Source organism: Daphnia pulicaria, chromosome 8, assembly GCF_021234035.1.
Source record: "Daphnia pulicaria isolate SC F1-1A chromosome 8, SC_F0-13Bv2, whole genome shotgun sequence".
NCBI lineage: Eukaryota > Metazoa > Arthropoda > Branchiopoda > Diplostraca > Daphniidae > Daphnia > Daphnia pulicaria.
Genome location: NC_060920.1, coordinates 5519370 through 5662655, shown reverse-complemented (window position 1 = coordinate 5662655; position 143286 = coordinate 5519370). Strand labels below are relative to the sequence as shown.

The 143286-nt window shown below is 41.9% G+C and overlaps 10 protein-coding genes and 2 long non-coding RNA genes across 18 annotated transcripts; 5 read left to right on the top strand and 7 right to left on the bottom strand.

The window, feature by feature from the left end:
• Positions 1–49239: 49239 nt before the first annotated feature.
• On the bottom strand, positions 49240–51069 carry LOC124312010 (epidermal retinol dehydrogenase 2-like). The gene is made up of 7 exons (XM_046776397.1): positions 50804–51069; positions 50581–50723; positions 50189–50518; positions 49837–50053; positions 49725–49755; positions 49534–49659; positions 49240–49464 (listed from the first exon to the last, which is right to left on the bottom strand). Coding segments are annotated over exons 1-7 (921 nt in total). The 5' UTR covers positions 50805–51069; the 3' UTR covers positions 49240–49391.
• A 650-nt stretch (positions 51070–51719) lies between these two features.
• Positions 51720–54574, top strand: LOC124312006 (clavesin-2-like). Its single transcript, XM_046776392.1, has 9 exons — positions 51720–52169; positions 52459–52610; positions 53090–53187; positions 53253–53283; positions 53347–53445; positions 53521–53576; positions 53644–53686; positions 54002–54064; positions 54339–54574. Exons 1-9 carry the CDS (start codon positions 52025–52027, stop codon positions 54504–54506), a joined length of 855 nt encoding a protein of 284 aa, XP_046632348.1. The 5' UTR covers positions 51720–52024; the 3' UTR covers positions 54507–54574.
• A 98-nt stretch (positions 54575–54672) lies between these two features.
• On the bottom strand, positions 54673–58553 carry LOC124312003 (gamma-tubulin complex component 5-like). 2 transcript variants are annotated; one of them, XM_046776389.1, is made up of 6 exons: positions 56415–58553; positions 56060–56351; positions 55693–55994; positions 55462–55612; positions 54877–55382; positions 54673–54779 (listed from the first exon to the last, which is right to left on the bottom strand). In XM_046776389.1, exons 1-5 carry the CDS (start codon positions 58338–58340, stop codon positions 55327–55329), a joined length of 2727 nt encoding a protein of 908 aa, XP_046632345.1. In that variant the 5' UTR covers positions 58341–58553; the 3' UTR covers positions 54673–54779; positions 54877–55326. The 2 variants fall into 2 exon arrangements, with proteins under 2 accessions (XP_046632345.1, XP_046632344.1); XM_046776388.1 differs by having other exon boundaries at positions 54674–54779; positions 54850–55382.
• A 1130-nt stretch (positions 58554–59683) lies between these two features.
• LOC124312005 (zinc finger protein 2-like) lies at positions 59684–63683 on the top strand. Its single transcript, XM_046776391.1, has 13 exons — positions 59684–60079; positions 60172–60258; positions 60345–60762; positions 60825–61166; positions 61254–61306; positions 61375–61540; positions 61611–61729; positions 61869–61971; positions 62042–62204; positions 62274–62364; positions 62543–62738; positions 62836–63105; positions 63198–63683. The coding sequence occupies exons 1-13, from the start codon at positions 60009–60011 to the stop codon at positions 63372–63374; spliced, it is 2256 nt and encodes a 751-aa protein (XP_046632347.1). The 5' UTR covers positions 59684–60008; the 3' UTR covers positions 63375–63683.
• Positions 63684–67195: 3512 nt separating this feature from the next.
• LOC124311799 lies at positions 67196–68025 on the top strand. The gene is made up of 3 exons (XR_006910237.1): positions 67196–67307; positions 67373–67814; positions 67934–68025. It is a non-coding gene; the product is annotated as an uncharacterized LOC124311799 (long non-coding RNA).
• A 4857-nt stretch (positions 68026–72882) lies between these two features.
• On the top strand, positions 72883–82991 carry LOC124311798 (protein quaking-B-like). Of its 6 annotated transcripts, none has more exons than XR_006910235.1 (11): positions 72884–73731; positions 75398–75531; positions 75624–75740; positions 76086–76229; positions 77185–77359; positions 77693–77758; positions 78232–78315; positions 78402–78431; positions 78495–78788; positions 79806–79982; positions 81736–82991. XR_006910235.1 is itself a non-coding variant. In XM_046776148.1 (10 exons), exons 1-10 carry the CDS (start codon positions 73320–73322, stop codon positions 81741–81743), a joined length of 1464 nt encoding a protein of 487 aa, XP_046632104.1. In that variant the 5' UTR covers positions 72883–73319; the 3' UTR covers positions 81744–82991. The 6 variants fall into 6 exon arrangements, 4 of the variants coding, with proteins under 4 accessions (XP_046632104.1, XP_046632101.1, XP_046632103.1 ...); XR_006910236.1 differs by lacking the exon at positions 81736–82991 and adding an exon at positions 80046–81162; XM_046776148.1 differs by lacking the exon at positions 79806–79982 and having other exon boundaries at positions 72883–73731.
• A 1760-nt stretch (positions 82992–84751) lies between these two features.
• On the top strand, positions 84752–86270 carry LOC124312615 (lys-63-specific deubiquitinase BRCC36-like). The gene is made up of 8 exons (XM_046777093.1): positions 84752–84958; positions 85019–85115; positions 85180–85328; positions 85390–85421; positions 85506–85562; positions 85657–85779; positions 85880–85979; positions 86043–86270. The coding sequence occupies exons 1-8, from the start codon at positions 84859–84861 to the stop codon at positions 86177–86179; spliced, it is 795 nt and encodes a 264-aa protein (XP_046633049.1). The 5' UTR covers positions 84752–84858; the 3' UTR covers positions 86180–86270.
• Positions 86271–90798: 4528 nt separating this feature from the next.
• Positions 90799–92610, bottom strand: LOC124311891. Its single transcript, XM_046776260.1, has one exon. It carries the CDS (start codon positions 92608–92610, stop codon positions 90799–90801), a length of 1812 nt encoding a protein of 603 aa, XP_046632216.1.
• Positions 92611–92944: 334 nt separating this feature from the next.
• LOC124311890 lies at positions 92945–94657 on the bottom strand. Its single transcript, XM_046776259.1, has one exon. The coding sequence runs from the start codon at positions 94655–94657 to the stop codon at positions 92945–92947; it is 1713 nt and encodes a 570-aa protein (XP_046632215.1).
• Positions 94658–94666: 9 nt separating this feature from the next.
• Positions 94667–99071, bottom strand: LOC124311889. Its single transcript, XM_046776258.1, has 2 exons — positions 96270–99071; positions 94667–96217 (listed from the first exon to the last, which is right to left on the bottom strand). The coding sequence occupies exons 1-2, from the start codon at positions 99069–99071 to the stop codon at positions 94667–94669; spliced, it is 4353 nt and encodes a 1450-aa protein (XP_046632214.1).
• A 13632-nt stretch (positions 99072–112703) lies between these two features.
• Positions 112704–113579, bottom strand: LOC124311888. The gene has a single exon (XM_046776257.1). The coding sequence runs from the start codon at positions 113577–113579 to the stop codon at positions 112704–112706; it is 876 nt and encodes a 291-aa protein (XP_046632213.1).
• Positions 113580–116933: 3354 nt separating this feature from the next.
• On the bottom strand, positions 116934–117242 carry LOC124352580. The gene is made up of 3 exons (XR_006921503.1): positions 117192–117242; positions 117054–117120; positions 116934–116990 (listed from the first exon to the last, which is right to left on the bottom strand). It is a non-coding gene; the product is annotated as an uncharacterized LOC124352580 (long non-coding RNA).
• Between the last annotated feature and the right edge of the window lie 26044 nt (positions 117243–143286).

The following is a 143286-nucleotide window of genomic DNA, read 5'->3' as shown; positions in this document are numbered from 1 at the left end:
CTGATACCGTTTTTAATTCTTTTAACCTTCGCGTCGTTTTTAAAGAATCATTTTCTAATTTCTTTTGAACTTTATCCCTTATCGATGCCGCTTTCTCTTTCTCGTATTTAGGTATACACTCACTATTTCTTTCACTTTTCAATTTCTCTTAATCCTCGGTTAACTTTAATCCCAAAGTTCCGCAATAATTCTCTCTTTCGTTACGTAGAAATTATACTCGTCCCAACTAATGTCCTTATCATTTGACTACTCTTATGCTTACTTGCATCCTCTTTTCCCATGTCCTACTTACTCTATGCTTATTCCGTCGTTTTTTTCTTACTACGTATTTCCTTCCTCGAGGGAGGACATGAAACCGTGCCAATTTGATCTACTCGTAAACTTATTCACTTTCAGTTTTAATCTTCTGTAGTCCATTTTTAAATCAGATTCTCGTAACCCTATTATGTGTCGGTTGTTCATCGAATCCTTTCTTATTTCACATTAGTTTTTTTTTCAACTCCAATTTCATCTTTTAGCCTATATAAGTGCCTCTATATAATATAAGTGTCTTACTTTTCTCTTTCTCCCATTCCTGTCTTCCACCACAGTTCCCCCCCCCGCCATTTGTTTTGCCTCCTGTTGATCTTCTTTGATTCCCCCATAGATTATAGACACTAAATTACAATTGTAAAATTCATCAATTTTCCAAATACCCATACCTTTACCACGTTTCTTCTTCGCCCTTTTACATGCCTAGTTACACATGAATCCCATTACGTTTTTTTCTCACTCTTATTCCTTTCTTCCATATCCGCCTTTCGCCCCAGTTTCCCATTATGTTGTATACTGCATTAAATTGTATCAAATGTCGACTCCGAGAGTCGTCTCTAAAGGAGACGGCTCTGTAATGCCCAGGCGGTAGACCCGCCTACTTCATGATGGCCGCCGCAACCGACGTCACGCCCTGACGTCACGACCCGACGTCACGACCGGCAACACTGACGTCACCCCCACAGCGTCACCCCCGACGTCACGCGGGAGAAGCACCCGGTCAGCACTTGCCAACTGGGAACAACTTGCCACGCCAACCGGGAACGACTTGCCAATCAACGTGGCAAGCCTGATTCCGATTTAAAACGATGGAAAAGAAAACTCTCCGATTCAGACAAATTCAGCCCTTCGGAAAAGAAAATTAAAGTCCCGCCGGAGTGCAAAGATGATCCTAAGCTGAATGTCCCTTGCCGTGTCGCCCTCCCTCTCATGGCTAAAATGGATCGAAACAAAACGTTCATTCTAGGTTGTATTTCAAATTCCGATTTAGATATTTTCTCGAGATTTTCATCAACTATTCGACATTGCCCACATCCATCAGAAGAAGAGTATGAGCATAACAGCTCATCAAATGAAGCTGAAGCCACCTACTTACAACCCAACGAAGCTGAGAAGAATGAATTATCAACAATAATAGAAGTTTCTCGCGAAGACGCTCTTCAAGAAGGGCAAGCTAGAGCTAGTTTAGTTGAAGGTGATGAGCTGTCTCCGAACCATTCACCCGATAATTTGACTTACAGTTACACCAAAACTGACAATGATTCCGAAAGCTCAGTTAAACTCGATCATAATTTGGCAGAAGGTGAGATCAGTAATGTTACTACACCATCCCCCACTGCCGGCTCAGCATTGAAAACCTCAACCCCAGACACAAGTCTGAGCTCGAAATATCAAAAATTGCAAGCATCATCCTCGACTTGCCACATCAACCCGGTCCGACTCGCCGCGCCAACCTGTCCTGACTGTCCGCGCCATCCCGAGATGACTCGGAAAGATGAGCTGCTCTGCAGCCAGCGTGCTGAGTCCCTCCCCAATATATAAACCGCATGTATCCATGTACCTCTCTCTCTTTTACGCCATTGCTCCCCTTGTCAACACTTGTACTTCCGTGCCAAGTCTAATACAATTAGTCTGTATAATTCAAGTTGTATTCTCTTCCCCCTTTCCCTTGTAATCGTACATTACATACCATAAGAAATATTCAAAATAAACTCGCCTACGCAAATGCAACTGCCTGGCGATTCATCGGCATGAAATGAAAACAAACCCCACCAGCCCACCTCAATCGATGAGAGAATTCCACAAAAGGTCATACGCTCAAGCCACCAGAGGCCCGCCCATCGCAGTCCTGGCTACCAATTTCAACGTTGGATTGGCACCTTTAAAATAATTTCTCCCTTACAAAAGTTGAGTAATTACTACTAGATTCAGCAACTGGAGGACCTGTCCCATCGTAAGTCCATCAAAAGAATGACACAGTTTTCGTTAGACTACCCAACGACGCTGAATACGACCGATCAAAGTCAATATTAAAGTCGCAACTAAGTTCAGACAACACGAACATCTTCTCTTTCATCACCCCTTCATCCAGACTATACCCAGCAGTCACTCTGTCAGCGTCCTAAATCAGCAAACGAGCATGAAGAATGAAATAATGCTTTAGAAACGTGGCTCTAAGTTTAAAAGTGGACTTCGTCAACCCAATTTTTGCTTAAGAAGTTATAACAAGAGTTCATGTCAAAATCTTTTTCACTTTTTGCCAGTCTAGGAATCACGTGATGTGCAATAAAGGGAATGATCTTTATAATACTACAGCCCGGGTAGTCAAGGTTCTGATTGACAGAGAAGTGCGGGAATGTTACAACTTCTAGGACTACAGTAACGCCCAGACTTTCTGAAATTTTTCCACTTCAAAATAAGAGAAGTTCGCACCGGGCACCGGACACGCAGAGTGCAACAGTCCTGACCTGAAGTACACAAAAACCACGGAGGAAGAGATGAAGGAGGAACATAAACTAGTTACAAAAGTGACTACCCCAGTGTCCCTTTCTAAAAAGTTGCTAGATTTCGGGAACTGGACCTGAGACCCCACGTTGCCAGAAAAAACAGCAGAAAATTGTGTTGTTTTGATTTGGGTCCCTGGTGGTCAAAGTAGGAATCAAGGGCTGGGTATAGCTCTCTCTGACGACTATCATCATGGAAACATAAATTTACGGGACTTTCACCAAAACGTCGTTATCTAGAACTGGCAATGTGGGGTCTCAGGTCCAGTTCCCGAAAACTGGCAACTTTTCAGAAAGAGACACTGGGGTAGTCACTTTTTCCTGTAGAGGCTTATGGAGTGATGTTCCTCCTTATTCTCATCCTCCGTGACAAAAACTGTACCGGGGAGCACCAAGCAGGAGATTCTGTACAATTCAAATGAAATCAGTCCAACGATATTAACTCAGTTTGGATCGAGACTAAAAAACACAACCTACCTTTTGCCCCTCATCAGAGACGAAGTCAGAGCGAACTTCCCACATCAAAAAATCTCAGGTGCCTACAAAAAAATTAAGATATTCGAATGTGGCCGCACCCTCTCTATCTCTCTCGGAAATGGAGCCATAGTATTTTGATTACGAGGACGGGGAGGATTCGGTTGAAGAAACAACAGAAGAGGAGAGCGACGTCGTGGTCATATCTTAAAATATATCTTTGATTGCCCTCATCGTCATCTTCTTCCATCTCCTCACCGTCATTATTATTTATATCATCTCCATCATCGTCATCTTCTTCCATCTGGTCACCATCATTATCCTTTAGATCTTCTTCATCATCATCAATCTTTTCATCATCACTTTCGACTTGGGGGGCGACGATGTTGACTTGCCTCTTACGATAGTTAGTGTGACGGACCATGCGTGATGTCGCCTATAGTGGTAAATTTGAATTATGTCATGTTTTTTTTTTAAATGTGACATAACTTACCGTCACACATGCCGTAGACGTATCCGTTAACGTTTGGTTCGGTAGAATTTGGAAATGGTGGGGAATTCTTCGATCCATACAGTTTCCCTATTTCCATCAATTCTTCACCAGAACACAAAGTGAAATTTTTTGAGACTCCTGTTCCAACTTTGGTGTTTTAAACAATTTCGACACTAGATGCCATGTAAATAACACGGCTCGGTTCGATTCCGCCTTCGCGTAGTTGATTCAAATTGTGAATCTAAATTTAGAAAAGTGACATATAACTCAGACATATAACAGGAGATTTGAATGGCAAAATTTCGAATGAATCGAATCGTAAGTTATCATCAAGCTAGTTTATTTTAAGAAAAATAATGGTTGATATTGTCTTGAAAATGTTAAATTATCAAGATTCAACCACCTGCAGCAGTAAGCAACCAGATTAGGACCATTTTTTAGAACTTCACGGAAACTTCAAGGCAATCAACCTCCTCTGTTATGGTACAAGTAACGTAATTATAAAAATTAAGTTGTTGTTTTTGGTGCCGTAACGCACAAAATTGGCACCAAAAAGTGCGAAGTTTGTGCCGAAACGGTTAAATTTGGTGCCGAAACGAACCATTTTTTAAACAATATTGACAAAAACACCCGAAATGCGATTTTTTTAAAACCCACATTGCGGTTTACTATGTTAGACATGGCCAATGGCTAAATTTTTCTGGTAAAATTTAATATTTCAAATTATATAAATTAATACTCTTTCTTGAACTTAAGTTTTTTTATGAACGTCAGTGGAAATGATGTCAACTGTCTTTGATTTGTGTATCTCTGATATAATAATTGCTCGTGATGAGTGAAGTGGCGGATTTACCTTGTTTATTACTTTTACCAAAGAACAGCAAGGAAGGCCCCAGAAGAATCATAATCATCAATCACAGGAAAGAGATGTCGGCCAGAAAGTGGAATTGCTAGTTGCTGAACAAAACATACACTGAGATGAAGGATTTGTAGAGAGTAACTAGGCCGAAGCAACTAAACCAACACCTGGCATTCTTATCCCAAATTAAAAAATGAAAAGCTTACGGAGTCTTTTTTATTATTTTTGTTTTCAACATGAGAGAGGACAATACCAAATTGCTATACTGCCAAAGCAAGCTTCTCTTATGATCGTTCTTTTCTCTATGTAAACGAGCATTCCCCAAATTTGATACGCATTGTACAAGCATTTATACATTGATGTGAAGTGGAAGAAATTAAGCAATCATTAGGAGACGACGATTTTGGGTTATCCAAGCATCTACGAGCACACTGCGTGGAGCATTTATTACAACTTGTCATCAAGAACAGTCCAAGCGTGATTTGTGTAAGGTTTTGTAATTTCATTCATAATTGCATTCTAATCAACTATTGATTCTTTAGAACGCATGCCGTTGACACCATGGATAAAGCATTTAGCATTATCGCTTCGGTTCGAAGAAGTCAATGATACCGAAATATTTAGCAAGGAAATTGAATAGCTTAAAATGCTACACAAGGTTCTCAGCATTAATAAAAACAATGGTCTCCTAATAATTATACACATTAAAGAATGAATTATTATTTCACTCCCATTTTAGATCCTTTTCAAGAAGCAACAGATAAGTTACAGGCCCTTTACGAGACACTATGCAACGTAATTCCATCCTACTTTGACCTACTCAATAAAAGAAGCTTGACAAGCGAAGAAGAAGACAAAACAGTAATCAACAATACTAAATACTCTTTGGATGGCAAACATTTTTGCTGTGAAGATTTTGCGGGGGCCTTCAAATTATCTCATAATCTCATAATCTTGTAACTCAAATGTCAGTGTTTTCCTATTACTTTGTGTTAGGTAACAAAAATAAATATTTCTCTTAACTCCAATCCTTTTTTAAAAAAACTTCTTGCAAGGGTTGTTCAAAATTCAGTAATAAAAATTAATTTCACAGCAAATTCACTAATGATGAACAGAAACTATTAATCAAGAGAGTGACCAAACTCCCAGCAGGAAGAAACGCAACTTCTACAGGATACTCACCAATACTCCCGAAAGGCCTCCCTCAGCTGTGAGTGCCAAAATTATTTCCTAAAATTGACGAATTTGAAGTATACTTAAGTTATCCGAACATCTCTATGGAAGAAGTAGATGATTCTGGTGTCTTGAAATCAACGCAATCTCCTAAATATTGAAGTCTTCCATTTCTCTTACTTCTTTCTCGTATCTTTTTCAAGACATTTATGGTTGCCCTGCCTTATTAACTAGCATTTAAGGGCGTTTAGTACTACCAGTAATGGGAGGAACGATGGGAGACCCAAAATCTTAATCATTGCATGAGGAATAAATCTGGAAATATTGTAAATTAAGAGTCGACCCGTTTTGTAATTATAAGGCTCGAATTTTCGTTAATTTCGAGAATTTTTGAAATTTTTGATTGACAATTTTACAGCTGAACAAAAAAAACAACAAAGTAGAAGCAGACAAATTTTTACTTCTTGTTGGGAAATTATTTCTTTAAAAAAAAAATTACAATTGAAAAGTAACATTTCTTCAAAGAAAATTCACAAAAAAGGCAGTGATGTCATCCTGTACAGTTTTCAGGCTAGTTAATAAGTAAGTAAGTATAAAAATAAAGTGCGACTTGGGGTGGTGGGAAGAAGCCTCCGTTACCCCAAATTCGCATCAGTTTATCTTTAATATTCGTGATTTTGTATGAGATATGTTTGGTGTTACAACAATTACATATTATAAAACATTTTATATTTCCTACGTGAACCTTGCAACCCAAGCAATTCCAGCAAAAGAAATGCTAGCATACGACAAAGGGAGTTTCTTTAAGTTTATTGGCTAAAAATTTGAAGAAAAAAAGGAAAAAAATATGACACGAAGGTTAGTTAATGAAGGAATCCTGTTTGTAATTTATTTTTCAACCTTTTAAAATGATAAAAATCTGAACTTACTTCCACTTGCTGGTATAATAAGTAAACAAAACATGATCGATCCTGTTATTCTAATGTCCAAATACCAAAAACGAGTTTCCGTAAGACGTCACAGTGGAGTTCCGTTCGCAGCTTACCAGGAGGTGCCAGTGTGGCGGCAGGTCCTTCTTGGTGTTTGTCTTTTTTGTGAGTGTGTGTCGTCGTCTGCTTGAAGATTTAAACAAAACAAAATGAAACGCAGAAGACACTTTACCTATAGGTGGAGGAGCCCCCCCCCCCCCCCCGGTATACAAATTGACTCCTCTCCGCCTATTCCCCTCCAAAAATCAACCCCTTACCTCCCCCTTACCCCTTACTCCCAACAAAAGAAACGACCCTCTATTCCCACCCACCCCCCGAAAAAAATCGACCCCTTCCCTCAATCCAAACCGATAAAACGATAAAAGCGGTTCGATCGGCTAGGCCCACGATCTGCTGAACGGATCGGGATATTTGTGTGTAATAATATGTACGTCTCAACACGTTTAATCACACCCACTCACCACGGACAGGATCCAAGGGACAAAATGTATGAAACCCGCAATTTTTCTATAAAACATACGAAAAACCAGCCCTTATAACACCCCCCCCCCCCAAACCCTCTTGGAAGCCAAGAGGGAATAAATGTCCATGTCCATTTAATATTTTAGGTGATGCGCTTTGAAAATCTTAAAACTCATTTATATTTAACTGGTCCATACAAAGGCTGTCCCTTCTCCACCAAGTTGATAAATGGCTTAGTAATAATAGCAAATTCTTTAATAAATCGATGATAGTGTGAGTATGACCAATATAACTCAGAATAACTTTTAATGGCATTGATACCGGAAAACGGCAAGCTGCATCAATTTCAGATTGTTCTGGAAAGAGTCTCTTTCCACTTATCACTTAGCCTAGTATTTTTTTACTTGTTGCTGCAAAAACAAATTTAGATGATTTGAATTTTAAGGTTAGATTTTAACAATCGTTTCAAAGAGCCACCAAGTCGTGCAAAATGCTCTAGAATATAATCTAAGAAAACAACGATGTCATCCAGACATAAAATGAAAGAAATTCATTTCAATTCAGCTAGTAAATGTTTGTCATCCTTCGGAAGATGCTGACAGCGTTTGTCAGTCCGAAAGGCACAACTTTGATTTAGTACAGAACTCCTTTTCATGATATTTCAGTTTCATTTGAACCTGTAAATAATCCTGCTCAGTAATTCTCTTTTCATGCGTTTTTATGTAGACCTGGAAACAGGTTGATTATATATGAAGTTCACTCAGCATGCAACGCTGTTGATACCATTACTTCGTTTTATCCTTGTTTCCTGTGTATCAATTGTTTGTGTATTGTTACAGAAGTGACTTGATACATACAAAACAGGAAAAAAGTAAAGCTGCAAGAAAAAAAGGATCTTATTTTCTGTATACACCTTCATGCGGGAAATTTTTATTTTCTTGTGGTGTTTCAGTTATATTTTTTTCAATAGCCGAGGTTAATACCATGAAGAAAGTTAGCATAAGTAAATTCCATTTGATAGAGTTTTTCACGCTGATTTCAGCGGTTAGCATTTATTGTTAGAAAAGGTATTTAATTATTACATTGATAATCCCTGCTCATTCCGAAAAGCCCATTCCGATCATTAAGAGAGGAACATTGTTTTATCCTCGACAGGCTGTGAGCCATATTTTGAACTTGCTTAACTCATGAAATAGCTAACTTAACTTCAAGGAAGTCAGCCATATACCTCAGATTCTGGGGATCCAACTTACATACTAGAGGTTTCGCCTGGAACACAATTTGATTAGGTCAAAACATAAGGAATCGTTTTATGAAGCGTCAGAGTTAATACACAATAACTAAATAATAATATCGGCTGGGCGGTTTCGTTTAAATGTTTCTTGTGCATGCACTGGATCGTGTTAATAAATGAAATCAGTCGAAAGTTAACTATTCTACTGATTTCTAGATTATAGCCGATTTTACAAAAAAAAACGTAATCGCTGATGAAATAATTTGCATAAGATATACGAGTATCACGATAAAACTGCACAACGAAACCTTGGTAGTGGTTAGCGGTTATATATTATAGTGCAATATTATATTATAGGGTTTATGGCACCTAGTGTTGATACGAAAGGTCCCGGGTTACAATTACTGCTGCCTCCTTTCAAATCCCTCCACAAGTTCGTTGATCGACATATCTCTCAATACTGTTTCTCATCTCTGTCTCGTTAAAAAACTTAAGTTCTTTCCTTCTCGATCCCCCTTTCCCCTTTGTCCTTCCCCCTCCTTTTTTCAGTAATATATTATATTAATATATTATTTTCTAGCCTAATAATACTTATATTAGTAAAAAACAGTTAAACTATAGAAAAAACAAGCAGTCTTACCTTTCCTAGTTCTTGGCAATTAGTTTAACACAGTCGGTGTTGGAGTAATGCTCCCACGTATTCTGGTTTGTACATCCCATCTTCTCTTTCTCTGTTCCATACAAAATTGGAAAATATTAAGAACATTTTATCCCTAAACTTATAGCATGCATGTATATATTTTTGTTTTATAGCATATCATTGTTATTATTAATAATAATAAACTTTGGACCATCATCTTTACACAATCTCATAAATTCAATTCTAGATTTTAGTCTAAGATGTAAAATCTAAGAAAAAAACCCAATGTTAAAATTCTAAGAAAATTTGGACGAATTTTCCCTACCCTAAAACAACCATTTTCACAAAGAAGGAAAACAAATGCAATCAGATTCTTATTTTTTTCTGATGCAAAATCTTTAGCTACGAAATCGTTTGAATTAAGTCAAGTGTGTTGTAATTAGTGTCAAATACAACCTTCCAGACTAGCATATAATATGTAAGAAATGTGTTAGCAAGGAGAACACAGCTTCCTGATAGAGCCCTTTCACTTCCTGTTACTTCGGTTCTAGCCAAAATATAGCATAGAAAAACAAAAGGGTGACGTCTATTTTATTCTTGTACAATTCCTTTACAGAGCCAAGGATTTTTTGGGTGTTTTTTCTTTCGTATCCTATATACAGCCCCATTTCCTGTTCAACAATTGACTGAAGTTGACTAGCTTATTGTTCCATACAGACCATCATGCATGATTCTTTTAATATACTGGTAAAAACAAAGTATGCTAAAAAGTCATATGCTAAAATGGGATCGGATTTGTTCGCTCATTTCTCGTAAACTATAATCATAATTGAATCATTAGTATCATTACATACTCAGAGCGTTGGTGTTTGTGACCCAATCATTCCACTATTCCGAAGACTTCCCGGCTTAGGTGGGAGTCAATCACCACGGCGAAATAATTAACGTCAACGGACATCTCATCGGCGTTTCTCGTCAAGTTCACGAGTACGACGACATCTCAAGTGATACTTTTCGGCCGCCCTACACTGAATTCCGGCAACGGCCAGAATGTTCAAAGTAGGATACCAACGACACCCAATACCCAGCAATAATATATTTACATAAATTTACATCTAGCTCGAGCAAACAGTAATAGAATACCTAATTATATGGATAAAATTCACTTACTCGAGATCAACAACACGTTCAGCTTCGAATTCATCCCCAGGAAATTCAATATCACTATTTGGTGAAGTATCCATATCGTTAATAGTAGAAAAATTCACGGGTGTAAGTGTAACACAATGCGAAACAACGAGAACAACAACACAAACAATAGCAACAACGTGATTGAATTTTAATTCTATTTTTTATTAACATGTAGTGCCCCCTGATGGAAAGAAAACTTCTCTAGTCAATTAGTTTTAATTATCTAATTTTATATTGTTAATTTATAATGGATCCCAATAACAAGAAATCTAAAATTTTGTTCCATAAAATTTTCCTTGTAATAATAATTTATTTTCAAAAATTAAATTGACTGCAACACTCGATGGCTTAAAAATCCATTAAACGCATGCTCATCCATCGGCGTCTCCTCATCGTGGTGTAGCCATTTTTTCTTGTTTGGTATGTGTGTGATGTTTTCCATGTGATTTGTGATTGCTTATTAATTCATTCAGGCAAGAAGAAAGAAGTCGTTTCCATCTTTACATCACTGCAAAAGTCTTTCTACACTACAAAGAATTTTTGGGGTTAAATATACTTTACCCAAAATTGCTCGTAGCAGTAGCCGATTCCACTGCTGGTAATTCGATGCATTCATCGAACATTGTTTCGTTCTTTAGCGAATTTTTTCTATATTTTAATTAGGCTCCATGGAGAATATAAGATATTGTAACACAAGGGAGCGGTCATAATCCTCATGTTGCACAACTACATTGGAGATGACGTGAGAAGCTTATTATCGTCTTTGTAACCAGTGTGATCGATAATTAAATTAAGATTGACATTCATTTGTGCAGGATATCCAGCGGGTATCTGATCCGTCATATGTACGGCAACACGCGACACTTTCATCGAGGATCTGTGCGATGTATTGAGCGAGGTCAACACAATGCCTATGGGGACCATGTCTGGCTGGACGAAGCAAATGAGCTTCACAATGATTCGACTATCAGCCCGTCAGATTAAAGATAAACGAATCTTGCAGTTTGAGTCAGTTGAGTCAATTATCCCTTGTCTTAAATTACCAGATTTATCCTACCATGAAATACTTATCGTTGGCTTTCACCGCAAGAAAATAGATTTCAGATAAATTCCCGTAACAAAAGTTTGATAAAGTATTAATTAGACATGTTAAGTTTATTTATGATAAAATGTAACCGTGCATGTACTAACATAACCTACTCAAAAACTCATCTGATCCTGATACTAATGCTAATAGCAACTCTAGCTCTCATATATTAACACTAATGTATAATGACTAATAATAGCGCTGTAGCTTTTTTTAAAATAAATTTAGATAAACAATTCAGGACAATCCAGACTGATTACCTATCTTAAAACTACGTTCAGAACAGGCATTAACGCTTTTAACTAGTCATGCCGAACTAAATCCGGCTGTCGTGATGCAAAGCCTCTGGGCGTGGGAACAAGGCTGGTTATAAAGAGGTTGCGTGTAAATTAAAGCAATAGAAACTAAATAATACAGGTAAAATTAAAGGATTTTTGACTTGGATTTTTATAATTGAAAACAGTTTAACTTGAGCACTTGATACTACTCCTCTTCATTGAAGTCTGAAAGGCAGCAGTTGCCAAGTTTACCAATGAACGTAGCAAGCAGGTAGCAAGAGATTTGATTTTTTAAAGAAGAGATAGATTGTAAAATAAAGCGAGAAATCTGATACAACTTTTCGCAGCTACAGCCAAAGAAATGACTAACTACAGAAGAACAGAAGAAAAATGAAAACGATTTAATTTTCTGTCGATTCAAGCGAAACAGCCACTCACGACTAATTTGAATACCGCCACCCGCTTGTGAGCTACGCGTCGTGACACGTAGTCGAAATAGGTCAAAATGTTTACAATTTGCTACAGTGTCCAACTGTGTAGTTTGTATCTAAATCGTTCACAATATTTTTCACCGATTTAGTTTTGTGAGTTATGTTTCCAATTATACATTGGCAAACAAAAGTCTTTCTTGAGAGTTGAGAGCTGCCAACAATAAATTCGCTGTTGAAACCGTGGACGGAAAGGAGGCAGTAGGAAGCAGGGTTTCCATTTTTTTTCTCATGGGCATCACCAAATCGGTCACCAGATTTCTTTAAAAATAACACTAAAAAATAAAAATAAAACACCAAAAAATCGTAAATGAAAAAAGCTGAAATTAACCAAAAAAACAACATGTTTCTTTGGAAAGTATAGCAAATAAAAAATTCTGTTATTTTCCATCAAGGTATCTTGATTATTTAGATATTACACGTATTTATATATTACAAGTCGTTACAAGTTTTCAAAATTGGTTGTTGATGTTCGATTTTTTTGTATACTGGCAAAATTAAGAAATCATCTACTCAATCTATCAGTTGAATGCGTCGGCGTACAGGTGACTTTATCTCATTTCATGTGCACCAGAAAAATACTAGTGTATAGCTGTTGTTTTCTTATTATTTAGTATTGAATTAATATATAAATCACCCAGAAGACTTGCGAGCTGTGCATTCAGTTTTCACGTCTATGTAGATCATAAAACGCTATGTGAGTTTTTGTCGGATCAATTTGAGCCCTGTTTACACCATCATTTTCTGGCACCTGTTCAGGGTTGCCTGATGTTAATAAGCAAATATAATACAACATACCTCGTCGAAGTTCCAATTTTTCTTGTTTCTCCCACCTTGAATTCGCCCAGCGATTCGATTGAACCAGCTAGTTTTTCCCAAACGTTACTCAGTTTAAGTCGATCAACGCCCATCTCGTGTGTTTGGTGACTAAAAATATTTTTTATTTTGAATTTTTTTTACTCTGGTGAATCAGTTTGGAAACGAAACTGTGAAACTTGTGCTGGTATTTTAAAGCGATCGGTGTATTACAGAGAATTTAAGGTAAATTATCGACTCTTATTGCATATTTATTTGTTTAACCTGATTAATGACTGAACTAGTCCATTAAATGTCCATTCATGCAGAATAAAGCTCTGAAAGCCAAATGAGATGTATTAATTATTATGCTAAGTTATGATTGTGTCACTAATTAGGGTGTTGAAACCAGGGAATATTGTTCCAGTTCAGTCTTATATCATTACACGTTATATCATAAGTTGTGATATCAGATACACCTCGGTGGCCAGATCAAGTTCTGAGATTCTCAAGAAACACAGTTTAGTTTCAATACTCCTGAGATATTATGTGCAGCGTTTGATTCTCCTCCCAGGCTGTAAACAGTGCGACCACGTTGCTTTGCATAAATATTCACCGGAGCTCCACGAAACTGTAGCCACCGTACAAAAACTAGGCCAAAGCCGATAAGGTGAGCTATGAAACCACCTTCGAACCAGTGTCATGCAAATTACCTCCTGACGTAAGAAGCAATTGGGCGAGGAATACGTTCTAGTTGAGACCAAAATATGCTTATCTTTATGATTGAGACCAATGGTTAATTACGTACATCACCGCCGAAGAAGAGAGTCAAAGCTGCTACTGTTGTTGCCGACCCAAACTGCAGCGACGACAACGACTAGACAAGGGGGCAAGGCTGAAGTTAGAGTCAAGGCCACTCGGACCTGCCCATCGGATCTCTACTTTAACATCTCACGAATCACATCGACCATGTAGACTAAGCCAGGTTCATATTCCATGGATTTGCTAATAACATGAAATCATTCATCAGTTTTGTTATAAATTATTTTTTTTTTTGCTCCGGGCAAAAATGAAATAATTTGAGTTTTCTCACCGAATAAATTGTCAACGATATCCCACTAGTTTTCTTGTCAAGTTAAAAATAATCAACCGAACGGAAATCTTACAATTGGAGGGTCAAGCAACTAGACAAAATACGTTTGTATTTTATTCTTGTAAAAGCGGAGGAATAGACCGGAATGTTTAAAGATGTCGATGACTAACCCGAGGTGAACTTTTTCTTGCAGCAATCCGCTTCTGTTTACCGTACGTATGTGTTATAATAACCGCAACAACAGGGTTTTTTTCAAAGTTACACGTTTCCTGGCCATTTATTCTTATTACTTCGCCCGTTGTCAAAAGAAGTGCAAGGTAATATAATGCGCATGCGAATGGCGGAGTATAACAACATTGCAGTTATTGACACCGAACGTCAGTCATCATTGCATCGCAAATAGCGAAAATTTTCGTCCAACCATTTTGCTTGCGGTCTTCGTTGTTTTGTTTTACCTATTTTCGTGTTCAACAAAACGTGGGTAAAAACGTACTCTCTACTGGAGAGCGCACGTACTCTAAAGGGCAGCGCAAGTAAGTCATCATGAATTAGACAGAGATGGCAAGAAAATTGGGATTCAAGGAAAACCACGCAAGTCAATCCAAAGAACCGAATCGGACATCCCGACTACTTCCAGCCTACTACCAAAGTTCTTCGCTCTGGAAAGGAGTTTTCTGCAGCAGTTGAAGTTTTCGAGACGTTATTCAAAGGTAATTTGAGAATACTTTGAATTAGGATATGTTAGACAAGTGTCAGCGGAAGAAATAAAAGAGTAAGGCGCCATCATACATCATAATACGTTCGACATCATGCTGTATGCACTCATCCTCATATACCAAATAAATTGGGAGTGGAATGCAATGTATTTACAAAATGTCAGGAAGTCTCACTGAACGGAGTGCTGCTGATGGTGCCGGACTTTTATCCCAACCTAATAGGAGGGTTGTTACATTTTAGAAGAAGTAATTTAGAGTTCCGTTTCTTTCTTCCAAAGGAAAGAAGATCGGCCATATCTTAAATACTGGTGGAGGCCACCGCAAACCTTTCAAATAATGCTTCAAAGATTTATCAATCTTCAAACATTTGGTTGCTCACCAAGTTCTGCCTTTACGCTGTACAAAAGACGTTAGATGCCAATCCGGAATTTGATGATCTCCGTTGCAAGATACTGCGCAACATGTCGTTGACAACTATCTTAATTCTTTTGACTCTGAAGACACAAAAATTCAAGATCTAGTTTGAACCAGTGGACTTTAACCACCATCCCATCCACAAAAAAAGATAAAAGCCGGAATTGGATCTAAATTTGGATTAGTTTTTCCGTGGAGAGGATGTTGAATATTTGATAAGACAATCAAACAGTCACTTTAAACTTCAAGTTTAATTCGCAACCACAGGTACATTCCAAGCGCCAGTTATTGGCGGCCGTCGCCAGTGTATTGACCCTATAGTTTATATGACCCGGTGGTGTTAGATGGTAAACTTTTGTTCCAGCGAGGCTGGAGAAGTAAGAGAAGTTTAGTACAGAATATTGCCGAACGACATCTTGGAATATTGGAATCGTTGGAGCAGTTCTATTGTACACCTAAATCAGCTGGCCGTCCCGTGACTCGTAGGTAAGAAAGGCGGAGGAGTAAGGAGACAAGTGCACATCTTCTGCGATGTGAGAAGTGGCTTTTGGAGCAGTAGCTTACCTACGCGTTGAGCACCAGAGTACAGACAAAGTACAGAATAGCATCGTGTTATTAAAAGCAAGAGATGATGCCCCCATCAAACCTTTGACGATACCAAAACTCGAGTTACAAGCAACAGTGGTTTCAGTTAGCCAGAAACATACTGGAAGAAGAAGAGATGACGTCAATCTCAACAATATTTTTAAGCAGCTCATAAACTGTTTTACAGTACAGAACTATAAATCTCGATGACTTCAAACGCTAATCAATGTAATAGTCATAATCCAGGCTCAATTAACCCATCATACGAAGTGAGTTGTGGATAATAAATGGAGATGAGCTTAGGAACAACCATCGGTTTTTTTAGGATCCTGCATTTTTAAAAGAAAACCCAGAACCATGGCCAAGCACATCAGAGATTATGACCCTAGATGTATCTGCATTGACCAAAGTGGAAAAAGAAAGACAAAATCACGCCCTGGCTAGTCTGGTGAAAATCATCATCAAGAGGAATTTTCTCTTCCAAATCAAATCAGAACAATTATAGCTACTTTAGCGCAGTTCTAGTGATTCTGGGGAGCAAAAGGTCTCACAAACCAATTCCGCTACTTTGGCTATGGGAGGGGTTACTTGCAGAAATACTTGAGCGCATAAAAACAGTCCAAAAAGAGAAATTTAAAGAAGACATGCAAAGGCTCATTGTTGGCAGGCATATGCGTCCATCTTCGTGCCTGAAGAATTTAACGCCGTTTGTAGACAAGAGCGGAGTCGTCCGAGTGGGAGGTAGACTGGAGCACGCCTTACTGCTATACGAAGCCAACGTTCGGCTATACTTCCGTTGGATCAACACCAGAGGACAGATTTAGGACCTATACATGTGAAATTTAATGCTAAGATAGAAAAACTGTGCTACGAGATACGAACGAGTTATTTGATTTACAGGGTAGAAGCGCAGCCAGGTGAACGGTGAGGAACTGCATGCTATGTGAGGCAATCCAGGAACCCCATCACTCCTATCATGTGTCAAATACCAAGAAAGGTTGGACACTCGTCAGCACCCTTTTTCTAACGTTGGTATTGACTTTGTTGGGTCATATCTTGTGACTATTGGAACGAGTACTGAGAAAATATACGGCTGCTTTTTCACTTGTTTTTGGTGACGCGAGTGGTTCATTTGTAATAAAAAGAGAAAATGGATACATGCTCTTTTTGGCATGGTGTTTCATCAGCCGGAGAGGAACACCGAACGCCGTGTTCGGTGACAATGGGACAAACCTGAATTATCTCATAGAGAAATTAAAGAAGCAATGAAACGGAAGAGACATCTGCTGTAAAAAAGTCTGATGAAAAAAAACGCTGAAGCCATAAATGCAAATTTTTTTAAGAACGCTGCAGTAGTCGACACACTGGGTATTTTCTTGTGTGAGGATCTCGTGGAGAACACTGCAACGGGAATTGTATCATCACAGGAACATAGAATTTATTGTCTTTTGGTGGTAGAAACACGATTGCGATTACCATAACAGCCTAGCAAGCCGCCATTAACTAAGTTTTTGTCAGAAATTATGTACTGGGTCTCGTTTCAAGTGATCCTCTCATCTTCGTCAGGTGATTAAAGGTTTTAAAAAGATTTGAATTTAAGAAATAATAAATTTTTTTCATTTTTTTATAGCCATTTCAAAACTTTAACTCTATAGAGCGGCAGTCATAGAGATCAAAAGCTCTTTTGAGATCATATCTTTTCGTTAACATTCAATTTTTCAGTTTTTATTGCCTTTTTCAATCAATTCTGAGCTAACAATATAACCTGTTAGATTTCAAGTTCATATATCTAAAAGTGCATGTCCCAAAAGAGCTTTTTGTCGAAGCGTTTTCAAAATCTAACGCTGGATGGCTAGGAGGATGAAGCCAAAACACAACAAAATATGGGCGATTTTTATTTTCACATATCGACGGTTAATATTTCAGAAAATAAACCACTGATTATAAAACAGTTTTAGAAAACTGTAAAACGTAACTAGATCTACATTTTTAGTAAATTAGATTCTTTTTAGAGGGTCCTGTTTGGCAAAAAACTGCTGTAAAAAACCCGAAAAATTACACGATTTTCGGCTCCCCCTGCTAGTCTTTTTTTTTAACCTTAAAAACTATAACAGCAGCGAATTCGCCGATTGCACCATTCGATTTTCCACTAAATTTCGCTTCGAATGGTCTACATCGCGACTGGCTCAGTTTCCCAGTCAGAAAGAATCAAAATTTCCCAAAGGTGGCCTGATTTAACCTGGTTGATTCGTGGACTAGTTGTTAAAGCGCATTTATCATTGAAATTTTCAGGGGAAAACGATATGCACTTTTCGCACGGACATTCCGATAGAGAATTGTAGCACATTTCTGCGTAAAACACAAAAGAATTCCCGTTTAATCCGCACCAATAAATATTTCCTCAACTTTACTCTTACTTAACTCTAAACATCTTTCACAATGCAAAAGCATGGAATTTTTCAATTTGGCAACTCTGATGTGTGTTTAGATTGTTTGCGTATAGTGATGCGTAGAAATTTGTGGTAGAGGATCACCGAAGCTGAAGGAAGGAGGTCTCATTACGGCTCGCATTGGCATCTAGAGATGTTCTCCTTCATATCCATACATGTGTTAGTTCCGACGTATTTAACCAGATTTCATACTGGATTTTAAGTCATCAGTTTTTCTGAATCCAATTCCAGCGATGAAGTATTTTTCTTAGCCTTTTCTTCTTCACGAAGACTTTTCAATCTAGTAGTTTGAAATATAAAATTGGGGCTAGTGGCTATGGGCTAGCGGCTACAGAGGGGGGGGGGGGCTACTAGGAGCTACCCGTGCCTCTTTTCTCTACAGGGTCCTAATTTCTACCTTTTTAAAATTACCGTGTCCGAAGTATCTGCTATTCCGAAAAAAATTTACATTTATAAATCATACTTACCAAAACGTTTTCGTACTAAAATCATACATACCAGTCATTTTTGCATTATTTTCTTAATCTTGCTTGATTTTTTAAGGATGTTTCTGTTATAATAATGTTTCAGATATAAATTTTGTTTTATTTTACTATGACAGAATAATATTCAATATGTTTTCTTACAAACAAAATCGATTTCAAAATTTCTTTTTCTCTATGTTTAGAAATAGTTACTTTTGCACAATTTTTTGGTTTTCTTATTTTACCTTTAATTTTATTAGAATATAACCTTTGTTGAATGAGTGTTTAAGCTTTCTGAGTAATGAGTAGTCAGAGTGTCCATTGAAGTTTCAGTGCACCTATAAGAAAAAACTACTCTTAGATCAATTTTAAAGTTTGTGATTTTCTTTCTCCTTATTTGTTGCTTCTTTAGTTATTTTTTTTTCCTGCAACTGGCACGTCGCTTTCTTTGGGTAATTCCATGGCGTTTCTGTTTACTGTTTTTCCAAATCAGGAACCCTTTTTCTTGATTTATATTTATTGTATCTTCAAAATTGATTACGGAAACAACCTTCATCAGTTGGCGTATCTTTGTATTCCGCTCTCCAGGTCGTGGATTATGAAATAATCGCAAACAAAGGGGGGTACGCGTCAGACACTTGTTTGTAAAATATCGTGCATTAAATAAATGAAATACTTTACTGATAAATTATATAAAATATTAAATTATAAAATTTCTTTCTTTGATTATTTTTAAAGTATTAGTAAAAAATCTAGATAGTATTCGGCTTCTTACAACATTGCTTCCCGTTCCTTCCCGCCAAATTTCAAAGTACATTAGAATAAAAAAATTGAAGAATTAACAGAGACTAAACTTAAACAACTTACTATAAAGCTCAGTTAGTAAAAGGTTTTTTAACAATTTTAACCAGTTTATACAAACTAAACAAGGAGAATAATGTAATGTGTTAACTATGTTTGTGCCATTTCCATACATAGTATTTACAACATTTTGTTCGCTTTCAGGATTTGAAAGCGGGGGTTGCAAACCAAGTTACTGGAATAGGAAAAACCATTATCGTTTAAACGGATTTACAAGATTCAACTATACAAAATCTAACCTCTAAGAAGATTCCTGTGGAACATAATCTGAAGTATCGACACCAGAATATAATTTTCCAGCATACTTCATAAACAGCTTAAATCCATCCAATTTCTTCCATTTACTATGCAGCATGAATTTGGCAAAATAACCAGCAAACATTTTCTTATTTCTGTTTGTAGCAATGAGGCTTTTTTTGGCTAAATTCCGCAACTCTGGAATTTAAAAATATAAAGTAAAGTAACATTAAATATATCAAGAATTGTAATTATTACCTTCAATTTGGTTATCATGGGTTTCTGTTTCAGGATCTTTAAAATTAAGACTGTGGTTGACTTTGGGATGCTTAAAATCATTATGCTCCCTAATTTTAAATTAAAATATTCATGTTTACTTGAAAAAATGTATGAAAAACAAAAACTAGCACAATCTTGTCATATGCTTTCCAGCAATCTGATATGATGGTAGTTCCGGGTAATATCCATTCTTTAATTACTTCTAACAGAGTGGTTGCGACTTGTGATCCAATTTTGTACAACTACTAAAAAACATCTGCCAGTACCTTGTTCTTCAGCAATTTTCATTCTCTTGAATTTTCTTTGGACGTCAGTACCACTAATACCACAATCACTTTCTACAACATCTTCAACAGTTTTGGGATATGAATTATTGCTTTCTGTACTATACTTTAACTCTTCATAGTGAGCTTGTAACATTCATACTATTTTACAAGGTTCAGCAATTTGTCTTCATCATCAGTATAATAAAGTAATAATTTACATTACAATAAGAACATATTTGATAGTTATGATTTGTTATACCCACTGGACATCAACAGAAATTTGCAAGTATCATGCTTTATTCCTTTTGGAAGTTTTATTAGGAAATTGCACTCGTAGCGCCGCTACCCCATTTTTTCCTTTGAATATTGTTAAGCGAAACAACACATAGATCCATATTTTCAACTGAAATATTCCATACTTAACTTTTATGTTAGACATAGCGATTCCTTTTCCTACCGTCAACTGCTGGATGTTCAGTTAAATACAGTGTATTGTATTCTATCATCCATTTTGATAAAGATTTTGAAGGAGAATATTATCAGCAAATTATAATTGAATATTAAGCAGTCTTTTTTTGTGAATATTAAAGTAACAGCGACAATACATTCTTTGGTTTTAAAATTGCTTTGCCTTTTTTAGCTATATTAAAGTACATTTGTACTTTAATTATTACTTGTTTTTTCCTTTTAATTAAGAAGTTTCGTGGCTCTTCGAGTCTGTGAGACCTAATGCAATTAAATGCACATAATTTTTTTATAGTATACGTCGCTGTAAGATGTCAAGCAGAAATTTAGGTTATAAAATTTTTAACAAGTACATTGCTACTTAGAGGCGAGCAGTACTACTAGATTACGGATTAAGAAAGAAATTGTAGGGAGGATTAACAGAACGAATTTGAATAGTGCTGCCATATTTGGTAAGAAATAACTTATTGATTACTGTTTCTAGCTGATTACTGCTGTTTCTAAAGTTTGAAATTATCATGAAGGAAATCACTTTAGGCTTGTTTTTATTTGAGCTCATCTTTGTTATGTGTCCATAGTAGCTTTCGTCTGCTAGTCGCGCCGTGAGAAAGGCTGCACCAACCAGCAGCTTCCTGTTTTCTGTGATTTTCAGCATTTTAAAGTCGCTTCAACCTGAATACTTTCCCAGTTTCTTGCTCAACTTTCCCTCGTAATAATAATAATGTACTAAACTTCTATAACGCCTTTCCCATAAACATGTTCAAAGGCGCTTTTCCCGGCGAGCACGGTTATCAATTTCATCTTTAAACGCCACGGTAATCAAATGTGTTTTAAGTCGTGAACAAAACGGGGCAAGAGAAGTTGCATTACGGACAGTCGATAGAAGGGAATTCCAAAGCTTAGGGGCATAAACTGTAAAGGATCGAGAACCATATGTCTTTGTGTGGGGTTTAGCAGTTATAAGTCTATCACACGCCAGACGAGAAGAGACAGGTAACTGAATAACTTTCTCTCGTGCACATGCTGGTGCAATTCAATCCCATTTCTGTGTTTTCATTCATTGATGTCGATCGTTTTCTTTTTCGACCCATATACTACTGTCAGCTGTAATCCATGGTCAATTTTTCACCGCTTGGTGAGGCCACTTGAACACATTGTTTACTCGGACCCACTGATGCAGATCCAATCATCAGCAGCAACTATATTGGAGACACAGATTCACGGCACCTGCCGCGACTGTTCGCGTCACTCAAAATTTTTGAACAAAAGGCCCTTAACAGCTTCTGGTGGTGCGGGCCTGCCACCAAGCCTTTTCATCTGGGTAATGTTTCCTTGGAATAAGGTTTTTGAGACTCTTCACTGTCGCTTCCTCTGCTCTTTTTCAGCGACCTCCATTCACAGCTCTCACCTACTACACAAATTCTACTAACAACCCGGCCACGATTGGACCCGCCTCACCTGGTACTAATCATGTGCTCTCCGACCAAATTAGAGCCGTCGTCTTCGGGTATCGACTGTGATTTCCTACTATCACTCAGATCTGCGAGCGAGAAACAAGAACTCCAGAGTTGGGCTTCTCGCAAACATCTGTACTCCGCATGGTCACACAATCTTCTCAGCTCTTCTCGAGGACCTACTAGTCGGAGTTTTCGAGGTGGAGGAATTTCTGGCATCAGGTTCGAGATGAGGATGGCTTCCTTTTCTGCGAACCCGCGTGACTCTACTCGCCCCCATAGGCCTACTTCTAAAGAGAAGAGGATTTCTACCCCTGAGCTGCCTAACGCCTCCATCCTAAGCTCGGTTTACTGAATGCCCGATCTGTCTGCAAGAGAAAACACAACATCACTGATGTCATTGCCTCCTATGGGCTCGATTTTCTGGCATTAACGGAGACTTGGCTCAATGTCACCCACGGTGACCACATCCTAAGGTCAGCATGCCCTCCTGGCTTCACATCTCTGCATGTTCCTCGTCCTGTTTCCACTAAAAAAAGGGGGATGGTGGCGTCAGGTTACCATTCAAAGAGGCCTTCGCTGTCAGAGCAGTCAAATTTGACAATATCCCTACCAGTTTCGAACTTCTTTGCGCCTAGATTCGTTAATCCACTAAAGCCCTTTGTCTCTTCGTCATCTACCGTCCACCCGAACGCCCCGACTATCCACCGTTTTCCATTTTTTTTCCGATTTTCGCACTCTTCTTGAGTCAGCAGTGAACCTTAACGAGGAGCCGGTGATTGTCGGCGATTTTAACATCCACGTTGATGACGAGAAGTGCAGCAAAGCTCGCCCATTCGTCCAGCTAATAGAAGAGATGGGCTGGGATAAACTTGTCCTCGGTCGCACTCATAGTGCTGCCCATACACTTGATCTTATTCTCACTCGCAGTGGAAGCATATTTGTCTCAGACTTCCACGTCTCCGGTCTAGTTAGTGACCATCACCTTGTGACCTGCTCCGTTGGACTTTGCCGTCCAGTGAAAGAAAAGAAGACATTTTCGTAATTACGACGCAATTGATTTGGATTCTCTTCAAGAAGATTTGTCTTCTCTTTTTTAATGATCTCTAGTCCAGTGTGGGCAAACGGTGACCATGTGGAGACGCTCGACGATCTCGTCGACCAATTCATGGAGGTCCGGGGAGTCGTCGAGTCGCACGCCTTACTGAAGACCAAGGTCGTCGTGCTTCGCGATCCCGCACCATGGATAAACGTTAATATCATCGACGGTCGCCATAAACTTCGGAAGGCAGAGAGAATCTGGTGCCGTTGTGGCTACCTTCAAGGCCACCACGAATTGTACAAGCTGCTTGTTACCCAGTATGAAAAACTTCTATACCGGGTGAAGGCTGACTACTTTTGCTCCATTATCGCTGACTGCGCTGGAGATCAGAAGAAGCAATACAATATCGTTAACTCGTGGCTTGGTCGCTCTAGGGAGAGGTCACTCCCCACTCATCAGTTTCCTACTGATTTAGCTAACACTTGCTATTAAGTATGAGCTCATTCGCTCGAGGGCCGATATCGATCCAACCAGTGTTATAGGCTCAATTTCTTTTTTGGACACACGAACCGATGCTGATCTGCTCACTGAGTTCTCCATCGTCAGCACGGAGGAAGTTAGTCGGGCAATCACCGCCTCCCCCACCAAGTCATGTAGTTTGGATCCGATCCCAACTCGCATTCTCAAGATGGTTTCACTTCTCCTTGTTCCATCCATCACATCCATCGTTAACCTTTCTCTCCAGACCGGTGTATTTCCTCATGTTTTTAAGCATGGCCTGATCACACCCTTTCTAAAGAAGCCAACACTAGACAAAGAAGTCCTCACCAAATTTCGACCCGTCACAAACCTCCTCTTCGTTTCTAAAGTCCTGGAGCAAGTTGTCTCAAAACAGCTTGACATTCATTTGTCCACCCACGACATTCTCTAACCTGCTCAATCTGCGTAACGTCCACATAACTCAACTGAGACTGCACTTCTGGCGCTTCAAAACGATTTGCTTCAAGCCGTGAGCCATGGACATCGCTGAGTGGTTCTCCTCATTGATCTGAGCGCAGCATTCGACACGATCGATCACTAAATTCTTCTTGACCGACTCTCCGCTCATTGTGGCATTCGAGGAAAGCCCCTGGCGTGGATTGCTTCCTATTTGACGAGCAGAATTCAGTCGGTCGTCATCGACGGCGTCGCATCTGAACCGGTCGAAGTAAAATATGGTGTTCCCCAGGGTTTCGTACTGGGGCCAAAACTATACTTCATTTACGCCAACTGCCTGCGCCTTGTGGCGGAAGAGTATGGCGCCAGCATCAAGCAGTACTCGGACGACACTGCTATTTACCTCGAATTTGCTCGCGGGACTGTCTCGACCATTTTGACGCACTTACGATCTTGTCAATGTGCGCTGGCGACTGAATCGACTAGTTTTCAAACAACTGGGTCAAATTAAACCCACAAAAGAGCGAAGTCCTCTACTTTGCCCCCTCTGAACTCACCAACAGGCTAATCTCGCTTCCACTACGTTTCGGTGTTAACCTCCTCGAACCTTTAACACCAGCCAGAGTCCTAGGCGTTCAGCTTAGCTCTGCCCTCACAATGGATCGACAGATTTCCGCCATCGTGAGGGCCGCCAACTTCAATCTCTATCAGTTGGGCAAGGTAAGGGGTCACCTGACAACCGAAGCCACCAAGATTCTCGTTCACTCCCTTGTCATCACACACCTGGACTATGCCAACTCCTTAATGGCCGGCCTTTTACAGAAGAAACTAAGACCACTTCAATCAGTACAGGACTCTGCTGCCCATCTTATCTACCGTGGCGCAATATCCACAGAGGTATCAAGATTCCTCCTTCATTGGCTCCCCATTAAATTCAGGGTCCTCTTCAAGATCCTACTCCTCGTCTTCGACTGCCAGCAAGGAGCAGCACCAGGTTACCTACGGAAGTGCATTCAACTCCACGTCCCTGGTCATTCTAGCATTCGCACCGGGGCCAGAAGCCTTGGCGTTATGCCTTCAACCACGAGAAGAAGGAAGAAGAAGAGCACCACACCAAAGCCGGCCTACCATAAGAGGTCTTTCACAACTTACGCCCCGCACCACTGGAACAAACTGCCACCGGCCATTCGCTCCACAAACATCAGACTATATTTCAAGAAACTCCTCAAGACACACCTTTTTACTTTGTCATATCCTGCTTTAACTGCACGTCACTGAGTCATAGCTCCCCTTGTTTAACCGTCATTTGAACGTATTTTAGTAAATTAGAAAATGCGGTATAGAAATTTTAATATACATACATAATATACATAGTGGTGTGCGCTAGTTACATGGCGCTCTCGCAGGCTTGCGCATCCGTAAATTTAATGACTCCCAATTAAATAACACATTTACTATTTTGTGATCAGAAATTTTTATTTTTATATAGAGGAAAGACAAAAAATTGACTCTGGCGAGTGGGCTGATCTTGAAAATTCACACGAAAATTTCGATGGACAAATAAATAATTTTGAAAGTTCAAACGACTGCGAAAACGCTACGGTACTCGATGGAACCACGGAAACTGTACTTCATGCAGGGACAAATAATTGTGGTACGCTAAATTTCTTCTCCCTTGTATTCCATTGAAATATTTACACTATTACTGATTATTTTTGCGTTGTGTGCACAAATCGTTACTTTTTATTTGCAATGATATTCTTAGGCAAAGATGACGACGAAAATACAGAACATTCTGATCAGCAGCAGAATCATTTTTGTGAGGAAGGAAATGCTAACGTTCACCCAAATTTAGCATGCACTGAAGGTCAGCTATTTTCTCTCGTCATTGTGTTCTTCCTTTTCCATAATTTAATAGAAGCTGCTCTTCAGAACTTGCGTTCCGTGTTAAACATACTTACATACATACTACGTTCCAAACTTTATTTCTCGGACAAAATACTTCATAGAACGTTACTTTTTTTAATGAGAATTTGAATTGCGATGCTCATTTCTACTGTCCAGAATGTGAAAATTATTAAGGAGTCAAATCAAAAGAAACAACTAGTTATCTCTGCTCAATCTGTAGCAAGGAAGTTACAGTCGAAACTTGCTTTGCAACCGCGAAATTCTTTCTTTCTATTAAGATAAAAGTCCAACTCGTCAACTTTTTATAAAATGTGAATTTATTTGATCGCATTTAGGCAAACAAATCGAAACCAGCGAATAGAAATGTAAAAGGAGAATTTTTCTCTGGTGATTCCTATTTCAAGGAAAAAGTTCGTTCATTTTTAATCCAAAGTGAAAATAATTTTACAATGGGATATGTACGGATGGCATAAATGTATATGAATCTTCCCCTTTTTCTATTTGGCCAATTTTTTGTTCTATAAATGAACTTGATTTCTATGAAAAATGTTATTTTTTTAGCTGAAGTAGCTTGTGGCATGGTTGCACAAAGCCTAAACCGGAAACATTTTTTAAACTTTTTGTGGAAGAGACGATTGAACTATTTATAAATGGATTTGCCTAGAAGTATTCTAAGGAAGCGGTGAAAACATCTTGTGTTATGTTTACCATATGCACAGTCGATTCACCAGCGCAAGCCATGTTAACGAAAATGACTCAATTTAATGGATAAAATGGGTGCGAAAATGCCTTAATCCTAGTTTTCGGGTAAGTAAGGGAAAAGGAACGGTACACGTATACGATATAAACAGGTATCCGGTTAGAAAACATCAAACTTTGCGTTGCTTGGAAAACGCAATTCTTTTGGTTGAAAGTTGTAGTCCTGTATATTGAATAAAGGGGCCCGGCATACTAAATCTTATTCCACTCTGGGATAGCATAACGGGAATGGTACCATATTATATGCGATGTGTATTACTGGGTGTTGTAAAACAATTTTTAAAAATTTGGTCTTCTGACGTTTACTCTGCTTATTTTATTCAAAACCTTGATGCCCAACTAGATGTTATACTGTTACGTGTATGTCTTCCAGATGAAATTCTCAGAGTTTATAGATCAATGGTAAAACGTTTCACTGATTGGAAAGCTAGTGAGTTGCGCAGCTTCCTTCTTTTCTATTCACCCATTGCTTTATCTCATCTTCTTTCTGAAGGAGTATTATAAACATTGAATGCTGTTAGTGAAATCTTTTTGGTTATTATTACAAAAAAAAACATTTCTAATGAAAACATAGATAAAGCCGAACAACTGCTTCTACACGTGATTCAAAATCGTTATACGAAGTAAAAACATGTCATATAATTTACAAGTGCTAACTCATATTCCTTCTTTTGTACGCTCTCGGGGATGTCCATGGTCATATTCATTCTTCCTATTTGAAAGTGCTGCTGGGGTGTTAAAACCAAAATTCCATGGTTCAAAACAAATATCATTGCAAATGTTTACCCATTTTATAGCAAGTGGTAAACTACGCGTCTTTGCGAGACATTATATCCCAGATTCTATTTGTGCAATCAAGGAATTGTATAATAGTTTAGATAGATAAATACCTTGTTATGCTAATAAGCTTAAAACTATCAATCTTTTTTTTTGGGGGGGGGAGTCAACTAATTTGTCAAATCGTCTTTTCCTAGCAATTGAATTGCATGTAAATAATGAACTAGAAAGGGTTGTTACAACTTCACATCTCACGAAAGATTTAAACTAAATAGTAGATTGTATTGTACTGTAAAATATTGCGATTTCTTGAAAAGAAACAATTCCATTGTGCAACTTGAATCTGGGGAGCTTTTCTACATAATCAAGATCATTAAAATGACTAGAGCATTCAAATGAAATGCAACTTTGTTGAATGATACCTGTTCTCTTACTGCTGGTCAATTGTTCCCAAATGGAGATGTTTTCATGATTGGGGTAAAAATAATTAGTTTCTCACCATGTTCTTCATCATCGGTCGTGAAGGAAACGTTAATTAAAGGGACCGATGAAATAGGTTTCATCAAACAAATTAATAAGCACTCGAGAAATGTAGTCACTAGGGCATTCGTTCCGGGGGATATAAAATACAAAGCTCTTATTATTGATAATCAGTTCACCAAAGGATTTCTGTATCATCAAGAAAGTTAGATTTGAAATGGATTGAAGGTTATATATGTTATGATTTCATGCATCCCTCTTCATATTTTATTTTGGTGTATTTCTTGTAAGATTATGAAGTGTAATATTTTGGCGATTTTTTGCTTCTGGATTATGAGCAATGGCTGTACCAGCGACTGTCGCATTAGCAGTCTGGAAGGTTTAACCAAGCTTATTATACATTCAACTTTAAAGCAAATATACCAGTGTGTGAATGAAAGTCAACACAACCCAGATAGCACACTGCAGTCCCATAGACGCCCAAAACACGTCACTTTGAGACGTCTGGGATGTACTTGGCACATAGCAGATTCCCAAGTTTACATTCCTAGGACGTCTTTTACGTATGGCCAATGTCCGCTTCGCCGAGATCTCATAGCGGTCCTTATCCCGTCCCATTGGATGGACTTTAGACGTACTTGGGACGGAAAAAGGACCTCAAGAAGTCATTAATAATAAATCTTTTTCTGGACTCTGAATTTCGTTCCTTTTTTCTTTACACTTCTTTTTCTTATGAGTGTTTGCTGTGCCGACATTTTTTCACGAACGGTGATCCGGATATCCGGACAAAGTTTATTTGTCAGAGTATGCAAAGAGTTACCAGGCACACATCATAATTCGACTGCATATAACCATCATAGTTGAAGAAATATGGAACCTGACCCGGGGATCGAACCCGGATCGTCGTGGTGAGAGGCCAGTACTATACAGATGGGCCACGAAATCATATCTGAGGTTAGAAGATAAAGCTAATAATGGAATTTTAGAATCAAACTTTGCCGCGAAAAGACAAAGACAGTTTCTCCGAAATTTTCTAAGTGTCGAGAAGGAGCCAAAAAATAAAAACGGGACGCATCAGAGACTTCTACGAGAGGGAGTAAAAAATGACGTATCCGACAAGATTAAAATGAGTAACGTGTTCAAATAAGGGCTCGCAATGGGACATCTTAGAGATTCCCCTGTGCCCCCCGCACCATCCGCACGGCTTTGGTCCCGCCTTGGGACAAGAATTCCTATCTGGGAATTGCATTATCATCAAATTTGTTGTCATTTATAAGAAATAAAATTATTATTTTCCATACACCCTTATATTCAACTATATATATCTATACAGAGATATTATACATAGAAATTTATCAAAATAAATTTATTTCTAGATGTAATTACATACAGGACTACATAGCATTATATATAATTACATATAGCACTCCATTAGAGATTTTTACCTGGGACTTTTCAACAATTTCAGTGAGTTTAAACTACAGCTTGACAATATTGTTCCCGCTCGCTCAGCTTGACAGAAATTTAGATGTGGAGCTTTGACCCCCATTTCATAGGTATCGTACTGATAAGAGTAACTTTCCCTTACCCACCCTCCCTCTCGCTACGACAAGTAGCTTTAGGCCTAATAATGGCGCCTTCGAGGGTGTGTGTGAGCTGCTTCGCCAAAATGCTTAGGACTCCCGTTAGTGGACGATGATTTGAGCTACTCTCCCCGATTTTTTCTCGTGTTTAAGTGTTTATTGTCCCTAAACTTGCATGTCAATCAAATTGTTTTGAGTGAAATAAAATAGTTAAACCTGAAAGAAAGTGATGTCATATTCATGCTCGCGAGAATGAACAAATATATACACGATATTTACATATAATACAGATCAGTAAAGGGAACTTGGGCATATCAGACGATTAATTTAGCGTCAGTACAGACAAGCCTCGTGGTTGCCTATACAATACTTGTTTGCCTGCCAAAATTGGTTGCACCTTCGAGCCTTCGCTTAGACCTTCAGATGAGGGACTTAGGTATAGCCACAAATCAGCCTTCAGAAAAGTCAGTAGGTGAAATGTAAGAGTATAACAGAAAACTTAAGTCAAGAAAGCAGCATCACATACCGTCACATCGCCTAATCTTTATGAAACACATCATTTTTCCCCATATAGATCCCCATATAGATTCAAAATATGGCCATCGCGATGGGTTGGTTCGTTCTACTGAAGCAAGTCAAATGACTACGTAAGGAAAAATTCTGCCAGATGTGATCCTATTTCTCATCAAAATGAAGTCCAAAACAATCATCGATCGCGATTTGGCCGAAAGTAAAATTTAAAGACAGTTTGCGACTGAATACCTTAACTGAACGGAAGCATTCTGGGGGGTTTCCATGAAACACTGGAGAGCTTCAAATGCGGCTAAAAGCTCAAGGAACTTTTAATGTTCTGATCCGGAATCTTTCACGTATTTTGATCAAAGTTTGCCTGTCTGGCTAAGGTGATCTAACCTTAGGTCCTGGCAAACTGCGTTTATTGTATGCATAATGAAAATTAAGCCAAACGTCCTTTCTAGAAATCATTCAATTGACATTGGGCCCGAATAAATCTCGGTGTGAATAATCTTGAACTCGCATGGTTGCGTGTGTGTGTGGTGTCGGGAGGAGGGGTGCAAAGTGCCTTGCAGTGGTTGATAAATAACAATGGATCGCTTCCGGCCACTGAATTTTAAGCGTACAAGTGGAATAAAATAGAAATGTGAGTTTTTCCCCCTAACGGATTAGGAATCTCATGGAGATGAGCCCAATGAATTCATGAAAGCTTATGTGAATCTTGTTTGTATTTTTTAAATTCTAGCTTTCATACTGAAATTTTATTCTAAATGGCTAAACTAGCAGTTCTTGGGCAACAATTAAACAATCGTTTTATGTTGCATTACAAGGAAAAGTAATAATTAAAAATACGTAACTTTACGATCTAAAATTAGAAGCATTTCGATTATTCATTTTTTATTTTTATTTTAGTAACATTTTAAAGACAAAAATCTACTTGAATACAAATGGGTTTCTTCTAGTGTTGGCCGGAAGAAATAACAAGGGCGTTTCATTCGTTTCTTTCTTTATTTAAACTAGCCATCACAAACAGTATGTGGGCTTCTCTCTGCCTTCAACAGTAGGGCTTTTCTCAATTACACGATACACATAGCCATCAACAGTAGGGCTTTTCTCAACTACACGTAATTTGATGAGCTACACAAATATGCGTTGCACGTATATGAAATCAGACACTTGATTCGTACCATTAGTATTACACGTAAAGACAGCAGTAATAAAGTTCACTTTATTAACAGAGTTAATCTCTGAGAGACTATTTTTCGGCTCCTTTACTTCTACAGTTCTACGACTAACGACGTTAAGACGTTACTATAGAGACGCGCACAGACGTCGCACACAGAGAGGTGCGTAGATGTACGAAGGCCACCTAGTGGTGTGTGTTTGAATTATCATAACCAACATCTAGATATAAAGCTTGAAGGCTTTTTAAATGCAAAAAAACCTGGGTCAAGTCCAAAGTAGAAAAGAAGATAGGTTGGTTAGCTTAGATTTTCCTTTAGACAGCGAGTTACCATGAATTCCTGCAATTTTATTGGTCAATCGATTCTTCACAGGGTTTTCTTATTTTACGCAACAAAATTAATAGACGTTGCCAAACTGACAAATTAATTAATACTTTTTCCCAATTCTACTCGTCATCAGTGAAACATTCTCAAAGATCATGGATCACCTCTTCAACTTTCTCATATTTGATGACTACGACGCAAATATACCTTCATAGTCATTTTAATTTCGCTGAATCAAACATTGACGTTTGGTTTCGAACAGAAGGGCGGGAAGTGGGCGTGTGGTGCGGTTGTAATGGAGGGTACGAAGCTCTCTGGCACGGAGTGCGCGTTTTTCGAGAATTCCGGCAGCCTTCTGCCACTCAGGCGCAAACGAACGACGATGAGCAGGGATGAGGTCACGAGAGGGCCGGTTAAAGACCACCTGAGAAGGGGATGCGCCTCCGGCAATGGGAGCATTACGGAAGAGGAGGAGGCCTTTCCCAAACTTGTCCAGGTCAAAGGAACCTGAGGTCCAGGATCCTGCAATGAGCTTTTTCATTGATTTCACGGCAGCTTCCCCATAACCGTTAGACTTGGGATGATGAGGAGAAGATCGGCCGTGAGAGATGTCCCATTCTCGCAGGAAAGTTAGGTACTCATCCGACTTGAACTGCGGGCCACCGTCGGACCAAAGCTTGACGGGAGCGCCTGCTCCGCAAGTGAAGAAGGAGCGGAGGGCGTCGATGATTCGGCGTGTAGATGTGTTGGTGTCTGGAAAGGGGTACACCTGGGGCCAACCACTGAATTGGTCGGCAACAATAAAAAAATCGCGACCGCGAAAAGTGCCAAGGTCGGCAAAGATAAATTCGAACGGACCGGCTTGTGTGGAAGAAGGGGCTCCGACGGGTTGGAAGGGAGACGCTCGGAGCAAGACGGACGGGATTTGACGGCCATGACAATATCATTGTCAATTGAAGGCCAATACACAGACTGGCGTGCGCGTTGGCGAATTTTTGTTGCGCCCTGGTGCATCAGGAGGAGCCGACGTAGAATTTCCGGGCGTAAAGACGCCGGAATGACGACACGAGGACCGACGAGGATGATGTCATTGTCGACGGAAAGTTGGCTGCGGACCTGCCAAAATGGGCGTAGCTCCAGGGGAAGGTTGCATTTATCATTTGGGAAGCCCTGGAGAATGGTGCGACGGAGAGAAATCATTACAGGATCGACGGCAGACGCTGCAGACACCGATGACAATAAAATATCCGGATTGGCGGAGCTGGATCCTTCCATAACGTCCATCAGATGAACGCGCTCGGAAGCTGAACGGGGGCCTTCCGCGATCTCGTCCGTTGGAGAAGGTTGATCAACGGGGGAGCGGGATAATGCGTCGGCCATGACATTTTGTTTTCCCGGGACCCACGACGCGGTGAACGAATAACGCTGCATTGAAAGGCGGAGTCGCAGAATCCGGGGGTTTTCCAGTTTATCTAGAAAATAGTCGTTTAGAATGGGAATGAGGGTTCGGTGGTCCGTAAGGAGGTGAAACGACGGTAGGCCCTCAAGAAATTGCCGGCATTTTCGCATAGCCCATGCTGCAGCCAAACACTCCAGCTCTATCATGGCGTAGCGGGATTCGGCGTCGGACAGGAACCGGGATCCAGCTTGAACGACAATCCAACTGCCATCAGTCTGCTGCTGACGGAGGATGAACCCTAATCCACGGAGCCGAGACGCATCAACATGAAGGGACGTCGGTCGAGTGGGGTTGTAAAATGCCAACTTGGATATGGAGGTAGAGGACAAGGCAGCTCTAGTAGCTTGAAAATCCGTGTCGTGCTGCGGAGTCCATTCCCAAACGAATTCTTTGCGTAATAGGGGAGACAACGGACTGAGCAGGGATGCCAGGTCGTCCGAAAAGTTCCCGACCTGTTGACAGAGGCCGTGGAAGGCCCGCATTTCGGACACGCAAGTTGGCTTTGGGAACTCACGAATGGCCTTGAGCAGATCAGGGTTGGGTTGAAATCCACTTTCACCGACGACGTAGCCGCCGAACAATACGGACGGTTGAGCAAACACAATTTTCTTGACGTTGATAGCAATTTGATAATCCACTGCGAGATGAAATAGACGCCTCACCAAGCTGACATGCTCGGTCCAAGTGGCGTAAAAAAACCAGGACGTCTTCGACTACGCGCCGGCAGTTCGGGAAATCATCAAAAACATCAGCTAGACGCCGACCGTAGTCGTCACCAGCGAGAGAAACACCAAAAGGGAGGCGGAGATATTTGTAGCGGCCAAATGGAGTGGAAATGGTCGTCATGAGGCTGCATTCGTCGTCAAGTTCCACTTGGTGGTATCCTTTAAGAGCGTCAATTACCGTGAAAAATTGCATCCCTGGGGGAATTGTGCGGACCGCTTGAAAAGGAGTCGGTGCCTCGAAAATTGGTCGAATGATGCACCGGTTGAGAGACGTGAAATCGCCGCAAATCCTTATTTCGTCGTCCGCCTTTGGCACGATCACTATGGGTGGACCCACGCAGTCGGTTCTGTCACTTTGGCGATGACATTTTGCTTCTCCAATGAATCTAATTCACGTTTAACCTTCGGCATTAAAGGGACCGAAATGGGGCGTGAACCACGGATTGACGAAGGAACTGCATCATCCTTGAGCTGGAAATGGCATGGAGCGCCGCGCATCGGCCGGCAGACACCATCGAAGATGGAAGGTACTTCCGACATCAATCCAATCAGTGTTGATTGGATGACTGGTGACTCTGGATAGTCTGGAGCACTCGATTCGGAAGAGGGAATGGATGCCAACACGCAGGTGTGGGGGTATTGGGCAGGAAGCATTCCGAGTTTCTTTTGTGTTTCCTTTGAAACCACCGGCTGCTGAAGATCTTGAAGGACATGGATCGATGTGGCGACCGGACCACTTGAACTGCTGGCCCAAACCAACGATGCGTGAAACTGGCCCAGTGATATTATAGAAGAACCTGTGGCAGTCACGGCTTTGGGGCCGTGAGAAGACAATGGAATGTCCTTGAAGTGACGATGATATAAGCCAACCGGGATGGCGTCGATGGATGCTCCGGAATCTGGAAGCATTTGAATGAAATATTCCGCGGTGCTGCAGGTAGGAGTGATACCAAGCCGGACCATGTCGTCTTGAAGGATGGACTGAATGGTGATGCTACCGGAGATTTCAGTTTTAGGTGATGAACTACCTTGGGAGCACACTGACTGAAAATGGCCCGACTTGTGGCACGTATGACACTCTTTCCCGAACGCAGGGCATTCCTCCTTTGCTTGGCGGGATGCAGCTCCACAGCTCCAGCAACCATACGGTTGACAACCGGGAGGGTGCCATCGGACAGATGGTTTACCGCGGGGCTGACTCCTCTGTGAACCTGCTTGCCGGTCGTTGGGCCGCTTCCCTGTCGCTGATTTAATTTGATGGATGGGTGCCGCGTTACCTTGCTTCATGTTGGACGACTGCAGACGCGTGGCCTCTGCCGTGCGAATAATGGTGATAGCTTTTTCCAGTGTCAACTTAGCGCCGAGCTCCAATAACTTGCGACGCACATCGTCGTCCAGAACACCGAAGACAATTTGCCCCAACAGACGCGTGTTCTGGCAGGCAGCGCAGCAATCCTTTTCAAACTCGCACTTGCGGGATAAATCTCGAAGGTCGCTGAGCCAACTGTCGATGGACTCGGCATCACGTTGAACACGAGAGGCAAACTGCTGGCGCCAGACATGACAGTTGCGGCCAGCGTTGCACCGCTCCTGCAGTTTCTTGATGATGACATCAGCATCTTCCAGGTCAGTCGCGGATAAACCCATCGTTAACACCGCCTTCAGTGTGGAATTGGAAAGACAGGACAGCAGAATATTGGCAATATACTGTGGGCGCTCAGTCTGGGGCAGCGCCGTGTTGATAGTGGAAAGGGAGAGAAAAATCTTCCACTGTTGATGCAATATCTCGAAGGAATCCTTGAATTCTTCCACGTCGAGAGGAGGTGGCGTGCCATAAGGCTTGAACGGTTTGGGAGGCATCACGACACGACGCGAAATGGATCACTGATCAGAATAGGGATGAACAATAATAAGTGAAAAGGGACGGAACGAGAATGAATTGAATTTGAACGGAGTTGAATGAAATATTTGAATGAAAGTGAGTGGTCAGTACGGAGATGAGAACAAATGAGAAGGGGACGATGGGTGGAACGAGAATGCGGGACGCAAGTGAACAGGGGGGGGAGAGAAAATCAAAATGGCGGCTCGCAAAAAAAAACGGGAGAGAGGGAATCAAAACAAAAAATTAAATGTACTGAAGAAATTAGCGTGATACGGGAGGAAATACTCAAAAGTAATGAACGGGAGACGAGTGGGGCACACCAGAATGACGTTGAAGGAAAAAAAAATGCCGGGCGCGCAACATGTGGGCCCTCTTCAAGAATGAAACAGAAAACGGACACGAACGCACAAGAGATACGGGGGATATAAGAATAATAATACCGATGAACTGAAATAGGGGTGAGAATGGGGCAATGGACTCAAATGATGAAAATTGAACGGAAACGGGCCGGCGTCATGAGGAAACTCACACAAAGCAAAAGGGCGGCCTCCACAAAACCACGCTGGGATGATGAGCACCGAAAGGGAATGGACGATCGTAAGGGAAAAACGCACCAAATCCAAAATGGCGGCCTCCACCAAAACCACGCTGTGAAACGGCCGGGGGGAAATCACAAGAATACTGGACACAAGTTGAAAATTGCCTCTTCACATTCACCCACACTACAAAAAAACAAAATCGAAGTTGTGATCGGGAATAAGTTCGAGAATTCACGAAGAATAAATCAACTGCGCCATGGAATGAAGTGAAATAAATGGGATGAGAGTAACAGATGTATTCTCGTCTGTGTACCAAGACCAACTGCCGTCTCTAAGCTGCAAGGGGAGGGGAGCGACATTGCCAAGTCATTCCAGAAACTGTGGAGTCTTACCAAGTAAATAAGAATTGTGCATTGTATATATTCGATTTGTTTAAAAATGAGATGAAAATCTAAATATTTAATTCAGGTTGAGCCAAGGGCTAAGCGGTCGAACTTTACGGAAAATACCGTTTCTAACTTGTTCGGTCTTCATTAATAGTATCGATACTCCAAATAATACATTGTCATTATTTCTGAACGTCATGGAGCGAACAATTCAGAAGTAGTTCGACGATCGAAGTGTTTTGCCCCAACAAGGATTTTGTCAATAAAAGTTTGTTTTGGGATGAATTCTATGGTTAATTCCTGGCGTCCTCACAATGTTACTTCATTCAATTCCTACACACTTTTAGAGTTGAGTTATAAATGGAAAGTAATTTTCTTAATTGATTAGATTAGCTGCATTTAAAAAAAAGGAGTTTTTCTTTTTTATTTGAAAATAGTATTTTCTGTTATTGGCCACGCAACTTACGTCGACAGGTTCCCTTCGGGCTTCTGGAAGGAGAGCCAGAGTCCAGAGGGAGGCTTACAACGACTCCTGGAGTTAATTGGCGACATCACCAAGGTTTCACGTTCCATTAATTTAAATAGTAGTTGCTTGATTGGTAAGTTTAAATTAAATTAATTACATGGCATGTCGAATGTCGATACCGAAAGATCGAAGTAATTTTTCACCAGCCTGGTCGAATTTGAGCTTCGTGACGAATGACGATCAAGAAAGTCTAAATCCCAAACAACATATCGTTTATGTTGTCTCTTGGTTTGTACGTCTTTTTTCTGCACACAAATTAAAAAACTAAATAAAAAGACAGTGTACCGGATCCGGAGGATCAATAATAAAGGTAAAAGATGTGCTGAAACTTGGCGTGATTTTTTTATTTGTTAATCATAGGCATTCTAATATTCTATAGACTTGTCAGTTCGATCTCGGATCTGATACGGCATTTTCTTTATTCAAGATTCTGCACACAATTTTGTTTTAATCACTTAAAATTTTTTTCGTTCAGCTGAACATTTTGCATTCATAATTTCACAGATCACAGTTCAGTTTACACTTTACAGCCAGACTTTTCATTTGGCTGATGAGCTCTTTGCAAATTGTAGAGATGCCAGATGCGGACGTTTTTAATTGCAAAACTGAAATACATAATCTGGGCTCCCTTCTTCAGTGGCCCCGTTTCCCTAAATAACCACTAACCAACGCCCGCCGGTGGTCACTCACTCACTGCGACAACCAGAATAATAGCCCTAACCCCTAAACCCAATAACCCCTAACAGCTGCCAAGTTTTCTTAATTATGTGGCTCAAAAATTTTAAAGTCGGCTAATGACACATGCTGAAATCGTCACGTGACGAACTGGGAGCTAGCTGTCTAAACGTACACAAAAGCTTACCACCCTAACTATTTTCTTCTTTAGACGCGACACTGCTTACGTTAAAGGGAATGCAAAACGGAAATCCACCAATGCCATATGCTTCTTCGTTGCTCCAAATAATGAGGTCATTTGAAGAAGATAACACAATTTTTTTATGTTTTTTTTTTACAATGAGGATAAACTGCCCTAAAAACCCGTTGATTTGGTATTACACTTTTTCTATTAGAAATAAAGCGTTAAATTAATTTTTTTAAACAGGAATTATCGGGTAGGTGTAAGAAATGTTGTCTTCTTTTGCTTTGGATTGGTTGATAAACAAATCAGCTACTACTTTACTGTGGAACAGCTGAAGAGAGCCATTGTCAGAAAAATAAATCTTTGTGACGGGAAACAGTTATTCGCATATTCATAGTTGTGATATAAAAGTATGTTTAATTTATAGTAACTTTCAGAAAATCTTTATCAAACTAATTATTTTAAAATTATACAACTATGTTAGAGAATAAACAGCGACAGTAGAACCTGATGGAAGAAACTGAGTGGTTCTACCTAAATCTGTCTCTTTACTACCTCCAATTTCAAGGGGTATCAACTTGTTATGTCAACAGAATTTGAACGTCCATTCTGTATCGAGGTAGTTGGTACCCCTGTTGATGGAGCGGAACTAAATTAATTACCACATTAATAACTTTTGTATATATTCGTATAAAATTCCTATAAAAATCGATTGTCTGGCTAAATTACAAACACATAAAATAAATATGTTGTGTGTATTTTGTGTGTTTTTTAGAAATGGATATCTAATTGAAATAATCATATAAAATTGACATGCAAATGATATGCCTTCGCTAACGGGGGCCGTTGGCACAAAAACTTTTTTCTGATTTTCAAATTTCAGAAAAATATGGTTTAACTACTTCTCAAAAGAAAAGTGGTGGAGGCGAAGGGATTGCTCTAGTTTATTGTAACTCAATCTAACCTACCACGCTTCATGCTCATCTCACTTATTATCCGTCGAACATATCTCAACGACTCCCGTTGTCAACATGTTGCCTTAAAATTCGTAGCTATTGTATCGGACCGATTAAATTCCTGTGCCAGTGATATCCTGTCTTGCTGACTGCTTGCTGCTTGGAAACAATAAGAATTTACCTGAATTTTTTTAACTGCCTTCTTGGCTCTGCTGCAAATTTGTTCACATTAAAATTCAAATTATCTTTATTGTTGATAATTAAAGTTACCTTCTTTTGTTGTATGATATCTTTTTGTATGTAAATTTATACATTTATTTGAAAATTTAAAGTTAATCAAAAGTTTTGTTTTCTATAAAGTACCCAAGATTCTGGGTATGAGTGTATTTCGAGTACGTTGACGGTAAATCGTTGACCGGTGTTTTGTATGCTCCATGGAAAGCCTAGCTCCGCCCCTTAAAGGAAGGAGCCAACTCTCGTGGAAATTTCGTGTGTTATTTCATGAGAATTTATATCACGGAATTTAATTTTTCTTTTCTTTTTAAATACTACCTAAAGCAATGCAAGTGCACGATACATCGTGGAATGTAATATCGAGGAATTGTTCATCTAACCCTAGTGTTTTAAAACCGCCGCGATGCACGTAAACGAAATACCGGGGCACTGAGAGCACGGTAGCATTATATCTATATTTTAAAATGATTATCAACACGCCCTTGCGTGACAGTAGCTACCAATTTAATATTTTTTTAAATAATTACGTAATGTTTACCAAAGTGTAAACAAGTATGAAGATGGGAAATATTTCATATTTTCTGATGAAGTTTGTATCGATCCCCATTTCGTAGACATTATACTGATCATCGTGACCTTCTAATGTTGTTGCAAGTGCAATTTTTTGCAATTTCTAACTTGTTCTATGTTCTGAGATACTTCAAAAACTTTAATTTTCATTACTACGTGTGCAGCATCCATAATATACCCGTGAATCTTGAAAACGGACTTGTTTGACCTCGTTTTTGAAGTCTTTAACACAGATGGTGCCGACCGAAAATACGGTTTGTAATTTTTTTATGGGTTGAATTTCAGTGAGGATAGCTTTTACTCGCCATCTTTTCATCGCAAAACAAGCACGAGCAACATAAATTGCAAAGAATAGTCTATGGGACTAACACAAAAGCTCCAGCTGAGCTAAAACTATTCAGAATTATCAATTAGAATTTTGGAATGAACAAAATACACAACAACACTCACACTTATAATAACTTTTGGGAATAATAAAAAACAAAAAAAGTATTTTGATTTTATGTCAGCCTTATCAATAAACATAGGAACCGCTCTAGACGTAAGTAAGTCTTCCACCGCTTCACAAAAGTCCCACTCTGCTCTCAAAAATTATTGGAATTTTCGGAATGAATCATCGCCCTTTTCCTTTTGAAAGAAATACATATTCGGAGTTCGAGGAGAAAGTCCAAGGAGAAAGTAAAGGACACTAGATCGAAGAATTCCGCCTATTTAACTTTGAAGCTAAAGAGAACGCCATCGCTTGGCTGATCAGTTTTTATATAATTGAACCTCCATCGGGATGAAAATATCTACCATGGTTCAAGCGAAGGAGAGAAATATTAATTAGCAATCTCGTCAATTCAAAATGCACAACATTTTACATGACACGATATTTTTACACCAAATAAATTTAGAATATAAAAGATGTCTCCCAACAACGCAGATACGTTTTTCGTTTAAAGTAATTTGTCATCAAGTTTAACGCATCTTTCTCGTGGTGTCGCTTGTAAAGAAATTACCATCCTTTTGATTAATAAACTCATGAGTATGTTATGTTTAAGTTACGATCTCAACTGCGCATTGAACCCCTTGGGAATCAAATGAGTGGCGGTCCAAAGAAGGTTTAAGACAGGTGCTTCAATGTATCAACTGCGTGCGTTCCATCCGGTAAAGTGTTTAATATCTCGCACGAAATGTCTCGATAGAAACCTAACTATATTGCAAAACTAAGCCTTTTAGAAAACACACAAAAATTATCAACACAATTAAGGAAACAAATATTCTAGAATGCAAAAGTATTGGAGTGTATTGAAATAAAATTCATAAGCTTTTCAGTCCGATAAGCTATCTCAAGGGGAAGAAGTTAAGGTTATTTTATTGGGAGGTCAAATTTTCTTAATTCGAAAATCAAAAAATGTCTTTTTTTAAGGTATCACGATGTAAGAAGGTTTAATTTTTTAAGTCCATACAAGAAAGAAAAAAAAATAAGGAAATAATTTATTGATACCGTGGCATAAGAAATTCGTTATAGTGCTCCCAATGTTGGCATGAACTACAACGGACAGAGGATTCGATGTTGGAAAAGTTGGAAATGTCATAAATTTTATTTTTACATTTTTGTAATAAACCAGTTGGTTTCAAAGAAGCAGTTTATCATAACTTTTACTGTATGCACAATTATTGAGTATTGTCGAGTTTCATTATTTATCACCGGTTTCATTACTTTATGATGTAGCGTCTCCATTTGTAGTTCGGTCGAAACATCCGGTTATAAAATGGCAGGGTTCACATGGACAGGGATTGTTCTTATCAGTTATTCCTTGGCTGAAATTGATAAATCAGAATTTGCAAATCTGCATGGTAACGTAAGAACCACTGTTGATTAGAAATAATAGAAGGTTAAGTTAAGATTTCCTTTTAGACTGATATTTCATATAACACTCATCCATTTCTTCTCTCGTTTTCCCAGAAAAGTTTTTTTTACATTCACTAAAAAATTTATTAATTTTTAAATCAATTTTAATGTTAAGGAAATCAATAAATCATGGCGTTCATACCTGATTCAGACACTGAATTTATAGTAGCCTACACGTTATCGTTACAGAAAATAGATCCTAACTTGTGAACATTCCAAAAACCGATAAAAAAAAATTTTAAGTTATTCACGTTTACATTTTAAATAAATGCCTTGTTTCAGGAGTTGAAGAATCAGGAAACACCTCCGATGCATGATTGAGTAAAGAAAATTGAAATTTTTTTATTCGGTAATAGGCTCGTTGGTCTTCCACCCGTTATGTAGAGTGCTTAACAAATGATTACGCACTTGCTAAGAGCAGAAAGCATTGAACTGTAGTTATAATTATGCAGGAAGAAGGTTCATTTACAGACTCAGAAATTTGGGTTGCATTGGGTAATAATGCAACAGTAGCGTCACAGTAGACTGCCCATCTAGAATAGGTAGGCAGCTTTCCTTCTACTTTATCCGCCCCAAAGAGCATATGTAAATAAGGAATTTGTCAGGATGAAGAAAACCAGAAAGAACAAAGGTGTAGGTTTCTCCAATTTCGTTTGGTTCAGGTTCCATCCATGGGTTAGGTAATTACGCAATGATGCCAATCTCAGTGGGAAAATTGATGTCAAAACGTCCAGCTTCTTCTTACTTGATGAGGTTATATCTGGAGAATGTAACCATTAAGCAATTTTGGTTTGAAACTCTAATGCCTGTAGTTGAGGAGTCATGGCCAATGGTCTAATGGCCAATTTTTAATTAATTTTATAAAAAAGGACCCATTTTTTGGAACGGCCATAAGATTCAATGGCTAACTCCCTCTTTATTCATTCGACGAAGCGGTTACGCATGGCGCCATTAATACCGGCTAGGGAAATTAACAAAAATTTAAACAAAAAATATTGGGGCATTACCAATTATGTATTGAGTAACAACTCAAAAGATGAAAAAGAAATGATAAAAAAATAAATAGTTATCGTTAAAAAACTAAAGGGTCGTAGCGCCATAAGACGCCGTGTTAAAACCGGCGAAGTTGGTATGCAGTACCAACTTCGCCGGTAGGTACTGTACATTTTCAAATATAAAGAAATATATTCAACAATAGAAATATACTCCGCAACAGAAAACATCTACGAACTAACGATTAAAATTAGTTTCAAGTCTGAAATTCTTCTTATATTCTTCTTCTCTTCCTCTTCCCCTCCCATTCAAGTATCCGGTTGAATCCACTCGTCGACTGAAAAGCTTACAACAGAACGAAAATACACCCTTCGAAAATCACAAGCTTTTGGAACGAACACGAAGCCCGGTACCTCATCCTATAAAGCCGCATTCGTTGGTCATGGGATGAGCAGCCATGGAAGCTCACTACCGGATCACAACAGCGGAAGAGAAGGACGTAGTTTACGAGGAGGTCAACTCCAATTTAAAAAAAATGGGAGATCAAAGGATCAAAGGTCTAGAGATAATGCATCCTGCTCATACTGCAAGAAAAACAGAAATTACGTATTCGAAAGTTGAAAACGAATTTCCGACGAAGGGGAAAACCAAGGAAAAACCAAAAGAGCCAACCTGACAGATTCGAGTGGTGGAAGAGAAAACGACCGAGATTTTTTCTTCGTGTCGACGGAATGCCTTCGAGCTTCAGAGCCTGACACTTTCTATCTAGATTCCGGCTGCACCCAGCACATGTCCGATCAGAGATCATTCTTCACCAACTTTCGACCGATTGGGGAATATTAGCGAACAATCGATGGAATCGGGGGTACAAAACTTTACGCATATGGTATCGGCGACATTGTAGTAAGCCGTTGGACAAATAGAATTAAGACAGACGGGTGGCTCAAAGATGTGCTATGCGTCCCTCAACTGACAGTGAACCTGGTGTCAATCGGTTGCATCACGGAAGGTGGATATATAGTCGTTATCTCCAAGGATTAAGCCAAGATCATGCAAAAGATGACACCGTGATGGAAGGATCGCGAATGGGGAAAACTCTGTATAGACTTGACATCTCGGCCAAAAAGAACCCGTCACAAGTCCAGTGACTAGTACAATCTCTGCAACACTTAACGTGTGGCACGAACGTCTCGCCCATGTCAACCATGATATTGTAAAGAAAATGGCGACCGGTAATCACATCATCGGAATGGATATTGAGCCCGCGAAGGAAGAACGTGGTAGTATCAGTACTGTATTTGTTGTATTTTGGGGGAAATGCACAAACTGCCCTCCTCTGCAAGCGAGCACGTCACTGCCCGAGTTGGAGAACTTATTAATACGGATTTGGTGGCCGATTAAACCGATGCACATCTCATCACCGAACGGAGCCAAATACTACGTAGTTTTTAAAGACGACTATACAGTCGTTACAAAGCAGTATATTTCCTTAATTTTCAAATCTGAATGGGCTGACTAATTCAAATTATTTTCTAAAAAGATTCTTTGTGAAACCGGAAAGCGGATTACTACACTACGCTCAATGGCGGTGAATTCACCAGTAATGACTTCCAGAAATGGCTCACAGAAGAGAGAGTCCAACAAGAAATGAGCGCACCATACACCCCGAGTAAAACGGGAAGGCGGTGTAAGAATTCACGCTTCACTTAATTAAATCTAGGCCCTACGTTGTGTGATTTTAAATTAACTAGACGCAGAATATAAGCAAAGAGAGAGAATCTGTATTGGGAACTGGGGAAACAAATTGAGCCAACTAACTGAGAGAGAAAGGGGGAGAGAGAGACGAGAACAGTGCGTCGTCTCTCGAATCAGAACTTGAACTGCCTCAACTTTAAAGATGGGGTTGAGACAAAGAAAATATGAGAGGAAGGTTAAGCAAAAAGAGAAGAGTCATCGAGATGATGAAATGTAGAGGGGAAGGGGTGAGACAGGAAATGAAGATGTAAAGAATGGTTCGAGAAGTTGCAAAAGAGAGGTGGGGAATACGGCGTGGGAAAACAAGATTGAAAGAAATGTAACATAAATTTCGACAGGCGGAACGAGATCACCGAACCACTGTCAAGGCTGCACGAAGCCAAATCCACGAGAAAAGTTTACCGATTGAGATGTGGCACTGAACAAAATCGGATATATCCCACCTAATGATCTTTGGGTCCGTCTTGTACGCCCTAATACCGGATTTGGGCAGACGGAAACGGGAACTGAAAGCCATCAAAGGGCTCTACGTCGGCGAATGCGAACAGCAAAAGGCATATTCATTACAGAGACGGGAAAAACATCTTATATTGCCACGTCAAGATATACGAAATCAATCAAAACGTGGAAGCAACCACCTCCAAAAGAATGCACGATCAACCCGATGCCGCTCGAACCAAAAGGGGAAGTAAGAGCTTCAGCACTTCACGCCACGACAATGTCACCCATGGATCGTCCAACAATTACCATCCATCAATCCATCCGGAAATCAGCACAACATACTCCAAAGAAACGAAACGGCAACGGCCCATGGATTCGTACGTAGCACTACTGTCGCCTCATAAAAACACGACAAAGAATACGGTTTTCATTTATAATGAACCAAAATCATTCAAAGAAGCCATGGCATCGTCGGTACGCGATCTGTAGATGGATGCGGACGAATAAATAAATCCGATCTCATCAAAAGAATAACATTTGGACTGTAATGCCTCCTCTGCCCGACAGATTGTCAATTCCTAGTGGGTAGAATTTAAAAAAAAAATAAAAACTGACAAGGACGGCCACCCAAGCGGAGGAAAGCCAAAAACTTCGCAAACGGATATCGCCAGATAAAGGGCATTGATTTACAAGAATCATTTTCCCCAGTCGCTATGATTCACTTAGAGTATTGATGGTCATCGCCGTCCTATATTAGCACTCGTTCAACTCGATGTCACCACCACGTTTTAAAATGGCGAAATCAAAGAAGAGATATACATGACGCAACCAGAAGGTTATGTGATCCCCGGACGTGAAACAGAGGTGTGCAAGCTCAACAAATCCCTATACAGAATTCGGCAAGCGTCAAGGATTTGGAATGTAAAACTGAATTCGGTGCTCATCGCAGCTGGCATCCGACAAAGTAACGCCGATCTACGTGCATATTTTTGAATCGACAAAGAAGAAACCGTAATTTTTGCGGTATGGGTGGACTGGCTAGCAGCACCTCAACTTAAACTGCGTGCCAAATTGAACGCGTTTGGGAAAACCGCCGTGATGATTACCTACACAAGTCAGAACAAGATATTCGATATTGAAATGTCTTCGCGTGGTTCTCTGCCAAGATATAAAAAATTTACCATCAACTTAGACGGTTGAGAACTCGTTCCATTACCGCCATGTAATTGGACAAAAGAGTTCGTGATTTTTTTTCAACAAACCGTTCGGATATCATAGAAATACATGGGAATTAACGAAACAATGATACCACTACAAATCCTAGCACATTCTTTCCGATACAACGAAGTGAAATACTTCGATTATGCACACCAGAGTGACCCATGTACAGTGATATCATAATGGACCACATGATTATCATGACCAACATTGCAGCCGCCATGAACGAACATTTGGCCGGGAATTATTCACCTGCCCACATTTCAATTACCTCAACAGTGCTAGGAGCAGTGGCCGTCGCCACCAAAACATCGTGGTTGAGTCAACTGATGCAATAATAACAGTAACCGTCGTCGTTATTCGAGTCTGCAACGCTTGTGGATATGGTAGCTTCGTTTGGGAGTTTGGTAGTCTCCTGTGGATCCCGACGACAACCACCGACAACCGTGTAGTATACATCGAACGTGGGATTACGTCCGTAATCCCAACGGCCCTGGAGACGATGTGATTAATCGTCCCTCCGCTCAGTTGATGATGCAGCAACTTAACGTCGAAGGTCATCCAAAAACCATACATGCTCTACGGATCAGTGCCCCATGTCTTCGCTCTACGTTCTATGGGTCACGTCACTATCCTATTTCCAGCTTGTGAGAGTGTCCAGCATGTCACTGTCTCAGTATCTCATGTCTGTAGGCCTATGACTTTTTTAATGTAGGGGGGAGGGGGGGCGGGGTTATGTTGGATGCGTCCAGCATTGGACAAATGATTCTTTGACTAAACTATTTATAAAAAAAATAAAAAATAATTATTTTAATGTGAAGAATGTTATTCCTTATCCGAGAATGTAATTTGATGTTTCCATCTATTTCATTTCTCAAGATATGAATAAAAGTAAGAAAACCGCTATATTTTATTCTTTTTTTCTACAGTTATTTTTGTGTTACGACCAACTAATAGCTCAAAAATTAAATATTTAACATTATAAAATAATAGCCTGCCCATCCCTTTATAAGTTGCGATCATTTCAAATTATAAATGTACATAATTAAAACATTATGGCAACTTTCCTAGAGGGCCATTGCTGGGGGTTTGTTTGGACAGACGCTCGGGGGCGAAATTGGACGGCAGGGATTTTTCTGAAAACGCCCCCTTTTTCAATGACGTCACCCCGAATCATCCCGGTTTGTCCGGTTTTTACCCCCTCTAGGTTTAATTTATGAAATTCTGTTTTTTTAAATAACCTGAATTCAACATGTTTTTTCACAAAATAAGAGAACAGACATTTCTCTACTCTAATACATTTAAAAAAACAAACAATACAACTGAAGGATAATATTTGTTTTTTGTTTGTCTAATTAATCACCCAAACCGTCCTGTTTTAGTTTTACCCCCCGTTTTTTTTATTCATCGTAACTTTTTACGATTTTTCTAAACTCTATAACTCGAAGACTTCTCAACAGAGAACTTTGAGAAAAACAGGGAATATGAGGGTAACTATAAACTATACTTTCATAATTTTTTTTTTGTCAAATAGTAATAAATTTCGTATTAATCAATGAAATACGAAATTTGTCCAGAATAACACCGCCCTCCCCTGTGGCCATTTATATGGCCCTACGATAGATGGCAGAAAAAACTGACCAAAAGGACTGTATAAAAAAGGCTGAATGGAGAGTGGAGAGTGATAGCGGGAGGAGCGGGGGACTGATAGCATAGCTAGGTTACAAGGTTGGGTGATGCTTAATAGCTGGGTGGGGGGACGAATAATGGCACTAAGTACTTGCCATATGGCACGTTTTAGTGCCATAAGTAGCACCTCAACCCAGCAGCTCAACCCAGCACCTATTTTCTGGCGCTGTTTTTTCAAGCTCTTTTTTCAAGCTATGCTGACATCTATCGCAGGGTTAATTAAGCGACCCCATCGAATGTATAGACCGGCGTTTCTCACTCTCTCAAAGGAGCCAGCGCCAACGGATAATCACGCCAATGTATCTTTTATTTAGGGTGTTTAAGCAAACATTGCCTGACGTAAGCGTAAATTGAAAGTTAAATTAAAAATTCAACAAATTAAATTGTCAGCGGAATTATAATTAAGGCAATTATAAACAAGGCCTCTCATGAGGGCGCAAGACGATGTATATAATGCATAACCAATTAATTACAAATAGAGAGGGAAACAAAAACTTATAATAACCCATCGAATCTAAAAATGTTATTGAATTAATTCAAAGGTCGCCATCAATTCAATTTTTGGCCAACGACATTTATTTAGGTTCTTAATCAGAAGTGATACAATTAAGGGTCTGGGACTCTGGGGTGTGCACCTAAGCCGCCCTAGTTTTCAGACAGCACCATGACCATGTATATGGCGTAAATCTTGATTAATCTTTAATAAAATTTATTTTTATTCGTAAAGTCTGGTATGATCTGTGTAAACTCTGAAAACTTTAACTTAGGATGTCACATTAAAATGGAAGGTTATTTGTTTAAGGGAAGGTGTAAAAAAGACTGAAATTGCTTGGGCGCGTAGTGTAGCGAGGGTCCAGCCCGCTGCACCTAAGTCGCCCTTGCTACTGACATAACTAATCAGATAAAAACAAAAAGGGAAAAAAATGTAACTATAATAACCAATGAGAATCCAGATTTGTTTGTTAAATAATTTAAAATATAATAAAAAAATATGTTGAAAAAAGGGGGGGACCTAGAGGGAAACTCGCGAGCGAAGCGAAGGGTCGGAAAAAATTATTCAATTGTAACGTCGGGTTAGCGCTCTTAAAAACAACACGGTGAGACCAATCTAATCAAGCACAAATCGCTTGAATTTTTTATTATTATTATTTAGGCAGATTCGGACACCGGTGCTTGTTTGAAATTAAATAATCTGAAGTTTTTTTCATTTGTATATTATAAACATATTCAAAAAAATTGCCTCGTCATACACGCCAAAGAATCATATCAATTTGTTTTTCATGAAATTGGTTTCTCATCTAATCCGCATACAGACCAGACTGTCGAAATGACCAATCAATAGCCGTGTCCAATTTTGTAATTAGCTCCATAGCGCATTAATTGAATTACCCACAATACACACACAATTAAAATTACAGTGAGCGACCAGCAGCACCGCTAGTTCTAACTAGCGTATGATAAATCAAAAATCTGATTTTAGAGATTCGGCTATTTCATTCGTCATGTGGTTCCAATCCAGTATCAAAAAAATCTACCACGTAATCGTAGACCCGGGACGGTAATATCCTAAATAAAACGCCATGCAAAATAAAATGTAGTAAAAATTACGGGAAAGAAACTGGTTGGACTTATTACTTGATGAGAAGCCAGAAGTAATAGACATATTCAGGCATGAATACCAGTGTATCTCCACGTCTCACAGCTCGAACAATGATACTAGCCGCGTCTTTCACATTTGTAACACGCAAGAAACTTGGAAATCTATGTAAAATAATCAAAAAATTTAGGAATAATGTAACGAAAATATGTAATTGTTATTATTTTACTTCACGCGCGGTCTTTGGCAAAGTCCCGTGTCTGCAAACAACACAGGATTAAGATGGAATAAGTAAATAATATTGACAGGTACACGTTATTTGTTGCTTGATTGTCACTTACCTACGACAAAAGGGCATATGGTCGTGCATTTTATATCTAAATTGCGGCTGTCACGTCGCATTTCTTCTGTCAATGCTTCCATCATTCCTCGTACGGCAAATTTGGATGCACTATATGGAACAACGTTCTCACACCCCATTGCACCAGCAATGGAGGACATAGAAACCAGGTGACCTTGCTTACGCTCTATCATACCTGGAAGAAACTCGCGGACAACCTGCCAATAGAGTATCACATATAAATCATTTGATGAAATACCATCAACATAGAGAACCAGAAATAAAATATGTTTTAAATCATTCTAGCATTAAAATAAAAGGAAAAGGGAAGAACAAGCAAAATATTTTTTTACCCAGATGCAACCTTTCACATTGATGTCAATACATCTATCAATCTCTTGAATGCTGTGGCTGAGGAAGGGATGGCAAGGCATAATGCCAGCATTGTTGATAATAATGTCTATATGTGGAACAACATTCTTCACTAGTTTAGCTTTTAATTCTACATCTTTTTGTTGTGAAACATCACAATGAAAAGCACTTGCTTTCCCCCCTATAGCTTCAACTTCTGTGGCAGTTTCTTGAGCAGCCTCTAGATTAATATCCCAGCAAACAATTGTGCATCCAAGCTGTGCAAACTGTAATGCAACTTCTCTTCCAATGCCCCGTCCTGCACCTGTTATCTAAATAAAAGTATTCGTGTATAACTCATTTTCACAATAATAAACTTAAATCTCAAAGTTACCAGGACAATTTTTCCACTGATGGATTTCAGTTCAGCTGGAAAAAGAGTGCGATAGAAGATACAAGCCCACATCACAAATGCTTTACAAACCATGTAGCAGAAATCAAGGCTCATTATAATCAGAGAATAAAGCTGCAAAATCACTAAAAAAGAAAGGCATAAATTAATTATTGATATTAAGAATTTCAAAATCAAACATTTTTAATATTGTGTTGTCACTTACTTTTGTCTACTTCTGTTCGTATCGAACTCCTTCTTAAGACAAAACTGACGCTATTCAAGAAAACTACGTACAAGGAATGGAAATTTTGAACAACACTATAACTGAGGATATACTAAATTCTACTACTTTCTTATATTTTCCCTAGAACTGATGAACACACCTGTTGATCCTATCTACACCACTCAAAACAGCCTACAACACCCAAGGCCAACAATCGTTTCTGAAGTGTCTGCCCTTCCGGCTTACACAGCCAATCAGCAATGAGCCAGCGACTGTACGGCCTGAATAGTGAATACAGCATAATTGAAATATAGCAAATGTTTTATTTGTTTCTAAAACTATGGCAATCTGTCTGAATCCATAAGAAAACGCTGTGGAAACCTGCGTGTTTCCGCCATAAAAAAAAGAAAGCAAAACCCTCGTGGAAAAAAAAAGAATCGTAAAAATCTATAACACTGCAATAACATTTTGAAATCCTCGAAGCAATTTAATCTTTTTAAATAAAAAAAAATTGTCTTTAAACAATTTTGAAAATTTCACTAAGATTTACTCGAGGTTTTTTTAAATAACTGTGATTTATTTTTCCTTCTTACATTTTCAAATTGCAAATAATTTTCTTTGAGAAGAATTTTCGCATGGCGTGATATATGCATGTATGCATCTCATGCATTTTAAAATATCATGGGCTGTTCTGAGGCGATATTATTATAATAAGAGTCCACTAATTCTAATTTTCCATTCGGATGCATTCGATTCGATCTTCGTATTATAACACGTAGTTCCCGCGATTTTAATTGTGGAATATAAGGTCGTTTGTGGTATGACATCGAGTTGCTTATCCATAGATGGCCGTTGGGTTTTCTAATGGGAAAAAGAAAAGTAGCACAGCTGCTGGTCACCTTGGAAAATACCTGAGCCGTTCTTTTGGTCGTTCTTCCGTAGTCTCACTCTTAAGCTCTGTGGTTGTGAGTCGAAGGTAGAGGATGGAAATAAGCCTGTGAGGTGTTTTACTTTTTGGAAGCATTTGCATTTCCCAAAGAGAATCGTGTCCTGTTGATTTCTTTTCCTACGTCCATTTCTGTCATATTTTATATGAATATGCGAGAAAATTTTGGACGGTGCAATTCGAATTTATTGATGTCGTATACGTTTAAGAGCTTTATATAATACAACGCCCATGTTATTCGAAAATCAAAAGGGAATAACCTACTTCAACGCGACATGTCCGAGTTTTCTGAATTTGCCTGGGGAACGGCTGAAGTTAAAAGAGATCTAGACATTTCACTTCAAACAGCCAACTCATCACTCTCACCGGATGTCGCTTTAGCAGCTCTCAGAGCCTTAGTACTTGCTCGCCCCGATGCCGGTAAGAGAAAGTTGGTAGACTAAATACATTATACAAAAAATATTTATCGTTTCACTTAAATTCCTTGCACATGAGACATGTCTTAATTTACATGTAATTAATTAGATAGCCAAGGTCAATTGTAAAATGTACCCCGCCACACACAAGTTGCACAAATATGTCGAAACACAAAAAAAATGTCGCCACAAAACGGTTTTAGAAATAATTAACAGAGAAAAAGAAAAATCTGTATAGGCTAGCAAAAAATAAACATGTTCTTAACAGTGGGCTACAATGCATATATTCGTAGGAACTCTTCAAACTGACGATGAATTCCTGATGCGATTTTTGAGAGCGAGGAAATTATGTGTCAAAGACGCGCTCGAAGTGTACGAGAATTATTTTCGTTTCCTGCATCGAAACCGCGAACTTTGTTTTGGCCTAAAGATCGAGGATGCTGAGGTAAGGATTATTCTTAAACTTCGTCTATTAAGAAGCTTTAATCTCGTAAATCATTGTCAAATATCGATATCTTTCATCTTAAGCCAATAAAATCCCTTCATTCAAAATTTACCTTTTTTTGTACACCTTAGTAAGTTTACTGATTTTTTTTGAAGTTTTCTGAAGTTTACTTCTTGGTATCATCATGTAATACTGTACCCAAGCGCAGAAACAAAAATGTCCATACAGTATATATATGCAATCAAGCCATAAGTAAGCTTTAAAAAATCTTAGCACTTGGTAAAAATACAGAAATAGTGCAAATCTGTTTCGTCATTTTAATCGGGGGTTATTGAATGTAAATTTTATTAGATTTTGCAACACATACACATGTAGATCTTTATTTTAGTTTCTTTTTTTTTTTTCTTTTTTTTTGTCCTTAATTAGTTAACTTTGTTTGATTTTTGGTTTTATTATTGCATTACATAAATATACCATAGATAAAGCAGGCACTAGAAGACGGTCTACCTGGTGTGTTACAGCGGCGAGACAGTCGGGGACGACGTATCATGGTTTTGTTCGCTGCTCAGTGGGATCCGTAATATTGTTCAAATTGCTTAATTAATAACTACATGAACTTACTTTATTTATTTATTTAAACAGAAGTCGTTACTCAATATCCGCTATCCACAAGGTTCGCAACATGCGATTTTGGTGTTAATACTACGTATATTTAATATTCATTTTACAATCACAGGCATTGTATTTATCTCTCGATCTGCTTCTTCAAGACTGTGTGGTTAGAGAGAGAGGCTTAATTCTCGTGATAGACTGGAGTCAATTTTCCTTTCAACAGGTTGGTGATGAAAAAAGTGAAAAAATAAAATTTTGAAAATTGTTATCAAAGTAATTTCCATTTCATTAAAAAAAGTGTAGCAAACTTCAACCCGCTGCATTACGTGAGATTGCCGAAGGATTAGAATATTGGTACTGTACAATATTCAAATAATTTTTTTTTTTTTGTTTAATTACGTTCTTCTTTATAAATGTGTAGTTATCCCGTCCGTTTCAAGTCTATTCACTGCGTCGCACAACCTGTAAGTAGACTTGATTGAAATTATTTTACGAAGAGTTCACTACTTACTGAGTTTGAATAAATTTTTTTTTCTTACTAAAACTATTAAGTAATACATTTATATTTCTTTTTTTGTGTGTGTTCGGGAATTTTCGGTACTCTTGTTCAGTGTATTTCATTTATACCACACATTAAGAGCTAGAACCTAAAAGAAGAAAATTTGCGCAAATCGAGCGCAAAATTTTCCGTCATGGAGGTGTGTTAAGTGGTGAACTCCTTGTTAAATCGTATTGCAGAAATTTTATACAGTATCTCAAATATTTATGTTTATTTTTAGTGGTACATTGAAGCTGCTGTATCGCTTCTTAAACCCTTCCTACGTGGAACGTCAAGAGGAAAGGTACACCGTGTACTTTTAAAAAAATGAAATGTTTTATCCAAAAAATTAGACAAAGATAAGATAGTGCTATTCTATTAAAAGTCTAAAGATTAAAAACTTTTATTATCGTAAGCGTATTCCTTGAAGGACGGGACACAATATGAGTTGTCTAAAATTTTAAGATTTGCTTTGTAAATTTCTGACTCAAAATGAAAAAAAAACTAATTGGACAAACCTGTTTATTTTATTTATAAATGAAAGAAATCCATATTGATGTTATTGTTCTTTAAATTAGATTTTCAGTCATGGCAATAACCTGTCCAGCTTGCATCAAATACTTTCACGAGAAATCTTACCTGCGGAACTAGGAGGAGAACAAGGACCATATCAGTCTTCCCTTTGGATCGATAACTTGATAAGAGCGAGCCATGACACACCGGATCGAAATCAGAGTATTGATTGACTATTTTAAATGTCTCCTCGTAATAACGGATTTTTATTTAATAAACGAGAAAAAAATTTGTGCTTAAAATGATTTTGTTATTATTATTATTTTTTTCCATTATTATTATTTGGAAATGAGATTGCCGTAAACTCTTATCAAGTAGGCTACGGACAATACGATGAAAAATGTCTGGATGGAGATGAGCCTTATCGAGACTTCTAACGTTTTTTTCCGGTTTATGAAATGGTTTTTACATGGGAAAACCAGTTTTGCCCCTTCACAATACAGTTGCTGGAAATGAAATACATTATACGTTACATTAAAAAAAGGTTTCGATCTGAACAACGTAAGTTTTGAATACCATTAGGATTAGGTAGAGGTACCATACCAGGTTAGAATGGGTAGCCAAAATAAAGCCGAAAATGGAAGAATATTTTCTTGCATTTTGAACCTTTAAGATCTCGGCGAAAAAGCCTCGGATAATAAAACGACTGAACAAGTCTGTTGAAGGAGAACTGATCTATCATGTTTCCGGAAAAACTAGTTTTTTTTTCTAGATTAACTGAAAGCTAGTGTCGAAAAATCAATTTTTCGTCAAAAAGTTGCACGGACTCGTTCTTTTAAAGGGACAAACGTTTGACTCAGATCACTAGCATACTGGTTCTTACAAATATCATTAGTTTTAATCAATTAATTAACATTTAGTAAAAGATGCAGAAGTTTTTCTTGCATAGTTTGTTATTTAATGTTGCATCATTTTTACTTCTCAATACTTTTAGCTCACAAACGTTGGTTTACAAAATTGAAGCAGGAAAACCAATCAGAATTATCAATACGGTTAATTTCGTCGAGTCGCTGGGCAGCTATGGATCAAGGCAGCAGCAAGCGTTTCGACTGCAAAGTAGAAAAAAAGAAAACACAATGTAAACAAAATGGAGGTATTGCGCTTGATAACTGGAATCAGGATAATTACCCAGAGGAAGCATGGAATGTGCGCTATCTGTTTCAAGGACGGCTGCTACAAATTGGTGATGCTTTACGTAATTTTCCTCTAGATTAGTCAGCTTCTCCGACTCTATTCCATCCTTCCAAGCATTCGCTACTTCCATTGAAATCGAGAGAACCTATCATACAGACAACATTGCATTAAAATGGTAAATGTTTCACAATTCACAAATGTCCAGAGCTTTTTTAAAAAAAAAACCTCGTTTATAGCATCGCGCAAGAATGCACCCGAAGGCTGCTGAAGACACTGTTTGTGAATAGAGCAAACGTAATCGTGGTGGCTGTCAATAATTTGGCCAAGATGGACCGCACTCTCCAGTTGCATGTCCAAGCGAATGTGTGACGACTCCAAAACGCATTCCATTATGTAATTATCTACACTGGAAACAAAATAAAGTAGCCACGCCCGCAATAGTTGTAATCGGTGACGAAGAGCAGCAGATGGCAGCATTTCTTTCTGTCTTGGGCGGCCGCTTTTTTCAATGTCCATACTATTGAGCGCTGGATAAAAAGAACTGAAACTAATATAAACGTTAAACGGAAAGCGTTTCTGAAATTTTGTTTACCTTTGAATGACAAGCGTTGAAGTGAAAACATTGCCTGTTTAATTTTCATCAGGAAACTGAGCACGCTATTGTAGAGAACCATCGATTCTTCGGTAACAACCAAATTGACGGGCCATGGCACTTTGTAATTGATTTGTAGATCCGATAGATTTACGACAGACATTTGTTGGTTGTTGCCTTTTCTTATGTTTACAAAAAGGTACGGAGCAGATTGACTCATCCTAGGAGATATACAGTTGAGAAGGGATAAAGTAAGGCTAGATTCGTTGTCCCACTTGTCACCGATTTTGAACTAAAATAAAAAAAGTAATAATGATAATCTCTCTAAATTCTAACATTTTAAAATTTTAAATACTTTTTGGAAAAGCTGTAGACAAAAGCGACCCATTAGGTCTCCAGCCTGCATGAAGTGAATTTGGCGAAGGGTCCGGATATGCTGTCCAAGGGCACAATTCTCAAACAAGGTATCGAGAAGAGCCTTACAAACCAGGCGCTGGCGACTTCGCATGGGTTCCAACAGGCTTTTCTCCAGTAAAGGTAAAAGCGGATAGAATTCCGGTGGCGTACTTAATGTTTCCAATCGAGTCTCTTGACCTTCAGAATATTTGTTTCGGCAGAAATCGTTACGAAGACATTTAAAGGCCTTGCTCAGCAAGGGGTTCTTGGAATTAATTTGTTTTGGATTAGCAGTGGCCGGCGCAGAAAGAGTAAATGATTGAGAAACGGCGCACTGGAAGGGGTCTGATGAAGCAAGTCTATTAAAGCGTTCTCGAAAAATTTCCGCCAAGGTTTTTGAGCGGCAGGTGGATGCTGTCACACAGTTCATATCAATAAACTCTCTTTTTAATTTGGTAAGGAGTTCCACCGAACGACCCCCTAGTAAGATATCGTCCATCAATGGTTTAAGAAAGTTTATGGAAGGGATGCTTGGACGTGACAAGAGAGATTCAAACCAGAACCGCTCATCTTGAGGTGAAATGGCTTCGTTTCGAATAATGCCGAACTCCTGAAAAGGATCCACAATTTGTCCTTGGCTAAGCCATAGATCAACCATATTCAAGAAAGGCTCCAATGACGAACACAGAATTTTCAGCAAAACCGGATAAAGTGTGGAGTAGTTAGCGACTTGTGCTTTTTGAGTTGAATCGAACAGAACTGACAACAGATGGGTGACGCGCGTATTGTTATCGGTTGGAGCAGAAGACGTTTGCATGATTGATTTGTGCATTGCAGAAATACTGGAAATAGTTGAGGCCCATGGTTTCAGAAATAGCAAAAGATGACTTAAGGTAAGTGTGGTCTTTTGTTCGGCAACGCGCTTTTCGAAGTCGGAAACTGATTGTTTAAAATCAGCGACAATACTGGCGAGTGCAGCTGCGTACGCTTGATGTGTCAACGTGTAAGTTTCTTGTGAGGATGTCTTGTTGGAAAACAAGTTAATTTCTCGTATCGCTTGAAGAAGTTGTCGGAAAAAATGCAAACTAAGATGTGGAAGGCCAACCAATCTAATGGCTTTAGTTTGAACACTAGAATTTGTAGTTTCGGCGGACACGAAGAATGAATTACTATCACAGGATTGTTGAAGAGCCCATAAAACTTCATGCAATAGCTGGAAGTCAGTCCAAGTTCTTGATGTGGAATCACTACTATATCTTGTCTGAATTAAGTCATTTAAGGAAGAATTTCGAATGACAGGTTTTTTGAAGAAGCAAAACAGTGGAATATTCGGATTAACTACACATGATGTTGTCCAGTTTACATCTTTATTGTCTGTTACTTCAATGTCATCATCCTCACTATCTGTCCATGTACTTAATATAGTGTCAGACATTGAATGTATCACTTCTTTATCAAATTTCATAAGGTTTCCAGTATCTTCAATGCTTTTGTAGTCACTTTTCTCGTTTTCAATATTCAAGTTTTTCAGAATAAATCCGTCTCTTGCTATCCCCATTCTTTCAGTAGGTCTATACGCTAGCCTGATGAGCAAGTGAAGAATGGACCATGTTGGGTGTGTAAGTCCTGTGGGTGCAGTGAGTTGGATGTAATCAGCAACAAGCTTTTGGAAATGTCGACTTTTCTCATGTTCTGCATGAATGTCAAACTTATGTTGAAGTCCTTCAATGGACTTTTTAACTTCTTGCTCAGTAATATAGTCATAATCTTGCTTTAGCTGACGGATGACTCCATTAATAGACGAACATTCTTCACTGATTTTCTTGTGTGTTAATGACTCCAACAATGCTCTACAAGCATTTCGAATTTCAGGGTTTAATTCCATCTCAATTAAGGGTAATAACTTATGCTCACTGTTGTTGCCTGGTGTTCATCGTTTGCTTTTCTGTTCGATTTTGTTCAAAATAACTTGTCATGCTGCACAGCTGCAGTTCGATCGGTTGAAAGTTATTGAAACTGTCGCAAACTTTTTGAATTGTTGTTCATGTAAGCATTCAATTTTTCTTCTGCTAGTTTCTTCTAAAGAGGCCGCTAGATAGCGTTGGTTTATGAAAACATGGGACATTTTAAAATTTAAGCCATTTCCCGTAATTTCCTTAATAAGGCTTTATGTAATTATAACTATCCTAAAACCCTCCGTAGAGTATTTGAGTTTAGAGCCATTAGTTTATTTTACAAAAATTCGCTTTTCCCCCTAAAAATGAAAGTTTTTTAAACCACATCTAGTCCCATCCCAATCCGCATCGAGCGACGTGGCGTTTCCTTTGAAAATGCCGAAAATGTGAACGCCGCGTCGCTCGATGCGGGTGTGGTGTCTTGCTAAACATAGTAGGTAATGAAATTGAACAAAAAAGGGGATTTTCTTGATTAAGTATAATGTTGAATCCCCTCCTGATAACCATCAATAGGGTTTAAAGAAAAAAGCGAGACTTCCGGGAAAGGAGGAGATTTCAGTTTATTCATAGCAACGTTCTACATAGTACATTCAAGTTGTTTTCAAGCGCCATACAAAAGGCGGACGTAAAATTTAGGTTTTACATACATGGCTGGTAATACGACATGATTGTGTACAGAGAAATAAAACTCGCCGCGCTAATAGCAATAGGAAAACGAATAATCTAAAGAGCTCGTTCATTACAATTTGGGTTTTCGTAGATAACTATTAATTATTAAAAGATATTAATCCATTTGATTTTCTATTAATATTTCTCTTGAAGCAATTGTTTTGACATGTGATTAATGACACTAAATTGTTTTCGGGGGCAGTTGGAATTATTATGTAGTCTATTGGCAAAGCTGACGAAGAAAAATATTTGCAGAATATTTGTTGCAATTCTTCGGTAACCTCCCTGTTTTTGCTTGCACAACCGGATTGGACCCCGGATTGTATTGTTTTTTAAATAATCCCGTGAGCAAGTGTGCTATCAGAAAAGGAATTGCGGATATTTAACACTGCATCGGCCGCAGGGAAAGCACGTCACGATTCACGAAGGCTTCGAAATTTTATTTTTCAAAAATAACGTTTAGTTTAAATAAATAAAAATTTGCAGGAAATTTATTGAGCGAATAAGTCTCATTAAGCAATTATTACCACCCGAATAACGATTGAAAACAAGCATAAGTAAAACTTTTTTCTTTTTTATACTATCGATGTGTCTTACATCGGTGCGAGACGATATATACTAACTTTTTCCTGCTAAACAAGTTAGTTTGTTTTATTTTATTAATTACTCTCGATTTCACGAATATTTAAGATCTTATGTGACGTATGTAATGACGAACATCATACGGTTACAACACGTCTGTGATTTATTCCACGGGATTTTGTCAGCGTAGTTGTAGTTGCACCTTCATCAAGCAAGAGTGAAGCATTCAGTCATCAATGCTAAGTCCGCCATTTTGTGACGCGCTTGACGCATGGTGTAGACCAAGATCACTTTTCGAACAGGAATACTTGCGGTGTATTTTACAAACCCCTTAAAGTATTCGGAAAATGTATGTGTTATTGGTGAATCAAGGTGATGGAATCAATCCAGCTGATCCATCATCTATTTGGACCTGCAGGTAATTACTTTTTTATCATCTATTGCTTGATAATGAAATAGTTCATTATCCTAACTTGAAAATGAATCATTGTTTTGCATTTTTCTTTTCAGGCTATGTGGAATTCAGATGTACAATCCTGTGTATTTAAATCTTTTTTCTGAAAATGGTGAAAATCCTTTGGTCTCTACGATTAAAAGGTATAATGATAATTGGATTTTCACTGCTTGGTCTGTGGTTTATTAACTTACTCTTGGGTTGCTTAATAACGTTTTCTTATTGGCAGATTCCTTGATATTAAGATTGAAGAATGTGACAAATTACCAACAACTCTTTGCCAACCGTGTACCAGTAAAATTGAAGAGCTACAATGCTTTTACCATCATTGTCAAGATGCTCAAAAGATATTGGCAGTCCAGCATGGTGTTCAACTTCATGATGAAGCAGTTATAGAAGATCAAGCCATAATTGTTGCTCCGAATCAAAACAACATAACAAACAATGTAGTGAAGGAAGATACATCTGAAGCCATCCCTATTACTACCACAACAACAACAACTCTCAGTGCTGATAAATTACTGGAGACAGCTATTAAAGATACCTGCATTTTGTCAGGAGAAGATTCGGAAGAATCAGATTCATCTGATTGTCTTTCAGATGACGATGAAAATCAAACTGATGACCAGTCAGCTACAGAGGACAAAGTTTGTGTTTGATATAAAATTTCATTTTGTTCCAGACTGGTTAATCTTGTAGTTATTATCAGGAGGAGTACTCCATTGGTAAAAGAACTCGGTCTGCAATGTTTGCAAGAAAATCTGATCCACCTGTACCAAGGAAAAGAAAGAAACTGGTTTTCACCATTGAATATCTTGAATCCAAGCTGAATCGCAAACTTGATGACGAGGAAGCAGGAAGACTGAAAGAATATATACAAAAGGGCCAGAATACCAAGATTTTTGAAATGCTGGTGGGTGGTGGCAAAGATCAGGTGTGGAAGTGCCAATATTGCACTGAAGAGATAAGAGGTAGCCCTAAGGATGTGAAGGAACATTATGCCACTCTTCATGATGCAGTTCCCATTTTCCCATGTCAGCTTTGTGATAAAGTATTGATTATTAATTTCTTACGATTTCATACATTTTTTTTTTTTTTTTTTTAAGTAAAACTGCTAAAAAAAATTTATTTTACCCAGGTTTGCCGATCAGTAAACTACTATCGAATCCATAGACTCTCACACCTGGCTGAGTATTAAATAATAAGTTTGAAGTATACTTACACATTATAATGAATTTTGATTTCTTTATTTTTCACAGATATCCATGCGAAACTTGTGGAAAAATCTTCAAAGATAACTCGAAGCTTGTGCTTCATCGCCAAGTTCATTCAAACAAACGTCCGCATGAATGCGATGTATGTGGGAAGACATTTAAACGAGCCACTACGGTTCGTGTCCATAAAAGAACTGTTCATGGTTCGAAGGTATATAAAAAGAATGACCAGTCAATCCTAGATGTATGGTATACATGCATTTTTTGTGTGGGTGATACAGGATGAGCAATTTCTGTTTACGTGTGAACTTTGTGGCAAAAGATTCAAAACTAATTTTGAATTGAAGAAGCACTTGGATAAGCATCCATCGGAGGATAACCCTCTACCTTACCAGTGCAAGTAAGCTTTTTTCAAATCATTGTTATTCAAAACTTCATTGCCTTACCTGTTTGGTCCTTAACTCATCAGAAAATTCGACCAGAATTTTAAATTTTAAGATTTTTCGTCAACTAATGCGAATCCTTATTTTTCCTTCCAGGTATTGCGATTCACGTTTCCCTGATAAAGCTCAACAGATCACACATAGCAACACACTACATGCTAATGAGGGTGAATACGTGTGCCATATTTGCGGGAAAAAGGTAAACTGTTAAGTTTTATACTCTCATTGAACATAAGTTTATTTATGTTTCTTATGTGTAAATTCTTAAGGTCAAGACAGAAACTGCCTTAGAAAACCATGTCAAGTCCCATTCTGGGATTCGTGACCTTAAGTGTCACATTTGTGATGCAGCATTTGCTAGTCGTTATACATTGAATGCACACGTTAAAAGACATGCCATCACCGAGCCCCTCTTCTCCTGCCCCTACTGTGGTAATAACATTTAAAAGCATCGTCACAAAGCTTTGTTATGCACTGAGAATAACTTTATTGAAACTTTAGGCAAAGGTTCTAAAAGCAAAGCAAATTTAGAACAGCACATTCGAATTCATACGGGTGTCCGCCCATATTCATGCACCGTCTGTAATGCCGCGTAAGCTTTATTTTCAATTTTATATTAATTGTTTACATCCTTATTTTGTCCTGGCAAACCAAGTTTTTTTCAAAATCTTGGGTTATCCTATTTCGTCGTTTAAATTAAGCTTATTTGCGCCATTTAAATTATGCATTCCTGAAGATCATTTAAAATGACTAGTTTATTTCCCTTTTAGGTTCAAACATCGATCCCACTTGAAAGTACACATGACGATACACACCGGCGAGCATCCATTTGCTTGCCATGAATGCAATAAAACCTTCCGAACCAATAAACAACGAACAAGTCATATGAGTTACGTACATAATACAGTGCGAAATTTTGCTTGTGAAATTTGCGGCAAAGCCTTCAAAACGTTGAAAGATTTGAAGGTATTTTCATTAATATTAATGTTGAATCTTTATACGAATTTATATATTTTTCCTTTCTAATTTCAAAAAAAAAATAAATAAATAAATACAATTTAAGATTCACAGTACTCTTCATACTGGAGAAAAGAATCACGTTTGTCCCACGTGCGGCAAGGCTTTCCGGGTCCGTGCCAACTACTATAAGCATAGAAAAATTCATGAGAGAACATCAATCGAACAGCATCAGCAGGAGCAACAAGAACCCGGTGAACCAGTTCAAGACCAAGAAGAAGATCCACAAACCGAGATCCAACCTGTCAGTAACGAAGTTTCAAACGTTTCCGTCACGTTGCCGAGTTCATCGGCTGGGTTACTCGAAACCTTTAATGTAAGCCATTTTCAAAAATCGTTAAAAAATTATTCATCATTTCAGTTCGGTTGTTTTGAAGACAAAAGTATATTTTGTAATTATTTTTATAGCTCGAAACTACTCCTGTACTGCAAGTTCCTGCAACAACCATGAGTACGGCGTCAACTGACCATGAGCACATAAGTGTTCATGGAACCAGTACTATATCGGACGAAGGAGTGCTTCTTTTCCGTTCTGCTCTTCCTCCTTTAACAAATGCCAAGGAATTCTCAGGAATGTCGAGTTGAGGAATCAACACAGAATATTGAATGACATAACATCACATCTATTGTGCTTTCATTTTGGCATGTGATTCTTTGGAAATGAACATCAAATCCGCAGTTTCCGAATCTACCAAGTTAACCGATGTGAAACAGGAAAGCCAAGAGAGAAAAGATGATATCGGGAAGTTATGATGAACCTAGATTATTTAGAATTAACTAGCAATTTAAGGAGACCTTTCAACAATATGTTTTAACAATGAGATGTAACCATGCCTTACCGAAGCTTTAACTCATTTTGGTTTGATCTAATAAAAAGTGAGTTGTTTTCCTGTACATTTCGTTGTGCTTCATTTGCAGGTTCGTTCATTTTTGTTTGCGCATTTTACGGAAAAGATGGGAAAGCAGAATTTGAGAAAAATTTCGTATTATGGTCCAATTGCCCAACTGTTCATGGGTGCCTATTTAATTGCATATTTAAATAATTTGAAAAACAGCACAAATTTTCAATCTCACTGCGCTATATAGAATCTCTAGCTGACCGATAAAGGAAATAGACGATATGTATACGTACATGTGTAATAGGACACCAGGTTACGTCCGGTGTAACTTGAGCTCCATGATCATTCATCTTAACATCATGAAGGAATTTTATTTAATCTTGTCTGAAACTGAAAGAAAGATCTAATATAATAATATTGTCAAAGTATCTGTGGAAAATAGGATTTTTTTTTTGCGTATTTCAAAAGCATCACGACTAAATAATATAAAATGGTAAAAGGACGTAAATTAGTATGTAGCCTACAGATTCTGATTTCTTAGCTTACAAAAGGGGAAAAAATAGTCCATGGCGATATTGTAATCGGTTTGACGAGGAAAGCAATAAGACGACTAGGATTCAGGCGGATTTTTCAATAATTTTTAACAAGTCAATAACTTGGTTCGTTTACAGCTTTAACGTTTTTTAACGAAAACAATATATTTGGTGATGAATTAGTCTGTAAACTAACCGCACTGCAACGTCATTTCCGAATCTAGTCAGGATATCTCAATGCTTTTTTGCCATGGAATTCATGCGAAATGAGACGAGTTAACCACAATGTCCACACTCCACAGACCTAGTTAACGGTTTTCGATTGAGAAACTAGGTGGACCAAGAATGTTTAAAAGATGTGTGGGCACCTTTTAACTTCTAGCGGCACCTTTTAACCAGAAGGTAATTTGTATTCATGATGAATTTAAATTATTAATTTCTTATATCATAGATGAGATTAGAGATTAGATTACTCGATAAAATAATTTATCGACATCATTTATCAATTTTACAATTTAGAAATTTATTTAAACTATTGTTCACAAAAAGTTACTAATGTTATATGAATACAGTTAGGTTTCGGCAATGTTTATTCTTTATTTATTATTTACTCTGCAGTTAGCACATTGATTTAACAGTGTGAAAGTAGCGTACCTATTTACCTAACAAAGAAACAAGATATAAAGACTCAATTCCCAATTTCCCATGGATTTTTTTCAGACGAGAATTTTTCATGTTTATTTACTGTGGTTAAATTTCCAGCAATGTGAAACCTTAAAAAAAAAGATGCTATGAAAAAGTAGCCTACATTGAAATCAACGCGGATTAGTCTAGGACGAAAATTATGGTTCTGAGATCTTCGTTAAAGAAATACACTGTGAAATTAAAATTTTTTATTGTAATTTTTTTTTTTAATTAATCATATTTGAAACGGCGATGCGAATATTTGCAGCAGTTTGGAAAGTCGTGTCTGTTTGAATTTCTCATATTATTTGATTGTTATCATTAGAAATAAATGTGCAAATACAGTTTCCAAACTATCGGCGGTTATTACGCAATGCTTGGAACAGCAGGCGATGAAAACACGAATTGTAACGAAAAAAGCTGTGGATAGACGCAGCAGCCGAGATATAAGGTAAGAAACGTATATACACAGTTCTTTTTTTCTTTCTTTTTAACTTGAATTTTCTTTATTTTCCTTCTTAGATGTCTAGAGCACTATAAATAGAATTCTAAACGTAAAGGATCCTGTCTGCGTGAGGCCCCGGAGGAAGGAACGACCGCCCATAATAACATCCGGAATCACCAACTACGTTGGATTTTTTTTTAAACATCCTAAGAAATTATTATTCCAAATCTCTGTCTTTCGAGATCGGAAAAACAAATAAGTACGGCCAAGGATACAGTTGTATTTGTTTCGAATCAGACGTACATGCTTTGCTAGTTACTACATAAAAGTAATCCACTAATTTTCAATAAACGAAAAAAATAGTTTACGAAACTGATGAACAAGAAATTTGGTAGATACAAAGAACATGTCGTGTGATGTGTTGACCTGATGACGAAAATTGGGGTAGTCAAGCAAAATCCGGCAAAATCCTTGATTGAAGGGCAACGAAATTGGGTAATACGGGTAATAGTTGTTTCCGAGGTTGCACACCGCAAGGCTTTTTTAGATACAACATCAGAGTGGGAAAACGCTTCGTTTAAATATAGATGCTCCTGAGTAGCTGGCTGGCCGTTTCAATGAGTCGCTGCAGCTCCACTTTATTCTCTGTTACAGCCACCACGAAGACTTTTGTGAATATTTCATGGAAAATACAGTTCAGATATCGTTATTTAAAACACAGGAAATTATATTTTACAACAGAATTAAATGACAAAATGAAACGTACATACATCCTGGGGCTACATATATAATAACACAATAATATTTATAAGTGGGAAGTTGAAATAAAATTACTGTTAACTCAAATGTGATATCATCACTGCTGGTCATTAAAAAAATTGACTACAATTATTGTTTGAATGCATGTAACACTTCTTTGTTCAAGAAACCCGTTTTAATGAACATCGCGTGACTTAATTAAACCAAATTTGGTTATAGTCGCCATTCGTTCTACGAGATTTGAATGTCTAGGTTAAACTAGCAGTTAAATGAAGTGTTAAGTGTGTAAGTTTAATAATTTACATATTAGATTTCGTCCTTTCAGTTAAAAATCTACTATCCAAGGGGAAAATTTTGCTATTGAATATATTCCTTGGTTAACTTTTTGTGTAAAAATTTAGAACTTGTATTTTTGTATACACATAATATAATAAAAACACACGCATATTTAATAAATATAGATTATGTTATGTTAAATGAAGACTACATTTTAGCAACGGATGTAATGATTCTAGTTCAGCTTCGTCTCGTGTCGCGTTATTTAGGCATAAACTGCCTTTTACATTCGAATGGTTTTTCGCTGTTTATCGTGGACATTTTTTGTGCGAAAGGAAGGACTCGACATTCTATTTCCATCCTGCGCGAATCTGTTTTGTTTTTCTTTCTTCTTTTTTTCGAAAAGCTGGCGCTATTCGTTACACATCGCTACGTCGTTAGCCAATAAAAAAAAAACAAAAAACGTCCGCACATCGCCTCAGTGATTTACGAAAATAGTTGCTCGTTAATAATTTATCATTATTAATTACCAGTTGATCCAGTTGGAAGCTCAGCGTTCAAAAGAAGCTTCCACATCTTGTAAATAATAATAGAGAAAAACAACATGACTTCAATCCCCTCGCATTTCGGTGAGTTTCTATGAACGTCACTACCGTTAGTGAATTCCCAATTTTTCCACAGGCATCTTTTTAAAATATAACGAGGTATACACGCAAAGATAACTCGTTAAAAGTGGAATAAACCAATTTGGAGCACGTGAAACAATTACTACCGTATCCACTTCAATATCTTACGAAAGAATTGAAATTCTGTCGGTGAACACCTTGGGATCTTGGACATGGGCATCATTCCTTAGGACAGTTGATAGGGAGAGGCGTTCGCACAAAGAACTCAAATCTTTATTCTCTGTGAGTCTAACTCTGCGCCATGATGGAAGCATGTGATGTTTTTCCCCCCCACTTTTGCTCCGGCAGCTGTTAAGGTGATGCCTAACTTTTAGTGAGACCACAATTCTGAATTTTTGTTTTTCCCCTATCGTCTATATAGCTTGCTTATACTACCTTGGACTACTCCATCTGTCTGACGTTGACGGACACTTTGACTTTTTTTTTCTTCTTTCTTTTGAAATATTTAAATATAAAACAAATCTCTAGGTCGTAATGATGGTTGACTGGATGCTGGATTAATCACACATGTTGCGGTGAAGAATTTCAATTATTTTCGCCCATTGCCTGATTAAATACGTTGTTGATACTGTAAAGTCTTTTGTCCAATATATCAGGGAAGACGCTTTTAGCCGATGACTGAGAACAGGCCATAAATCCATCGGCGATGTGGGATGGCAAGTTAATTATATATGTACTTTTAGAAGAGCGAAGGAGGAGCTATTTCGGTGTGGGGACTTCCTCTGTGAGGGATGAGAGAGAGTGAGAGAGAGAGAGAGAGAGAGAGAAGACGCGGGGCTTTCTGCGACTCCGCAACCGGAAAGGTACAAAACTCCTTCCATTTCTTTTTTCCTCTCCCGGTGACGTCATCCAACAGCTGCGCCCCATTCATTTTCGCTTTTATCGACTTGAAATCCCTTCTTTCGTTATCTTAATTCTCTAGGTTTTAAACATCTCGGAAAATGGCATGGAACATTTCATTTCCTCGAGCGTCTTTTCCAGTCTTTTCTTTGTTTTGGAGTTGCTGGTATTTTTATTTCACTTCTCTGACTGTTGCATCTTATTCAGTACATTGACATGGGTGGACTTGAGTCAGATTTTCACTTTCGCCAAGCAAGAATGACGCATACTGCCAAGAGTCAACTAGAAACCGCTTTGAACAACTGTCATGTATTTTAATGATTAGAAAGTGTGCACTAATTTATTCGTTATAGTTTCCAATGACGTGTTGCATGTTTTTATGAATTTCGTATCAATAGTCCATCAGAGTAGAGATGTTGGGCTTGATTATTATCAATACCAACTTAAACGTTCCAATAAATTCGTTTTTTCTTGGTGGGTGCGGACAAAAATGGATTTGTTTACATCCTCCCAAATCAACCGAAAAAGAAGAGCACATTTAAGGGAATCTCGAGCGAAAAAAAAGAAGAAAAAAAAAATTTAAAAATAAAAAAAAAAAGAATAAGTTTCGGCAGGGCGGCGACAAGGGATGATAGAGTTTAAAGCGTACAGGGGAGCCGTAGCAACGAGGGCGTGTTGTTCAAAACATGTCAGCGGCGTGCAGCAGCTGCGGAAGAACCTCCCTGAACATGACGCGTTTCAACTGCTACCGACCGACCGACCGACCGACCGCCAAAATAAAATATCAAACACTGAGAAGAAAAAAACCAAAAAATAAGAAAAAACTCGGAGACGCGAGTAGTAGTTTAAATATAGTTAGAAGACCGACGTGTTGTAGCCGTCGTCGTAATCCGTCTCGCAATCGCTATCCGCGTGCGTTGAAACACTTTTTGGCGTCCAGGGTTCGTCGTCGTTCTTCGATTCAACCACTAGGCGGGAGGAGATGTTTCTGGAACGAGCGCCATCTTGTTCTCTCTGCATTCTGTTAGCCGAGTCTTGCGTTCAAAATGTCCGCCCTGTTTGCCAGGGTGTGTCCCTCATCACTTCATCTGTCCGTACCTAGAGCCAAACCTATACGACGACCAACTCTCGGCACGTCTTGGGCTTTTTCAAAGCCTTCAATAGGGTGGAGAACTTTATAACTCGAAATGTTTTTTTACTTTAATATCGCTCTTTTTGGGCTTTTTCAGCTATACCTTGACCAATCAAAGATCATTTGACTATATACGACTTGTTTGTTCTAGCGCAAATATTTTGTTTTTGTTCAGCTGTTCTTTCGCTCATCATTAAAAAAATTCCGTTCGAATTCATTCAGAAATTATTTCCAACATAAAAGTAGCTACAACGCGCATGGAATTCATATATTCAATCGTTTTGATTCTTTTCCCTATTTATTCTTCGCGTCGCTATTCAATGCCCGTAATTAATCTTTTATTTTTCTGCTATAACATCACGTATATCTTATAAGCCAAGCTCACTTCTATGGAGCGAGAATCTATTTCTGTTTGCATTCAGCGACTGCATTGATGCCCCTTATTTCTATGCCCAAGGGTCGATGCGTTTAAAAAATTCTGTTCAATTCCCACTTGTTGTTTATTGTTGAGGAATTTAACATATACTCCGCTGCCGTTTAAATTCTCCTGATGGTCAGCTGACAATGTCGAATGGATTGTTAAGTCCAACTGCTGGCTATTCGGCGTTCTTCTACCTGGGCGCAATGGTCAAAGTTTAACGACGGGTGCCATCGGGGAAAATTGAGATTAGGGTGGGAGTATAAAAGTAGCCTAAAAAGAAAAAAGGGCCTTTTAATATTTTCTCGTTTTAACTTGTAAAACCCACCTAGAGAAATGATAGGAGCTCCACCTTTGGAATGAGACCCTGCCCAATTGACTGAAAAAAAAGCCGTTCTCCTTATTATTATTATTATTTGTTTTAGTTTCTATTTTGCATGCCATCTAAGAGAGGGTGGAGCTGCAGTTGAGTGCACAGCTATTGGACAACTCTTTCTCCGTCACTCCGTCTCTCCCTGGTCTCTCCCTGGTCTCTGCCGTGTGTAAATGTTAAATGACGGGGTAATCTCATGCTGCCTACTCCTCCCTATTGTGTCAGATGAGACTTGCCATCCATCCGAGTGGCGAGAGAATAAGAAAAGAAGTTTGCGTCGTAATAAAGGCGACACCCTTTTCTTTTTCATTCTTTGCTCGTGCTAGATTAGTGGAACCGTGTCTTTTCTCGGTGATGTCACACTGCTGATCTTTTTTTCCAAGTTTTTTTCTCCCTCTTTTTCTTCAAAAAGAAATAGTTCTACGTGGCATTTGCAGAAACCCCAAGGAAAAACCATGGTCCTCGTACGTTCTCCTTTTTGCTTTTTCTTTAGGATGAAAGAAGAAACGCGAAATGTTTGTGATACAGTGAGTTGTGTGTGCTCATCTGTTGATAAATGAAATCGCCTCAATCAAAAGATTGCCGCCAAACTCTTTTACAAGTCTAATAATACATAAGCCATGACGAAAGAAAAGGAAAAACTAACAAGAAAAAAAAAAAAAAGACGTAGCTATATAGTGGGAGAGCATTTCGTCTTATACCTGGCCTTATATAGGCAGGAACTGGGCAGCAATGGTGACTTTGGCTCTTAGCTGGGCTACGTCATTAAATAAAAATAATATTGCGTGCGGCTCTCCGGCGACCCGAGAAATCTAATCCCAAACATGTTGTCTTTTCATCTTTTTAACCGTCGCTAAAATTACAAAACGGCCAGAGCTTAGAGCGAGAGCCGACCATTCGAGTTTCGCCCGGCGTTCGTTATTACGTCGAGACTCTAGACGACCACAAGAGACAATATGACTATATGAGTAATGAGTGGCGATAGGTAATATTTTCCAAACGTTGGAGGTTTTAATTTCTTTTTTTCAAGTTTCTTTTGCCCCCAAATGAGATTTTCTAACTCCTTCCACCCACCCACACCTGTACACAGAAATACACCACGCCAGATGATGATCATTTATACACGGTTTTTGACACTGAGAAAGTTGCCGTATACTCATTCCATCTATCCGTATAAATTCGTCATTTATAACTTTTTTCCTTTTTTTAATCTTTTCGTTAGACATTGGATGACTTCACCGACAACGCCTACCACAAGGCCAGCAGCAGACTCCTGCCGGGCCGAAAGATTTGCTGGCCGCCGCCGCCGCCGCAGCACAGTTCAATATAATGTCAGCTGGGAGTTTGATTGAAGAAAGAAAAGAAGCTGTTGGACGCAGGTGAAAATCCTTGGCGGGATTGCGAGGGTAAAGAAAGAAATGATCTGTAAACGCAGACAAATTATATTGAATTCAACGAGAAAATCATTTGGTTGGGGTGTGGGGTGTGGGGGGGGGGGGAGTTGGACTTTTCAGGTTTAGATTCATTCCCGTGTGTGTGTTGCGTGTGTGTTGCATAGTCGAGAAAAATAAAAAATAAAAACAGGTCAGGTCATGTGGTGGGCTGCCTGCGCCACTAGTCGGCGCATATAAGACACACACACACATGCAAGGCGGTACCAGCTGACACTTTGCGAGGCCTTCCACCCTACAATTGAGCGAATTAAAGGCTCGGAACTAGTGTCATCTCGGCATTTGCATTGGAAAATAACGATTGGTGTCATTGCCGACGAAATTCGGCCATTATTTCGTCGACATATAGTCGATTTTCTCCAAAGGTGGCGAGCCCGACGCATTCCTTTACCTTCCCACTCTTTTTTTTATTTTTATTATATTTTTATTTTATTTTTTCGAGATTTTCTCTTCTCCTTTTCTTTCTTTCTCTCTCTCCCACTTTGTAACCATTCCTCCTTCTCCTTCCGCCTTCCACCTCATTTTGCAGGTGAATTAGCTGTTGGGCATTTCCATTCCTCCCCCCTTCTCAGCGTGACCTTTCTCCCATACCCCTCCTAGCCTCCTATACCTTCCACATGTGTGTGTGTGTGTGTGTACTGTGTACGGCATTTTTTCCTTTTTCAACCATATAACACAAACACGACTGTTTTTTTTTCTTCTCCTTCTTCTCTTGATACAACATTGGAATAAATCTCTTGATTTTATTTTGATTGACTGAAAGAAAATATTTTGTTTGGGAAAAAATGTGGTGGAGAGATCATGTTTGCTTGGCCGGTAATTTGATAGCATTACTGACGAGCCAACGTCGAAATTGTGTGTGACCATTTTTCAATCAATTGGCGATTAAAACGAGCCAAGAAAATTTATTTACAACTCGGAAAAGAGAGAAAAAAAGGTGCTGTGTTGTGTGTGTGTTTTTGGGATTTCTCGCTTGGTTGATTCGACTGTGCTGACGAGTTGAGCCAAAAGTCTGTTGAGACGGAATCAATGCCGACTACCAGGGAAGAATAAATGACGGTAAACCTGGAAGAAGAAGAATAATAATGTGAAAAAAGAAGAAGAAAACAACAAGAAAAAAAAAAAAAGGATAGAGGCTAGGAGGGCTTGACTTTCGTGCTCGGGAATGCACCGACAACCGGAATGGGAAAGGGCACACAGGCGCAACAAGTACACCCCTCCCATCGGTGGATAGCCGAGCAAGCAGCACTTGTCTCGCACTTTTTTCACGACTTTTCGCCCAAAATTCAACACATTTCGCAATATCATTAAACGACGCTCTCATTGACCAATTCAATAATGGTTTAAAACGAATGCATTGCCAATAAAAACGCCAATATCGGCGCATAAGTTGGGTCGAATTTCAATCGAACGTGGATTGGGTTTGGCGCGGAGTGTAGAGTGGGTGGAAGAGGCGGTAGAATAACGGCCCACCCCTTTTCTTTCCCCTTCTCGATTCTCACTTCAGGGCCAAGGATGTTGTCCGACATTCTCCTTCTTCTCCATTTTCTTCCAAGTTTTTCTCTCCCCCCCTCCGTCTCAAGTTTTTTCTCTTCTTCTTCTTCTTCTTCCATTCGAAAAGATTTTCTTTCTCTCTCTTCTCCTTCACACACACACACACACACACACACACACCAGTTCACTCGAGTCTCCAGGTCTGGCACTTGGGTTGTTGGCTGGTTTGACGGACCAGTTGAGTCTGAGCAGTCGACGCGGTTGGTACGTGAAATTCGGCCTTCATCCACGTGTGTACTGCGACTATAAGCTTTTATATTCGCTTTGGCAGACGGAAACTGCGTTCATCTTCTCTCTCACGAATCGACCAACAGATTCTTGCGTCAACATTTCTTTCCTTTATTTTGGGGGTTTCTTTTCTTACAGTTGGTGCTAGAGTTTGATGGGTTCGACTCCGACGAGTTGATGAGTGTGACATTTGAGTTCAATTCTTTGTTGGTTTTGTATTAACGTGGGAACTTGAGATAGAATCGCTAGTGTGGCTAGTGAGTTGGGTTCATTTCTGGTCCTGCCGACGTTTCGTTGGTTTTCGCAACAGCCATGACTGACGTCATCATGGTGGATGGCAGCGTCGGAGCTTCCAATAATACCAACAACAATTTACCTCTCAACATGAACAACAGTGTCATCAGCGTGACTATGGCGGCAGCGGCAGCGGCGGCGGCAGCAGCTGCTGCTGGCGGCACAACTTCGCCAACGTTGGGAGGCACGTCGCCCGTCTCTGCCGCGGCCGCGGCCGCCGCGATGATGATGATGCAACCGCCAGCCTCTTGTTCCTCGTCGTCTTCGTCTTCGTCGTCGACGTCGGCCTCGGCGGCCGCCGCTGCCGCCGCCGCTGCAGCGGCCAACACGCAAAGTGTCGCCGATTATTTGGCGCAGCTTCTCAAAGACAAGAAACAATTGGCTGCCCTGCCCAACGTATTTCATCATGTCGAACGACTGCTCGACGAAGGTAAAAAATCAAAATCTGACTCATTATTTTCTTGTCTATCCCTCGTTTGATTTATGCTCGACAGCGTCTCGGACGCAGCTGTGTGGCGTGATCGATTAGCCATCTTGAGAGATGTTAGACTTAATTTCAGGGTGGGTTTTTCTTTCCCAAACTCTCGTGTGGAGTAGGTCTCTCTCGCGTGTTGAGACGGGCGCCATTTTATTTTATTTTTAGCCCCTGACCTCCCTTATTTTCTTTTCTCTCTCTCTCTCTCTCCCTTTTCCTTTTGGCTCTGGCCGTACCCCCTTGTCTTTCCTTTCGTCTCTTTTTTTTTATTTTTTTGTGTCTTGTGTCGGATTTCCCCCGACAGCGTCGACGACCGACTTTAGTATTCTCCGCTCGCTGTGCTGTCTTAACTTTGTATTCTTGTGCGCATACCAACTTCATACCAGGCTGCAAAGAAAAAGAAAAAAACGAGAATCTCAATTTGCCTGTGACTCTGGTTTCTTTTTCCTGTTTCCATCCCTGCTTTTCTTTCAAGTTTCGTCGTGTTAAGTTTGCTACACCTAGACACACCCTTCCTTTGTCCAGTTTAAAATAAAAGAGCGCTTAAACATTCAGCCATTTCTTGTCATTCACATCAAGTGCAAATATAATTGGGGCTTATCGAATGGCTTGGGATGCGTCATTATTATCTCGAGGCGTTTTTTTGTGCTCACGATTCCCACCTTATTTGGTAATAGGACCAATAGATTGAGAACGTGCAATTCATTCATACCGTGTGTGGGAGATTCTTATTCATTAGCGACGATTTTTTGGGTTTTTTATTCGTTTTTTTCTTTGTTATCTTGTTTCACAAATGCGTGTTTGTGCTAGGTCTATTTGGGATTGGGTTCTATTCATATGGAAACTCGTAACTAAACCAACGGTTTAAAAGGTACGCGTGCTGCAACATTTTGGGGTTCCACGAGACCGGACAAACATTTTCTCTTCTTGGACATACTGACCTGATTTTTTCTCTTTTGTGCCCGTAGTTTTTCCACTACTGGCAAGTTTAGCCGGCTTTCTTTTTTTCTTCTTCTTCTTCTTCTTGTTGAATCCTACAGTTGGGAAAATAGGGAACGCGGAACCATAACAGTTTGTGATAGTTTCAGAAGCTATGCGTATGTCTGCATTCTTTCAGAGCGAAAAGATTTCAACGCGCTAGTAGACGAAGATTCCCGTTACTTTGTTCTAAATAGACCCATAAAAGGACATTTTTGTTTTGTTTTTTAAAACTCGTTTCAATCGACCTTTAGAGTTGAACATATTCTTACATTGGATCCCCCAACGCACTGGTTAATCTATCAATGGAATTGAGTCTATTCCGCCAGCACGTTAATTATGAGCCAACAACACACTGTATCCGGACGAGGAGAATTGAGTTGCTACCCGCGATTTAATTTTGTTCTCGTTCCCACATGAAGCAGCTACGCGACGCTTTTAGATTCACGTTTTCCCCCAAAGTCTCCAAAAACACTTGGGCTTGTTTAATTTTGTCTCAGTTATTGTGCGTCCTTTTTTTTAAGTATCTACCAACCGTTTTCTTTTATAAAGATCTAGAAATAGTCTTAGCACAGCGACAGCTTTTTTTAGGTCACCGTGATTTATTTTTATTCATTTTTCATGAATTGTTTTGATTTATTAGAAATTGGAAAGGTGCGCGGCAATCTGTTTCAAATCAATGGGACTGAGAAAAAACCCATGGTGCTTCCGGATGCTGTTGGTGCCGCTGTGAATCTCTCAGAAAAAGTCTACGTTCCTGTCAAAGAGTTTCCCGACGTAAGACAATCTTGCCACTCAACATTTATCAGTCGACTCTTTTAATTGATTTGTTTTTTTTTTTCTTTCTAATGGATTTCTCCCCCTTGCAGTTTAATTTCGTCGGTCGCATTTTGGGACCACGTGGCATGACAGCTAAACAACTTGAACAAGAAACGGGTTGCAAGATTATGGTGAGGGGGCGTGGATCTATGCGCGACAAGAAAAAGGTACAATGCCCGTTTCTAGTCTTCTACAAAAAGTAAATCCGTAATTGTGATAGTGTGCTTAAACATGACTCGGTGGTATTGTCACAATTTTAATCAGCTTGTTGTCTCACGATTTAACTGCAATTATGCTGGTTATACTGGAGGCCGGTAACAATGTTGGATTGCAATTCTCTGCACTCAGGAAGTCGATGGCACGATAACTTTGTTGTGTACTGTTGTTCTCGTTCACATTTCCTCACGGGTTGAGGAAATGACCAACCTTTTCACATATTGAAGAGTCAATTTTGAGTTAACCACAGACGAGATTGGTTTGTCCTAATATTTCTTTATATATTAATCCAACAGGAGGAACAAAATCGGGGCAAGCCAAATTGGGAACACTTGAACGACGAACTTCACGTTCTCATCACAGTTGAAGACACAGAAAACCGTGCGAAAGTTAAGCTGCAGCGCGCCGTGGATGAAATAAGAAAGCTTCTTGTTCCAGCCGTAAGTCAAACACTATTTCATTTATCGATCCTCCCATTTTCAATTTTTCAATGTCCGGTAGCTGCACTGTTTTGACAGCTTGTGTGAGCTCTTCTTTCGATAAAAGACAAGTTAGCTTGCCACAAAATTGCCTTTTGCCATCGTATTATCCAAACAAAAGTGCCGTAAATTTGTGCGGCAGTCGATCCCGAACCACAAATGAAGTATTTGTTGCTCTATTTTTTTTTAAATTCTCGATTGGTTGACTGATTTCGCTGTTGTATTTCATTATTTTAAAATTTCAGTCTCCATTGTTGATTGTTATCTACTAGTAAAAACTTACGTACATTCAGGAATTACGTAAGAACAGACAGTAAAAAAATATATAGGTGGTAGGTAAAACGGGAAAAAAAGTTCTTGTGCTGTAGGATACGGAGCACACTTGATGCTTTAGCTATATCAGAAATAATAATCTGAAAAAAAAATTTTAAATATTACACCAACCTGGTAAAAATAGATTCAGCCCAAGCTCGCAACCGCCATCTGCCATTTAAAATGTGTACCAATTTGAAATGCAACGAATCTCCCGAGTAGACCACAAAAAGAAATGTTTTTTTCTCAATTTTGTGTTTCTATTTTCATTCAGTGTTAAGACGTAGTATATCTTTTTTTGTTTTAAAAATTGGCAATTATAAATTGATAATGGTTAATGTGTAATTCAGCTAGAAAGAAGCGGATCAAAACGTTGAAAAGAACTCATTTTGCGGTTATTTTCGCTAGCAAACTCGAAATGTTTTATTTTATTTATTATTAATGGTAAAATAAAAAGTTTATTTTTCGGGTATTGTTTACAAATGTAAAGTCATTGTGATATTTCATTGAATTCTATGATATAACTGTTCTGTCGGTAAAAGACGCGGCATTTGAATTTCATTCTACGTTAATACTGACGCTTGAGTCTTATTGGTTTAATGAGCAGGCGGACGGAGAAGACGAACTAAAAAAACGACAGCTGATGGAATTGGCGATCATAAATGGAACTTACCGAGATCCATCAGCCAAACTTGGTCAACCTGGAAGTGGTGTTGGAGGAGGTGTCGTTAGTGGAGTTGGCGTGGGAGGTGGCAAAGGGGCTGATCTGCTCAGCATATGTAAGTCTCAACTACTTTTGACTACAACTCATTTTTACTCGTTTGCGTAATTTAATGTAAAAATTCAATTTAACCGTATAATATGCGCTTCAACCATTTCTGAACAACAACAACAAAAAACTAAGCTTACCACATTACCATACTCGTCGATTATTTCAAAATACCCGGTGATTGATTCTAATTCCACGGCTATGTATCACTAATTTGCCCAAAATCAATCTAACCATTAAAACTAAACTGTTGATGATCGTTTAAGTATCTATGAGAGATCCTAGGTTACCTTTTCTCGAAGAATTTTTCTAAAATACCATTTACTCCATTGACGAGTGGTAGGGTTCTATGAGACACAGATGCTTCAGCAGTTCGCGAGCCGTCCTCCTTCTCCCGCCATCAATTCGTGTACGATTTTCTTGCATTTGAGAATTCAATAACCCCTAACTTGAACATTTTTGAACCATAATCATCTGTGTATCTTTAATTAGAAAATTAGCTGTTCAGACCAGTTCAAAATCGATAAACTTTGACCACCGAAACTAAGAGTCTGATGTTAATGTTGTATTTAAAATAATCTTTTCATTGTATCAACCCCTCGGCAGAAACTGTAAAAAAAAATATATATATATATATAGATAGTGTCCTACAGGGATGAAAATAATCGGAGGATTTTTCTGTCGTCGAATCAGTTAACTCTACTTCAAGAATTTGATTTAGTTTTTAGGAAATAATTGATTTTTTCGTGATAGTGTATTACGTGGAATAGGATTCATAACTTTAAATTTGTTCACAATTTCTAGCTCATTCGTTTTTCCTTATTGACTGTAACTTTATTTTATTTATTTGTGTTCTAAAAGTTCCCGCTTCGTGTTTTTCAGATGCCCCTCGTTTGTTGCAGCCAGGAGTTGGGCTAGGCTCACCAGGTGGACTACGAAATCCTTCAGCGGGTGCCTCACAGCTTGGTAATTCTTTCGTCAATGCTTTTCTCATGTTCTTCATGGTTGCAACATACTAACGCAGCTTTCTGTTTGTTCTCTTCGTATTACAGAGTACTATTTCAACCAAGCGTCATCGAAAGGTACCGTTTAATGATTGATTTTGTATTAATTTTTTAATCCCACATTTATTATGTTGAACACAGATTCGTGGAACGGTATAGCTGGAGCTCCTCTCATTCTCTCGCCACGAGGGATGCAACATTCTTCAGCCGCTTCATCCATGGCAGCTCTTCTCAATTCAGCTGCATCGGGAGGACCACCTCCACTTATCAGTGCTGCAGACGCCGCTGCTGGATTGCTCTATTCACCTTATGCTGCCGCTGCTGCCGCTGAATATTCCAACTACGCAGCTGCGGCCGCCGCCGCCGCTGGCCTGTCATCTCAACTGTTGGCAGAATACCAGACGGGCGTGCCGTCATCCAACGACGGCACCGCTGGTGGGTTGTTTGCCCGATAGCTTCTTTCACTTTCCCTAAATTTTATAAGCATTATTGATTTCGAAAACTGTTAGATTATTATTTCCATGTATGCTATTTGATTTGTTCAGAGCTATTTTTTAGTCTTTAGATTATGACTTGATTTTTTAAGCTTAGGGACTTGATTACGTTTTAGTTATAGTTGAACTTTGGCATATTTCGTGCCTTGTGCTTTAATGCAAGCAGTACGATTTATTTTATTCTATTTTATATAGATATATATATATATATATATTTTTTTTTTTTGGGGGGGGGGGGGGGGGGGCAAAACCACGTCAAATCATAGTGGCACATAAAAAAAATAATTTTCTGGTTTCTTTAGCTGCGTTATTAAAGTGTAAGTTCGTACTTTGCTTTCTCTTGCTGCGTGGATATCTAAATAGTCGTAAGAACAAATTTTCATCAAGTTCAATTTGTAGTAATGGACTTGCAAAAGAACATTCCCATCCATTACTGCGATTTTTTTTTAAGGGAATCGCAAAAGGATGTACGCCTAGCAATTTTCTTAAAAGTCCTCGCTTTTCTTCAGTGAGCGTTTTATACAATTGAAGTTGGATACGTTTCAGGAGTAAAGTGTTAATTGAAAACAATCGCCCACACTAATCTGGTCTTGAGATGCCATCAAGGTGTCGTGCCTGCTGGTTGATTAAGTGCAACAATTTTTTTGCAGTTGATTGAAATCTCGTGTTTTTAAATCAACTGAGAAAAAAATTGGTCAGTTTGGTTCAAACACCTTTCTCGGTCAATTGTTTTAGCAATTGACTGATGGTCCGGTACTCAATCCTCGCAGGCACGACTCTTTAAATCAGCTTACTTAACATAATAGGATAAATGACGAATTGAATGTTTTAAGAACCAAATGTTTTGTCTTTTGTTTTTATGAATCACATTATCTGTCTTTACTTCTTCAGTGTATTTAAACATAAACATACTAATGAAACACCGGCCGCTCCGCTCCCTCTGTCTGGCTGATTGTAGGAGGCGCTAGTGGGAAGCTGAGACGCCATCTGGGCTCGCAAGGGCGAGAGCATCCTTACCAAAGGAACGACCTCAACTAACAAGCCAACCAACAACTACCACCCAAAAACAAACCAATCAAAAACAAACAAAAATCCAACCCAACCATCCAGCAGTTGTCCCAGATATTCAGGCCAGGTGCGTTGCCTCTTCCAACCAAACCTTAACTTACTAATACTAACATCTTATATATATATATAGACATTTACGCACAAAACCAATTGTGTTGTGTTTTAAACGTGAGAGTTCGTGTAAGCCAAGCGTCGGAGCTAGGTGCGAATTACTGTTGAAATGTCGCTTTGATCAATTTGTCGGTAAATTTGCCTTAATTTTAAAGCTATCAATGCTGTTTCGTGCATTCAAGGCGAACGTTCTGTGTAAAAATGATTTGGCTCGTCTCTGTGAAGTTAGGTTGCGCGTTTCGTTACTTCAAATGTTTTATTGCTGTTTGCAATATAACGATGATGACAGATGCAGTTTATCCCGTTATTAAGAACTTCACACACACACACCAAATCCGGTGCCCTACACGTTCATTCGCTCGTGGCCATTTTCTCATTTCACTACCGCCCGTAAACAAATCCATCTTCAATCTTGCAAGTTGTTAGGGCGAGAGTGCAATCATTGAACAAAGTTCGTGCTTTTTCCTCAATGTGTTAAAGGCTCGCTAAAGGGCGAATTACAAAAAGGACAGTGGAAATCTGCTTCATAAAAATGTGCAACATGGCATATGTTAAATTCAGGCCGGCAAGCTCGCTTTCTCGTTAAACGAATCAATTATTTTTGGATTTTTTAAAATTATAGTATCACTGATATCTTACTACCGAACTGAATGAAACAACATACAAATGGTCTGAACTTTGAATGTACTTGTCAACCTTGTAATTTTCCTCGAAAACTAATTCATTAACCGGCGTTAATTGAACGTTTATTAGCTGAAGATTGAAGCAGGTGGCAACCAAGAATCAAATAATTTCGACAGCTAAAATTTAAGATCTGTTTGTTATCCGAGTGTCGTGTTATGTTTCTCGTGTTTCATGTACAGTTTCAAATTGCATTTAAGTCATTCTATTTTCTTTAAAACGTTTTTACTACTTTCAGTTTAGCTGTATCGCATTCGAACTCTTGTTGGACCGTTTCGAGTGTTTTTGTTTTTCTTTTTTTTTTATGGCGAAGACCATTGTTTGTCTTTCGTGTCATTTGATTTGCAGAGAAAACATCCGAAGTACTTAGTGCCAATATTTACTATTATATATATAATGAATATATATATATAATTGTTTCAGCCAAATACAGTGGTATGCCTTTCTAAAAATCATTTGCGTGACTTTTACTTAGTTTATTACGGTTTCCTATGCGATGTAGTCGCATCCCTTCTACCATTGCTTCCTTTGGTTTTGTATGTGAAATGACGTATTTGGTGTTATTTCGATTACTGCGTTTGCGTTTTAACTTAGAAGCGGAAACCTTAACTAGCGACTCGCCTTTTCAGTGGTAGTGTTCCATCAATTGGGACTTGTTGGTCTTAGGGCAGGGCTTCAATTTCTTGGCTGTGCAAACTTAAATTAGTCTACTTTATCCTGAGGCCAAAAGAAGCGGTTGACGAAGATTTTTACGTATTGCATAAGGATTTCATATTACTAACTCTTCTTGATCTAATCCATGCCACTTAATCAATATCGATGGGACCATTTGATACTAACGATTTTTTTTTCTTTTTCTATTCGTTCTTTCAATATCCCTTACCTGAAACTCCCTTACCTTTTCGTGACTTTCTTGCACCTGGTAACACCAATAAAAATTGCCACCCAATTATTACCTTCTATCTCTTAAACACCCATGTAATTCCCCACCTTTGGCTCATCGTTCCCCATATCCTATCTACCTGTAGGTGCTTAACGGTGTGTAGTGCTCTACTTACGAAATCCCGCGGCCAATGGCCTGCGAAGAACATTGGCTATTGATCTGGAGACCCTGTCCTGCATCAGCAAGTCGCTCTTACAACCGCCGCTGCAAACCGCGTAATACTTTGAACAAGGTCTACTTCTGCTAGCAAGGAATAGTAATTTAATTTTATCTGCTTCTAATCCGAACGTCTTTTCTTTATAAAGTTATCGTGAGATTTCGTGAACTTGATCGTACCCCAAATGTGTGTTTTTTCCCATTTATCATGTAAATATTTCAAACGTTGCCTTGACCAGCTACACCTTATTTGATTCTTCCTACCTCAGTATCTTAAAAAAAAAACAAAAAAACTAGTTGGATCTAATTTATATCCAGATGTACTGCATTACTCTTTAGTTGAACGATCAAGTTTACTCGATCCTTACGATTCAGTGTTTTTGAACCTGTCGAATTGTCAGCTCCTGAGTTGTGAAATCGACAATCTAGTTTTCCGGAAGGCTTCGATTAATTACTAAAAATGCGGGAGCAAACCAAAAAACAATAGCCGTTTATCAACTTGGGCAATTTGTTTTTGACCAATGACCAGTTCATCACTGAGTCTGTGGACTAATATGACAATAATTTCAAAAGGAGATAAATTAAATTTCTCATCAATCCGTTCTACATAAAATTATACGTTATTTACATCTTCGACTGTTCTTCACTTGTAGTAATTGCAAGTCAGCAAAAGTAACTTTTTGAAATCTCCTCTGCACACTGTTAGCTGTAGTATGAACCCGTATTTCTTATATGGACGGTGTTTTTTTGTTGTTCTATTTACCGTCTTTGCAACTGAAATCAATTAAGCGACCTTCCCAAACTATGGTTGAAATACAACCAGCAAATATTTCCCATCAAGATTTATCTGTATCTTCGCCGACTCCTTACCTACATACAAATTATTATTTATAACACCCAATAATAATTTTGCAAAAAATGTGCCTTGTTTGTTAGATCGGTTTGATTTATCTGCAAAGTGAAACGTGTAGCTATTTTTCTACGTTGGTGCTCGTAATAATGCTGATTGCAAACGCGTGCCTTTACATACACTATGTGCCCATAAGATTGCTTACACCTTAAACTAGGCCTGCAGTACTTACCACAACGACTTTGTGCCATAAACTTGAGCCATTTACCCTTTGTATGAATTTATCTACTGTATTTGTTACATTTCATATAAATAAACTTTTCCTTTTCCATGTACTATGCATTTTTATTCGTTCTCAGATAGATTAGTCAGAGTGATAGAGAGAGAGTATGGTGAAGCGACGCTGTAGGAATTCTCCATGAAGCCTTATGGAGAATTCCTACAGCGTCGCTTCACCATACTCTCTATCACTCTGGATTAGTTATAAGAACATGATAATGTTTTAGTTGGAATGAATCAACTATTTTCTATTTATTTTGTATGGTCCTGTCCATCTTTAATAAAAAATGTCGGCGTTAAGTGGGATTTTAGAAGTACTTGTAGTATCAATATTATACGAAATCAAAAGCGCAACTGATGTGAATAACGCTTCCTACAAAGGAATCTTCGCAACTACACATCAGCCATAGCGAAGCTGACTTTAAAATTTTAATCAAATTTTTTTTAGCGTACTCATTTTAAAATTTTTTCTCAATATTGAAAAAAGTGACTGGGATAGAACCTTAACGTTCGAGAACCACCCATCATCATTTTGAAAACTATGGCATCAAGGCATGAATACCATAGCCTACTATAATTACGGCCAGACATCTGGCTATCTCGCCGTTACCGAGAAGCTCCGCCTACTCCAGATCACGTGCTTGTCTGTGATTGGCTGTACCCCAAAATCGTTTCCATTTTCCACGTCTTCTTTCCAAACCTTTAAGTTCCTTGACGTCGTCTTGCATCCTGGTATGGTCAGAGTCAATCTGATATTAGCGATTGGTAGTCTAGTGGGTATAGCGGTGGATTTCCATTAGAGTAATACTAGGTTCAAATCTACTTAAGTCATAATCAATTTTTCATAATTTTTTCTTGTTTTTTCTAGATTTGTAAAGCGAATTAGATGGAATGCCTAGATTCTATAAAAAATGCGATTTTTTTCACATTTTTTTAAAACAAAATCTGAATTTGTTCGCTTTGGCAAGGACTTAGAAAAAAAACAAATTCAGATTTTAGATTTTGTTTAGAAAAATGTGAAAAAACTCGTATTTTTTATAGAATCTAGGCATTCCATCTAATTCGCTTTACAAATCTAGAAAAAAACAAGAAAAAGGGGTACAGCCAATCACAGACAAGCACGTGATCCGGAGTAGGCGGAGCTTCTCGGTAACGGCGAGATAGCCAGATGTCTGGCCGTAATTATAGTAGGCTATGATGAATACAGACCGTACTTCATGAATCATGACTATGTCTGTAGGCCTACTTCATGACATGACTATGGCCAAATCCAGCGCTATAACCCACGCAAGTCTAGTGGTCAGATTTTGAACTGCATATAAATATTTCCCTAAACGAAGAAATTTCCAGCTTATTTTTTGGTACGTGACTTAGAGTTTAGACTTAAAAATCGCTTGTACACTTGAAATTGAATCTCAACATTGTCGTATTTTGTAGTAAGAATATGGAACTTTTAGCATACAGTTCAAAATCTGACCGCTAGGGGTTTTCGATTGTCGGCGTAACCCATAATCAAACGGATGCAAGTCGACACCACTACACATTACATTAGGACGGATTAGGACGACCAGAGCTATAGACTCCTGGTCGCTTCACGGCTGTGTTGGCTTCCCTATCCCGGTTTTAGGGTAACAGTAAGCCGATTTTCAGAGATTTTAGGGTGGGGCCTGTCAGAATTTGTGGAGTGGAAACGTTAAAAAGAGCCATCTAGGCTCTCTAAAGTAGCTGAGCGTAGCAGCTGACACACTCACTAGAGGCGCTTTTTAAAGTTTCCAAATCGGCTTACTTTTACCCTGAAACCGGGATAGAGAAGCCAACACAGCCGTGAACTCGTGAAGCGACCAGGAGTCTATAGCTCTGCTTATACTAGGACACAGCAAGCAGACAATATTATTTCGTGCCCCGACCATACAAAAATTCTAAATGGCAATTCAGAAAGTTTTTATTAAATCGAGTGCATACCTTACGTGCCTAAGTCATGCGTTATCGACTGAAACAGAAGAAATTATGGGATTATTATTGGGTTGGTTGTGAGCATTCATATTGTATGAAGAACTTCTATAACATGAGTCTTTTTTTTCAGGTTATGTGGAACCTAATTTAAATTTTTCAAGTTCAATGGAAGATGTGGTTGGGCTATCATTTATTGAAAGTGTCGTCATCCTCCAAAGAAGTGTCCGGTAAAGATCTCAATTATTGTGGCAACACTAACTTATTGCATAAATTTGTATCCTGCTCATATAGTCAGGCTGATCGAGTGGAAATATCACCTTTACAATTATCTGCAGCTACCCTGAAAGCAGAAAAACTATCAGTTCAAGTGAGTAAACCAATAAGAGTACTAGGATGGTATCATTCACATCCCCATATTACAGTTCAGCCATCACATGTTGGTAAAATATAAATTACACATTTGTTATTTGCTTTCATATTATAAACTGTTATTTTGTCTAGACATACATACACAAGCCAACTACCAAGCTATGGTAAAGATTTATTACCCCTCTAATATGCAAGGAATATCAGGCATACCATATTTTAAATTTTGAATAACTTTTTGTTATGTGCAGGATCCAGATTTCATTGGGTTGATTTTTTCAGTTTTCCAACAAGAGGCTAATGAAAAGGTTAGTTGGTTTCTTGTATCTTCTTCGTCAAAAGTTCTTAAGTATTGGATTTTATATTAATTATAAATTCTTCTCTATTCACTATGTCCCTTAGTTTGCTAATTCTTCAATGATCTGTTTCCAAGCTGTAGATGTTGATGGTATATTGAGCAGCAGAGAGATTGCAGTTAACATTGTTCCACAAAATGTTCCTGTGATTATTGGACATTGCCTCAAAGTAAAAAAAATTACAAAAATAGAATAAAAATGAAAGATAACTGAAAGAATAATTCCTAAAAGATTACCTATGTTAATAATGTGTACATTGTTTGTTTCAGGCATTAACTAAAATACCACTAACCTTATTCAATGAGGAGAAAGAGCTTAAAGAAAAATGCTATAGTGGTGACTCAATTTCTAAAATACACAATACATCAGGTATAAATAAAACACAAACTTATGTATTTTGTATTTAATGTATAACTTTTTAATTCAATATAGTTTTCACACGAGCCATGTGCCAGCTTATTGAGTGTTGTGAAATGCCTTGCATCAGCGCCGTTACTGCCTATGAGAAATCTTTATTAAATCAATTGCATTGTTTACAATTAGCAAAGGAAATTCTTGAAACGCAATAATAATCATGTGTAAGGAATGTGAAAGTGAAACTCACATGATATGGTTTACTCAATAAAATAAATGAAAGAAATACATTTGTGTGTGTGTGTGTATGATGTGTATGGGTGTTTCTGTATTTCAACTTAATCTCGGTCGTCGGGGCGAACCCTACCCATGGACTACTTAAAGCTGGGTCTACACCAGCACTTTTTACAGACAAGTTACGGTCATAGGGTGTATCTAAAATGCGCGTGCGCGCCTGCGCGTTGCGCGGCTACTAATATGCGCGGAATTTTTCTTGCGCGTAAAAAACTAAAATGCGCGTCAAAATTTTCGTCAAAATTTTGCGCGCGACCACACTAAAATGCGCGCAGGACGAAGGGAAAATGCGCGTAAATAACCTAACCTAACCTAACCTAACCTAACCGTCGTGGTCGCGCGCAAAATTCCGGAAAAATTTGACGCGCATTTTAGTTTTTTACGCGCAAGAAAAATTCCGTGCATATTAGTAGCCGCGCAAAGCGCAGGCGCGCACGCGCATTTTAGTAACACCCACGGTCATACAGTTATACAGACATACATACTTACAAACGTACAGACACGCCTTTTCAGTTGATGATGATCGATATTTGTTTTAACGGTGCCACCGAGGGGGGCTGCTAAAGCGCAGCCCACGTGGCCACGTCTTCGGTGTTGAGTGTAAAATAAACAAACTGGACAGTGCGGCAACGCAGCATAGCCAGTAAAGAAGGGAGGAGGAGAAGGACCTCCCAGAGACAAAGGAATCAGAGAGGGAGACTCGGTCCTGTTGAGGATTGTGGCTAGGCTGGCAGCGGTAAAGGGTGTTCTGTTCGGCAGGCAGGTTCAGGTGCAAATTTCTATTCCAACAGGTTATGGGCCCAGCTGTACGCACAGCTAACAGCTACTCTGTTTGATCAATTTATTTCCTGTTTTGTGTGTCACCTCGGCTAACTGTTCACAAGAATTTAGAATTTTGGTTCGGAGTGATGGAGAAAGATGGCCACCGCCACGCTGTATGGTGTCTGGATGGGAAAAACTACGCGTCTTGGAAATTCGGAATGAAGTTGGCGTTATAATCTGTTTGATCAATTTATTTCCTGTTTTGTGTGTCCTCGGCTAACTGTTATCAAGAATTTAGAATTTTGGTTTGGAGTGATGGAGAAAGATGGCCGCCGCCACGCTGTGTGGTGTCTGGATGGGAAAAACTACGCGTCTTGAAAATTCGGAATGAAGCTGGCGTTACAAAGTGATGAGCTTTCACCTACAAGAAAGCTGGTGCTTTTCCACATCGTGATGATGTGAGAGGGATTCCGCATTGAGATAATGTGAAGAATCTACAAGAAAGCTGGTGCTTTTCCACATCGTGATGTGAGAGGGATTCCGCATTGAGATAATGTGAAGAATCTACAAGAAAGCTGGTGCTTTTCCACATCGTGATGATGTGAGAGGGATTCCGCATTGAGATAATGTGAAGAATCTACAAGAAAGCTGGTGCTTTTCCACATCGTGATGATGTGAGAGGGATCCCACATTATGATAATGTGAGAGGGATTCCGCCTCGGATTCCGCATTGAGATAATGTGAAGAATCTACAAGAAAGCTGGTGCTTTTCCACATCGTGAGAGGGATTCCACATTATGATAATGTGAGAGGGATTCCGCATTGAGATAATGTGAAGAATCTAGTTGAAAGCTGGTGTTTTTCCACATCGTGAGAGGGATTCCGCATTATGACAATGTGAGGCCAAGCCTGGACATAAGTCACTGCTGGAGGACATTGGGCAAGGGATGGCTGGCCATTATATTGCGACAATTAAGGTGCAATTAAAGTGGCCTACAACCAGGAGATGCACAGGAAGATGAAACACAACATGTGTATTTTTGGGGGTCTAGTTTGAGGGGAGGTGTTGAGTGTAAAATAAACAAACTGGACAGTGCGGCAACGCAGCATAGCCAGTAAAGAAGGGAGGAGGAGAAGGACCTCCCAGAGACAAATGAATCAGAGAGGGAGACTCAGTGCTGTTGAGGATTGTGGCTAGGCTGGCAGCGGTAAAGGGTGTTCTGTTCGGCAGGCAGGTTCAGGTGCAAATTTCTATTCCAACATTCGGATTAAGGTACGTTCACACTACAGCCCTTTTCTGCGTATTGCGTATTACGTATTACGTTTTTCGTTTACGTTTTATCTACGTAATTTTCACTTCGTTTCTGCCCAGATAGCACACTGCAGTCCCATAGACGCACAAAACACGTCACTTTGAGACGTCTGAGATGTACTTGGCACATAGCAGATTCCCAAGTTTACATTCCTAGGACGTCTTTTACGTATGGCCAATGTCCGCTTCGCCGAGATCTCATAGCGGTCCTTATCCCGTCCCATTGGATGGACATTAGACGTACTTGGGACGGAAAAAGGATCTCAAGAAGTCATTAATAATAAATCTTTTTCTGGACTCTGAATTTCGTTCCTTTTTCTTTACTCTTCTTTTTCTTATGAGTGTTTGCTGTGCCGACATTTCTTCACGAACGCTGATCCGGATATCCGGACGACAAGTTTATTTGTCAAAGTATGCAAAGGGTTACCGGACACACTACATGAATCGACTGCATACTAACAGCGCTGTTGAAGAAATATGGAACCTGAACCGGGGGCCGAACCCGGATCGTCGTGGTGAGAAGCCAGTACTAAACAGATGGGCCACGAATTCATGTTTTCAGTTTTGAAGATAAAGGTTATAATAAGATTTTGGAATCAAACTTTGCCGCGAAAACACAAAGACAGTTTCTCCGAAATTTTCTAAGTGTCAAGAAGGAGCCAAAAAATAAAAACGGGACGCATCAGAGACTTGTACGAGAGGGAGTAAAAAATGACGTATCCGACAAGATGAAAAATGAGTAACGCATTCAAATAAGGGCTCGCAATGGGACATCTTAGAGATTCCCCTGTGCCCACCGCACCAGCCGCACGGCTTTGGTCCCGCCTTTGGACGAAAATTCCTATCTGGGTGACTTACGTTAAAAACTTCGTAGTCTGTTCACACTACACTTACGTATAAAGTTTGTTTTTAACGTAAATTCAAACTTTCACTTTCTACTCATAGATGTCGTGTTTGTCAATTTGTGTACATTTCATGTTCGTGTACAAGTTCAGAGCTCAGAGTAGTTTGTAAAAATATTAATGTCAACTTCAACAGTTATTACCAGAACTATTGAAGTTGTACACGAACATGAAATGTACACAAATTGACAAATAATGATGAACAACTTAAATAATGATGAACAACTCTGTAAGTAATGATGAACAACTTTCCAGAATAGGATTATTACCAGAATTTAAAAATGGAGATAGCAGACATCAACAGTGTCGAAATTTCAGGTATGAGAACAGACTTAACAGCTGAAATCAAACAAAAAACAAAAGAACGAAGACAAGCGAACTAGATTTTGTCTACGTAGTGCGTAGAACGTTAAAAAATCTTCTGTAAAAATGAGAGCCATCTTATTTTTACATATACCCAGATAGGAATTCTTGTCCCAAGGCGGGACCAAAGCCGTGCGGATGGTGCGGTGGGCACAGGGGAATCTCTAAGATGTCCCATTGCGAGCTCTTATTTGAACACGTTACTCATTTTCATCTTGTCGGATACGTGAGTTTTTACTCCCTCTCGTAGAAGTCTCTGATGCGTCCCGTTTTTATTTTTTGGCTCCTTCTCCTCACTTAGAAAATTTCGGAGAAACTGTCTTTGTTTTTTCGCGGCAAAGTTTGATTCTAAAATCTTATTATTACCTTTATCTTAAAATATGTACATATTTATTCGTGGCTCATCTGTATAGTATTGGCTTCCCACCACGACGATCCGGGTTCGATCCCTGGTTCAGGTTCCTTATTTCATCAACTATGCTGTTAGTATGCAGTCGATTTATGTTGTATGTTCCGGTAACCCTTTACATACTCTGACAAATAAACTTAATGTCCGGATATCCGGATCAGCGTTCGTGAAAAAATGTCGTCACAGCAAACACTCATAAGGAAAAGAAGAGTAAATAAAAAAGAAACGAAATACAGAGTCCAGAAAAATATTTATTATTAATAACTTCTTAAGATCCTTTTTCCGTCCCAAGTACGTCTAAAGTCCATCCAATGGGACGGGATAAGGACCGATATGAGATCTCGGCGAAGCGGACATTGGTCATACGTAAAAGACGTCCTAGGAATGTAAACTTGGGAATCTGCTATGTGCCAAGTACATCTCAGACGTCTCAAAGTGACGTGTTTGGGATGTATATGGGACTGCACTGTGCTATCTGGGTAGTTACGTTTTGACTTCGTTTTCACTCCGTTTTGAGTTTACGAATTACGTACTACGTAGAGCGTTGTGTGTGAACAGCTTGACGTTTCGACAAACGCAATTCGTAAGGCGAAAACGCCATACGTAGTACGTAAGATTGTACGTAAGACTGTAGTGTGAACGATACTTTACGGGCAAGTAAGAACGAGCCCTTTGCGCACCGACCGATTGACTGAGATCTTCTTGTAGAATCACATGTCATAGTCAAAAGACTATGAAAGAGAGTAAACACATAGATAGTTTGGGGGGGAGGGAGAAAGGGTGGATTGGAATTTAAATTCGACTAATTAGGCCAGACTGAGTTAGAAATTTTACTACGCCGTCTCTGATTTTAAATTGACTATTACAAGGAATGTTTTCACAAATGCCAATAAGGACTGGGAGGACAAAATCAAGTTTGAGACCGGATACGAGAGATCTTATGGGCTCCCGAGAGATTTCATAAGTTGGACATACGGTAAGAACGTGATTAGAGTCTTCTAAATTGGGGCAACCATTGGGGTAAAAACCATCATTGTCCGCGTCAAAATGTCTCAACGTTTTATTTAGGCGATTTCGACCGCTCCTGAGCCTGTGAAGGATTCTCGAAATAACTGTCGACTTGTGGACCTGCCACGGTCTAAGACCCATACGACACCTCGATGAGGGAAGGAGAGTAGGACAGGCCAATCTAAGGGAACGGCTGAGGTTAGAAATTCTAGCAGAGTGGATAACGTTCAAAAATTCTGATGTTGAAGGCGTGATTGATAAAACCGGGCTAGCGGGATCAGACAAGCATTGAGTAGCGAGCTCATCGGCGCGTTCATTACCAGGGATGGTTACGTGGCTCGGTATCCAAATAAAGTTAGTACGGGTGCCTGAACTCAAAAGGTTAGATACAATCTGACGGATATCTTTAATTAGGTGATGGGAATCGACACGCTGACTATGGATAGCCATAACACTTGCAAGGGAGTCGCTGAAAATATTAACCACTGCAATTTCAAAGTTATAGATATAGTCTAATGCTTGTCTAATCGCCGCGAGCTCGGCCGAAAAAATGCTCCTGTTATCGGGAAGTTTCCAAGCTTTATTTACATCACGGGAAGGGATGGTAAACACACAAGCAGCACGGTTGTCTCTCAAGGCTCCATCCGTGAACACATTTATGGTATTCGCTGGTTGGGACTCGTAAAGTTCCAAGAAAGTGGCCCGGGCCAGGCCCGGATTCTGTAAGGACATCTTTTTCGTGATGGGAAATTTAGAAAACTCGGAGTGGGGTGATTGCCACGGCGGGGGTGGGAGAGGCCTAACAGTTGACGCGCTATTATTGAAGATGTTGAGATTGTCGATTAAGTTAAGATTTTTACAGAGGGGGACGATAGCCGGGGTACTACGAGGTTTCCATTTAATATTCCCGTAAACAATAGAGCTGGCCGTGTGGTAGGTCATTTTAAACGGTTTGGCGTTAAGGTTCAGCAAGTAATTGATCGCCAGCGATTTCCACCGGAAATCGATAGGTTCAATGTTAAGTTCCCAATTCAAAAGAGCGACTGCAGTGGATTTAAAGGCACCGATGATAGATCTCATTGCAGAATTCTGGAGCACTTCAAATGAGTAAGTCTGGGATTTAGAGAGAGACGATAAGACTACAGCGCCATATTCAAGTCTACTTCGAATAAGAGATTTATAAAGGCGGACTAGAGACCTGAAATTAAGGCCGATCTTACCTCTCGCAAGAATTTTAATGGCATTCAGATTACGAGACGCCTTGGCGAGCGTAATGCTGACATGCGCGTTCCAGCTAAGTTTTTTATCAAAATGGACTCCAAGAAATTTAAAAGTGGTTTCAATGGGAATAGACAGATTGTTTAGGGTTAAGGTTAGATCCTGATTCATAGAGCGTCTTCTCGAGAAAATGAGAAGGACACATTTGTCAATTGAAAAGACTAGGCACCAATCTGTGGCCCAGAGGCCAATATGATTAAGATACCGTTGCAACACCTCGGCCGCCCGCACGTTAGAGTTTGACGACGTATGAAGCTCAATATTGTCTGCAAAGAGCGCTGTGTGGCACAGAGGAGCTGGAATCGGGAAATCGTACATGTAGGCTAGCCAAAGTGTGGGACTGAGAACTCCACCTTGGGGGACACCACGCTTGAGGGCTGCCGGTGAAGATAGCTTGTTTGTGCGGCGGCACTAAATGCGCGTCGCTAGAGTTTTAGATTTTAAATGAAAATATAAATTCGCCACTAAATCGCTTCAAGAGTTTTTTATTGTCGACAAGACAGAGAGTGACTTTCGCCAAGTTGCCAGCAAGGCGAGATACAATTAACTGTGTCGCGAGAAAACAAATGATGAAACAAGAAAAGGATTGTGGAATACGGGCCTCAGGTATAAGGGAGGTATTAGGGGGCAAGATAAGGGACGATGGCGGGGATCATTTTGCGGAAGCCCCATCTGACCCGGCGGGGAGAATCGGGCTGTCCGTCACATTGCCGGCCCTGTTTTCAGTGGTGAAAACATCTTCTGGATCATCCGCCTCGAGTAAACAAAGTTTGTGTGCTGAACGGATGTAGCGGGTCGTTTTCGACTTGATGTCGGAAAGAGTTTTTCGGCCCTTTTTGCCAGGTACAGCGCGAGTGACTTCTACTTCGGCGGACCGGACAGCTCCATCGGCACCAGCTTCTACACGAACAATTCGGCCGATTGGCCAAGTGCTTCTCTTCGGGTTGGGCATTTCCATGAGGACGACATCTCCGAAAGCTAGGTTTCGCCGTGGGCGGAGCCATTTTGTCCGTTCAATTAGAGACGGGAGATACTCGCGCATCCAGCGATTCCAAACGTGGTTGACGATCTCCTGCGCGTCCATCCACCGCCGCTTGCTGAGCAACTGCGGTTGAGCGTCGAAGTCGGAGTGCAGTTGAATGTTTGGCCGTCCATGGAGAAAATGATTAGGGGTAAGAGCATCGACTTCGGTTGGATCGCTGCTCACCGGGGTTAATGGACGGGCGTTCAGCAAAGCTTCGACACCGGTCATGACGGTAGACAGCACCTCTTGAGTGACGACTCGCTCCTTTAAAACAATTCGCATGGCGAGCTTGGCGGACTTGATCATCCGTTCCCATGATCCGCCGAAATGAGGCGAAGCGGGAGGGCTAAATCGCCATTCGATGTTTCGATCAGCCATATTTTTGGCCAACGCTTCCGGATTCCATTGAGCGATCGCATCCCGGATCTCTTGTTCGCCAGCCACTAGATTGGTTCCGTTATCGCTGTAACAGACAAGAGGAACTCCACGGCGGTCTGTAAAACGGGAAAACGCCATCATGAACGAATTGAGGTCCATGGAATCAGCCAGTTCAAGGTGGACGGCTCGACAATCCAGGCAAGTAAACATGACTCCGTACCGCTTCAGAGTCCGTCGGAGCATGGAGACGTACAACGGACCGAAGTAGTCGATTCCGACGTGAGAAAACGGCCACTGGTGTGTTTTAATTCTGCTGGCCGGCAAGGGACCCATGAGTGGACACACCGGCTGGCTGTCGCGTCGCTTGCATTCGAAACAGGGACGAATCACTCTTTTTATGGTGGCCCGCGGCTGCAACACATGATACGTCGCCCGGAGGTTATGTAACAAACGCTCCGTTTTTGCGTGAGTCAGTCGATGGTGGAGGTCGAGAATAATCATCGTCGCCAGCTGGCTGTCGGAAGACAAGACGATGGGATGTTTTGTGTCTTCAGGGAGAGAAGCATGTTGAATCCGGCCACCTACCCGGATAATTCCGGACGCATCTATAAAGGGGGTCAACGTGGCCAGCTTGGATGTGACTGGCACGGGTTTTCCTTTGCGTAAAAAACGAATCTCTACGGCAAAATGATGTTCCTGATCGACCCGAATCAATAATGTTTGGGCATCACGCAATTCCGGAGCTGTGAGCCATCGAGATAACGGGATGACACACTTTTTCAGTGAAAGAGAATGATTCCGAAGGAAGCGCAGCTGCCAGGCGACGATCCTTTTGATTTTGATGAAGTCGGAAGAACGTTGAATCAACTCGAAAATGGGATGAGGCGTCGGAACTCGAATAGAACCAATCCATTTGGCGGGTGAGACTTCCGGGTCGTCATTTGCCGGCTCGGCAATGTTCATCGGTGGCGGCTAGGCCATTTCAGGCATCAATAAAAAATCAGGGCCGCGAAACCAGCGATGTTGGGTGGTGAAGAAGGCAGCGGACACACCTCGGGATCCGTCGTCGGCGGGATTATGCTCACCGGGGATGTGACGCCATTGAGTCGCTTCACTTTTATCCAGAATGTCTGTCACTCGATGGGCGACAAAGGCGTGGTATTTACACGTTTTCGAGTGTATCCATTGTAGCACTGTCTGTGAATCGCACCAATAATAAACGGCGGATGCGATCGGGCCAAGATCCTTGATAACGGTGGCACATAATTGGGCGCCGAGAACTGCGCCTTGAAGTTCCAGCCGCGGAATTGACAGTTGGCGGAGAGGAGCGACTCTTGATTTTGCCATAATCAGAGTGAGGCCAACATGGGATTCGCTGTACGAAGCGCGAAGAAATACGCAAGCGGCAAATCCTAATTCTGAGGCATCCGTGAAGACGTGCAGTTGATATTCCGACGGCAGGGTCGATCGACGAAAGCATCGGGGAATCTTCAGGGTTGAGATGGCGGGAAGGTCAGCGACCCACCGCTTCCAAACATCGAGAAGGGCCTGTGGGAGCTGATCGTCCCATTCGACTCCGGATCGCCAGATATCTTGCATCAAGATTTTTGCCACCATCACGATTGGAACAAGAAATCCTAATGGATCGAAGATCGAGGCAATCTCTTGCAGGACTTGCCTCTTCGTTTTGACATCGAGTCGGGTGTTGGAGTTAAACATAAAGGCGTCGTGCTGGCAATCCCAAAGAATTCCGAGAGTGCGCTCGACGGGCAAAGGATCGGTGGTGATATCCAGCGCTCTTGCTCGATCAGCCTGATTGACAGAGGTCAACACGGGACGGGACGATGACATCCATTGCACCATATTGAATCCTCCGTGCTTGAGAAGATCGGTTACTTCCTGGCGCTGGGCGATGGCTTCGGCTTCAGTATTGGCTGAATCTAGATAATTATCTACGTATATGTTCTTCAATACTTTCTCAGCGGCTCCTGGGTATTGGGGTCCAAAATCTTCGGCGGTCCGTCGCAGAGCATAAATGCAGCTTGTCGGTGAGGAGACAGCTCCGAAGACGTGAACGGTCATCTGAAATGTTTGTGGGTCTTCCGTGCTGCCTGGTTCTCTCCAGATAAATCGCAATAATGACTGTTGATGTTCTGGCACTTGTACCTGATGGTACATTTTCTGAATGTCGCCAGAAATTGCACATGGGTGCAACCGAAAGCGCAATAATACTCCGATGAGGGAAGTAAGTAAATCCGGACCCTTGTACAACTCTTCATTTAGTGATGTGCCGCGGAAGCGAGCAGACGGATTGAAAACTACTCGAACTTTTCCGGGCTTGCTTGCCGCTGTGACTCCATGGTGCGGCAGATACCATACATGGCCGCGAGTGAAAGGAGAGTTGGGGTCGACTAATTTTGCATGGCCGGCCGCGATGTACTCGTTGACGACGGCCGCATAACCTAGCAAACGCCGGATCCTTTTTAAAGCGGCGCTCCAATGACGCGAAATGACGGAAGGCGACTTCAGCGTTGTTCGGAAGATTTAATTCCGGATTCTTTACCATCAATCCGACTTCGTAGCGCTCGCCAGTGTGCCGGATGGTATCTTGGAGAATGCGAAGCGCTTTTTGATCATCGGGTGGTAGGTTTTGATGAGAAGAAAGTCCGACACCGTACGATTCCGTTCTCCAGAACCGCTGGACAGCTTCATTTAAGAACTCGTCGGATTGTTGACGTGAAATGTGCATAACTGAAATGGGCCGATAAGTTTGTCGCTTCAGCAGTGACTCTGGAACGGGACCTGCGATGCTCCATCCAAAATGAGTTAAAATTCCGTCAGGCGCTTCGGTTCCGTCGGGTGGACTGCGATGCTCCAGTACATCATGGACGCGCATAACGTCTCTGCCTATGAGGATGGTGACGTTGTTGGTGTCGATATGCGGCAGGTCCACGTCTTGAAGATAGCCCCATTCACGCTTTGTGACTGGCCATTCAATCTGCTGGGCGTTGATGTTAAGCTTGGGAACAGAAAACGCCTTTTTTACAGGAAACGATCGGCTTCCGTCTCTTGGTTGGATGTTGAACTTAACTTTCTTCATTTTGATGATCGGGTCGTCTCCATGGAACGTTCCTAGCTTTGTCATTTCTTCATCGCCGTCGAGGTCGAGCTGTTCTGAAGCGCGATCTAAAATCAAAGTCGTTTGGCTTCCTGGATCGAGGAATCCAAACGTTTCCAATGTTTTTCCGTCCGCTTCGAGGGTGACAGGTACTATTTGCATCACCGTGCATGATTCGTCGTCGTCGACGGAGACTGTCGCCACATTCAAGGGTAGCGTGACTGTCTTCTCTGGTTTTAGGATTGATTTTGGTTCGGTTGGGGCCAAGCGCGGAGCGTCGTGTAACAATGAGTGATGCGGTTGACCGCAATTGTTGATGATGCATTTCTTCCGGCTTGTGCAGTCCTTGCTCATGTGTCCTTTGCTTAAGCATCGGAGACAGCATCCATTTTCTTTGATGATTTTTATTCTTTCTTCGAGCGACATTTCAACGAAAGTCTTGCACTGTCCCAGGCGGTGATCGCCTTTGCATAGGAGGCAAATAAGCTTCTTTGGAGGCGCCTCCGCTTGCTGCGCCGTCTTCGATTTTGACGATGATGATCCGCCGGAGGTCGCTGGATGTGTGACTGCGTTTATAGTCGGTGAAAAACCGGATTTGTTGTCGGGCTGCCGGCCCGGTTTTGATCCGCTTTTCGGTTTTGCTGGCGTGATTGGTGTCAGAGAAATCTGACTGTGCTTTGCCATCATTTCGCCTTTGACGAACTTGCTGAACCAGGTAGCAAAGTCTTGGAGTGTTTGACTGACAGGGTGATTCTTCACGATTTGTCTCCCCCACCTGCTTTGTACCTCGGAAGGGAGCTTGGTTACTATGATGTCCAAAAGGCCGGATGATTTTAATTCGTGTTGGTAGCCGCCGCTTCTCAGCGAGGCTACTACCCCATTTACAGCTTGCGAAAATTTCAATAACGCCTTGTAATCATTCGCGCTTACTCGCTGGAGCTGAATGAGGGACTGAATATAAGTCCTCGACACGATCTGGGGATGTCCGTATGTTGATTCCAGCTCTTGTAATGCCTCTTGGTACAAAGCCGGACTGCTCAATGAATCACCAAGTCCGTCGCGTATTTCGCTGGTCAGACAGCGCTTGAGAATGGCCATTTTTTGAGTCGTTGTCAGACTGGAATTATTGTGAACCAAATCACGAAAAATTGCGATAAAGTCTTGCCAATTCTTCGGATCGCCGTCAAACGGCTTGAGGTCCATCTTCGGAAGACGAAAGACGGAATGCGCCGATCCATGAATTCCTGGCGGTTGTCGATCCTCTTTGCCATTCAGATTGAACGACCAATTGTTTGCATCCATATCTTTGTCTTGATGAGGCGCCTGATACGACTGTACTGATTCCGCGCCGATTGAAGCGTCATCTTCCGTGTAAGGTGGCGGACCGGAACCTCGGTTGCCCGCGGAGGCTGGTGGTTTCTTGGGTCTTGCTCCTTGGTGCTGTCTATGTGATTCCGTGTTGTGCGCTGCTTTGTTGGTGGATGTCGCCTCATTATGTTGCGCAAAACGCTCGTCGACGGCGGACCTAAATTTGTCCCAGTCGCTTTCTTTTTCCCGTTCGTACCGATACTTTTCAGTCTGACGGGCGAGTTTTTCTTCTTCCAATTCTCTTTTTTGTTTTTCGATGTCGCCCCGTAAGGACTTTTCCAGCTTGATGCGGTTTGCCATTTCTGCATCCTGGGTCTGCTTCCATTGGTTCATCTGTAGCCGGAGGTTTTGTAGTTCCTCTGTCAATGCTGCGGTGGCGGCATTGTCTTCTTTTTCAGGACCGGCTTTTTCTTTCGCTGCCATGTCTGTCTGTAGCTGTTGCAATCTTCTTTCTAAATCTTCTCTCGCCAATCTTTCGTCATCCAGCCGCTGTCTTAAATCATTCTCGTATTCCATCTCGGACGGCAAATCACGTATTTCGCTGATTGAAGCTGAGCCTTGGTCGTCGAAGGGATTTTCTGGTTGCTGAAAGGCTCTAGGATGGTTTGGGTCGAGCCACGTCGTGTTGCTCCGGATGCTTTGCCTGCTTCGATCGGATGGATTGCTGGGCACGGCTGAAGGTGGTCGATTGACCGTGCGGATGTACTCGTCGATACGTCCATAATAGGTTGCGGTGACGTTTTCCAGCTGGATGATCCAGTCCTCGGATGGTACATGATCTAGGTCGTTCGACTGGCGATACAAATTGTGAGCTCTTGTGCATTCTTCCAGCTGGGTGGCCAGCTCTTTTCTTAAGAACTTCACTTCGGTTCTACTACCGCTTTCTGCCATGTGTTTTTTTATCCTTTTTGTGAGATTCGTCAGCCTTCTTTTTTCATTCGACCTAAGTTGCTTCCTCGTTCTAGCTTCAAACAATGGCGGGAAATCTTCGTTGTGCTCGGTCTGATTATCCGCGTTGCGACTTGGCGGCCTGCTTGGTGCTTCCGCCATGATGAGATGAAAAAATCTTCGGAATAATAATGAATGATGGGCGACAAAAGACCAACCAAGCGCTGGACCAATGAGCCTTGCGACTTAGGACCAAGCACCCTAGGACTATTTATGCCGACTACCTAGTAGCGAGACCAACCAAGCACTGGACCAATGGACCTTGCGGCCTAGGACCAAGCACCCTAGGACTACACCGACTTGGCAGTTTTCTGAGACGCGAAATTAATTGCTCGGGGACCTCTTCGCTGATTTGAAGAATAAATTCGTCTTCCTGCTGGAGAGGGTTTGGAGATATGGCCAGCTGTTGACTACTGCTGGGCTGAACTGGGGTCTTCTTCTTTTTATCGGCTATCAGTTGACGCCAAATTCTTTCCGCTTCTTCAATCGCTGCTTTCTTTCTTTCGGCTGCGTCTCTGGCTTCTTGTTGGTTTTCCGCCAAAAAACGAGCTTCCACTTTTCTACGCTCTGCAATCTGGGCTTCTCGCTTTTCGTTCCTTCTTGCTTCGTGCCCGGCGGCTTGGACGGCCCTACTGATTGGACTGTTACGATTGCGCGGCAGTTTTGTACAATAGGCCCTGTGGCCGCTCGATTAAAGACAAAAGGAAGAGAATGTGTAATGCACAGCGATGAATGAAAAAGAAAAAGACGGGAGAGAGAGCAAAATTGCTAGACACGCGCGCTTCGATACGCGACTACAAAGAGACACGCGCGGGGTGTGGGGAAAAATTTCGTGCTGGACACGAGCGGCCTGTCTGGTTTTTTACACGAGGCAAAAAAAATGTCTACTGTTAGCTACTCAGGGACAAATATGCACACGGGATAATTACAGGGCCTATCAATGAACAAGCGCGAATGGTTTTTTTTTTACAAATTTTTCTGACAAATATTTCTCCTGGTCCATGGTTATAGCCCAGCGTGAGCAAAATCGATTTAATTTACATCAGTGTAGGAATTTATGATTATTGAGACTATTTGTTTCATAAGTCATTTGTTTGCTGAAAGTGGGTTTGAACCAACCTCCATAGAATTACCTATATGGATATATAATAATAGCAGTTTTAACATTTCATCTCCTTAACGTTTAAGATAAATTATATCACGTTAGCGTGAAGGTAGAGTTTTAAATTCGAAGTACGTAAGTTAGTTGTTCGAGACTTGTGCAAGATATGGATTTTAAGACAATTGGATTGTTCAGTTAGGCAATTGTATGCAGAACTAACGAATTGAATACGATATAAAACATTTAGGATTTTGAACGCATGTTAAATGTAAGACTAGCTTTTTCATAAAAAAAGGATTTATTATTTTTTTAATGGTCCGTTATTGGGAAAATGACAAAAAGTAATATTGATTTATTCATCTTTCATAATAGCCATTCATTGGGAAAACAACAAAACAATTTAACAGCCACCTTGACGCAGCAAAGTAATAATCTAATATTATACCAATATGTGGGTTATCGACCGAAGAATCTTCTCGGAAAACAATATTTTACCATTACGAGACTAGACTTATCCATTTTTTGGCCGTAGGGACATCCTTGGCGAGATCCTCTGCATCTGTCTATTGCCTGTCGGGACAAACCCCTATAGGGAATCCCCTCTTAACCCTTGTTTACATGGCTTCTAGAAGTTAAAAACTTTTATTGCATCAAGTCGAAAAATATTTGTAATACCGATCTTGGTGTAGTGGTTATAGCATTGGATTGGTGACTCAAGGTGTGATGGTTCAAACCCACTCAAGGCCAAAATCAAGAATTTGTCTAATAACAAGTTGAAGATGAATAAATTTTCCACGCTGGACTATGTAATCATAAACACAACAACCAGATTTCCGTCAAAATTTTAAAAGTAGTAAAACTGTTATTTCACCAATAAAAGTGAAATAAGTAAAACAAGTTGAAAAAATATTGTGAGCCAACAAATTTGGGTGCAAAAATATATTGGAAAAATATTTAAAAAAATTATTTTACCATCATCTCAATTGTAGGAATATAATATTTTAGCAATATTTGGGAAATATACTCTGCTAGCTGGGAATTGACGTCTTTGGGAGGCTTACCTGGTTTAAGGAGAGGGACAACAATAGCGATTTTCCAATGATTTGGACTGAAGCCGGATACGAAAAACAGATTAAATAAATGTAAAAGGGACCTGCGGTTAACTGGACTGAGCTGTTTAAGCATTTCATTATGGATCCGATCGGGGCCTAACGCTCTACTTTTTAGGTTCTGAAGGCCCGACGACAGTTCAGACAAAGTTATTTTACTGTTAAGGGGGTTCGGAACCTCGGAGGAAATAGCGGCATCTGCTTTACTAGTAAAAAATTTCTCCTTGTCCGCAGCTCCTGTGCAGAAGGGGGGCGTAGAGGTATGGGCCGACAATGTGTGTAAAAACAGTTCCGCTTTCTCCTGAGTGGAAATCAAAGGTGCGCCCGAAGAATCAACTACTGGGTAATTGGAAGAGGGTGACGGAGCTGAACCGATCATTTTATTAGTGAAGCCCCAGATATCATTTGATTTGCTTGCATCCAGGGCTGTAATAAATTTATTCCACGAATCAGACTTGGCTTTGGCTATAGCCTTTTTTTTCAAAGCATCTAAACGGTTGAGCTCGATTTTGTTTTCAATACAAGGAGATTTTGGGGCCGCGGTAAATCGTGTGCGTGTGGCGTGTGGTGGGTAAATCGTGTACTATACCCGTGTATTTCGTCTGCTCCTCCCCGTAGGGGGAGGGGCTTAAGGCCGTGTATTCTATACGGTCCATGTATATCGTGTGTTCTTATTTGGTTTTGTTTTCGTAGTTCAGTTCTGTGTATTCTTGCCATTTATAACATTTTTAAATTTATCTTAATTTCTATTTTCTAATGTAATGGATGTATTGTAGGGAACCTGTGTAAATTTTTTTTTATTTTAAGTAGTTAATTACCTATTACAAAACTGAAAAGAAAAGAAAAAAAAATCCATGCAGCAACCACCCAAAGACAAAGTGTGATATTATAAATCCTGACGTTATAGGTTTTTAATAGTGAGACTATTTAGAATTTTAAAAGTTATTCAAATGTTTGTTATTTTAGGTGAGCCCATATATCGTTCCAAACAACCTACAAAGCCATTACACAGATGGCAATGTTTTCGTGGTGATTCATATTTTGATTTTGTAAGACAACAAGTCTTTGTTGGATACTAATAATTCCCACACTTACTTGTCATGTGTTTGTTCTTGTAGGTGCCTTTTTTCATCACCCTGTGATACAACAAGATTTTCTTAGTTTATTCGTGCTGGTGAATAATGTTGGTTTGTATTAAGATACAGTGTTGATGTTATCGTGTTGTATTTGACAGTTGTTATAGCCATAGGTTTTTCTGTTTTCGACCATCGAAATACATGCATGGTATGGAGATTATTACTGAAAGTGTTTTAGCCTCAGTTTATTTCACATTTTTTGTTATGTAATTAAATACTAGTTTTAGTGACGTATTTCTAAAGACTATGAACATTTTCTTCGTCATTATATACTATTTATAAAAAGTATATATATCACATAATAAGTATACTTCACAGCTTCATCAAGCCTATAAAGACTGAGAATGAAGATCATAACATTTTTTTACTTGGTATTCAATATAAAATATGTATTCTATTATAATATATTTTATATATAATGTAACAATATATTTCCTTTTTACAGCATATTTATATGTAATAAAATGAAGTCCAAACAATCAGTCAGTCTAGGTCATTTAATGGTCGATTATATATAATGTGTTTTATATATTATTTATAATGTATTCTTTGTATATTATATATTCTTTATATATTATATATTCTTTATATATTATATATTCTTTATATATTATATATAATTTGTTTTATATATATATTATATGTCATTGTCTTATATCTTTAGATACCTTTATACTTATATCTCGAACGTATATTCGAGTCGTTTATTTTTTAATTACCAACATTACAACGTATAAACGTAATGAAATTTGCATACGAGACAGTATATAGGCTTCATTATTCAGAATCAGAACACCGCCACACGATCTCTTCCACACGAATTACCAGATTTCCCAATGTCGTCTGCTGGTGGTATATCGTGTGGAATCGGCCTTAAGCCCCTCCTCCTACGGGGAGGAGCAGACGAAATACACGGTGATGCACACGATTTACCAGCCACACGCCACACGCCACACGCACACGATTTACCGCGGCCCGAGATTTTGGTTAAAGTCTATTTTAGCCGACCAAAACTTTACTTAATTCTACTTTATTTTTACTTAATTTGTTACTTATTACTACACTCTCACTTTACTTCACTTTACTTAAATAAGAGGAATGTCACGTACAACCTTTCTGTTCCCTGCCGTGTAGCAGACTAGCATACTGTCAATATTATTAAAACACTGTTGCCAAAAATTCATAAAATTAATACATAACAGTGAGATCTGATTTATGGCATTTATTTTCAAAGAATTAGCAGTGTCAATTAGCTTTGTGGCAAAGCACTGGATTGTGACTACTGAAGACAGTGGTTCAAATACAATGTAAATACGTTTTATAAATAGACATTGAAGTAAAGTAAAGTATGGCTATAATATACTTTACTATGGTCTATGGTCAACATGACTTCCTGCACTGTATTGTTCAGTTTAATTACTTAATGAATAGTTAAGTAACATCTAAATTTTATAAAAATAGTATTTTAAAATTTTTGTTTCGATACAGTTGGGATAGCGTAGTGGTATCGTATAAGCATACGAACTTCAAGGTTAGTGGTTCAAACCTAGTAGCAGTTAAGAAATATGATGACTGAATATCACAACAGGAATACAAATTTTACTTTATTTTACTTAAATCTCTAAATACAATACAAATCAAATTGCATTTATTCTACTTTACTATATAGTAATATTCATAGTACTATGAACACACTATACTTTACTTTATTTTATACTATACAAAGTAAAATAAAGTAAAGTATAATTGAAAAGTAAACTTTAATTTACTTAATTAGAATATCTTATTTACTTAACTGTACTGTAAAAAGTTACTTAACTTGGGGGCGTATTATGCTACGTTATTGTATAATTTATTCAACCATGGCTGAAAAATTTCGATGTTTGTTGGCTGTTTTAGTTAACAAATCATTTAGCGTAAAAAGCGTAAGTTGAAATGTTGGGCTTTTGGGGGACAATCTGGATAAAAATTAAAAAAAGGGGGGGTTGGGGGGGTCTCCCCCCCACAAAAAAACATTTTTACTGCGATTCATTGCCAAACACTGCACATTGATAAAAAATTTACTTTCATATTTAAGTTTATCATGTGTTGCGTGGAAAACTTATCAAATAAAATTTTAATATTCAAAGTATAAGTATGGCTCAAATTTGTGATGCATGCAACGTCTGAGAATTTCCGTAGCAGACGACACCTGAATTAGTTTGTTTTTTGACGGTGGTAGTGCAACATCTCAGGAATTAGACGGGCGTATTTTGACTAGACTTTTTGTAGCTAATAACGACTCAGAAGTGTATCACAGATTGTTCGTGAAACCAAAAACTCGCCATCTTAACTGCAGAATTTGGGATTTGCTTATACGTAGAAATCATGTTGATTCCTTAATAAGGGACATAGAGTTGTGCTGTTAAGTTCGTTTTGTATTGCGACAATTGGATTACCTTTAAGTAAATAAAGTAAGTGGTATTTTTACTTTACCTATCTAATTCACTTTGCTTTACTTAATCTAGATAAGTAACTAAGCGGGAATAAGCCCGAGCATACCGTAAAAATATAGTTATTTTTGGTTATAGTATAGTAAAGTATAATGAAGTATGGTTTGATGCTTTATTATACTTTATTATACCCACCCAAAACCCCTGTATTCTGCTCATTCCCGCTTAGTTACTTTACTAGATTAAGTAAAGTAAAGTGAATTAGATAAGTAAAGTAAAGTAAGAAGTTGGTCGGGTAAAATAGGCTTTTACCGAGATTTTAGCCAGCGTAGCTTGACGCGCCTAGCTACGGCAATCGATTTTTTAATATCAGCTGACCACCAAGGCCTACTTGGTTCCCTAGCTTGGTTATTCCTGGGGGAAAATTTAAACGTCGCGTTACTAGCATTCATAATGGAATCATACCACGTTTGGTATGCTACGACCGGGTCAGACAAAGAAGAAAAATTTGAGTTAGTAAAGTTGCTTTCAATAAGGTTATTCCACCCTAACCACTTGTTGGGGTCAAACTTCCAGGTAGACGGAAGGTCGGAAATGAAATCCATTTTCATATTTAGAGAAATACGGATGGGGACGTGATCACTGTCCCATGTAGTTGGACCAAGAGAGATTTGAGTCAAATGCGCTAAGTCTGGGGTGGCGAAAGTGAGGTCAATTGTGGAGCAATGATTAGTAGAGGGATCAATTCTAGTCGGGAGGTTTAGGGGCGTACACAAGACCATATTAGAATTAGAACTGAGATATTGGACAATCGACAACCCACATCTATTGTTAGCCCGTGAGTTCTGTTGTGTCTTGGTGCGATTGAAGGATCGCCACTGTATTAAACGACACACGGGGAATCAACAAGAGAATGTAAACGAGACGGACATGAAAGTAGAACTTGTTCGCATCAGAACGCGAGCCCGAATGGCCGCCTCAGCCACCACGCTCGCCGCTCCTCTAGCGGCGTTTCTTAGCGCCAGCACAATCACACATACACACTTGACAGACATGATCAACACAAATACACAACAACCCTTCCCGAGCCGCCGCTCTCCGGTGATGGTCGATCTTCATCGAATGGCGGTGCCGGACGCAAAATGGGTCCAAGGTAATAAAAAAAAATAAATGAAGGCGACAAAGATACATGGGTAATGTCGCTTACGCCGACGGGATTGGAGGATAGTGGGAACATAACATGGAGATAATAGCGGGGAAGAATACATTCTTCACATGCCAAATTAAACAGAAATAATAACTCGCGGCTTGCGTGTGCGGGTGCTTCTGCGAGGCGTCGCTGCCGATGGGGCCGGTAATGGTCGCTGCCCAGTAGACGTAGAATCGGGATCGCCTGCCGCCGTTTCGCCTCCATCGCCGCCCGGGGAAGATGATTCCGCCTCCTCCGCCGATGTCGCTGGAACCAACAAGCGGAGGAATCGCCTGTTTCTCTATAAAACGCTGCCACTCGCAAATTTTATGCGATACGAGCGGTATCGCCCGATCGCCACTATTACGCCAACGCGGTCCCATAATTTTGTGTCCGGGTCTTGCACTCTCACCGACGCACCGATGGATAGCGGATGGAGAGGGCGCGTCCGGGCGTCGTAACGAAATCGGACCGTGGCATCAGCTGCCGCCTGGATCTCCCGAGCTGCTATCGCTTCTTTCCATTGACTCGCGTACGATGATCGGTGGGCTGGTAGGATGGAACGAAGTTGATGACCAAATACTATTTGAGCCGGCGATAAACCACTTTCATGCGGCATATTACGGAACTGTAGGAGGCCGGTGAGGAAGGCTTCCGATGATAAGTCGCCTGACGGTGCGAGCTTTGCCACCAACTCCTTTACCACCTTCACCGCCGCCTCCGCGTGCCCGTTGCTTTGGGGATAATGTGGCGACGAATCGAAAATTCCGGCGCTGAATTGGGGACCACCATCCGATCGGAAGCGCATCGGCACACCCAGTTCCACGAAATTACTTACGACGGCTTGCACCACTTCACGTGCAGTCGGATCGCGTCGCCACTGATGAACCACCGGCTAACCGGATAGCCTGTCGGCGTACACCAGCACATGCAGCGACCCGTGCTGAAATAGATCTGCCGACACGTCTTGGAAAACGTACGTTGGTGGCGGGTCGGACATCATCGGCTCCTGGCAATGGCTCGGCAAACGCTCCTGGCATATAGCGCATCGCTCGATGAGCATGGTCACGTCATTGGTGATTCCAGGCCAGTAGATCGTCTGCTGGGCACGCCTTTTTGTCCTGACAATGCCATGGTGAGCCGCATGCATCCTGTTCAACATGTCCTTGCGTGCCGCCATAGGTACGACGATTCTTGAGCCGTATGGGACGATTCCGTTATCCACCGATAAATGGTTTCGAATCGACCAGAATTGCCGAATGTGATCGGGGGTGCGCGCACGGTCGACAGCAAATCCGGATTCCACGGCGGCCACAAGATCGACGTAATGGGGGTCCGCTGACGCCGTCGCTCGCAAATTTTCACATAAACTATCCGTCAAATGGCTCGATAAATCCGACTCGTCAGGTGGGCTGCAAATGCTGCTGATGCCTTGATGAGTGATGCGACGCACGGAATACGCCAACTCCGCTCCAACGCATTCATCGTCCGCCGCCGGATCATTCACCGGCGCCCGCGATAACGCATCAGGAATAGCGTGGTCCTTCCCCTTTCGCCATACCGTTGTGAATGCGTATGGAGAGAGACGCTCCTTCAGGCGCTGGATCTTGGGATTGTCGATAGCGTCCAATGTGTATCGATCCAATATAGCCACCAATGCTTGATGATCAACCACCAATGTAAAATTGGGCAATCCGGATAAATAAAGTCGGCACTTCCGGATTTCCCATTCCACCGCCGCCAACTCAAGTTCCACCACTGCATATCTCGACTCCGTATCCGTGCACCAGCGTGAGTTAGCGTCCACCAGCTTCCAGGAATCGCCATGGCGTTGTAGAAGCGCATATCCCATGCCGTGTTTGCGCGATGCATCGACCTGGATTGTTGTCTCACGCATAGGGTCAAAATGCACCAACACTGGCGGAGAGACAAGGGCCAGCTTTAGAGCCTCGAAAGACCGATCATGATCCTCGGTCCATACGAAAGGGTTGCGCGTGCTGAGCAGGGGACAAAGGGGACTCTTTGCCGCCGCCACTTCGGTAGAAAAGCCGGCCAATTCCTCGACCAATCCCATGAAAGACCGCAGCTCAGATACGTTGGTTGGCTTGGGAAAATGCGACAGCGCTTTTAATTTTTCTTCCTCGATGGTGATGCCGCCGTGCCGGATGTCATATCCGACCCAAGAAATGCGGGGTTGAGCAAACCGAAATTTCTCCTTGCTGAAGGTGATTCCTGCCGTCCGCGCTGCCTGCAATACTGCACATACTCCCGCGACGTGAGCTGGGAATGTCCGGTCAAATCGCAGCAAGTCGTCCACCACTCTCACGGTGTTAGACAACGCTGCAAACGCGACATCCGCTCGCCGATTGTACTCGTCCCCGGAACAACATAATCCCATGGACGCGCGAAGGAATTTGTAGCGACCCCAGGGGGTCATAAACGTAGTGAGATGTTGGCAGGAGGGATGGAGGGGTATCTGATAATACCCGTTTGCCGCATCGAAGCTGGTGAAGTATCGACTTTCACTATCCACTTCCGCTACCGCGTCGCGTGGTGTACGCGTTGGATGGAGGGCGTAACACAAACTTGTTTAGACGTGTATGATCCACACATATACGAATTTTTCCAGTTTTTGCATTCCGAATGACGACTAATGGAGCGGCCCACTCCGACGCCTCACTGACTGGAACGATCACTTTTTTCGCCACTAGGTCATCGAGCACACGTTTCACGTCAGCGCGATCCCCGAAAGCAATAGGTCGCGCACCATTAACATAAAATGGGACTGCATCGTCGCGGAGCTGAATTACCATGTCCGGGCCTGTCATTTGGCGTAGCCCTTCTTCCTGGTCAAAAACCACTTCAAACTCGGCGCTGATAGCCGCCTCGATGGTCGAAATCTGCTCCGCGGTAGGCTCCATAGGGATGTAAATATCCTTGAGAAATGTCCCGCCCGATGAAGGTGAAGTTGAATCACGTGGTAGACTTTCCTCCGGCGACGACAACGTTACCGAACGCACTCGAGACAGCGGCTTCGGGTATTGTCGATGCAGAATATTTAATTCAACGCAATCCAACCGGCATAAGAGCATGCCGCGAATCTCCGGGCAGAACACAATCGTGATATGAGCGCTCCGATCTCCATACCGGACGTGAATGTCGCGCTGTCCAATGGATAACAACGGAGAGGATCTGTCGGCCATCACTAAGTCAAAAGACGAAGCCGCCAGATCCTTTTCAGATAGGCCTAAAGATGCCATAACATCACGGCCACCGACACTGACCTCAGCGCCTGGATCGGGAATAACGTCACTGATTTGAGCACCGACACTGCCATTGTCACAAATCACGTCCAACAATATGGTCGGAGAACAGCGCCGTCGATGAGTACCCTGGACATTTCCGATGGTGATGTGAGCCATTTTGGATTTAGCTCCGCCGCCCATTCCTCCGTTTGCGCCGAACTTCCCTTTGTCACAATTGGGGCATCTGGGCAACATGTCCTCTCCGACTTAAGACAAGTCTTTGTCTGAAACTTTTTCATGTAACAGACAAAGACATGTCTTAAGTTTTCCTGATTTTTATTACATTGCCTCCTCATATTTGTTATACATTTATTTTATCCCTTTTCAATTCACAGCATAAACGTCCAAACGTTTATATTCCCTTTCATAATTTTCTAAAAAATTTCTGTTTTAATGGTATGGGTGACATAAAAAATTTCAGACAAAGACATGTCTTAAGTTTTCCTTATTTTTATTACATTGCCTCCTTATATTTGTTATACATTTATTTTATCCCTTTTCAATTCACAGCATAAACGTCCAAACGTTTATATTCCCTTTCATAATTTTCTAAAAAATTTTCTGTTTTAATGGTATGGGTGACATAAAAAATTTCAGACACAGCCTTATCTTAAGTCGCAGAGCATATGTTGAGGGTTGCACATTTTGAGAATTTTTTTTATTTTTAACTTAGCATTTTTTAAAAAACTTAAACCTTAGCGTAAAGCAATTATCAAGTTTACTTCAAATCCAAGAATCTTTCATTTAAAAAATACTTCAGACAAAGCAACGTCTTAAGATTTTATCTATTTTTACGAAAGCGCTATTACCATGTAATTTTGGGGATTATGCAAATTTTTACTAACTAAGAATTTTTTAATTAAATGCAATTCCTTATGAAGATTCGCATTTAATTTAAAAAAATCTAAATTAACTCAAAATAGTACCGAAGTAGAAAAAATAATGTGGTTAAACAAGGAAAATCTTTGTTTTTTTGTAATTTAAGTTTTATTTAATAAAGAATAACACAACTTATTTCTTTTTTAGTAAAGCAATCTTTATTGTTGATTTTTTTAATGCCAAAAAAGAAATTTAAAAAATTCAGACAAAGCATTTTCAGAAGAATTACCTTGTTGTTTCGATTCGTTCGTTCGGTGTACGGTTCTTTATGGGAACCCAAAACCGGCACTTTTTCATAATACAAATATTTTCAAAATATTTATATATAAATCAGAAAACAATTATATAAATAAAGATGTAAGATTAAAACTGGTAAAAAGTGTTATATAAAGAATTATGATTTTCACGAAATTTTGACTTGTCTGAGTCATGGCTACAAAAACATAGGTCAAAACAATATTTATCCTTAATAAAGGTATACTTTAATGGGATGTGAACCATGATCCTCTTCATCATCAATCAGCGCTATAGATCTTATTGCAATTCAAAAGTAGTCAAGAGTATAGGATTAGTCAAGCATAAAACAATTTCTAGTTCGGCTATAGGCCACAGTGGTGCGCATTGGCGTAAGCTGCGCACGACATTTGGCTATGTCGCGTACTTTTGAATTGCAATAAGATCTATAACCACTACATTAGTTCTTGTATGGGGCTCTTTGGGATCTGTTTTCTTTAGCCGTTTTATCTGGCAACGCAGCATGGCCGGGCAGTTTCTTAGTGCGAGAAAGGGGAGAAGAGGGAGAATGGGACGAGTGGGAGGGAGGAGGGCGTCCTCCCATTCTACTTCTTCTCCCCGGTAAATTTATATCCCCTCTCCCCGGTAAACAATTCGCGTTAAGTAGCGTTATCTAAGCGCTTGCGCTTTTTTAAATATATGATAAAATAATACGCTCAAATCGCGCAAGAAGCGCTAAACATTCATTTTAAAGCTTGCGTTTTTCGTAAGTTATAAACGGACTCGAGGCAAGCGCGAAAATTATGGACGCGTGTCCGCTACTTGTCCAGTCGCCGCAGTCGTTTTCCCTGTCACAACCGTTTATTTAAATTAACGAAGCGCTTGCACGTTTCGTAAATAATACAATGAAATAAATTGCGCTAAATATATATTTAGCGCATCGTGTGCAAGTTTATCGCAAACAAATCGCTAGTGCCACGCGCGCTTAGAAAGCGCTAGATCTAGCGCAAAACATTTGAATGGATTATTTTTCGCTTATATTAATGAGCCGCCGAAAACAGCGGACGGGCGACAGCGCTAAATAGCGGACGGACCAGCGACAAGCACTGAAAAAACGGACGGGCTCGCGTTACTCGTCTGACCATTCGCTGCAGTCAGCCGCAGTAGTTTTTCTTCGCATAAAATAAAATAATAATAATAATTTAGAGCGACGCGCATTAAGTAGCGTTATTTAAGCGCTTGCTCGTTTTTTTGCGAGCCTGAAGGGCAAAATAAAACCATGTCACTTTGTCTGTCTGTCTGTCTGTAAAACTCCATAACTCGGGCGTTTTACGACAGATTTCGGACTTTTTCGTCTTAACAATTAGACTAAAAATATGCGGTGCGACCAGAAAAAAAAATACATTTACTTAATTAGTACTCCCGTAAAAAATGAAAAACTGCTAAAATAATTGCTTAACGACTGGTGACATCTGGCGGTTGTGACTACAACTTTTCCACCTTAGGTCTAAATTCCACTTTCCACAATAGCTTCCCTCGTTTTGATTTTTACAGAGACTTGCCATGTCAAGGTCATGTAAAATGTGTGTACGGGATTTCTCTATCCTGCAAATATACCGCCGGAGGCCTTGCGTGAACCTCTGTCGTGCAAACCGCCGGAGGCTATGCGTGAAAACCAAATTTACCGCCGGAGGACATTGCACTTATGAAAAGGTTGCTTGAGGGAAACTGCTGTCGGTATAATGGCTATAGTTCTGGCTATGTGACATAAAGGAAAGAGGTTCAAGTCCAACTTTCAACAACCAACAACATCATTTTTCGTGATCATCTGTGTGTGGGGGAAGGGACGGAAGGGTATATGAAGCCTAGGTTTGGTAACGACCAAATATCACGATTAAAAAATTTTTCACGCAAAAAACAATGACACACAACAATCAATTCCGTTTCAAAATAGTTTCCCATGGTATAGGGCTCTTTGGGATCTGTTTTCTTTAGCCGTTTTATCTGGCAACGCAGCATGGCCGGGCAGTTTCTTAGTGCGAGAAAGGGGAGAAGAGGGAGAATGGGAGGACGCCCTCCTCCCTCCCACTCGTCCCATTCTCCCTCTTCTCCCCTTTCTCGCACTAGTCCAACAGTTTGACTTTTAAATGGAGACTATCAATTTCTTTCTGTTGGGCGAGTTCGATCGCCTAGGGCGCGGCTGGGCCTGAGGCAGAAGGAGGCGTTTGTGTGGAACTACGGAGGGTGGATAAACGCTGTTTAGCTTCGAACATCGAGACATTGTTAGCCCTGGCAAACTTGAGCGCATTCAAATGTGAAATGTACGCAGGGCTTCCCGTTAGATGGAGATCTTTCTGACAATTTAAACACTTGGCCTTGCTTTCACAGTTGGCGGCCGGTGGTTGACTGCCACCGCAGCTGGGACATCTAGCGGGAAAATTACAATGCGTGGCGGTGTGCCCAATGCGGTGGCATTTTGAACATTGCATGGGCTTGGGAGAGTATGCACGAACCACAAAGCTTCTATAGCACAATCTTACTCTGTAAGGAAACGGTTGCGAAAAGGTGAGCACGACAACAGTGGATGGAGACTGAACCCCATCAACGAATTTGTTAACCCGATTCACGTGGGTGACGCGTTGGTCTTTCAAGAGATCTAACAAAGCCTCGCTATCCAATTCCGACACAGGGACTCCAACTATAACTCCTCTAAATTCAGATTCAGATTTGGTTAGTTTACAAGAGACCTCAAGGTTGTTAATGCAGTTTAACTTCAAAATAGCCTGTTTTTGTTCCAAATCGAACGGGAAGACAAAAATGTCTCCCCCTGACGCGACTTCGACATTCTTGACGGGCTTGACTAAGCGTGCAAGATCATCAACAAAGGATTTAGTGTCAGCAAATTTGAGAGACAGGAAGAACCCGGGTTTATCAATCGCGGAAACAACTACTGGGGCAATTTTACTAAGGCTGCTTATGCAAAGTGATGGCTGCACGGGATTAGCATGGTCGACTAATACTTTTAATGGGCGACTAGGCGAATCCTCATCATCTCCTTCGCTCATCTCTGAGATACTACGTCTACGATTGTACATCTTGAAAATTACTAGACAAACGAGAGCCACGCGGTTCAAGAGCGATTTTAGATAAAGATGGACAATGAGGTTGGGCGGACTTACGTACGAGAGACGGCGTGGTCCGAGAAAGTAGCTGGAGGCGAAAATAGTCCTAGGAGGAGAGGTATGAAACGCCCACAAAAGGAAAAAACAGAAGGAGAGACTTAACGCGCGTCCAACTGCCGTGAAAGCTCAAGGCGAACTCCCGCTATTTCAGTTTTTCTTTTTCCGTAACGCAATCATCTTTGAGCCTCATTTTCGGCAGATTCCCCTGACGGGAATTAATTAAATTTCAGGCGAGATGTAGTTCACATATTGATAAACTAGTAATCTTGTGCCAGTTGTAAGCTAACGTAACGGAAACATAAGAATTTGGTACGTTAATGATTTTCCAAGGCAACGTGGATTCGTGTTTTTCATAAGCGATTTGGACTTCTACTTTTCCCATCGTTCGACTTTACTTCGAAAATAAACCCATAACTTATCCTAACCTCACCTTTTACCGATTTTCACGGTGGTAAATACCAAAGTTAGTGGCAGTTATTTGATTTTATTTATGGAGTGGTCGATGTTGCAACTTTTGGCGCGGGCTCCACTCTTTAGCCGCGAGGATCTCCAGCACTCCTCTCGCGGCCGCGGGGCTGGGGGTTCCAGAGGGGCACCCCAGCGGGCTCGAGTCACGCTCTGGAGGTATCCTCGCTACATCCGTTCCGGTTGTATCGGCATAGTTAGTGGCAGTTAGTTTTTTTTACAGAGTGGTCGATGTTGCAATTTTGGAGTTGCTGAATTTTTTTCATTTTGATTGAATTACTTCCCACCCAATTTACATCTTGCCAGTGAATCGTCTCCTTGTCATTCTCCTTTTGCCAGTTAAATTTCTTTTTGCTATAAACGGGGGATAGGCAAATAGAACCCTACGAAAAAGGACTACTTTTTATAAACATTAAAAGTGGACCTATTTCTCCGCCCCAAAAAGCCAATTTTATTAGAAAAAAAATGTTATTAATAATATAACCATGACCCTTTATATACTTTGCCAGCTGAAATCAACATGAGTGAAATTCACACATTGCCGTTTGGTTAATTATAAGTTAGTTGGCCGATTCCGTATTTATTATTTCATGAACATATTCCTCTTGGTTTTAACCATGAAGTTCATTTTTTACAAAATGTCGTTTTCACTTCACAGTTGTGGTAAATTTAAAAAATTTACAAATTTCCGTGCTTGCTTCGCCATTTTTTTAATATTTTGCTCCCCCGTTGACATCTTGCCCGTCAATCTCATTTGTTGCCTTGTTAATTTTCTTCTTGCCAGACCTTTTTCGTTTATTGGTCACTTTTTTTCATTTATTCATTGGAGTGGCGGAGATTTTTTATTTGCAATTGATTTGATTGATGTTTTATTTTGATTCAGAGTGATTTAAATTTTTCCCTCTGTTGACATCTTGCCAGTCAAACTCATTGTCGCCTTGTTGCCAGTTAATTTTCTTCTTGCTAGACTATTTTCGTTTTTTTATCACTTTTTTTCTTTTTTTTTCGTTTTAAGTTGTAGAGACTTTTTTATTTGCAATTTATTTGAATTGCGTGATATCTTGATTAGCCTGTTCATTTCTTGTCCGTAGTTTATTTATTACCCAATATTCGTTGCCTGCCCGTCGATTCGTCGCCTGATATTCCGCCTGATATTCTGTCTGCTCCTCGCTTAATATTAGTGTTAAAGCCATTCGTCTTTTCCCCGAAATTTTTGTCTGTTTTCGTGCGTAATCAAACAGTTTAATTTAAGAGGGGTATTATTGTCTTTTGATTAGTTACCCGTCACTCACGTTTTTCCGAGTTGCAATTGATTCAATTGCATTGTGTTTGACCATCTAATTCGTTTTCTTCTGTATTTTTTTTCTTATACGTTATTTTTCGGGGTTTTATTATTAATTTTAACACTGGAATTGCTGCCTTTTGATTTGTTACCGGTCACTAACGTTTTTCCTAGTAGCAATTGAGTCAATTTCATTATATTAGACCGTGAAGCAAATTTTCGTTTTCTTCTGAATTTAATTTTTATTATCCGTTAATTCTAGGGTTTTTTATTATTAATTTTCTAGGGTTGTTTATTATTAATTATAGGAACAAAATTTTTCGCGAAATAGTAGATATAGTAGCCGTAGTGTTAGTTAGACCCCGACAATGAAGACCCGCTTTATTATATTTAAGCGAACTTCTTTCTCCTTGAAATGTACCTATTCTCCCTTTTAATTCTATGTTCCATAAAAAACTTTGAAATAAATTCCGATCACAACAATTTTCCTTGTGAGAAACGGTAAATTCATATTTCATTGAGTTTCTGGCTTTCTGCCACCCTTTATGTACTTTGCCGTAGCTCAAACCGTGGTGAGTGAAATTTACATACTGCCGTTTCGTTATTTATATGTTAGTAAGCCGATTTTAGTCTTTATTATTTGGTGAACACATTTCCCTTTGTGTTAAATATGAAGTTCATTTTTTACAAACGTCATTTTTGCTTAACAGCTATCGTAGGTAAAAAAAACAAACGAATTTCCGTGTTCCTTTCGCCACATTTTCTACCCTAGCTAGATCCCCCCTTCAGCGACTCAGCCTCCCCTCTTGCAACTCGAGGATTTTCCCTTGAGGGTAAAGAACCCAAAACACGTAGAAACTTTGGGAGCCAATCAGCGCGTGAGCACAAACTATTTAGCTCCGCCCAAGAGGCTTATTCTTTTATAGTATAGGATGATTTTATCGGTTTGCCACATTTGATTAACCCAGAATTAGGCTCAAAACCACGTGGGAACGAAAAAAGACTGCCCCATTAGGCATCCGACGAGTCGGCCATTATCGGCACTCCAAAACCTTCCTTCGAGCAACTTGAAGTAAACATACTAGAGAGATCAGTTTAATATGTGTATGCCATACATTCGTTCATGCAATACAGACTTGCAAAAGAAGATAATAGTAATTTGTTGATGGACTAGCATTACACGTAAGCTCGTCTAAGGCGTTCGAATCGCAGTCTTCTTTGGCACAACCGAAGGAAGTCTCCTTCGTCTTCAAACTCCTCTACGCCCGACCCTAATTCGTCCAATAGATCTTCTTCCTTTTCCGTAAACCCATCCGTGAAAGCGTCACTTGTGCGAACGGAGATTCAGCGGGCGGATAAGCATGGCCATCTCGTTCTGGTTTTGAAGAATTGCTTCCTTATATCGCAGCCTTAACATCTGTGCATCAATGACCGCATAGTACTAGATCAAAGGAACTGTAAATAGAAAGAGAGACAAGATATAAATAAAATACGCGCCTTCTTTTGGATGATTTTATGATGGTGAACCAAGCGCACTTTGCTGCTATCTACACAAATATAATTTAAGTTGAAATAAACATATGAAACTTAACATTTAGTCTATGGATTACCACTGAATTTAGCTACCCGGGATTTCAGCACCTTCATCATAAAGCACCCTTTGACACTGCACGAGAACTGTTTGGTGTTTTCACACAAATCAAAGACAAAAGAATGGCAAGCTGCATATGCTTGTCATGAAGACTAACTTGGCCTCATGCTTGTCATGAAGACTATATAATCGCTTAGTCTGATTGCCACGATTTCCACCATCTGACTTCTTAGGATTATGGGTCTTCCGTTCCAAGGTCTATAAACATGTAAGAAAACACCAGGTTACATGCAGCTTGTGTAAAAATGGAATATAGTTGAACAAATGCAACACTTCTTACCATATTAAGATACTTCTTTTGAGCTTTATTCTTGATAGCATCCACTCTCCCTCCTGAGGCCAGCTCAGGTTGTATCGTAAAGCACTAGATTTTCCCTGGTTTATTGATTCTTACTCGTTGATCAATTAAAGTTGTTGTACGTTGCTTCTCTTATTGTTTTCTTCGAGCTGCGTAACAATCCCTTCGAAAGTTGCAGGCGTAACTAATGCCTGCAGAGTTTCTGCAACTCTTTCGTAAGACGTCATCGTTTAAAAAATGTAAAACAATAAAAACTGGATCTGTCAAATCAGACGACGAAAGTGCACCTTAAAAGTCTCTACGGGAAAACAAAAGACGGTTGTATTCCGTGATCCCATGTAAAAGCAGGCTTGTAAAAGGGTTGTCCTAGGCTAACCCTTTTACCTAGTTCTCAGAGCCAAAGGGTTGGCCTAGGCATGGTGTATTAGTATGGTGGGGGAACTTTTGTTGGAGTCGGCTACCTCGAATGAAGCCAGTTTCCGGACAAGAGGCGGAGCTTAGTGACAAAGGCAAGCCAATTGCAGGGCTGGTCACCTATTCTTGGTTCAATTCTTTGGCATGTCATTGGTTCAATTCTCAAAATTGTCCACCAGGCAGCGCTGATCATAGGTGACCACTGGCTTCAGCCGAGATAGCCGAAGTTCCCCCACCATACTAATACACCATGGCCTAGGTGACGGAGACCAAGTTGGGGAAAATCCATGGACTACTTAATCTAGAGGACGGGAATCTTCGAGGTTTCCTATGTCGGCTGTGTAAATTTTTTTACATCAGCAGTAAAAAAAGCACAAAAAATTATTAGTTGACTTAATAAATGTTCCTATACTTGTAATTAATAGTTTATTTTTGACGATTTTTTTGTTTTGAGCCACCTATCCATATTTCGGGAAACTGTTTGGCTTTAGACCTAAATCCGGGAGGCAAGGAACAAAGCGAATGGTGGGAACTGGGAAGAATGAAAAAAAGGAGTTATAGGCTCAATTAGCCCATGGCCATGTCTCCATCCCGACCCCCAAAAAAATATGAACAAAATCAGACAGGCTTTCTGGAATTGTTATGGCGCGAAAAAATGAACAACGAATTATTCCCGCAGCTTTTAGGTTTTCTCGTCACTTGTCAAAAAATTTACAACGAGCCTAAGGCTATTCCAGACATTAATTTATTCCCACCTTTCGCTTTGTTCCTATCCTCCTTAATTTATGTAAAAAAGCCATACACAGTTTCCCGATATATGGATAGGTGGCTTAAAACAAAAAAATTGCTGTTCGGATTTTTTTGTAGGATACTGTACACCTGATGACACCGATGATGGACGAACTGTGTTTGCAGGGGAAGCTTTAGAATCAGCCCTACTAACACAGAGGACCCCAATTACATCATATGAATGTACTTTCATCCGTTTTCCATACTCATCCGTGTGGGATGGCCACTGTATGTAACAGTTATGTATGAAATTGAAGGAAAAAAAAATAAATAACGGACGTTCTACTTTGTACATTCGTAGTACGTCCAATGAATGTAAAAGGACGGATATAGTTTTTACCTTTATTTTTCATCCAACAATCCACGTGATAGATACATACAAACATGGATTATAAAACAATGAATCCGATGGTATTACTATAGTACATTCTCGTTATGTACGAAATCGGATTATGATTCGATGACCCGGTTGATTCATTTTTGCATATCCTCGTTATATTATTTGGATATGGGTTGTAGCATTCATTCTACGTACCAACTCCGACATGAAAATAGCTCTTGTAATCCTGTAAAGGACAGGGAACGAATATTTAGTGTACAAACACCAGTATGTAGTCTGGATCATACTAGACTAATTCATAGTTGGATGATGCCAGCATATAAAAAATTGAAAAAATCTCTAAGTCTCTTTCAAGTTTCAACGGCGTTGCATGACGTTAGTGTGGTTTATTTACATTTACATTATAATTCTCTCCTTGTAAAATCATGTTTATAAAATTCTTTTAAAACTAGTAATTATCTCACTGTGGCGTATCGGGAGTTGCCCTGGATTGGTTTTCCTCCTATCTTGACGGCCGTTCTCAGTCTGTTGTTGTGAATGCTCTGCCATCTGAAAGCGTCACTCTAACTTCGGGGGTCCTACAGGGCTCTGTACTTGGCCCGCTTCTTTACCTCGCTTACGCGAATCCTCTTTCGTCGGTGCTAGATGGTACCAATCTTTACAACGGTGGTCTAAATGTTCTGAAGATGGGTCAGTTCTCTGATGACACTCAGCTCCGGATTGGTTTTCGACTCCTGCCCACTCCATCTCAACAGCTATCGGCCCTAAGCATGATGGCAAGTTCTGCAGCGCGCTCGGAAACTTGGTTTACTGCAAATCGGGTGAAGCTTAACGTGTGTAAGAGCTAACTTCTCTACACATCGACTCCGAACCGATCCAAGCTGATTGAAAAACTACCTCTTCAGGTTGGAGATGACTTGGTTCAACCTTCTCTAGTGGTGAAAAATCTTTGAGTGATCTTCGACAGCAATTTGACCATGATCCCGCATATCAACAGCGTGTGCAAGTCAGCATTTTTTCACATTCGCACACTGGGAAAAATCAGGAAATACCTGTCACCACATGCGGCGAAAACCTTGGTTCAAGCCATGGTTCTATCCCGACTGGACTACGCCAACTCGCTGTTCGCTGGTCTTCCTAAGGAACAGATCCTGAGACTGCAGAGAGTCCAAAACGCTGCTGCCAGATTGATTGTCGGAGCAAGGAGGTTTGATCCTGTTTCCAACCATCTCAAAACCCTGCGTTGGCTGCAAGTCAACGAGCGCATCAGCTTTAAATGTCTGGTATTGGCCTTTAAGTGTCTGCATGGATGTGCCCCTCCATATTTGTCATCCCTGATTAAGCGTTACAACCCACCACGAACCCTCAGATCGTCGTTTTCTAGTGATTTAGCTGTCCCACCAGGAAAACCTGGGCTCTATGGCTCACGCACATTCTCAAGAATGGGTCCGAGGCTGTGGAACGACCTGCCGGATAACATCAAGAAAATGACGGAGCTGAAGAATTTTAAAACTCTGTTGAAATCCTATTTGTTCAGTAAATGTTATGAATGACCCAAATTGTACATATTTTCTTGAGTGACTCTACCTAAAGCGTCATTTGATCATGTATTTGTAAAGTGCGCTATAGAAATTGAATAAAATAAAATAAATAAATAAAATAAAATAGTAATATTGTAATTTCATATTTATGTTGAATATCTGTAATTTTTATTGAAAAATTTTGTCAAAGTTTTCGAGTTTTCAAAACAAATTTCTTTTATAAGTCTGGCAACCATAAATGCCTTCCTGTCTTAAGCAAGCGTCTCCTAAGTTTGAAAGCATTGACTGGTCGCCATTGTTCTAGTAGAGAGCTCTGATACATTTTAGTGGAGTAAAGTTATGCCAAAAGGCTATGTTAACCTAGAACAAATTGCAAGAATCGATTTTTTTAATGAGCTTTATTACTATCAAGGTAATAAATACTTGTTCAAAACCTTCCGAAGAAATAATTATATTTACTATTAAAAATATTGAATTTAAATAAAAAATTTCATTTAACTATTAATTTAATACCGAATTTAAAATATTTAAAATTAAGAAAAATCATGAAATGATACCTTGTGATAAGCTACATCATATCACCATATATGAATGTTTTCTGTCGAACGGTATTCTAGTTGTTTAATTTAGAAGTTGTTACATTTTTAAAAATTTTACAGTGCCGCCAAAAAGGTTTAACACGGTCTCTTATGCCCGATAGTCCCTAAGTTAAGTGACGATAACTTATAAACTATAGGACCTAAATTTTTTCTATTGATATTAAAAAATAAAGAACATCCTAGCTTATAAGAATCAATCGTTGAAATATGGTGTTAATAGGACTTTTTCTTTAGTTATTCATACTTAAACTTAGTCTATTATTTTGTCTTATTAAAAGTAAGTTTCAAAAAATTCCCACCACGAGCGTAGCGTGAGACTCGATAAACTTCATAAATTCGTCCATTCATGTCAAGTTCTCGCATATTAATGTCACGTGTTTACAATTAACATGTCTGTGCTTCATCAATAAAGTTTGTTAACCGCAATTTTTAAGCGTTTTTATTTGTTACTTATAGATACACATTAAATGCACTGGGTATATACAATTTACATCCGAATATCCTAAAAATCAAATCGTTATTTTTGAATCCCAATCTGTATATACTTGGTACATAAAACGGTACATACCCTTTGGATACAAAGGGTATGTACCGTTTGATTCAATGTACATCCCATTCATATAAGAATCCGATGTACATTGATGTACGTTTATGGCCAATTTATCCCTATAATCTTAGTTCTTCTTACTACATACATAGAACGTACGCAGCCCACATCGAACGGAGGGGTAAATTGGATGTTTCTGTTATGTCCAGAGAACGTACGAAATCTATGTCGCACATCCATTCATGTACATACATGTTACATTCTATTTATGTAAGTGTGCTAGTAGGGAGTAACCGTAACCTTCCAAGGTGAAACAAAAGGTGAGCATGCTACATTGGCTAGTAAGCCATGCTTAGCGTCCCATTTATTAGTTTGAACTGCCTTGCTTCGAACTGGTACACCCGTTTTAAAGTGTTTGTCAGTTTGCACACCAATATCTTTCAAATGAATGGATATTTGCTTATGGCTGATGTCATTGACATTTGAGTTGGAGAAGCCTGTAAAAAAACCTCTTAAAATAAAATGAATACAACAAGATTCCTTCGGTAATGTCCTTCGGGAATTTTTTGAACGTTAAAGAGACAGAAAATCAAGGTTAAATAGTAGAAAGTAAATAGTATACCTACTATTATGTTTGAAAAATTCTGTTTCCCTTTATTCTCTAAAAATGATTTGATTCTCATTAACTAATTGACTAATAATCTGTTAATATTATGAGTGATGCGAATTAGATGTGGCGGAGGCTTCGCCCCGCCACCCCACGTCGCCCTTCATGTTTAGATTAAGTGAAAGTAACACTTATTACTATAGTAACAATACAATTGTACATATCGATTTACTAATCGATTTGAACTTGTGTTGACCGATGTATTAACAGCTGTTTATAAAGGGGGGTAGGAAAAAAGGGGGAGTAACCGGCCGTCGCCTCCTCAGATCATTCTAGCTGTTGACGGGGAGCAGTCGCAGTTTTCGGTAGTTCTCTACCAGTCAATTATTTTGTGAAAGTTCGATTGCAAGATGGGGAATAAAAGGCGTAGGGAATCGGAAGCTCTACTAGTTCTAGTGAATCTTCAACTTCGTCGTCTTCGACAGACACCTCGGACGCCTCGTCCACAAACTCGTACGTCGCATCACGTAGGAAGAAGGGCAGTAAAAGGGACACGTCCCCCGATCGTATCCAAAAAAATCCCAGCAATCCGAAGGCGAGTGGTTCAGGGAATGCTGCCGCAGCCTCAGTAGCACTGTCAAATCTTATTCGTGCAACTTTGGGTGGAGCCGGTGAAGAAGTCCCAGCCTCAGGAAGAGATGGTGATGCAGGCGGAATGGAAGCTCCGGCGGGTGCCGTGGCAGCAGCAAACGGAGTGGCAGCAGCAAACGGAGTAGCATCAGCAGACGGAGTGGCTCAGGAGAGACCGATTCCAGCGGTGGGACAGGCCCTGTTACAACTAGCCTCCTTCATAGAAGTTCAGCACGCCCCACAGAGTAGTAGGAAGAAAAGACTCAAGCCTTCCATCAAGCAAAGCAGGCGCATGCTGAAAAGACTGAGAAGAGGAGCGAGCAACAAGAGAGTTGGGCAGCTGAAATCCAAATACAGATTGGATGTGGAAGACAGCATGGACTTTAAAGTCCCGTCAATCGATTTCGAGATGCACTTGAAATTGCGAAAGTTGTTAGGGCCATCAACCGGAAAGGGAGTCAATGAAGTTGAGAAGACTCTTTACAAAGTGCAACAATCCATGCTCCCAGTTTTATCAGTGCTCGCCTTTTTGGAGTCCAAAGAGTTGGAAGGAGATGCGGGTAAAGCAGTCCGTCATCTGGCAGAGTTAGTCGGAAGATCCTATTTCGACGTTTCTGACTTGCGCCGTCGGAACATCTTGGAAATAGTGGGCCCTGCGATCATTCCGCTTTTAGAAGACCGTGAAATTTTTGAAGTCAGTGAAGGAAAAGATCTGTTTGGGAGCTCCGTCATGAAGAGGCTATCGAAAAGTGGGCGTTTCGTCAGAGAGCTGGTCGACCTGGACGTAGGAGGGCAGAGAAAGGGCAAGCTGCCAGTCAGAGAGCGTGTCTCCTTACCCTCTTCCCACGATCAGCAGAGCAGTTACCGAGGCCGGCAGACGCAGACCAACCACAGCAGTGGCGGAGCCGGTAACATCCGAGATGACAACGGTAATAAACGGCACGCGCCCCAGTTTCGGCAACCAGAATCTCGGGATACCAGAAACGGCGTAGGTGATCAGGGCCGCCAAGGGCCCGGATCGGTTAGCCGGTGGAATAAAAACCAACAGGATTGGAGCGACAATAGGTACGCAATAGATTTAATTTATTCCCTTTCTAGCTCCCCTCCCCCAATAGCTTTAAGTATTATTGGTGGAAGAATTAGACATTTTTGGAGAGCTTGGGGACTTATTTCAGCCGATCCTTGGATTCTTAATGTGGTCAGGAACGGGCTGGAACTTGAGTTCGAGTCACCTCCCACGATGCTTAATTTTCCGTCGAACGCACGAATGGGAGAAGAGCAGTTGAACATTGGGCGGGACGAACTCAGGTCGTTAATTCAAAAAGGAGCGGTGGTAAGGGCCAGTACGATCCGGTTTGTCTGCCAGATGTTCATTATAAAGAAACAGTCGGGAGGATTTAGACCAATAATTAATTTGAAAAGTCTGAATCAATTTGTGGTGTATAGACACTTTAAGATGGAGAACCTGGCCTCGCTCAGGCACTTGATCGTGAAAGGGGATTGGATGGTGAAGCTGGACCTAAAATACGCGTATTTGACAGTCCCCGTCCATCGTGATTTCCACGAGTTCCTTCAGTTTATATGGGAAGGGGAAGTGTTCCAGTTTACCTGTCTTTGCTTTGGCCTGGCCTCTGCACCTTGGGCATTCACTAAGCTTTAAAGACCAGTTGTAGCTTTCTTGAGGAGCCTCGGGTTTAGGGTGATCATTTATCTCGATGACATCATCCTGCTGAATCAGTGTAGGATGGTCATCGTAGAGCAACTAAATTTTATTAAAAAATTGTTACAAATTCTGGGCTTTGTGATCAATTCGGAGAAGTCTGTAGAGACTCCGGCCCAATTGATGGAATTTTTGGGCATGTTGGTGGACTCAGTTTTGATGCGGTTCCACTTGCCAGAAAAAAAGGTCGAGTCAATAGGAACCAGGAGTGCGGAATTGGCAAAAAAATCAAGAGTGGCACTGAGGGAGCTAGCGAGTCTGTTAGGCAGTTTTACCTGGGTGGCAACAGCTGTGCCGTTTGCACAGGCTCACTACAGAGAGGTGCAAGCTCTTTATATAGAACGCGCAAGAGCGAATGAAGGGAACCTGCAGGAAAAAATTGTCCTTTCACGATCGAGACGACGACGAGCGACGACGAAAAGAAGAGTTAGAGTGGTGGGCAAAAAACCTGGCCACCTGTGAAGGCCAGTCTATGTTTGAGTCAGAGCCCATCATGTCAATTTGTGCCGATGCGTCGCTTTCGGGTTGGGGGGCGGAGTGTAATGGTCTCCGCACCAGTATGACGTGGTCACAGGAAGAGGCGGGACGCCACATCAATGAGTCGGAGTTGTTGGGCGCCTTCAATGCGCTCAGGTCGTTCGCCGCATTTGAAAGTAACTGCACTGTCGAGCTCAGACTTGACAACACAACGGCCGTTGCGTATATCAATAAGAAAGGGGGCACACATTCAGAATCGTTGATACGTTTGGCCGTCCAGGTTGCGCGCTGGTGTGAGGAGCGAAATGTTACATTGAGGGCGCAGTATTTACCTGGAATTTTGAACGTTATCGCAGACAGGGAGTCGAGAAGGAGGATCGATTGGAGCGACTGGCAACTGGATCCGAGGACATTTCAAGCTCTTTGGAGGGTTTGGAAGGTCTCGATCGAACTGTTTGCGAATCCCTGGAACGCGCAGCTGCCAAAATTTGTGTCCTGGAACCCACAGCCCGGAGCCTGGGCATGGGATGCGTTTTCTCTGAATTGGGTGGATCTAAATGGGGCATATGCGTTCCCGCCATTCGCAGTCATTCGGGATTGCCTGTCGAAAGCGCAGAGGGAGGAAGCGTCGATTTTATTGATCTGCCCACTTTGGTCGGCTCAGCCGTGGTTCCCAACGCTGTTGAGCATGGCGTGCGACACCCCTCGGGTCTTGAGACCGAGCCCAGGGCTGCTGAAATCGGTCAAAGGGGAGACGAACCCGTTATGCAGCGTTCCGGGCTTCCGGCTAGTCGCCTGGAAATTGTCAGGGCGATGTACGGAAAGCAAGGTTTTTCGGGAGAAGTGGTCGAGCTTTTCGTGGGGGCCATCAGATCAAATACAACCAGCGCGTACGGTAGTGCCTGGGGAATTTGGGCAGATTGGTGTGTGGGAAGGGGTTCGGATCCCATGTGTAATGATTTGATCGCGGTAACTTTCTTTCTGGCGGAGCAATCCAGGTCAAAATCATACAGTATGGTCAATGTGTATAGATCCGCCCTGTCCGCCACACTAGAAAAAGTTGAAGGCTTCCCAGTGGGCCAACATCAAAAGATTTTATTATTAATGAAGGGCATTTATAACAAAAAACCTCCAGCAGCCAAGTATGACTCCGTATGGGATGTAGATACAGTGCTGTCTCATCTCAAAAGAAAAGAAAATGCGGCCCTCTCTCTATGTGCGCTGGAGTCGAAATTAGCGACACTCTTGTCCCTGGCCACCTTGTTTCGAGCGTCGGACCTGGCGTCGGTAAATTTAAAGTCCATAATATTCGCAGAAAATAGAGTCTCCTTCGCCCTCAACAGACCCCGCAAGGCTCAGAAAGCAGGATCGCTGCAGTCCTTCTCATTAGAAAAACTAGATGACGAGCTGCTGGACCCGGTTGCGTGCCTACAAGCGTACATTTTGAAAACAGAGGTGTTCAGGGGCCCTCATAACGAGGGCTGGCTGTTTATCAGCTCAGTAGGTCAGCACAATCCGGTCAAGAGCGTAACGATATCTGGCTGGATCAAACAAGTCTTGAGAGAGGCGGGCATAGACATCAATATGTTCTCGGCCAACTCAACACGGGGGGCCGCGGCTTCGAAGACAATCGCAGCTGGAATCTCAGTTGATACGGTCTTGCGCGTGGGTCACTGGGCCTCCGCGTCCACCTTCAGAAAGTTTTATCATCGTGAAGTAACGACGGACCCATCACTGGTCGGAATTGTTCTTCAGCCGGATGGAATCAGCAGATAAAAACAAGTATTTAATTGGCTCCTGTTCTTATAAGTTCACGTCATTTATTTATACGCATTGTACGGGGGAGAACCGCGTCCCGTTAATTGATATGGATATTATATTCGGAAAGGTCGTAAGTTTGTGTAAGTATATATTTTTAGTCGCTTTAAAGATCAAAAGTTCAAATTGATTAGTAAAACGATATGTACAATTTGAAATTGTCCCAGTCTACGCCAGGACAATTAGAATTGTACGAGATTGTACGCTTCTATTTGAACTGTAAAGATCCCTCCCATTCCCACCACTTACAGTTCAAATAATCTATCGTTCGTGAGGTCCGTCTTAGGTAGATCCGAATTAACATCATAATGGTTTTCCGTTTTCAATCAGATCATCCGGAAACAACAACGCTTTCCGAGGAAGAGGCCGGGGATATCGTGGTCGAGGAGACTAAGACTCTAAGAGTCGGATAGCCATCTCATGGACACTGTGAGAAATTCAAGCCACGCAGGAGATCGGAGTCATTGTTGCGCTGCTCCCCCTTTCCTTTGTTTGTTTGTTTATTTGTTTGTTGTTCCGTTTGTTTATTTGCCCGCCCACCCTCCCTACCTTCTGTTATCAATGAATGGTCTGAGGAGGCGACGGCCGGTTACTCCCCCTTTTTTCCCACCCCCCTTTAAAAACAGCTGTTAATACATCGGTCAACACAAGTTCAAATCGAAGCGTACAATCTCGTACAATTCTAATTGTCCTGGCGTAGACTGGGAAAATTTCAAATTATATCAGGCGGTCACATGTTGCATTACATGAGTCTTGGCTAATAGATAGCGAGCTATCATCATACCCATTTTTTCCCTTCCAATAATATAACAATGATTGTCTAATGGTCATCAACCCAGGCTGTCATTCGTATGGTTCGGGGTTCGAATCTCAATCTAGTCGGAAAGGAAATCTAAATTTGTAATTTTTGAAAAATTCCTCTTAATAAGCTTTCGGAGGTAAATGGAAGTGGAAGATCGGTGGTAACTCTTCACGACCGCAAGACGATCTTGATGACCGAGGAGAGGACAGAGGAAGAAGGAAGAGATGACCCAGAGCTTCAAAATGAATATAATCTAACATTTTTAAAATGTTCCTCAACTTCTTGGTTGATGACTAACTGTTAAAAAAGGAGGCATAGAAATTTTACTTGGACAACCAAATTTATTAAAATAAAGATAAAAAATAGTAAACAAAAAGAGGTAATAATAAAACAAAAGGGGTTTAAAAAAAAGTGGGAAAATACAAAATAAAAAGAAGAATAAAGACGAAATCGAAATCGAACATAAAAACCAAATCAAATCAAATAATTAATACTCTCCACTCCCATAGCAGAAAACTTGTCTTGCTAGGGAAGATCCAAACTTTTTTTCTTTTTGTTTACACTGCTGAGCATGCACTGACAGTTGGAAGGTTAAGCAAAAAAAGCGAATTCACTAACTAGGATTCGGCAACCAGCTAGGTAACAAATATGCAAATTAAATTTCTAAAACAGTAATAAAAACAAATGAAAACCCCGTTACGCAAAGTATCAAATTTTGACAGAATTATGTACAAAATTTGGTGACGATTGGTCATTCAGGGAAGAAACGTATAAAGGATTACAAAATGGACATTAAACCCTCTGAATTTCACTACAAGCTACTACTACCCTACCCCCTATACCCCACACCCTATATTGTTAAGGACCTTCGTATATAAATATACCTCAGGGATAATATACAATGATAACTTACTGAAATGTTCTCTTTCATTGAGTTCTTCTCCGATAAAAAAACCGCTGGATGTTGGAGTAAGACTTATTGGTTCTTCGACTAAATTGTCTTGGCTGATGTCATCAGTGACATTTGAGTTGCAGAAGTCTATAAAAAAATAATTATTACAATAAAATAAATACAATAATACACAATAATAACTTACTGAGGTGTTCTCTTTCATTAACATCTCCTTCGATAAAAAAATGCTAGATGTTGGTGTAACACTTGTTGGTTCTTCGAGTAAATTGGATGTGCTGGTTGTTGCTGAAATACATGTAAAACAAATCATTATAATGACTAAATAAACCACAAATTAGATACGATAAATAAATACCAAAAGATTTCAGCAATGAAAATCTGTGTGGAATGACATTTTTGTTCATCACAATTTTTTTGTGGCGTCCACTTCTGTATTCTGCCAGGTTTTTGCAATCCAATGTAATATTTTAGAAAATATTAATCTAGTTCTTACGTTTTACATAGATAACTTTTGTAAAACTTACATTGAAATGGTCTTCACAAACGTATACATGACTGTTCTTAATTTCAGCTGGATTACGTCCACAGGCATTAAGCCAAACACTTCTTTTATTATTTTCTGCAGGGGCACGCACACTAATGAAAATCTGGTTAGTTGAATCATCACTTTCGTTGGGGTACTACTTTGCTACACATAGCATGTTTCGTGGAATTTTCTTAGACATTTTAGAATTCAGATTTCACAGACACAGCTTGACAGTGACAGTGCAATAGGAAAACCAAGCCAGACCAAGCTGTCATTAGGAAAGCCAATAGGGAAGCCAAGCTGTCAATCACGTGATCTTTTCCTATTGCTTTTGAATCGGACAACCGCTAATGCTCTAAAGTCACGTGACTTTAGGCCCCTCCTCGTTTTTTGAGGAAAGTATCTCGAGATCGAAACTGTAAAGTTAAATAACTTCTAAAATAAATTTTTCCGAGACACACATTTAATTTGAAATATTTTTTTCTCTTAATTTTAGTATAAGTCATAATTTTTTTGAATTTCATCGGTTCTGAACCTATTAACAGAACTTTAAAAATGAACTGTAGCCTAATAAATTGTTCCTATGCGGAATATGTTTACTTTTGGAGATTTTCGCGTCCGAAATTTGAGGGGTCGGGATAGGTGGTCATTGGTTGTGTCCACCTTGCGCTCAATATTGAAACTTATTTCACCCTTTCAAAAAAGAAACAAAAAGTTTTTCTTCCATCTTCATAAAAAAATAGCCCTGAATCAAGAAGAAAACTAGTAGAGCTATAAGGAAATAACTGGAATCATTAATATAAGGAAACGGCGAAACGCAATTGTTTGCCAGAAAAGTGAGAAAAATAGGTTTTTGTTAGTCAGCAGAAAAAGTCGAGGTCAGTGAACGTTGCCAGACTTCTTATTTTGAATTTTGGTTTTCATGCTTTCACCGTTTGTTTTCGTTGTTGTTTACCCCTGTAACTTGGCAACAGTTTAAAGAAGCGCCAGGTGGAGACAACCAACGACCACCTCTCCTGCCCCCTCAAAATTAAAACGCAAATATCTTTTAATTTCATATCTTCACTAGAAAGGTGCTTTGGAGACTTAGAATCACTTTTTAAATCTCTATCGATTGACCCTTCTTTAAAAATTATGATTAAAAATCCACACGACAAGCTATAACACGGCGGGATAGGACGAGTGTCCCGTCCTCTAACTTAGGTAGTACCGACTTTCATGGGTACGACGGTTAGGCGGTAGGGTTCACTCCGACGACCCTAGGCACGGTAGTGCTCGTGGTGGTGAGGGGCTACAGCACACTGTCAGTGTGAACACGAATAGGCTAATGTAAACACAACCTACAGTACCCACCAAACTATTAGGTACACCCCCCTATTTTCAATGCATTCTTATGGCACTACGTGTACTAGAAAAATGCAATAACTCTTAAACCGCTTGGGCTAGATTTTTTTCCTTTTGGCCCTGAGTAGATCTAATGATGATCTACATTTTTTCTACACATGAAGTTGTCGTAGGATTAACTTCCACGGCGCTACGGTATCGTTCAGTTTATTAGGAACACCCGTTTTCCCCCCATATGAGCCGTGTTAAATACGGCGTTTTCAAAAATTTACAAAAAATACTAAAAATCAAGCTAAAATCTTTTTCTTTGTGCCAAAAGATGCAGAATTCTTCACTCTATACGAATATAAAGAATAATTTACAATCAAACCAACTCAGAGAACCCTTCCCTATACCCTAAAGTTTTCCACTTCAAAATTTGTACTTTTTACTACACACTTGCACTGTCGCCCCCATAGGCATTAGAAATTTCGACAAATTTTGAAGTGGAAAACTTTGAGGTATAGGGAAGGGTTCTCTGCACGCACAGCACGCCAGTGCACGCCAGAGCACGCCAGTGCACGCCAGTGCACTCCAGAGCACGTCAATTCACGCCAGTGAACGCCAGTGCACGCCAGAGCACGTCAATGCACGCCAGTGCACGCCAGTGCACGCCAGAGCACGGCAATGCACGCCAGAGCACCCCAGAGCACGCCATTGCACGCCAGTGCACGCCAGTTCACGCCAGAGCACTCCAGTGCACGCAAGAGCACGCCAATTCACACCAGAGCACGCCAGAGCACGTCAATGCATGCCAGAGCAAGCCAGAGCACGTCAATGCACGCCAGAGCAAACCAGAGCACGTCAATGCACGCCAGAGCAACCCAGTGCACGCAAGAGCACGTCAATGCACACGAGAGCACGCCAGTGCACGCCAGAGCACGCCAGTGCACGCCAGAGCACGCCAGTGCACGCCAGAGCACGCCAGTGCACGCCAAAGCACGCCAGTGCACGCCAGTGCACGCCAGAGCACGCCAGTGCACGCCAGAAAACGTCAATGCACGCCAGTGCACGCCAGAGCACGCCAATTCACACCAGAGCACGCCAGTGCACGCCAGATTACGTCAATGCACGCCAGAGCACGCCAGTGCACGCCAGAGAACGTCAATGCACGCCAGAGCAAGCCAGAGCACGTCAATGCACGCCAGAGCAAGCCAGTGCACGCCATAGCACGCCAATTCACACCAGAGCACGCAAGTGCACGCCAGAGCACGTCAATGCACGCCAGAGCACGCCAGTGCACGCCTGAGCACGCCAGTGCACGCCAGAGCACGCCAATTCACGCCAGAGCACGCCAGTGCACGCCAGATCACGCCAGAGCACGCCAGTGCACGCCAGTGCACGCCAGAGCACGCCAGTGCACGCCAGAGCACGCCAGTGCACGCCAGAGCACGGCAATTCACACCGGAGCACGCCAGTGCACGCCAGAGCACGCCAGTGCACACCAGTGCACGCCAGTACACGCCAGTGCACGCCAGAGCACGCCAGTGCACGCCAGAGTACGCCAGTGCACCCCAGAGAACGTCAATGCACGCCAGAGCACGCCAGAGCACGCAAATTCACACCGGAGCACGCCAATTCACACCAAAGCACGCCAGTGCACGCCAGAGCACGTCAATGCACGCCAGAGCAAGCCAGTGCACGCCAGACTGCCAGAGCACGCCAATTCACACCAGAGCACGCCGGTGCACGCCAGAGCACGCCAGTGCACGCCAGAGAACGTCAATGCACGCGAGAGCAGGCCAGAGCACGTCAATGCACGCCAGAGCACGCCAATTCACGCCAGTGCACGCCAGAGCACGTCAATACACGTTAGAGCAATTCAGAGCACGTCAATGCACGCCAGAGCACGCCAGTGCACGCCAGAGAATGGCAATTCACACCGGAGCACGCCAGTTCACGCCAGAGAACGTCAATGCACGCCAGAGCACGCCAGAGCACGCAAATTCACACCAGAGCACGCCAGAGAACGTCAATTCACGCCAGAGCACGCCAGTGCACGCCAGAGCACGCCAGTGCACGCCAGTGCACGCAAGAGCACGCCAGTGCACGCCAATGCACGCCAGAGCACGCCAGTGCACGCCAGAGAACGTTAATGCACGCCAGAGCAAGCCATAGCACGTCAATGCACGCCAGAGCAAGCCAGTGCACGCCAGAGCACGTCAATGCACACCAGAAAGCGCCAGTACACGCCAGAGCACGCCAGTGCACGCCAGAGCACGTCAATGCACGCCAGAGCAAACCAGAGCACGTCAATGCACGCCAGAGCAACCCAGTGCACGCAAGAGCACGTCAATTCACACCAGAGCACGCCAGTGCAAGCCAGAGCACGCCAGTGCACGCCAGAGCACGCCAGTGCACGCCAAAGCACGCCAGTGCACGCCAGTGCACGCCAGAGCACGCCAGTGCACGCCAGAAAACGTCAATGCACGCCAGTGCACGCCAGAGCACGCCAATTCACACCAGAGCACGCCAGATTACGTCAATGCACGCCAGAGCACGCCAGTGCACGCCAGAGAACGTCAATGCACGCCAGAGCAAGCCAGAGCACGTCAATGCACGCCAGAGCAAGCCAGTGCACGCCATAGCACGCCAATTCACACCAGAGCACGCCAGTGCACGCCAGAGCACGTCAATGCACGCCAGAGCACGCCAGTGCACGCCTGAGCACGCCAGTGCACGCCAGAGCACGCCAATTCACGCCAGAGCACGCCAGTGCACGCCAGATCACGCCAGAGCAAGCCAGTGCACGCCAGTGCACGCCAGAGCACGGCAATTCACACCGGAGCACGCCAGTGCACGCCAGAGCACGCCAGTGCACACCAGTGCACGCCAGTACACGCCAGTGCACGCCAGAGCACGCCAGTGCACGCCAGAGTACGCCAGTGCACCCCAGAGAACGTCAATGCACGCCAGAGCACGCAAATTCACACCGGAGCACGCCAATTCACACCAAAGCACGCCAGTGCACGCCAGAGCACGTCAATGCACGCCAGAGCAAGCCAGTGCACGCCAGACTGCCAGAGCACGCCAATTCACACCAGAGCACGCCGGTGCACGCCAGAGCACGCCAGTGCACGCCAGAGAACGTCAATGCACGCGAGAGCAGGCCAGAGCACGTCAATGCACGCCAGAGCACGCCAGTGCACGCCAGAGCACGCCAATTCACGCCAGTGCACGCCAGTGCACGCCAGAGCACGTCAATACACGTTAGAGCAATTCAGAGCACGTCAATGCACGCCAGAGCACGCCAGTGCCCGCCAGAGAATGGCAATTCACACCGGAGCACGCCAGTGCACGCCAGAGAACGCCAATTCATACCAGAGCACGCCAGTGCACGCCAGAGAACGTCAATGCACGCCAGAGCAAGCCAGTGCACGCCAGACTGCCAGAGCACGCCAGTTCACACCAGAGCACGCCGGTGCACGCCAGAGCACGCCAGTGCACGCCAGAGAACGTCAATGCACGCGAGAGCAAGCCAGAGCACGTCAATGCACGTCAATGCACGCCAGAGCACGCCAGTGCACGCCAGAGCACGCCAATTCACGCCAGTGCAAGCCAGAGCACGCCAGTGCACGCCAGAGCACGTCAATACACGTTAGAGCAATTCAGAGCACGTCAATGCACGCCAGAGCACGCCAGAGCACGCCAGTGCACGCCAGAGCACGCCAATTCACACACGAGCACGCCAGTGCACGCCAGAGCAGGCCAGTGCACGCCAGTGCACGCCAGCGCACGTCAATGCACGCCAGCGCAAGCCAGAGCACGTCAATGCACGCCAGAGCAAGCCAGTGCACGCCAGAGCACGCCAATTCACACCAGAGCACGCCAGTGCACGCCAGAGCACGCCAGTGCACGCCAGAGCACGCCAATTCATACCAGAGCACGCCAGTGCACGCCAGAGATCGTCAATGCACGCCAGAGCAAGCCAGAGAACGTCAATGCACGCCAGATCAAGCCAGTGCACGCCAGAGCACGCCAATTCACACCAGAGCACGCCAGTGCACGCCAGAGCACGTCAATGGACGCCAGAGCAAGCCAGTGCAAGCCAGAGCACGTCAATGCACACCAGAGCACGCCAGTGCACGCCAGAGCACGCCAGTGCACGCCAGAGCACGCCAATTCACGCCAGTGCAAGCCAGAGCACGTCAATACACGTTAGAGCAATTCAGAGCACGTCAATGCACGCCAGAGCACGCCAGTGCACGCCAGAGCACGGCAATTCACACCAGAGCACGGCATTGCACGCCAGAGCACGCCAGTGCACGCCAGTGCACGCCAGAGCACGCCAGTGCACGCCAGAGAAAGTCAATGCACGCCAGAGCACGCCAGTGCACGCCTGAGCACGCCAATTCACGCCAGAGCACGCCAGTGCACGCCAGATCACGCCAGAGCACGCCAGTGCACGCCAGTGCACGCCAGAGCACGCCAGTGCACGCCAGAGCACGCCAGTGCACGCCAGAGCACGGCAATTCACACCGGAGCACGCCAGTGCACGCCAGAGCACGCCAGTGCACACCAGTGCACGCCAGTACACGCCAGTGCACGCCAGAGCACGCCAGTGCACGCCAGAGTACGCCAGTGCACCCCAGAGAACGTCAATGCACGCCAGAGCACGCCAGAGCACGCAAATTCACACCGGAGCACGCCAATTCACACCAAAGCACGCCAGTGCACGCCAGAGCACGTCAATGCACGCCAGAGCAAGCCAGTGCACGCCAGACTGCCAGAGCACGCCAATTCACACCAGAGCACGCCGGTGCACGCCAGAGCACGCCAGTGCACGCCAGAGCACGTCAATGCACGCGAGAGCAGGCCAGAGCACGTCAATGCACGCCAGAGCACGCCAGTGCACGCCAGAGCACGCCAATTCACGCCAGTGCACGCCAGAGCACGTCAATACACGTTAGAGCAATTCAGAGCACGTCAATGCACGCCAGAGCACGCCAGTGCACGCCAGAGAATGGCAATTCACACCGGAGCACGCCAGTTCACGCCAGAGAACGTCAATGCACGCCAGAGCACGCCAGAGCACGCAAATTCACACCAGAGCACGCCAGAGAACGTCAATTCACGCCAGAGCACGCCAGTGCACGCCAGAGCACGCCAGTGCACGCCAGTGCACGCAAGAGCACGCCAGTGCACGCCAATGCACGCCAGAGCACGCCAGTGCACGCCAGAGAACGTTAATGCACGCCAGAGCAAGCCATAGCACGTCAATGCACGCCAGAGCAAGCCAGTGCACGCCAGAGCACGTCAATGCACACCAGAAAGCGCCAGTACACGCCAGAGCACGCCAGTGCACGCCAGAGAACGTCAATGCACGCCAGAGCAAACCAGAGCACGTCAATGCACGCCAGAGCAACCCAGTGCACGCAAGAGCACGTCAATTCACACCAGAGCACGCCAGTGCAAGCCAGAGCACGCCAGTGCACGCCAGAGCACGCCAGTGCACGCCAAAGCACGCCAGTGCACGCCAGTGCACGCCAGAGCACGCCAGTGCACGCCAGAAAACGTCAATGCACGCCAGTGCACGCCAGAGCACGCCAATTCACACCAGAGCACGCCAGTGCACGCCAGATTACGTCAATGCACGCCAGAGCACGCCAGTGCACGCCAGAGAACGTCAATGCACGCCAGAGCAAGCCAGAGCACGTCAATGCACGCCAGAGCAAGCCAGTGCACGCCATAGCACGCCAATTCACACCAGAGCACGCCAGTGCACGCCAGAGCACGTCAATGCACGCCAGAGCACGCCAGTGCACGCCTGAGCACGCCAGTGCACGCCAGAGCACGCCAATTCACGCCAGAGCACGCCAGTGCACGCCAGATCACGCCAGAGCAAGCCAGTGCACGCCAGTGCACGCCAGAGCACGCCAGTGCACGCCAGAGCACGCCAGTGCACACCAGTGCACGCCAGTACACGCCAGTGCACGCCAGAGCACGCCAGTGCACGCCAGAGTACGCCAGTGCACCCCAGAGAACGTCAATGCACGCCAGAGCACGCAAATTCACACCGGAGCACGCCAATTCACACCAAAGCACGCCAGTGCACGCCAGAGCACGTCAATGCACGCCAGAGCAAGCCAGTGCACGCCAGACTGCCAGAGCACGCCAATTCACACCAGAGCACGCCGGTGCACGCCAGAGCACGCCAGTGCACGCCAGAGAACGTCAATGCACGCGAGAGCAGGCCAGAGCACGTCAATGCACGCCAGAGCACGCCAGTGCACGCCAGAGCACGCCAATTCACGCCAGTGCACGCCAGTGCACGCCAGAGCACGTCAATACACGTTAGAGCAATTCAGAGCACGTCAATGCACGCCAGAGCACGCCAGTGCACGCCAGAGAATGGCAATTCACACCGGAGCACGCCAGTGCACGCCAGAGAACGCCAATTCATACCAGAGCACGCCAGTGCACGCCAGAGAACGTCAATGCACGCCAGAGCAAGCCAGTGCACGCCAGACTGCCAGAGCACGCCAGTTCACACCAGAGCACGCCGGTGCACGCCAGAGCACGCCAGTGCACGCCAGAGAACGTCAATGCACGCGAGAGCAAGCCAGAGCACGTCAATGCACGTCAATGCACGCCAGAGCACGCCAGTGCACGCCAGAGCACGCCAATTCACGCCAGTGCAAGCCAGAGCACGCCAGTGCACGCCAGAGCACGTCAATACACGTTAGAGCAATTCAGAGCACGTCAATGCACGCCAGAGCACGCCAGAGCACGCCAGTGCACGCCAGAGCACGCCAATTCACACACGAGCACGCCAGTGCACGCCAGAGCAGGCCAGTGCACGCCAGTGCACGCCAGCGCACGTCAATGCACGCCAGCGCAAGCCAGAGCACGTCAATGCACGCCAGAGCAAGCCAGTGCACGCCAGAGCACGCCAATTCACACCAGAGCACGCCAGTGCACGCCAGAGCACGCCAGTGCACGCCAGAGCACGCCAGTGCACGCCAGAGCACGCCAATTCATACCAGAGCACGCCAGTGCACGCCAGAGATCGTCAATGCACGCCAGAGCAAGCCAGAGAACGTCAATGCACGCCAGATCAAGCCAGTGCACGCCAGAGCACGCCAATTCACACCAGAGCACGCCAGTGCACGCCAGAGCACGTCAATGGACGCCAGAGCAAGCCAGTGCAAGCCAGAGCACGTCAATGCACACCAGAGCACGCCAGTGCACGCCAGAGCACGCCAATTCACGCCAGTGCAAGCCAGAGCACGTCAATACACGTTAGAGCAATTCAGAGCACGTCAATGCACGCCAGAGCACGCCAGTGCACGCCAGAGCACGGCAATTCACACCAGAGCACGGCATTGCACGCCAGAGCACGCCAGTGCACGCCAGTGCACGCCAGAGCACGCCAGTGCACGCCAGAGAAAGTCAATGCACGCCAGAGCACGCCAGAGAACGCAAATTCACACCAGAGCACGCCAGTGCACGCCAGAGAACGTCAATGCACGCCAGAGCACGCCAGAGCACGCCAGTGCACGCCAGAGCACGCCAGTGCACGCCAGAGCACGCCAATTCACACAAGAGCACGCCAGTGCACGTGAGAGCACGTCAATGCATGCAAGAGCACGTCAATGCACGCCAGAGCACGTCAATGAACGCCAGAGCACGCCAGTGCACGCCAGAGATCGCCAGTGCACGCCAGAGCACGCCCGTGCACGCCAGAGCACGCCAGTGCACGCCAGTGCACTCCAGAGCACGTCAATGCACGCCATAGCACGCCAGTGCACGCTAGAGCACGCCAATTCACACCAGAGCACGCCAGTGCACGCCAGAGCACGTCAATGCACGCCAGAGCAAGCCAGTGCACGCCAGACTGCCAGAGCACGCCAATTCACACCAGAGCACGCCGGTGCACGCCAGATTACGTCAATGCACGCCAGAGCACGTCAGTGCACGCCAGAGCACGTCAATGCACGCCAGAGCACGCCAGCGCACGCCAGAGCACGCCAATTCACACCAGAGCACGCCAGAGCACGCCAGTGCACGCCAGAGCACGGTAGAGCACAGCAGAGAACAGCTCAGCACTTGAAGTTGCTATAATATTTTTTTCACTTTAAAACCATTTTTTAATTACAGGATGTGTAGATCAATGTCCAATACACCATTTCAAGTCTATTGAATCAATAAATTTATAGAGCAAATCATGAACAAAAAGTTTGAGAAAAACGCACATCACAGCACTTGAATATTAAAAAATTATTCAAGTTATTTGAGTTCTATTGTCGGGTAGTGGATTTCTATTGTCAAGCACTTGAGTTCTGCATAGCAGAGCACGCAAGAGCACGACAGAGCACGCCAGAGCACACAAGAGCACGCCAATTCACACAAGAGCACGCCAGTGCACGCCAAAGCACGCCAGTGCACGCCAGAGAACGCCAGTGCACGCCAGAGCACGCCAGTGCACGCCAGTGCACGCCAGAGCACGCCAGTGCACGCCAGTGCACGCCAGAGCACGGCAATTCACACCGGAGCTCGCCAGTGCACGCCAGAGCACGCCAGTGCACACCAGTGCACGCCAGATTACGCCAGTGCACGCCAAAGTACGCCAGTGCACGCCAGAGAACGTCAATGCATGCCAGTGCACGCCAGAGCACGCCAATTCACACACGAGCACGCCAGTGCACGCCAGAGCAGGCCAGTGCACGCCAGTGCACGCCAGAGCACGTCAATGCACGCCAGAGCAAGCCAGAGCACGTCAATGCACGCCAGAGAAAGCCAGTGCACGCCAGAGCACGCCAATTCACACCAGAGCACGCCAGTGCACGCCAGAGCACGTCAATGCACGCCAGAGCACGCCAATTCACACCAGAGCACGCCAGAGCACGCCAGTGCACGCCAGAGCACGGTAGAGCACAGCAGAGAACAGCTCAGCACTTGAAGTTGCTATAATATTTTTTTCACTTTAAAACCATTTTTTAATTACAGGATGTGTAGATCAATGTCCAATACACCATTTCAAGTCTATTGAATCAATAAATTTATAGAGCAAATCATGAACAAAAAGTTTGAGAAAAACGCACATCACAGCACTTGAATATTAAAAAATTATTCAAGTTATTTGAGTTCTATTGTCGGGTAGTGGATTTCTATTGTCAAGCACTTGAGTTCTGCATAGCAGAGCACGCAAGAGCACGACAGAGCACGCCAGAGCACACAAGAGCACGCCAATTCACACAAGAGCACGCCAGTGCACGCCAAAGCACGCCAGTGCACGCCAGAGAACGCCAGTGCACGCCAGAGCACGCCAGTGCACGCCAGTGCACGCCAGAGCACGCCAGTGCACGCCAGTGCACGCCAGAGCACGGCAATTCACACCGGAGCTCGCCAGTGCACGCCAGAGCACGCCAGTGCACACCAGTGCACGCCAGATTACGCCAGTGCACGCCAAAGTACGCCAGTGCACGCCAGAGAACGTCAATGCATGCCAGTGCACGCCAGAGCACGCCAATTCACACACGAGCACGCCAGTGCACGCCAGAGCAGGCCAGTGCACGCCAGTGCACGCCAGAGCACGTCAATGCACGCCAGAGCAAGCCAGAGCACGTCAATGCACGCCAGAGAAAGCCAGTGCACGCCAGAGCACGCCAATTCACACCAGAGCACGCCAGTGCACGCCAGAGCACGTCAATGCACGCCAGAGCACGCCAATTCACGCCAGAGCACGTCAATACACGTTAGAGCAAGTCAGAGGACGTCAATGCACGCCAGAGCACGCCAGAGCACGCCAGAGCACGCCAGTGCACGCCAGAGCACGCCAGTGCACGCCAGAGCACGCCAGTGCACGCCAGAGCACGCCAGTGCACGCCAGAGCACGCCAGTGCACGCCAGAGCACGGCAATTCACACCAGAGCACGGCATTGCACGCAAGAGCACGGCAGTGCACGCCAGAGCACGCCAGTGCACGCCAGAGAAAGTCAATGCACGCCAGAGCACGCCAGAGCACGCAAATTCACACCAGAGCACGCCAGTGCATGCCAGAGAACGTCAATGCACGCCAGAGCACGCCAGAGCACGCCAGTGCACGCCAGAGCACGCCAGTGCACGCCAGAGCACGCCAGTGCACGCCAGAGCACGCCAGTGCACGCCAGAGCACGCCAGTGCACGCCAGAGCACGCCAATTCACACAAGAGCACGCCAGTGCACGTGAGAACACGTCAATGCACGCAAGAGCACGTCAATGCACGCCAGAGCACGTCAATGAACGCCAGAGCACGCCAGTGCACGCCAGAGATCGCCAGTGCACGCCAGAGCACGCCAGTGCACGCCAGAGCACGCCAGTGCACGCCAGAGCACGCCAGTGCACGCCAGTGCACTCCAGAGCACGTAAATGCACGCCATAGCACGCCAGTGCACGCCAGAGCACGCCAATTCACACCAGAGCACGCCAGTGCACGCCAGAGCACGTCAATGCACGCCAGAGCAAGCCAGTGCACGCCAGACTGCCAGAGCACGCCAATTCACACCAGAGCACGCCGGTGCACGCCAGATTACGTCAATGCACGCCAGAGCACGTCAGTGCACGCCAGAGCAGGTCAGTGCACGCCAGTGCACGCCAGAGCACATCAATGCACGCCAGAGCAAGCCAGAGCACGTCAATGCACGCCAGAGAAAGCCAGTGCACGCCAGAGCACGCCAATTCACACCAGAGCACGCCAGTGCACGCCAGAGCACGTCAATGCACGCCAGAGCACGCCAATTCACGCCAGAGCACGTCAATACAGTTAGAGCAAGTCAGAGCACGTCAATGCACGCCAGAGCACGCCAGTGCACGCCAGAGCACGCCAGTGCACGCCAGAGCACGCCAGTGCACGCCAGAGCACGCCAGTGCACGCCAGAGCACGCCAGTGCACGCCAGAGCACGCCAGTGCACGCCAGAGCACGCCAGTGCACGCCAGAGCACGCCAGTGCACGCCAGAGCACGCCAGTGCACGCCAGAGTACGGCAATTCACACCAGAGCACGGCATTGCACGCAAGAGCACGGCAGTGCACGCCAGAGCACGCCAGTGCACGCCAGAGAAAGTCAATGCACGCCAGAGCACGCCAGAGCACGCAAATTCACACCAGAGCACGCCAGGGCATGCCAGAGAACGTCAATGCACGCCAGAGCACGCCAGAGCACGCCAGTGCACGCCAGAGCACGCCAGTGCACGCCAGAGCACGCCAGTGCACGCCAGAGCACGCCAGTGCACGCCAGAGCACGCCAGTGCACGCCAGAGCACGCCAGTGCACGGCAGAGCACGCCAATTCACACAAGAGCACGCCAGTGCACGTGAGAGCACGTCAATGCACGCAAGAGCACGTCAATGCACGCCAGAGCACGCCAGAGCACGTCAGTGCACACCAGTGCACGCCAGATTACGCCAGTGCACGCCAAAGTACGCCAGTGCACGCCAGAGAACGTCAATGCACGCCAGAGCACGCCAGAGCACTCCAATTCACACACGAGCACGCCAGTGCACGCCAGAGCAGGCCAGTGCACGCCAGTGCACGCCAGAGCACGTCAATGCACGCCAGAGCAAGCCAGAGCACGTCAATGCACGCCAGAGAAAGCCAGTGCACGCCAGAGCACGCCAATTCACACCAGAGCACGCCAGTGCACGCCAGAGCACGTCAATGCACGCCAGAGCACGCCAATTCACGCCAGAGCACGTCAATACACGTTAGAGCAAGTCAGAGCACGTCAATGCACGCCAGAGCACGCCAGTGCACGCCAGAGCACGCCAGTGCACGCCAGAGCACGCCAGTGCACGCCAGAGCACGGCAATTCACACCAGAGCACGGCATTGCACGCAAGAGAACGGCAGTGCACGCCAGAGCACGCCAGTGCACGCCAGAGAAAGTCAATGCACGCCAGAGCACGCAAATTCACACCAGAGCACGCCAGTGCATGCCAGAGAACGTCAATGCACGCCAGAGCACGCCAGAGCACGCCAGTGCACGCCAGAGCACGCCAGTGCACGCCAGAGCACGCCAGTGCACGCCAGAGCACGCCAATTCACACAAGAGCACGCCAGTGCACGTGAGAGTACGTCAATGCACGCAAGAGCACGTCAATGCACGCCAGAGCACGTCAATGAACGCCAGAGCACGCCAGTGCACGCCAGAGATCGCCAGTGCACGCCAGAGCACGCCAGTGCACGCCAGAGCACGCCAGTGCACGCCAGTGCACTCCAGAGCACGTCAATGCACGCCATAGCACGCCAGTGCACGCCAGAGCACGCCAATTCACACCAGAGCACGCCAGTGCACGCCAGAGCACGTCAATGCACGCCAGAGCAAGCCAGTGCACGCCAGACTGCCAGAGCACGCCAATTCACACCAGAGCACGCCGGTGCACGCCAGATTACGTCAATGCACGCCAGAGCACGTCAGTGCACGCCAGAGCACGTCAATGCACGCCAGAGCACGCCAGCGCACGCCAGAGCACGCCAATTCACACCAGAGCACGCCAGAGCACGCCAGTGCACGCCAGAGCACGGTAGAGCACAGCAGAGAACAGCTCAGCACTTGAAGTTGCTATAATATTTTTTTCACTTTAAAACCATTTTTTAATTACAGGATGTGTAGATCAATGTCCAATACACCATTTCAAGTCTATTGAATCAATAAATTTATAGAGCAAATCATGAACAAAAAGTTTGAGAAAAACGCACATCACAGCACTTGAATATTAAAAAATTATTCAAGTTATTTGAGTTCTATTGTCGGGTAGTGGATTTCTATTGTCAAGCACTTGAGTTCTGCATAGCAGAGCACGCAAGAG

Excerpts from the sequence above, each read along its gene's own strand:
- LOC124312010 (XM_046776397.1), bottom strand. Across the intron at positions 50,054-50,188 it reads ATGTGAAAGGTTGCATCTGG|GTTGTCCGCGAGTTTCTTCC; the intron begins GTAAAAAAATAT and ends CTCTATTGGCAG. Across the intron at positions 49,756-49,836 it reads CATATGCCCTTTTGTCGTAG|ACACGGGACTTTGCCAAAGA; the intron begins GTAAGTGACAAT and ends TGTTGTTTGCAG.
- LOC124312006 (XM_046776392.1), top strand. The coding sequence starts at position 52,025 with ATGTCCGAGTTTTCTGAATTTGCCTGGGGAACGGCTGAAGTTAAAAGA. Across the intron at positions 52,611-53,089 it reads TAAAGATCGAGGATGCTGAG|ATAAAGCAGGCACTAGAAGA; the intron begins GTAAGGATTATT and ends AATATACCATAG. Across the intron at positions 54,065-54,338 it reads GTGGAACGTCAAGAGGAAAG|ATTTTCAGTCATGGCAATAA; the intron begins GTACACCGTGTA and ends TCTTTAAATTAG.
- LOC124312003 (XM_046776389.1), bottom strand. The coding sequence starts at position 58,340 with ATGGAATTAAACCCTGAAATTCGAAATGCTTGTAGAGCATTGTTGGAG. Across the intron at positions 55,613-55,692 it reads TGCGCGATGCTATAAACGAG|GTTCTCTCGATTTCAATGGA; the intron begins GTTTTTTTTTTA and ends TCTGTATGATAG. Across the intron at positions 55,383-55,461 it reads ACATTCCATGCTTCCTCTGG|TCGAAACGCTTGCTGCTGCC; the intron begins GTAATTATCCTG and ends TCTACTTTGCAG.
- LOC124312005 (XM_046776391.1), top strand. The coding sequence starts at position 60,009 with ATGTATGTGTTATTGGTGAATCAAGGTGATGGAATCAATCCAGCTGAT. Across the intron at positions 60,080-60,171 it reads TCATCTATTTGGACCTGCAG|GCTATGTGGAATTCAGATGT; the intron begins GTAATTACTTTT and ends TTTTCTTTTCAG. Across the intron at positions 60,763-60,824 it reads AGTCAGCTACAGAGGACAAA|GAGGAGTACTCCATTGGTAA; the intron begins GTTTGTGTTTGA and ends AGTTATTATCAG.
- LOC124311798 (XM_046776145.1), top strand. The coding sequence starts at position 73,320 with ATGACTGACGTCATCATGGTGGATGGCAGCGTCGGAGCTTCCAATAAT. Across the intron at positions 75,532-75,623 it reads CTGTCAAAGAGTTTCCCGAC|TTTAATTTCGTCGGTCGCAT; the intron begins GTAAGACAATCT and ends TCCCCCTTGCAG. Across the intron at positions 77,360-77,692 it reads GGCTGATCTGCTCAGCATAT|GGTTCTATGAGACACAGATG; the intron begins GTAAGTCTCAAC and ends GACGAGTGGTAG.
- LOC124312615 (XM_046777093.1), top strand. The coding sequence starts at position 84,859 with ATGGCAATTCAGAAAGTTTTTATTAAATCGAGTGCATACCTTACGTGC. Across the intron at positions 85,422-85,505 it reads AAGCCAACTACCAAGCTATG|GATCCAGATTTCATTGGGTT; the intron begins GTAAAGATTTAT and ends TGTTATGTGCAG. Across the intron at positions 85,780-85,879 it reads TTATTGGACATTGCCTCAAA|GCATTAACTAAAATACCACT; the intron begins GTAAAAAAAATT and ends TGTTTGTTTCAG.
- LOC124311891 (XM_046776260.1), bottom strand. The coding sequence starts at position 92,610 with ATGTACGATTTCCCGATTCCAGCTCCTCTGTGCCACACAGCGCTCTTT.
- LOC124311890 (XM_046776259.1), bottom strand. The coding sequence starts at position 94,657 with ATGAACATTGCCGAGCCGGCAAATGACGACCCGGAAGTCTCACCCGCC.
- LOC124311889 (XM_046776258.1), bottom strand. The coding sequence starts at position 99,071 with ATGGCAGAAAGCGGTAGTAGAACCGAAGTGAAGTTCTTAAGAAAAGAG. Across the intron at positions 96,218-96,269 it reads ACACTGGCGAGCGCTACGAA|TCGCCTTCCGTCATTTCGCG; the intron begins GTCGGATTGATG and ends ACAACGCTGAAG.
- LOC124311888 (XM_046776257.1), bottom strand. The coding sequence starts at position 113,579 with ATGAGCGAAGGAGATGATGAGGATTCGCCTAGTCGCCCATTAAAAGTA.